This window comes from Neovison vison, chromosome 1 (genome assembly GCF_020171115.1).
Source record: "Neovison vison isolate M4711 chromosome 1, ASM_NN_V1, whole genome shotgun sequence".
NCBI classification, from domain to species: Eukaryota; Metazoa; Chordata; class Mammalia; order Carnivora; family Mustelidae; genus Neogale; species Neogale vison.
In genome coordinates, this window is record NC_058091.1 from 93,140,374 (window position 1) to 93,272,756 (window position 132,383).

Below are 132,383 nucleotides of genomic sequence, written 5' to 3' on the forward strand. Positions count from 1 at the left end.
TCTGATGAAATATCCTGTGTAGTCCTCTCCGATTCACTGTGGACAGGACCTGCAACCACGTCACTCCCAGGACTAGAATATATTATATGGCAAAGGTGAAGGAATCTGCTGATGTAATCAAGGCCCCTGAATCACCTGAATCATCCAGGGTGATTATCCTGGGTGGGCCTGACCCAATCAGGTGGGTCCTTTAAAAGAAAGTTTAGGATAAGAAACTGAAGAAGTCAGAGATTCAAAGCAGCACAGAATTTCTGCTGCTGAATCTAAAAAAAGCAAAGAACAACATTGTAGAGAAGGCCACATGGCAGGGGATGGCAGGGGATGGCCTCTAGATGCTGAGCACCTCTGTCCTCTACCTCCAAAGAACGGACTTTTGCCCGACAACCAATGAGCTCGGATGGGGATCTCAGGTTTCAGATGAATCCACAACTGCCAGCCCGAGTTCCACCTTGCCAGACCCTGAGCAGAGGACCCAGTGAAGCCATGCACAGACTTCTGATCCCCCAGAAACCATGCAATCATAAATGGGTGCTGTTTAACGCCTCTAAGTTTTGCGGAAACATGTTACGCAGCAATAGAATATGAAAACAGGAAATATGGACCCACGTTGCAGAAAGAATCTGTGGCAAGCAGAGCTCACAGGGCTCTGTTTTCAGCCGTCCATGAAAATTCCAACCAAGCCATACACAAATGTTAGAACACATATCTGTTTATTTGTTTCCCGGACAGTTAGGTCCTGAAAGTGTTGCTTCAAGGTCCCTCCTTTCAACCCCCTGTAACCTTCCAGGCTTCACGTGGTGCACGGGAGTGTGGATGGCGGGAGGAAAGATGTTGGCGCTGTCAACCAAGTGAGCTCAGCTGGAAGCTTCTGGTTCCCCTGCCCTCACTACCTCCCCACTATGCCTGGAGAATGGAAGCAGCCATTCACTGTTTAAAGAATGCAGTTAAATGCTGGTTGGATTTCTGGTAGGGAAGCCTGGAACAGCAGCACCGGCCTCGTTACAGAGCAGACAATTTATATAAAGAAAGCTTCATGAGATCTCACTAGATATTTTATTGTTATAAGCATGGACAGGACACATAGCTGTACGCTGGTGTACTATGATGACATGATTTCATATCCCAAGTCACACTTTTAGAAATCTATAGCCTCTCATTCCAAAGCTAACATCTGTCAAATGATGAGACACTATTTTCGTAGACATTAAAAAAAAAAATACATAAGAAAGATAACATCCATTGTAAGCCCCTTCTTTATTTTGGGCACTCAGGGAAGCAGACTTCCATTGGCTTGGGTCATGGCTCTCTTTGGGGTGCACAATTTCTGTCTGACATCACCTTCATGTGCCACAGATCAAATGCTTTCCCTCTACACGGGATTTTTGGGACTGTGCTGGTTTCCTTTTGTCTTCTCCAATGGTTGTGACTTTCTTCTCTCACCTCAGAATAACTCCCTCCCCTGGGTCTACACTGACAGTCACTATGCTCGTTCTCATCCCCATATCACTTATTATTATAATTATTTTTTACCTTCCTTACACTGATCTTTCTGAAGTTCTTTTACACAAATGACAAAAGACTAGAATTTTCCAGTATTTCTTAATTTCTGACCTTAGCAACTTATATTCTGAAAACCCCATGGGTCTTATTTATCTCTTTTTCCATCTATAAGAAATGGGGGGGGAGGATGGCAGACACAACTCCTTCAGGACATGATGTGTCACACTGGACTTAACAATATTCCCAGAGAATATTTCAATAGCTCAGATAGTTAGTTGCTCCTTTGTGAACGCTCTCACCTCACATCCTCTGAAGCATTAGAACAGACCCCTTTGCAAGAAACTGACTTAATAGAAGGCCTTTTAATGCAAGTTAAGTTTTGGCCACTGACAGGTCAGGCACATGGGGAAGCACTGAGCACTTTGCAAGCAGGGCAGACCATATATCTCACTTTGTACCACCATCAGAGCTGACATTCCTTCCTCCTCTTCCTCAGAAATCTGCTGCTAAAATCCTTGCAGTCATTGTTGATGGAGAACTTGTGAACACAGGACCAGGCAGGGCTCCTGCTTTCACAGACCTCACAGACTCACGAATGGCTCTCTTTTCACAATATTGAATTCTATTGTTTCTTTTAGGATATTCTTGGCCAACAGCAGTGGTTAAACTCTCTTGCAGTTGAGCAAGTACATCTCTAAGTTTTTGTTTTCATGGGTTTTCTGGAATTTCGATCTGGTGTGGTGGCTTGAAAGCTAGAAACCACGTGCACACATGTGTGTGTGTGTGTGCACGCACGTGTGCTGGGGGTAAGGAAACGTGCCTCAGTAAATGGACGTGGGCAAAGGGCCAAACCACATCCTATGAATGCTGCGAAGGTTCCTGCCATTATAGAGGTTCCTTCACAACACAATGATTCCCAAAGGATCCCTACTGTCATGGCTGGAAGGTCAGTGCTTCTTGTCCCATTGTCATCTTGGAGCTCCTTCTGAAGGCTCCGCTTTCTTTGGCCTATCGTGTCACGATGGCCAGGCTCACACACTGTACTATATAACCTTGCCTCCGTTATCCTTGAGATCACTCCAGGAACCATATTGGTCAAAGCCATTCTCTCTCAAACCTCTAATTCTCATCCCATTGATCCTCCAACCTAGCCTCCGGCTCTGTCACCTCGGTCTGATTTCTGCCCCAAGCTGACCATCCCTGGAGAATTTTATAGCTTCATCATTTCCTTTGTGACCATTTCCAGGCAAACGTGGGAGTAGATGTCTACATCATTGGTGAATGTGTCAAAATGAGCAGCTCATTTACTTGAAACACTATTCAGACTTCTATCTGCCCCACCTGCTTCTCTCCGTGAGGAAAAGAGAGGCAGAAGTAGAATTTAAAATAAAAAATAAAAAGAAGAAATGTTAAAGAGTTAAAATGTTACAAGAAAACTCCTTCAAAACTCAATGAACAAAAGGTTGCTACATCGCAGCCTCTTCTGTCCACCTTCCTGATGGTTGGTTCCCTGCTGGTTCTCAGTCCTTACGAAGACCACACGGCCCACATTCCCTGAGTAGCCCCATATTTTTATTCCATTTCACTGTGTCTCTGGGATCAGACTTCAATTTGGAATGTATGGTTGCGTGGCTACAGCACATGCTTAACTTTAATATGGGTAATATTTTAATAAATATTTATATTTTTATGAAATGTACACACCACCAGCAACACACACACACACTTGCACGTAATTCAAAGACAGCCAAATCCTCAGGGAAAGCTCCACCATCTACTCATCAAGGTCAAGTGTCATTGGGAGCCTAGAGTAGCCAACTATAACATTTCATTTCAGAGGATTTCCAAGTGGTTGGAATGAACACAAATTAGACAATACAAAACTCTTACCGTATATTGGTCTTGGAACTTAAGGACTGAAAGAGCTAATACATGGGGGGCTAGACCACACACCAAGGGCCTCTAAATCCACAGTAGCAACAACAATGATAAACAATGCCATAAGATTATGAAAATCTATCCTATGATGCACAGAGAAGTACCTGGTTAAAGCTGTTAAATGCAATATACAACTGTTGCGATCTGTTTCCAGTGCAATATATCACATTTAGATCACCATATGTCACATTTGGCAAGTGATGGATATAAAAAAATATATATTTTTTGCCTTCAGAAAGTGGAACAAACCAAAAGGTAAGGCTTTTCTGATAAATGGTAGAAAATGTAACTAGCAGTTGGATCTGCTTGGATCTGGTGAAGCGTGGCTATCCCATTTCCTCTGCTTGCTCCCTGTCCTGAGCTCCAACCTTCACATGCACCAGCATATGTCTGTGTGCGTTTAACATCAGGAGAATTACATCTTCTTCCATGCATTTCTTGTCAATATTATTATCCACTTGCAAGCGTGCTGATGTTACAATTTCCTCCCAATCTCTTCCCACTGCCTTTAAAAATTTTTTTTCTGATGTAGCTAAGAAAATATCAAGAAAATACCAAACTTTCTCCATGATTTATTTCAGTTTCTGTTTTTGAGCCATTTTTGTATTCTCCATGTTGCAGTATCAGAATGATTATGTTAACATGGAAATTTAAAAAAATGTGGTTCTTATTCTTTTTCTCTATTTTTTCTTTTTTCCTGTGTCCTTCCTTCTTTCCTTCCTTCCTTCTGAGAGTTCACTGAAGTATTTCCTAGGTACTAGCCTTGTGCTTATTATTTGAATCAAAGCTTATTTTTGTGCCCAACGTATGACAAGGAAAAATGTCTCTTTGAAATTCTATTTTACAATACAGGGAGGTTGGGCCTCAGGGGTTTTGAGTCTCACTTAAATACTGTACACATTTAGTATCACACAAGTGGTGGGGATGGGGCAGCAAATAAACGTAGCAATTACATTTAGTCTGTCTTTAGGAAAGAAAGCTTCTTTTCCCTAATGAGAGAGTCTCTTCAGCATCTTCTCCAGAAAGCCTGGGGAGGAAACATTTTACCCATGGCTTTGAAAAGATTTTTTTTTTTTTTTTTTCCTGAGCATATCCACTGTCCTTTAAAGAAGTCACACATGGGTCGATTTTCCTGTTCTTAGTTGAGCAAGGAGTAAGCACTGGATGTGTTTTCCAGGGATGAGCTGCTTGTCTCTGGGGTGGAAACATTGTATGTTCCTGAAAAACAGAGCAGCAGCTCAGGCTTAAGTGCAAGACTTCATGATCACGGTGGCATGCACCTTTCCCGATGTGGCCCGAGGGGAGCTCTCGCTTGAGAGCCAGGTAGGCTCTGCCATACCTGGAAACAAACCCATGTCCACCCCCTTCCCAGGACCCAGAAGGGCCAGAGAACAAACAGCCGTTGTTCTCAAGCATGCGTGGCAGCCGACAAGACAAGCACTAACTACTTCCGATCAAACCAGCAGCCAGGTTTCTACAGGACAGGGAGAATGTGAACATGGGCAGCCCTCCACATGCCACCACATGCACGGGCCTGGGGACATCAAGTGAGGGAAGCTCCCTGGTCCCCTTGGGTGGGCATGACTTGGGGAGGCTCCTGGGAAGGGTCCAAGGGCTGAGCTGGAAGGGGAGGGGAAGGGGAGGGGACGAAAGGCAGAAAAGGAAAGAAAGTAGCAAATTAAAGGAGAAGAAAAAGCAGGATCAGGAAAGAAGTGGAGGTCAGGGGCTACTAACAAAAGTGCAGCGGGGTGGTGGGGGCAGCCATGGAGCAATCACACATGGGCTGGCATCAGCAGGAGGCAGGGACTGAGCATGGCCAAGTGGGGTTGGGGTGCTGGGTGAGGAAGGGACACGGTGCCCACCCTACCATCAGATTGGTGAGCTGCCACTGCTAACAAGGTTTCCATCACTGCCTGGGGGGCCCCTTGGGGCTGCTGACAACATAAACCAAAGTTATAGTGATTATGGGCTCCTCAAGCAGGCCAACACGGAGCTGCATGAATGCCCCTGGAGAGGACATCCAATGGAAGAGACTGGGAATCTCAGGCCCTGGGACTTCAGGAACACAGCCTGAACTCCAACTTTGATCAGACCAATTCAGAAAAAAAGAACACATTTTGGGGGGCCTCAGATTGCATAATTCTGATTCAGTAAACTCATTCTGTAGGGTTTTCACTTGGATGTAAATGGTCGGCATGTTCCAGTGACAGTGTCGGCCAAGTGCCATGGTGGTCCTCTACCCTTGAAGGTCGGATCATTTCACAGCAGGCCTAATCACTGACGTTCAACATCAAAAGGAAAGCCCCTCCACTCTCATGAGTAATGCATCAAACCGAAGCCCCAAACACCAAGTCCTCTGGAGTTCTAGCAATTGATAGGCATTCTCTGAATTTGATTTTTTTTAAGATTTTATTCATTTATTTGGCAGAGAGAGAAGGATCACAAGTAGGCGGAGAGGCAGGCAGAGAGAGAGGGGGAAGCAGGCTCCCCGCTGAGCAGAGACCCTGATACAGGGCTCAATCCCAGGACCCTAAAATCATGACCTGAGCTAAAGGCAGAGGCTTATTAACCCACTGAGCCATCCGGGTGCCCCTGAATTTGATTTTACAGGAAAAGCCTTAGTCTGGAATATTGACACATTTCTAGGTTCTGCCTTTATGAGACCAGTTCATTTTCAAGAAGCTGGAAGCAATTCTGGTACTTAGTTTCCTGGAGGTAGGGGAATGGTGGACAGAGGTTTCAATTTCCCAGCATAGCTGAGACCCAAAGTCATTAACATTATTGATTTTATACGGCCAAGGTAGGGATTGAGCTGTGCATGTTTCTAATAGAATAGGAGTGACTACAATTTGGGTGATTCCTCCTGCATTTATGCACAGTTTTGTAAACATCAATGTGTACAACAAGCACACTCCAAAAAAGAAAAAAGAAAGAAAGAAAGAAAAAAGAAAGAAAGAAAAAGGAAAGGAAAACAAAAAGGGGGAAAGGAGCCCACAGCATGTGATCCTATAGTAGACCTTTTTAAATCTATTTTTTGCTACACCCGAGTCCATAAACATGACCTTCCTATTTCTATTTAACAGGAATAGCAAAGAGGGTGCCTGGGTGGCTCAGTCTGCCTTTGGCTTGGGTCATGATCCCAGGGTCCTGCATCTGGCTCCCTGCTCAGCGGGAAGCCTGTTTCTCCCTCTGCACCACCTCTTCCTGCCCCTCCTTCCCCTCTTCTTGTACACTCTCTTTCTTTTTCTCTGTCTCTTGCAAAAATAAATAAATAAAATCTTAAAAAAAAAAAAAGGCATGAATAGCAAAGAACTCCATGTTTGACAAGACCAGCAACTTACAATTCTCATTTTTGTAGTTGATGGAGTTTTGACAGACAGCTCTCCGCAGGCTTGTCAAGATTCTCCAAATTTTATCCTCAAGTTATTATTAGCTGCCCACTGAAGTTATCCTTAAGTTATTATTAGCTGCCCTCTGTACCAGCCTCCTGGTGGTTTGGGAATATGTAAGCAAGTTCCTGTATTTAACCTCTGCGCCCAAATGAGGCTGTTGGTGATTGTCATAAAGTGGGGAGTGGGAAGGTAGGGGTAGGGGTATGAGATTCCCCATCAGGGCAAATTTGTTTGAGTCAACCCAGAGTAAGTAAGTGCTCTAGGGAGTGACCTAGAGGTCACTACATACCTGTTTTACCAAACAAATTGTTAAATCTTCTTGATATGGGAGAACTCATAGAAAATACTGGTGTCGATGAACCTAGGGATGTTGACTAAAAAAGAGAAGAAAGACAGTTACAAAGCAAATGTTAAACCAAAGCTCTGCTTTATCTCTAGGATGTTTCATTTGCTGCCCACTAGTGGTCATTGTCTGCATCTCTCATTCCCATGAAAAAGCCTGGACGAACGTTGAATTTCTACTTCAAACAAATCAAGCAGAAAAGCCACTTGGAAATACTGGACTCTCATCAGATTTAGGAAAATAACTTTCAAATGCATGTTTTGCTGTTTGATAGGGTTTGGTGTCCTCTGACATGTGACGACAGTCAAATACGTTTGAGTGCAATGGTTACTTTCCAAGATGAATTACGGAAAATATACTCGTCGCTATTCTTTACATTGTGTTCTCTAGTGCCTTAAATTTCCCCAGAAGATTTCTTCTCAGTGAATTTTGATTTTCAACCTCCAATTGGTATTTTTTTTTTCTTCCTCCAATTGGTATTATCTGTGCTATCCGATTCCTACTAAAAGATGTGGGACAGCAAGCATCTTAATGGTAGTTCTGTGGCTGACTTGAATAGGCAGAATCAAGTCCAAAGCAAAAACAGCGTAATAATCTATGCTAAACCTGGGTGTGGAGAGAGAGGTTTTCAAAAGTCTCTAAAAGGAAAGACTAACCTTTGAGTGCTGTGAAGACCATCTTGACAGTGAAAACTTCTTTAACAAGGTTTCCTGGACCTACCATTGTTTAAAAGAAGCCATCGTGAGTTCAATATGCCACAAGTACTTTGACTTTTCTAGAAGCATGAAACGGTTATAGTTCTTACCTTCTGATCCCAGAGGCATCCAAAGAGTAAAATGAATAATCCCTGAAAAAAAAAAAAAAAGAATTGGGAAGAAGGATATTTTAATCATAGCCTATTGTCCAGCAAAATAGGAAGTATTGTTAGCATTGAATCTCTACTACCTCTTTCCACAGCTGTATTTATGGAATGACTCCAGTGGATAGTAATGTTAAAAGGGATGTAGTAGGTCCACACCAGGGGACCTTAAATGTTACCGTGTGAGAAGGATATTATTCTATTTCCTTATCCCTGCCTCCTTGTGGACTGGAGGGCTTGCTGTTTGGGCAGCTGAATACACCTCTTCTATTTGCAGTAGTGTTCACGTCATTATGATGCAGACCTGAGGCCTCGGGTAAAATAACCGGTCCCTTCTAGTCAGGCCATGCTGTACACTTCATTAGACATGAGCCTTATAGTTTGAAACCAGACCTAGGAGCAGAGGTTAGGTCTTGTGCGGCTTTGGCAAGAGCATCTGGGACCATGTCTGTTTTGCCTCCTCGCCAGCTCATGAGAGCCCACGCTTACCCCCCACCTGGTGGTTGAATCACAGTTAAGCATTCCTTCCTTGCTGCCTGTACCTTTGCTAAAGCTCTTCTAACAACGTGGCTTGTATATAGTTTATGTACTGCAAGAGAGCAAAGGGTCTGTCTTTTTCATTTTAGTATAATAGAGCAGAACGTCTACCTTACGTGGGGCATTCGTTCTCTCATTCTTCAGCAAATGTTTCTAGAGAACATACTATATGGCACCTGACATTCATGTTATTTGCCAGATGGTTATCGAGCACCTACACTGTACCACTAGGTAATATTAGGGATAAAGTGATAAGGAAGACAGATGCTATCCCTGACTTCACAAAGATAGTGCTCATTTAATGCTTGTGGAAATTAAGTGGAGAAATGACTTGTTTTAATAGTGGCATTTTCATTTAGGAGATAATAAGTGGCATCGTGATAATGTTGGGTAAATAGAAAAATCCTGTGTAGGGAAGGGACTTTCCTCCTACTTGTATTATTAGGGCTTTTCAAAGTAAGTCATGCGTATGGCTAAATTATAATGCAGGTGATAAGAGGTATAAGGTTCCATGGGAGCAGAGGAATGGGTCCCTTCTATCTCACTGGGTTCTTGTAATTCCCCCTCTTTAGGGCTAGGGCCTCCTCTGGACTAAAATCCTTCCCCATTCCTACCCCTGTTTGTGTTTCTATCATTAATTTGTCCCACCGGTTCAGATACTTCCTGAGAGCCCTGCCCTGCAGAACTTACCTGAAAGGCATTGAGGAGCGTAAATATAATATGGAACACAGCATTGCTTCCTTGGAACACAGTGGCAAGACCAAAACCCCAGGTGAGCCCCAAGAGTGGTGTGAGGACCCCGATGCTCTTGCTGATCTGAAACAGGCTACTCTTCTCCTGCTTGCTTGGCTTGTCTCCAATGGAAGGTCTCAGGATTTTGGAGATGACCACAACTGTGATGGTCATGTTCACTACCACGATGATCAGTGCTGGGATGACGAAGGCCAGCAGGGCCTTGGTATCCTCCCAGTTGAGCCAGCAAGCATTCTTCCTGGTGTAGACTTCTTGGGGCTGGGTAGCCCCCACCGTGATGACTGAGATGACAAGAGGGCAGCCATAGCCGAGAGAAAATGCAATAGTCTTCTGAATGGACTTGCTTGTGTCGTGCAGGATGAAAACCAGGCGGTAGAAGAGCATGAGGCCCAGAGTCAGCATCCAGAAAAAGACACTGAGGTAGAAGAAGTGGATGAAGAAGGTGGCAGCCACACAGGCTGTGTTGTTGAGAGGATAAAAATGATCGTGGATGGCAGCGGCCACAATGAACCAAATGTCGGCCACCAGAAGGGAGGCAGCAATGTTCACGATGCAGACGTGGCGCATATAGGATGTCCGATTCTTGGTCACTGATTTCCACACCACGGCTTCCACCACTAGACATGCTGCTAAGCTCAAGATGGAAAAGCACAACCCAATGTAGGAGATGATATCCAGTAGTATTTCCAGGAGGGAACCAGGGTATGGAGAGTCGGGGGACATGAGGATGGAGAATGACGTCAGGTGGTCACAGATGCAGGAGACACTGTCCCCATCAACTCGTCTCACTTCACACCCACTACTATCCCACCCCCCTGTGTGGTTGGCGAGGCTGAAATTCCAGAAGACACATTGTGGTTCCCCACCCGAAGGGTTGATGTTCTTAAAAGTCATTGAAATCTGGAATGGCATGGTTATATTGTGGCTAACTGTGGTTGTCATCACTAAGCTGTTCGCAACATTCTTTCCTTGACTGTCCTGGGTGAGGATGGTTTTGAGAGTTGGGAAAGCCACAGTGACAACAGACGAACCCCACGGCAGGCTTCCCAGCTCACACTTTTCAATGGCCACGTTGCCCCAGAGGTCTGAGTCTGAGAAAACAAAGCTCTGTTTGTAGGGTTTTGGATGGCCAGGTTTTATTATCATGCTCCTCATCTGCACATTCGTTTGGTTGATGGACAAAAAAGTGCTATCTTCAGACCATAATGCTCGGGAAAATCTTTCTACTGAATCCAGAAGCTGTGAGCTCTGGTTGGTCGGTTGACGTTGGGACACCTTCCAGGTACTCAACATGGGCTTGCTGAGGATGGTGTTAACCGTAGAGAGAATGTTCTGTAATTGACATGACATGGGGTCAAACCAACCAAATTCTTTCAATCACAAAAGAGAAAAAATAACATCTCTTTGGAAGCTGGTTGTGTGATAACAGGTGAGAGGAAAAGATAAGAGAAAAATGAGGCATCGCAGGCAGTGGGGCTCTGTGTCCCTCCTTTTTTTTTTTTTTCTTTTTTTTAAAGATTTTATTCATTTCTTTGACAGACAGAGATCACAAGTAGGCAGAGAGGCAGGTAGAGAGAGAGGAAGAGAAGCAGGATCCCCGCTGAGCAGAGAGCCTGATGCGGGGCTCAATCCCAGGACCCTGAAATCATGACCTGAGCTGAAGGCAGAGGCTTTAACCCACTGAGCCACCCAGGCGCCCATGTGTCCCTCCTTCTTAAGGCAGGGAATTAGCAGAGGGTGCATCCCCAAGGCTGGGAGACCTCTTTAATCATTTACCAAGTACCACCCCCCATTACCCACTAAGGCCAATTCAGCAGACTGGTAGAGATATGTATTCACTGTTTTATATTATCTTAAATCTCAAGCCTGTAGAGAGTGATATTTTCTCAATAAGGGTGAAGTTGTTTCAAAAGACCCTCTCCAAAGCTGAATGCTAAACTGCTGGCAAAGGCATCATTCCTTTTTTTTTTTTTTTTTGCTAAATAATTTTTATCTTTTCTCCCATCAACTTGGGCTTGTCATTTTCCATTTGGGCTTTCTCTTAATCTCTCAATATAATCTCTTTGCCCCCCTTTGCCTTGTTCTGCTCAATCTGAAACTATGAGCCTTGTAGTTTGTTGGATGTTGGTGCCCAGAAGAACATGTCCTAATACCCAGACCCTGTGGATGTGACCTTATTTGGGGAAAGGGTCTTTGTAGATGTGATTAAATTAAGGATCTTGAGAGGAAATTATCCCAGATTACCTAGGTGGGCTCTAATTCCAATGTCAAGAATTCTTATGAGGGACAGAAGAGGAGAAGATAAATGGAGACGAGGAGGTCCCATTAAGACAGAGAGGATGGCCTGAGGCAGCTACAAGCCAATGAGTGCTGGAGCTACACAGAACTGGAAGAGACAGAGAAAGTCTTTCCTGGAGTCTTTCCTGGTACATTCCATTGAATGGAACATGGCCTGGCAGACACCTTGATTTCAGACTTTTAGCTTTGAGAACTATGACAGAATCAGTTTCTGTCATGGTAAGCCACCCAGTGGGTGGCACTCATTTACCCTTGCCATAGGAGGTCCACATCAACTCTTTGGACCCTTGCTTCCCAAGCTCTTGCCAGGTACTTCTGGCTGTGTTTGGCCACTGGGAAGCACTGGCAGGAGATGGGAAGATAGGAGAAGGAAGAAGTTGAAATATATTTTCCTATGACCCACTGTAGTCACCCCTTCTCCCCTCTACACACATACTGTCTTCTGTACATCTTCGGTGATAGTTCTGTTGCTCCCGCTAGTGATCCCTCCTCCTCCACTTTAGGTGCACTCTTTCCTTTCCTTTCCCCGTTAGGCCTCAGGGTACTACTGGTTTCTATTTTTTTTTTTTTTTTTAAATTCCCGGATTGACCTCTGAAAGTATCCTTTCATTAAAGTCTCATCATTTGAACTCTTCATTTGAATTCTGGGTGACTCCTCTCAGAACCCTGATTGCCTCAAGTTCATGTTTAGTTCTAGACCACTGAGAATTCCATCCATTCCAACCATTCCATTGTACATATTCTGAAAACCTTTCCCTCCTGGTTTTCTTAGAAAGCAGATAATTATCCATTCTATTTTAATGAGGAAACTGAGATGCAGATTCACTAAAGAAATCTTTTGATCTCCAAATGAATACTAGAACCCCCCCCCGTGACCCTAAAAACCATAGCTGACAAAACACAAAGCATACTCTGTGACCCAAAAATCCAGAGTACTGTTCTGGCGAAGACAAAGAAGGAGCTGTAATGGCGACAAGTTGCGTTTCTTGACCAGAAGTCCCAAGGGGTGAAGAGGGGACCCAAAACTCCTATAAGGTCTTAACCAACTCACCGTCATCATTTCTGAGTTCACTTGGGTTGGAACTGTTGAGAGCAGATCGAGGATGTTAATGATGGCTCCCAGGCTCCCAGGAAATGAGCTGACTTCATGTTTCACCTTGCCTGTGCTGACAGAAAGATCCTTCAGGTATGTTGGGAGTTTTGTATCCTGACAGGGACTCTTGATCAAAGCCTAGTAAAACAAAAGCCAACACAAACAGACACTCAAAAACCTTGCCAGTCAGTCCTGTCAACAAATCCTGCTGATCTACCCATGATGAAAATCTCTTATATTAATGATTTCTTTTTTTCTCCATTCCTATACATATACCCTATAAAATAACTTATCTCTTAATCTGTGTGCTATTCAGAATAGAATAAGACCTGACACACAGAAGGGGAAGAGTAAAACACATGTCAACCCAATGACTACTAGGTAAAGAAAAGGAAAGGGGATCTGATTCCTAGAGAGTTAGATTAAAATTGAGTAAAATTATCCCTTGATGGTCTGTACAGAAACACATTTGCTACTCTGCTTTTTCTTGTCACTTACTTTGCTGACCATTAGGGGGGGTGACCCTCCATCCCAATTTTCCTGGGACAGTTCTGCTTTATATCTGCTGACCCAGTGTAATTATTACTAGCACTTTCTTTTATTTTAAAAATGTGTCCTGGTTTGGATGATAAATTATACGGTCACCCCCATTTCTGTTTTCTAATTACTTACCCAATTACTTCCTAAGCCCTTACTTATAATTAAAGGATGAACTCCAATTTGACCTCATCCATAAAGAACTTTGATGAGTATTCCAACCCAGGGGAGTTTCCTCCTCTGACTTCCTAAGTATTTGTTATTTTTTAAAAAAGATTTATTTATTTATCTTAGAGAGAGAGAGCATGAGCGAGAGGGGCAGAAGGAGAGAGAATCTCAAGCAGACTCCGTGCTCAGCATGGAGCCCAATGTGGGGCTCAATCTCACGACCCGGAGATCAGTGTCTGAACCGAAACCAAGAGTCAGATGCTTAATGGACTACACCACCCAGATGCCCCCATAAGTGTTATTTAACATTCTTAACATATTTACCAAATAAAGTGTTATTTAACCTACTTTTACATTTGTGACATTTCTACCAATGTCATCTTGTGTTTGACTTTCAATATCTCTCCAATTAAATTATAAGCTCCTTAGCAATTTGAAACATGTTATATTCTGTCTGATATGCTATAATGCCTGATATAGTATAAGTCATAAATTGGCACATAGTAGGTATTCAATAAATATACGTTGAATGGATAGATCTGATAGGCTAACAGGCCAACCTTTCCACTGAAAATGTATCTAAGTATCTAGAATTGGGACCAGGGCCCAACATTGAATTCAAATTAAATATTCCTATCTTTCTCAATTAGGGAAATTCATATCACTGGTGCATCCTCATCAAGGTCCAACTCAGAGGCCAAGTTCTTCAAGAAGAGCTTCCTGATTATCCTAAGCAAAATTAATGTGTATTGAACTACCCAACAGGATCACATCCTCTAGCAAATCAGAAACTGAATTCTGGTTTGGTGGCCTTACCCTGAGAGCACCTGCAATAATGCTTCGCACCTAGTAAGTATTTTAGTGAATTTAGTACAAGACAAGAGGAGAGCAGAAGATAATTAGATGAGACACAAATCAGTACCACTCCTTTTCCTTAATTCTTCTTCCAACAGTGAGAGTGTTTGGAACGGCTTGTCTAACAATGTCATTCACTAGAACTCCACTAGTGGCCTCGTCAGTATTTGTTTCGTGTAACTCATGGCATTTTAGAGGTCTCTACTCTTGACAACTTCAGTATGGGGTAATATTTATTTATTCTGATGAAAGGAGAAATTTCCCCCCACCACGTGGCAGGAACCTCTCTTCTAGGTAAGAGAGGCAGGTTAGTTCCATCTTTCATAACTAAAGGTTACCTCTAAGGGTGGAAGAAATCTCAGACCTATAAAAGCAGAAAGCCCAAGCATATATATATATATATATATATATATATATATATATTTTTTTTTTTTTTTTTTTTTTTACACCGATGAACCTTATTTTTTTAATGTATCTCCTCCTTCTGAAAAGATGAGAGCTACTTGCTTGGTAATCAAGATTACTCAAAGGAGAGTGGTAAGAGAAGATAACTCTACCTGCACTTTAGAGGTAATAGAAACAAGGCACTGAGAAGTTAAGGTGAAGGTACGCAGCTGGTCCCAGAGCAGAATACATATTTTGTGGTCTCCATATTTGTACTTAAGAAAAACATAAAGCATTTCTAGGATTGCCTCTTCTTTTTAAATAAATAAATAAATAAATAAATAAATAAATAAAAGTAGCTTTGGGAGCAACACCAACCAGGCCAAGGCCTATTTGCTAAGAAATATGATAAGTTAGACTAATCTCCCCACCAAGAGCTCAAATCAAAGAGGTGTAAAGATCACCTTGGCCAGCTGGAGCAGACTATGTATTGGGGCAGAGATGCAGTCATTTTTCTTCACCTCCCAGTGGGAGCCTACACATTTGTAAGTCACTGTCCCACCGGTGGGACCCGCAGGGCTGCCGGGTACATCTGAGAACTGGCATAGTTTCTGGATGACTTTCCCTGGTTCCCCAACACCTATTGTGGGATCTCGGCACATGATCTTCTCTCCTGCATTGGAAACGGAAATAAAAAGGACAATTTGAAAGGAGGAAAAAGGATAGTCAAAAGAAGGTCAGGCCTAGCTAGAATGTTGCTGTTTGAAATCATTTTTCTCTTTAGTTTTCGGCAACCTTTTCAGAGTTACCCACTTTCTTTATTTTGCTCCTGATCTTCCAAAGCCCCTTTTAGTGCTTCTGACACAAATCTTTCACATGCATTTGCTTTTCTAACAATTTATTTCCTGTATGCCTCGTCCCTGCCTCTGGTCCCTGGGAATCTTCTCTCTGCTGTCTGTTTAATCTAAGCCATGGAAAAATCATGAGAGCTTAATGTGTGCTCATTCTGATAAGAGATAATCAGGTTTCCAGGAATCTCAGGGACAATATGCCTTAATCCAAGGGATTCTCAACTCTGGCATATTCGAATCACCTGGGGAGCTAGGAAAATACCAATGTCCTGGTTCACTCAGCCCAAATAGATAAGAACCCCCTGGGGCTGAGATTTAAGCATTGGCTATTTTCTAACTTTCCCCTGTGATTCTAGCATGCAGCCAAGGTTGAGAAGCACTGCCTTAATTCACATATATAATTAATAGTGGGAATTCCAGGTACCCATGACCTGAATATTCTAAGCAATATTTGTAAACATTTGTTCCTTCTGGCTGCCCTTACAGATGACTCTATTTCATGTCAACTCAAGACCAGATTGGAATGAGAAAATGACATTTGTTGCAGAATCTCTGATCTCCAAGGGACTTTGATTCTCTGATGATAAGATCCTTTCTCACCAACTTACGAATTTAACATCAACTGAGCTCTCAGTCATTGTATAAAATCTTGAAATATGTGAGTAATTTCTACTGGGAAAAGGAAGAGGAATCAGACCTGGTATGAGGGAGAGAAGAACAAACATAAACGAATAAAACATGTCTGTGCCTGGGGGAAGATGGCAGCACGGGGGGCAGTGAAGAAGGGGTCTTGGCTGCCCCTGGAAGAGGTATGCTTGGTAGGGTCAGGGAACAGTGACTCAGGGAGATAGGGACTCTAAATTGCTTCCCACTTTGGTGTCCAGAGCTCAGTTACCAATATATGAGAATTACCACAGATCACTCAGTAAACCAAACATGCCTGGTGATAGAGTCATGAATCCTTTGGATATCAGAGGTCCTGGTACAGACAAGATTTCTGGGGAAGAGGATTGTTTCTAGTGGAAGCCCTGGACAATGCTTTATTCACTTGCCTCTTTGCTGCTCCTGAGGAGAGTTCTTGGTCATAGGCTATTACAGAAATGGCCATAAACCATGACCTTCTACCTTGAAAATATTATGCAGGGCGGGGATATAGGCTTGGTGATGACGAAGGATGGGAAAAATGGTTGCCTATTATTTAGATTGATATTTTCATGTAGCCCTGTCTAGTGGTGACACCGTTCCTTTGCTGAAACCTCAAAGGGGTCTCCGTCCTGCAAAGACACTAGGCACCGCCCAGTCCAGTGCTTTGCCTCCCAGACTCTGCTGAAATCGAGCTCCATACACAAGACCTTCTTGATTACTTCCTCCTGACTCTCACCAGTAGAATGAAACCTGGCAGCCTCCTTGGTCTCCCGCATGATCTCTAATTCAGCCCTTACCACATTAGATGTCATCACACACATCTTTCCCCTACACCTGAGGTTAGTCCCCATGGCTTACTTGTTGCTGTGGTTGTGGTTGTTTCTTCCAGACCCTCCACCCTTAGCCCAAGGCTTGCCACACGCAGGTGCACAATATCCATTTATTGAATGGATGAATGAGGGAGCAAATGAATAAATGAATCCCTGTTCATGACTACCACCTTTTTAAAAAATTTCAAATGCTCTTACCTGGAACCAGGTTAATTTTCATAGCTGAGCTCCGGACTGAATTGTTAGCAGCATTGGTAAAGTGACAAAAAATGTCCAGCTTCTTTGGACACCAGGAAACTGAGCTTGCTGAGAAACTGTGTTTGTAACATACTTGCTTTCCATTAACTTCTTTTTCTGAGATAGAATTATTGGAAGAACTAAGTCACAAGATGAGACTCCAAAGCACACATTTTGTTGAAATGATCCAATATGGATAATATGTCTAAACTTTTCCAAGGCATGTGCCACATTCATTTCTGATGTGGTTTTTAAAATGCCCCCATTCTACAAGTAAGTAAGTCAGCCCACCCCTACATGGTGCTCCCCTAACCCCTACCTCCACCACTCATGATTCCAAATCTGTGCCTGTACAGTTTGGACAATCAGAATGCCTCTCAGCATCCCTCTCTTCCACATCTGTCATGCCCTGTGCACTTCTCCTGTCCTGCCTTTCCACATTGGTTTAGTGTCCCTTCTTTATGGGTCTGTCTCCTCCTTTAGATTGATAAAGTCTTGGAGAGAAGGTACCTGGTCTTATTTATCACTGCATCTCCCAGTGCCTAGCTCAGTATTTGGCCCCTAGAGAGCACTGAATACATGCATGTTAAACACGGGATGGTGAAATGCTTCAGTACTCCAGTACCCAGAGGGAGTCTATAGCCTCCTATTACACACCTTCTCTAAGTCCTTGTCTCTACTGGGTCCTGCTTTTCTGAACGTCAGGGTTCTTTTGATCTGCAGTGTTCATTTTTGAAATTTAACGTTATATGGATTGTCCTTTAGGACAAGAACCCTTCCAGCTAGTTAGTAACACATGTGCCCCAACTCTCACATCCCCTTTTCATTGCTTCCTATGGTGTTTTGCATTGAGCATGTCACCACGAATAGTTGTTCAAAGAATGAATGAGCTTGCAAATCCTTCATGAAGGTGTCTCTGTTGTGAGATGGGGTTGCGAGCTCATACTAGGTTCACCCTAATCTGTAGGAACCCTGATGTCTCTGGGTTGAGGGTACCTTCTACCTTAGAGGATTTGATTTGTGTGTGTGTGTGTGTGTGTGTGTGTGTGCGCGCGCGCGCGCGCCAGGTACCATTGAATGCAGTACCATGGACCACTTTACATTAATTATTCTGCAGCTTGAGAGCAGAACGGTTGTAATTCTCAGGGGAAACTGGTGCCCACCTGGAATGAGGCCAAGCTCTTAACTCTGGTGGACAAATTTTGTTTTTTTGTTTATCCTCTTCTGAGTGAACTTGTCACCCTTTGAGAGTCTTGACATTGTGCTTGTGACAGAGGCCCCCTTAGTCATTGCATAGGGAGCAAAGCCTTTCTTCCATGCCCTTCAGAGCCTTCAAACCCAAGGTTCTGGGGCACCTGAGTGGCTCAGTCGGTTAAACATCTAACTTTTGCTCAGGTCATGATCTCAGGGTCCTGGGATTGAGCCCCATGTCACACTCCCTGCTCAACTGGGAGTCTGCTTCTCCCTCTCCCTCTGACACACCCCTGCTTGTGTGCTCTCTCTCTCTTTCAAATAAATACATAAAATCTTTAGGACACACAACCCCAGGTTTCTGGGTTTCTCATACTGACTGATAGTCTCAGAGAAGCCCCACCAGAAGCTAAAGCATTTCTATTTTTCTTTTTCTCTATGTTTTTGGCCCTTGGTTATTTCACTTTCTTGGATCCTCAGCTGTGCATCTGAAAGGATTTCTGTGGTGCTTTTATAACACGCTGATGCATAGCATGGAGAGAGGGAACACCAGAGTACCGGATATACTCCTGCCAAAAACCAACAAGCCATGGGCCACAGAGCACAACAGAAGGTAATAACGTTCATGAGGTACCCTCTGTTACATTCTGTCTCTGAGGCAATCCTTATGTCTCTTTACCTCTATTTTCAGAGGAACTTTTGAGATCCCACAATGCAGCAATGCGTGTCTTACCTGCAAGAAAGAATAAGGAGTCCACTTGGAAAGTTACTTTGTAGTCTTCGTCCTCCTCAATGCAGCACCTGAAGTGACGGGAACCTTTACATGGAACCGTAGCCTCCAGAGGGTCCACCATGATGTCCGGCTCTAGAGGCAGTGGGTGAACCATCACATCTTTCGTCGCGACACTGTACGATTTCTTGTATCTAAATATGCAGTGATAGGTTCCTGTGTGGAAGGAAGCAAAAATGAGATGGAATGTGATCACTGCTCCAAAAATGCATTGGCTGGGAAGGTTAAGATGAAGTTTAGTTTTTCCTGTCAAGCATGGGCAAGAGCACGTCACACCTTCCTAGACACTGGATGAGAAAATGTTTGATCAACTCTCCTCCTGGGTTCTCGATGTATTTGAAGGACTAACCCATTGCCTAAATAGTCATTTCCTTTTAAATAAAATTAAGTGGCTTATCTAAAGTTATACAGCCTATTAGGTGTGGAATTGCATTTCTTTTTCTTTTTTTAAAAGATTTATTTATTCAAGTAATCTCTACATCCTACGTGGAGCTCGAACTTGGGACTCCGAGATCAATTGTTGCATGCTCTACCAACTGAGCAAGCCAGATGCCCTTGGATTTCAAACCAAGCTCCTATTACCTACACCAAGTCTCTTTCCACAACTCAGGGAGAAACATGGGAATTTGGGTGTGTGCAGGGCTGAGGAGTTCTTCAAATACAGTTGTCAGCAAGTTAGAGCTCCGTGGTGGCATGGTGTCCCCTTGCCCCATCTGTGAGTGAGTAGGCATGCCAGCACCACGACACCATCAAAGTGTGTGGAAGGGGTTAGGCTGAAATTCTTGAGGGAGCTTCCCCTGTGGACCCTAGAGTTAGACATCTGATGTCTGACTCCCATCTAGGAAAGTCTAAGGACGAGAGGTCTTTCTGGAGGACCGAGGGAAGGCTACAGCAAAAGTAGGCTGTGCAGCCTGTGCTTGGTGAGGTAGACGGGGCCGAGCATGGTCCTGGGGTTGAGCTTCTAGAGAGGACCTTATCCCAATGGTCTTTATACCAGGGTCCGTCACAAGATGAGGCATGACCTGAACAGCCATCATGGGGACAGGGCAGGAAGATGGTAACAGCACCTACAGTTGAGTAAGACCCTTTTACTTTCTTAACATTCCTTCTCTTTGCCCCAACTCTGGAGGAACTAGAGCCATGACATAGCCAGAGGGAAAACAGGGAGAACAAGGACAGAGAACAAACCCCCTTCTGTTTCTGCTGGGAGGGAGGGAAATATAAATTCGGTATGAAATGAAGGTCTAGTTAATTTACATGAGAACGGGATTTTGACTATCCCAAGTATGGGACAGTCAAATAGTTTACGTTCCTGGAAAAGCCATGTCTCCTCCTCAGTTATGACTCCTCAGGGGGAAGAGCAACTGGACAGTGTAGGTTAAGCTCAGCACAGGGGAACTCTGTCTCCTGACTATATTCTACCAAGGCCAGCCACAGTGACCAGTTATTTCTACAATGATACCTAGGCCTTACATAAGCAAATAAAGACCTGGGACTTGTAGGACCTGGACTGATTAAACTTATAACTAATGAAAGCATTCAGAGGGAAGTGGTCCAGGGTTGGCCAGATAATCTCCATTTCACCCTGGCTCTGCCATTTTCCAGATGTATAACCTCAGGTATTTTACTTAGCCTCACTGGGCCTCAGTTTCTTCATCTGTAAAATGAGGATACTAATAACACTGTCCTCTAGGTTTACTGGGTTTTTAAAAATTTATTTTTATTTATTTATTTTCAGAGAGGGAGAGAGAGCAGAAGTGGTGGGGAGTGGCAGACAGAGGGAGAAGCAGGGTTCTCCACTAAGCAAGGACTGCCAATGTGGGACTAGATCCCAGGATCCTGGGAGAATGACCTGAGCCTGAGTCAAAGGCAGATGCTTAATCAACAGAGCCACACAGGCATCCTCTAAGTTTATGTTGTAAATGAACTAATCCACTCAAACACTTAGCACGGTGCCTATCACATAACGAAGGGCTCAATACATGTCAACTTTTATTGCAGCAATTATAGCAAATAATTTTCCACCTTCCAAGTCTCTGCATTTCTTTCCAACATGAATAACATGTAGGGATAAATACAGAATGCAAATATTCCTTTCTTTGGAACCAGGCATATAAATCCTTGACCTAGATTTTTTTTTTTTAAATCACGATTGGGTGAAAAACTCCTAAAATTCTGGTAAAACCACTGTTAAAAACAATCCTCTTGGGGCAGCTGGGCGCCTCAGTCAGTTAAGCATCTGACTCTGTTTCGGCTCAAGTCGTGACATTGAACCCGGCATGGGGCTCTGCACTCAGCAGGGAATCTTCTTGGGATTCTCTCTTCCTTTCCCTGCCCCTCCCTCCTGTACTCCCTTTCTCCCTAAAATAAACAAATACATCTTTAAACATAAGCAGCAAAACAATCCTCTTAATTTCATGGCGGCAGCGCAGGCTCCTGAATTGGAGATCCCAGTTCCAGTCCTGACTCTGCACCGTGAGAATGAGGAGCCCAGGTGCGTGTGTTATTCTCTCTGAGCCTCTGTTTCCACATCTGTACAATGGAGATTTGGGACATCTTCCCCTGCAGAGCTCTTGCATGGAGTGCAGGGGTGCAGGCACATCTCAGGACAGCCCCTCCAGGTCTGGTCCCTCTTTCAGGGTGTTCCCAGGGGCCCCGGGCAGCATGGCAACAGAAAGGGTCTGGGGTCTCACACCCACCGTTCCACTCCCGGGTCGCCGTCTCCACGGTCAGCACCGACTCTGCTCCAGCAGCAGATCTCCTGGCGGTATAAAACTTTTGGTATATTTTAATCCCAGCAGAAGTGTTCCAGTATACCTCATCATAGTTACTCACATCGCTGATGCACTTTATGGAAAAGTTTTGTCCCTCAGAAACAGAAATTGGGTCCGGGGTTATTGTTAGGTTGGCTGAAAGAACGCACACAGAACGGACAAAAGAAAAACCAACAACAAGCACAAGATTTAGTCTTTCTGGTGACATCGACACACGAGTGAAATTTAAGACAGAGGCAGAGAGCATGGGCCGTCCTGACTCCACTGGTGTCATTGTGGGATGGGTACCTTGCGGCTCCTGGGCTTTCTTTGTTTCTAGGCTGTTTCCGGTGGTGCTCTCAACTGTACTCATTTCCATCTCCTGCCTTGGGAGCTGGTGCACTTCCCTGTTGTGGCTGGAATTATCTCCTGATGATCGGCAGGGCAAAAGGTTGCAAACTTAGGGCTGTTGACATAACCCAAGCTCCCCTCAACCTTTTCCGTGCCCAATGGCTCTGTTCTTGTAACAACGCCATTCTCTACCCTTTTAAAACACGTTTTAAATAACACCGTGTTGTATTTTAATTTCTCTTTCTGTATCTCTTCTTCATAAAAGTGTGAACCCCTTAAGAGAAGGGCTCTCTTTTCTATGTCTTTGCATCCCCCAGGGCTTACCACTGGCTATAGTACACCTCCAACACTTACTAAACCAAAGAGTGATTTCTGGAACAACATTTGAGGTACAGGCATCCTAGAATGTACGGCCCCAATAATTAAACCAGGACCATCTCAGGCAAACTGGGAGGGAGAGACACCTTAACTCTAAGTCTCTCTACATTTACTCCTCCTTATGAGAATGTCCTCATAAATTCATGAGGAATTATTCCTCAAAAATGTTAACAAGACCCTTACAAAGGTAAAGGCTTATATGGACAGTCTACTTTTTGGGGCCTCTGCTTCTATCTTTCCACCCCTCTTTGAGCATGTCACTGACATTTCAAAATGCCATTCACTTTTATCTCCTGGAGGTGGACGGTTTCACGCCTGGAACCCACTGATGCCGGCCAGCTTTTCCCACCAGTGTAAAATCTTGCCCTTCATCACAATAAAAAGAAATCAGGCCTGCCCACAGTGCCCTTTAGAAGCGGAGATCCCAACGTGCAGATAGAGTCCCCGATCACACAAGCATGGATTGCTGTGTCCCTCCCATGGGCCTCACTGGCTGTCGGGATCTGGTGTGGAGCTGCCTTTCGACGGCTCGGCGGCTTCTGAGAGTGAAAAGGGAGAGGCTCATGGAACCATGAATCTGGTTCTCTTGATTCTCAGAAAACGTCCAAACCACCAGACCAGTGGTTTTCAGTGAAATCTCAGTAGGTTTCTATGACAACCAAAACCCCACCTAATCAATACAACTCTGAGTTGAAACTTGAAGCGTCCACCCGCTCTCACTACAGAAAACTGAAATGAAATTGCTCAGAAGACCCACGAACTCTTCTATGGCCATAATGTTTTCAGATAAGCGCCATCTTGATCTTTGTAAAAAACCCTAAGTCACGAGAGGAGCAAGGGGGAACGAGGGCAATCAGTAGTGTCGGTATTAGTCCTTCCTCCAAATTGTTCACAGTGATCTGGTGATTGATCTAAGTGGTTCAGTTTTTGCAAAATGGGGAGAAAAACAAGTGTGACTGCCCCATTTTTGCAAACAGAGGTGAAGTTAGGATGTTTTATTATATGAGGAGAAGAAATGACACTTTTTAAAAAAAAGACTAACTCAGTTGAAAGCCTTTAGTCAAAGACTAACAAACACTCAGGATAACTGTAAAATGATCATAAAGTCTCAAATTATTAAAGCTTCCGGCAAGGTTCTGTCTGGAATAGGTAGAGTGGGAGGGGAGGGAAGACAGAACGTGTCTTCGCCTGCTGGTGGTGGGCCATGAGGCTGGCTACTGGCCTACAAGGGAAGGAGGATGGGCTCACGGAAGGAAAAGGGAAAATCTGGGGCACCAGCTTTGTCATGAACTCAATGACTTAAACAGAACTAATCCTAGTGTGAAACTCTCCTTTCCGTCCCTTCCTGCCTTCTCAGTGCCAGGCAGACCTTTCCTCCCCTGCAGCCCTGGGCTCCCCGCATCTTTCTTTCTTCTAAAGACCTTATCTAAATTCAGAGGAGAGAGAAGGACAACCCCCTCTGTCTCCTGCTTGTGATTTACCCCAACCACACTCCAGCTAGCTCAGAGATATTCCCAGAGGGTTGACAGCCCTTGGCTGGAGGCAAAGGAGTCCTTACCCACGGAGGTGAATGTCACTTCTATGTTCTTACTGCCTCTGGCTCCGTGGATGCTGACGAACTCGCACGCATAGATGACTGTCATTCCAGCGGACCCGCTGGGACACTGAGTCCCATCTGCCCTGAAGGTGTATCTGCTGCAGCCGGACTCTAGGTCAGTTTCTGGGTTGCCTGCAGAGACAGAAGCAGTTCCTTCACTGTCACACAGTTGGCTGACTCTTCCATGTAGGAGCAAAGAGGCCCAATCTGGGAAAAGGAATTATTATTTAAATCCAATTTCTTCTCTTTAGAGAGGGAGGACTGTACGGTACTTAGGTCTGCAGACTTGGGACCGGGCAGTCTGGCTGCAGATCCCAAATTCCCACTTACTAGCAGGCTATGGTTGAAAAAGTCACCCAACTGCTCTGTGCTTCAGTTTCTCCAGGTGGAAAATGGGGACCAAAAATCATAGCTACCACCTCGGATTGCATAGTCAGGTCAAGTGAGTTAAGATACAGACACACTTAGAACAGCGCCCAGTCGGGGCCTGCCCCTCACACAGACCATTAATGATGGTCGCTGGGGTAGGAAAAATTAAAAATTAAGAGAGAGAGAGAGAGAGTGTGTGTGTGTGTGTGTGTGTCTTTTTCAACATATGAAAATCAAATTTGGAAACTTCCTTGGGCTTTATTTCCCCTAACTCCAAAAATATACTTAAGTCCTCCTCATAACTCCAGTGCAGTGATTCCTGCCTAGGGGTCCTGTCCCCACTTTAGTAAAACCACCTCCGAGCACCAAAAATGACTCAGTTATTCTTTTTTGGTGGTTGGCTCATGGATACCACTACAAACCACATCACCTGGAGCCCAAACCCAGAGATCCTGATGTTGGCTGCTCTAGGGTAGAGCCCTGACAGCTGGCCTGTCTAATAGCCCCCTGGGGAGACCCTCACGTGCAGCCGGGAAGGAGAACACCACCTCCTGGGGTGCTAGGGACCACTTCCTGCCACTTCTCTACTTGGGCTCACCTCAGACCCTGAAGCCAGCCTGCCTCTAGGGGCACTTCATCAAGGGACTCCAAAGCCACAGACTGATTTCTACTCAGGAAAGAAAAACAGCCAGTCTCCCTTCTTTATAACTGACTGATGTCTTGTCTGTCTGCAAAAAAAAACCCAACCCAAACCAAACCAGATCCATCTGAGACGGACTGCCGGCACACACGGTAACATGGGCTTAAATATTTCAGTGGGGCAATCCAGAAGAAAAGATGCAAGTAAGGGGAGAGTGGAGTTCAAAGCTCTTCCCTCTCATGTCCCCCAAGGCCATAGTCAAGATCACACCCTCCTGTAAATATTCAGTTGTTTTATGAATACTCCGCTGATCAACAGCCACTGGAGTATGGTAGGCAGGGCCACGAAAAGTTAATGAACTCTTTTGGAACTGCTCTAACTTGTGTGCAAGGAGGGAGTTAAGGCTCTGTTAGTTTTTATCATCATACCACATAACAGCTGCAGCGAGACTAGAAACTCTGTTGCTGTTAATTTCCCCCAGTTTGTCCATCCATTTCTGTGCAGGTGAAGCTAGCTAGTACTACACTAGGCAGGCGAGATGCTGCACCAATAACAGTAACTATTACCATTTCCACTATTACTACTACTGATACTATTACTTCTGTACCATTACTATTTCTATTATTAGTTGCTGCCCGATGAGTTGAAAAACTCCAGGAAGCACCCCCCCTCTTCAAAAAAGACCACCCTTTTCACGTTAGAAATTCTGCCACTGCTGATTACCTTCCTTCTGTCTTATCCTTTGTATTTTGAAAATGAAATGCACCTGTTTTTGAAATGAGGTAGGTCATTCAGTTCCTTGTGCTTTGCTAGATTGTCTCCCATTGACCTGGAAGAATGGGTGCTAAAGAGCTCGTGGAATTTGGAGACACACACAGAGAGAGAGAGCATGCACTTCAGAGTGGAGGCTACGAGGGGAGGAAGAAGGCCAGGTGCCGAGGGCAAAGGTTAAGTTCATCAGAGAATGGACAGTGCGAGTCCCCAGGTGGCCAGCCCCATGGCAGGAAATCCATTGTTCTGTCTCCCACACTGGGCATTAGGAATGTCTGAAACAGTGGTGACCATGGAGAAGTCCCTGATCATTTGTACTGGAGACTTCCTGGTTCCTCTGCCAGAGGGCGAGGCTTTCACCTCTCAGAGCTGTAAGTGTATGAAGTCAGTACCAAGGGAACTTTGCAAGGTTTTTCTTCCATCTGGCCGCTCCTCCAGGGCGCCTACAACCTCCTCTTCCTGAAAAATCAAGGAAGCGACTAACATCTCCTGTGTCAACATTTTCAACAGTAACCAGATGCTTTTCCCCTTCATGGGGGGATTTAAAGTAAAATACAGAAGCAGCAGGTGAAATGTGCTTTGTAAATAGATGGGCTCAGGATGACTTGCATGTAAATTGATCATTATTTTATTTTTTTATAACTTAATATAGTCTGATAGCAAAGAGTCTGTACTGTAAAACTTTACAGCACTGATGAATTTCAAGAGTAAAGCCACATTTTACTTAAATGATTTTTTGTGTAAAGATGAACACATAAAGCTGTCATTTCTTAAGGGAAGGATAGGGTCTTGTTACGTGAAGTCTCCAGACAAAAATGTCTCCTGCTCCAGAGCAGACTCTTCCAGATCAGCCCGCCCCAGCCCTGGCTCCTCAGGCATGGCTAAACATACTTTTGCCAAGGCAAACACTGGTCTTGGGAAATCAGACCTGAGGTGAGTCTTTCTTTTCCTTTCTGACAACCTTGGATAAGTCTGTGTTGCCCTCAATTTCCTTATCTGCAAACTGGAGGCAAAAAATACCAGCTTCAAAGTTGCGATCAGGGTTAAATATGATCAAAAGTGATAACATATTTTTAAAACATTGATTAATCATAAGCTGTTACACAAAACAGGGTCAGAGTTGCTCTTTTAATATATTATTATTATCATTCATGAGTATAAACGGGAGGGTGGAGAACTTCCAGTAATATCTCAGATCTGAAAGGAAGCCAAGTAGGATCAGAAATTGACATGGAACAATTGAGAGACAAACGGGTCTATACAGAAAAATGGAAAAAAAACCCACAAAGACACGGAGTTAGGTAATACAGAAAGATGTGGGACAGAGGCAGAGACGTGAGAAGGACAGAGACCAGGAGAAGACACACAGAAAAGAGAAGTTCAGAACCAGACTCCAAAGCAAAGTCAATGACCTCATCCTTAGCTCTTTGCTGAAGATGAAGAGGGAGGGAAGGTGGGGGCCAGCTCTTCTACAGGTGGGAGTTACTGTGGATGGAAGTCATCAGGTCTTCTCAGCCAAGATCTTGTCCACAACCCAAGCATGACCTCTGTATGCATATATTTTTGGAAAGTTGTTCTAGAATAGCTAAGCTGGAGCTGGCATCAAGCCTAGTTCCATTTTAATAGTCTGAAGTTTGGGAAAAAACAGTCACCTAACATTTTCTCTCCCACCCAGTCCATCTCCCACTTTTACTTGGCCAAGAGGCAAAAACGTATATATGAAAGGGCATCTAACATTCTCACCTGGAATGTTTATTTTCCCCTTCTGCTTCCATTCTATCGCGCTCCAATTTACATTAATCTCACTGCAGCAGTTCAAAGATACAGGATTGTTGTCGCATGTCACTTTCATTTCTTCAGGTGCCACAATTCGGATGGGCGTGACATCTATTTTTTTTCTGGACTCATATTCAAAGATATCCAATGTCAGCTTGCAAATATATTCACCTGCATAGAATACACACATGTATTTTTTTAAGATTTATTTTTTTATTTGAGTGAGAGAGTGTGCAAGCGAGCGGGGTGAGGGGGCAGAGGGAGAGGGAAACAGAATTCCCAGCAGACTCCTCACTGAGGGCAGAGCCTGACATAGGGCTCCATCTCAAGACCCTGAGATCACGACTGGAGCCAAAATTGAGAGTCGACCAGCTCAACCGACTGTGCCACCCAGCTCCCCTTACAATCGTGTTTTTTAATTATTACATATGTGGAATTCCTTAGAAGAACAATAGTCTCATCTCATGTGTTGTGACAGTACTTCCTGAAGCATCGTTTTCAAAATCATCCAAGCTCTAGACAACTCTAAAGAAACATTCAGGAAGTGTCGAAGTTCAATGCACATCATTTCTGATGCTACGGGTTAATGAGTAGAGAGATGTTCTAAAGAAGGAGCAGAAATCTCAGTCTTTGTTGACGAGATAAAAGGTGTGGAGATGGAAGTGGTAGAAAGGAAAAATTGGAACGCCTCGGAGAATTAGAAGGTTGTGGTTGATTTTGGCGTTCTATTTCACTCTGTGGCAAAATCAGAATCCACAAAGCTGTAACAGGGCCCGTGGTTTGCAACCCAACTTCTCTGCCAGGGAAAAAGAGATTCCCCCGCTGGTATCTGGGTTACAATGGGGTGATTAAATTCTGGAGTGTCAGGTTTAAAACTTCTGCTTCTGGGGGTGTTGGGGAAGGAGAGTGGGAGATGGGAGAGATTACAATGGAATCCAAGAAAGCTGGGCAGAGGGTAATGGTTACGTTCACTCTCCTGAGGCGGGGCATAGTTTTACAGGTGTACACATATGTCAAAACATATTAAACTGTACCCTTTAAATATGTACAGCTTATTATATGTCAATTCTATCTCCACAAACCTGTTGAAAATTTTTTGAAGATTAAAAACAAAAGTCATATTTTTGTCTCTGTTTCCAACTCATAAGCCTTGGTAAATGTAGAAATCTGTTTTTGTCTCCAAGGATGTAGTTCTTACTTATATACCATGGGATTCATTTTTAATTTTGAAAAATTGAGACTGGTGACTTCTTTTCAAAGAGGAAAACACTGTGTGTGTATATGTGTATATATGTATATATATATATGTATATATGTATATATGTATACACACATATATAGTATTTATTTTTATTTATTTATTTATTTATATTTTATTTATTTTATATATTTCATTTATTTTATTTTACTTATATATTTAAATAATTTTTATAAATTTTATAAATTTTAATAAAAATTTTTATACATTTTATTTATATATTATTTATTTATATTTTTATTTATTTTATATATATATAATAAAATTATGTACACACACATTCACATATATTCCATGGCTTGCTTCTTTACAAGCCCTTTGCTCCTTTCTCTGCACCAGTTCTTAGACAGAGACCCACCTGCATCGCCCTGAGTGATGTTGTAAATCGTGAGGCGCGATATAGAGGTCATGTTGTTGAGCACGGTGGTGTAAACCAAGAATCTGCTGCTGTTCTGGATGTCAAAGCGCCTTTCAACATGGTGCCAGGACACGTTAGAGGACAAAACTTCATTTTCACACACCAAATTTACTGTGTCTCCTTCAAAAATGATTTCTGGTATGACAGTGAACTTCGTTTCATCTGGGAACCCAAAGAAAAGGTATTAAGACCCCAAAGCAAATGAATGGAATTGAGACTGCCTGCCGGACACCACCACTACATGGGGCCATGGTGCTTCTAAAAGGAAGCAACATGTCTTCCTCATTCCATCCCCTAACAGCTGGTCTTTGAAGCCCAAAGAGTGGTCACCTGCCAGATACTGGGAACAGGGTTTCAAGTTTGGAGTCTGTGCATACTTAATTGGCCTCATCAGTGGTGATGGGGATTCCAAAGCTATTCTTAATATTTTGCATAGTCTGGTAGAAAATGCTGAGTTGCATATAAAAGCCACACCAGCTCATTTAAACCTCAAGTTTCTTTGCTACTGACTCAATATTATCAACTGCCTCTTGCTAATAACCGGTATCTTATACTTCTGAAAGCTCTGTTGTATGGCTTTGATGAAGTATAAATGGGGAAAAATAATTTCTTGTAATAAAGTCTCTTGAGAATTTAGAATTTTTAAAGAGATTTCATACCCATGGTCCCTTAAGAAGGAGAACTTTATAGACACACAGGTCCAGAGTTGAATCCACATCTAGCTGTATGGCCCTAGGTAATTTACTCAGCCTCTCTGAGCCTCAGCTCAATTGTCTGGAAAACAGGAGCTGTAAGAGCTACAGGCGGAGGTGATTTGGGGCAATAGCAGCGATTATTGTTTTCATAATACAAATCTGGAGAACCATAGCATCAAGTCATTTCACAGACATTTGCTATTTCTGTGGGTGTGGGTGTGTGTTTATTGTTGTCCTTTGTTTACACAACATGTGCTTTTTCCCCCTTTAAGCTGTGTTTCTCATTCTACAACTTGCAGGAATTCCATGTGTTGAAGAGATCAGAGGTGCCGGATAAGGAAGCTCTAAGAGGGCTTTATGCTCCGCCCAGTCCCTCTCCTGTCATCACGGGAGCACAATACCATAAAATTAATTTTGGGAGCTAGGATGTTCTAGTCAAAGTATCAAGGGATCTAAATATTTATCACATTTTTTAGACTCCTGAATAGAAGATTTAAAAATATCACACCCAACAGTTAAGAAACAAGGCCTCCTGGGAGTAGTTAATGTAGCCACCAGACTCAGAAGTCATACAGACTTATGTTACTTCCTCTGTGTTCTTGGGCATATTATTCACCCTCCCTCTGTTCTAGTTCCTCCCCTGTAAAGTGGAGAAAACAGTACCCATCTCACGGGATATACAAGTACACAATTTGTGTAACACACCAGGCTAAACACAGAAAAGATACAGTAACATCATCATCACTGTGGCTAACAATAAGGCTTAGTAACAATATGGCTTAGTAAGTCTGCTGGTATCAAGGGGTTATATGGAATTGACCATGAATTTGTGGGCAGTGATTAAAGAAAGGGCATTCTGGTTAAGAGCCCCTGCTAATTAATCCAACATTAATTATTCTAAGGATAAATATACGACCAAATATATGGAGATATTCTGAACATTCTGTGCCCTTGGTATTTCATAAAGATTTGAAATAACTTTCTGATACCAAATCATGCATGCAGCTTTTTTTCTTTCTTATTCTCTTCCTCTCCTCTGCCCCCCCAAATATAATTATAATTAAAACAAAACAAAATCCGGTCTCTTGACCTTTTGGATATGTATACTCTAGGTAAATAGCACCGACACTACAGAGAGCAGGTTGATGGGGGAGCTTTTCCGTGGAAATGCACGTGACCTATGTTCCTGTTTCTCGTTCGGAAACTGTGCATATCACAGAGTTATTTCTGCTCTCCCAAGGAGGGCAGAGATGGTTGCAGACGCTCTCCAGAAGTGGTGCTGAGTGCCATTCACAATGACTTCATGGCTCTTTGGAAGAATAAGCCACAATCTCCAAAGCGCTTTGGGAACCATACTGTCAGCACCATGTTTCTGACTGACAGTCAGCCACTGATCGGTAACACTGCTGGTTACCGACTCCTTTAAATGGTTGACTATCCTCAACACAAAGGAAATTTGAGGGGAGTAATCATAACCGAGGATTACCTAGGCCAGAGCCTGATGTTCACCTATGCCCTCAGAACCACAAACTGAAGGAATTTTGGGAGGTAAAACATGGGTTGGTTGGGGGGGGGTGTTAGGGTTACAAGGGGGTGGCATTGCTGGGGGCCTTCCATGGGAGCCCATACTTTTAGGCCACTTCCTTTAATTTTCCAGTTTCCACCTATGTTGTTGCTGTCTTATGTATTCTGAACTTTTATTTTGCTTTTTTTCTTGTTTACGTTGTAACACCTTCTTACCATTATATATGTATCGTTATCATTTGGTATTTTGTTTTTAAAAATGATCTGGCATTCAACAATATCAGAAAATGTAAAGACAAAACTTATAAACCCATTGTGAGGCTATCTTAACCCCTGAGAAGGGGTGCCTTTCTCCCAGGTGTGCCTGCAACAGTCCTTTCAGAGCCCTCCCCACTGGGAGACCGTGTCCCTCCAAAAAGGGAATCACCTTGAGCCCGGAACCAGGGACCGTAGTTAGTTAGGACTTCCGCCAGCAAATTCTTACCCTCCAATTCTCTGCCCAACTGGCTCTCCTCTCTATTTCCCAAGGAACAATAGGTCCACCCACCTAATCACACAACGGAACACCACTCTGTACCCATTTGTAAACGGGGAAGAGCATCTAACACTCCAGGATTTTATCCCTGCTCTACATGATCCCGAGCCAGGGTTCTCAAACTTCCCTGTGCATCAGAATCACCTGAAGGGCTTGTTGACATGCCGATCACCCTGGTTAGTCTGGGGTGCCCTGTATTTCTAACAAGTTCCCAGGTAGTGCTGATGTTGTTGGGTCTGGGGGCCCAGCTTCAAGAACTCCTGCTCCAAAATAACAGTATCAATTGTTCAGTATCAATGCATTTCATGAATATCCCAACCCCCACCGTAAGGTCAGTTTTGGGATGTTTGGGGTCTTCTAATTTTTTATTAAAAAATCCATAAACCCAGATGGCTCTGTGACTCTTTGGTCAAATCTCTCTCCCCTGCAATCCCCCCTTCCAACTGCAGTGACATTGGCCTGGTTGGGAGGCTCTGCACCAGCACCTCAGATGGGAGAAGAGGTGGGCACATAAACCTAGTTTTAAGCATACTATAAACACCCTTATTATAGCTAAACAAAATCCACGTATAGGGAAATGTGGAGATGTCCTACTTACTGCTAGTAACTGCTTGAAAGGAGCCATAGTCCATTTTGTAGGTCTGATTAAGGTTCTGCATTACTTGCTCATTTGCTTTACGCATTAAGTCGGGGGATGGTGTCGTCGTCTGGACCTCATATGTCACAACCACACTTCCGGGCCTGGATGGAGACCACTCGGTTCAGTAAGGCGGTAACTGACCTGGAAGAGTCTAGATGCTTACGGTTGATTTGCATTGCGTGAGAGAAACAAAATGGCAGGAACAGCCTGGGTACTTCAGTCTTCAAAGGTTCACTCAAATCAACCTGTCATTAAACTTTAGTCGGAAGCCTGAGGCACACACTCAGGCTTCTCATATGTCTGCAGACAGGTGACATGACTGAATGAAACAGCCAGAGAGGAACAAGCGGAGTGAATCACAGGAGCTGGTCATGGCAGGGGGCAGGTACAATTCAGAGACCCGTCACACGGCCATGCCGCTCCCAGGGATAGCATTATTGACCCTCCCTCCGCTGAATGTCAGATACCAGATATGCTGAATGTCAAGTGAAGCCAAATTCCTGAATGCTTCTGTGAGCATTCTTTATTTTTTAAATTGGCAACGAACTCTCTGAAACCTCCTGCTAACCAGGCTCAGGGCTGCCATGGTACCCAACTCCAGGAGGAAAGATTCACATAGCCGTGTGCAACTGTGTGCTTGTGGTTGGCGGATGGCTTTTCTTGAATAAAGGCATCATGGGTGACATTATTTCATTGTTATATCTTGGAACCGCCAGACGGCAAACTTATCCTGTATCTGTTTGCAAAACTCTTGCATGCACAGAATAAACACAAGGTTTTTGCTCACTTTCCATCTAAGTAGGTACATCTCTAGGGAGCAAGTTTTTGTTCTCAGCATTGCCTCCCTCTTTAAGCCACATCCACTCGACACTGTATTCCTCTCTACCAAAGTACTCTCTTTGTGTGCCCACATCATGGCCCCCCAATGGGCTTTTTCTCCTTTGCTAATGTATTGGTCTCTGCCACTAGAAATGACCTGATTATAGCTTCTTACCTGAATCCTGTCACAGTCACCAATTTGAAGCCTGGTAAAATGCTGTAACCTTTCCAAAACTGGAAAACAAAGTGAGACAAGTGTCATCATATCAAGGTCCAGCAAGAGAGAAGCCAAAGGATTTAAAGCCAAGTAAAAAGCACATATTCTTTATCACCCCGGGTAAACCTTTCTCCCGTCTATTTTAATAGTGCTGGGACAGGCAGATCTTTGAAGAAGTAATTCCTATCTGCCTTTGTCAGGCTGGGTTCTCCAAGAACCAAGCACCAGACACATGGGCAAAATTTTTACTCTGGGAAATGCCTAGCAAAGAAAATGGGGAGGTTTCTCTGAATGCCAACCCACAGGAGATTCATCTCCATTCAAGTCTCCTCTGCAGGTAGATGTTACACACAAAGCACGGTGGGTGCCAAGCCCTGTGCCAGGTACATGGGTGGGTGGGATCGAAGATGAATATGCCCCTCTCTCTTCCCTCCAACGCATGTAATTGAGTGGGCTGTGTGTGTGTGTGTGTGTGTGTGTGTGTGTGTATGGAAGCTTTTCATGCTGTGCAGAAATATTACATGCCAGATATGCAAATCAGATGTCCAGGAGTTCTCCAGCATTTCAGCATGGTGCCCATGGAAAATGAAAATAATTTCTGTGATATAGAAGGGAAAGCGGAGGCGCTCCTGGCCTGACGCAGGGGCTTGGCTGCCCAGAGGACTAAGGGAAGTCATTATCTCACCCCACCTATAATAATTTGTAGCACTCCAACTGGGAAGCTCTACTCCAAATGAGTTAATTCAAGCAAAGCATTTAGGTTCAGATGAATTAATCCCATGTAAAGGATTTAGAATAGTGTTTGGCACACAGTTAGCACTCAGGGAATACTCGTTATTTTTATATGAATAAATTTAAATCTGTCATAAGGGACAATGCCTTGGTACCTCTAAAATAGAATGTTTTGAAACCCCCGGTACCAGCTTTAGGTTGATCTGCCCAAAAGATGCTAGCGGCTTCATCTAGGCCGTGTGTGAAGACAAGCAGAAACGCACCATCAGGCACTTCTAGACCAGGTTCTAGGACCTCTGCTTAGGATCTGGTGAGCTGATGCCACCAGATCACCTCTGAATCAATCCTACCCTGGGAAAAATTCCACCTAGGTCAAGATGATATCAAAGCATCATGAACATTATTTGACTTGAGCACTTCTTAATTCATCATCCCACACTTGGAGGAATAATTCTGATCCCCACATCCATAAATTCTGACAGCTCTAAGCAAATTATCACTGTAAATACAACAGATTCAGTTCAGCCTGAAGAACTTGTTGCTTAAGAGGTTCCCAGGGCCGAAACCTACCGCAGTTTCCAAATCAGTCTTGTAGGACCTATAGAGAGCAGAGGAAGTATTCTTGAGGTCTTCTTGAAAGCCCACATTGAGTCTGACCGACATTCTCAGGGTAACATCTGCTGGAAAAAAAAAAAGGGCAATATTTTAAAATATCATGTTAACAAATGAATACACACAGGACAGAGAAACATTTGCTTGAGTTTCTATCAAATAGCCACTCAACAAAGAAACATTTAATGAACAGTTACTTACCTCCCTGGAGCTGGCAAAAAGGTCCCTTGGGAGGTAGTCCTTTAAGGCAACTGCACTGATGCCCTGCAGGGACGCTTTCACGCTCTTGACAAGTGAGGTTCTGGAGGCAGCGTTCCCGAGGCCACCTGTAGCCTGTCTCACAGGAGCACCAGATTTCATTTCCAGTAGGTCTGCAGACTAGCATTATGTAGAACAGTGAGAAGAGAGAAGGTGGTCACAACCTTTACATTTATAGACTGTAAGTATTTATACTTGTAGAAAATCCTAACTTGACTGCATATGGCCCTCTGGGAAGTTCAATTGTATTACATGAGATTCACATGATTCCCATTATGCATCACCATGCCGTCAGGCATGGACACCTCAAGGGTGACGGCTTTGACTATCTCAGGGGATGCCTACAATGACACCATGATGAACAGATTCTTGGACATGAAGTGTATGGGAGCCAGTTTCCACCCCTGTTTCTGAGTACTGACACCCTCTTGTGACTCTCTTTCATAGTGTACTAGGCTTGGTCTCTGCGACCAACAGGATATGGCAGAAGTAATGATATATCGTCTCTGAGATTAGGATATAAAAGATACTGTGACTTTCCTCTGTGATCTCTCTCTCTCCCTCTCTCCTCTTTCTTTCATTGTTTGCTATGGGGGTAGTCAGCTGCCACTGCTTGAGGACATGTCATGGAGAGGCTGACATGGTGAGGAACAAAAGCTAGAGAGGAGCTGGGTCCTGCCAACAACCACAGGAGTGGGCTTCAAAGTGGATTTTCCAGCCCTGGTCGAGCCTTCAGAGGACTGCCCATCTGGCTGACAGCTTGACTACAACCTCATAAGTCCTGAGCCAGAGCCATCCAGGCAAGCTCCTCTCAAATCTGGCTCTTGGAAACTGTGGGATACAATACATGTTTGTTGCTTTAAGATGCTAAGTTTTGAGCTAATGTGTTAAGTGGCAACAGATAACGAATACCAAGTACAAATGCAATTGTGCCTTTTATGTTTCTAATCCAATGTGAACAACCAAAACGGTTTCTTTTTATCTTTTTCTTTTTTTAAAATTTAATTTAATTTTATTTTTTTTCAGTGTTCCAAAATTCATTGTTTATGCACCACACCCAGTGCTCCATGCAATACAGTTTCTAACCCAAGTGGGGACATTGGCAAATGCTCTGAAAACAGAGTACTTTGAATTTATTTCTAAAATTCAATCAAAGCCGTATCACTGGGAATTGTCTATTCTAAGAATCAGCTCCTAGAAAAAGGCACAGAGTGACTACCCAAAGGAGAGCCATCAGATCATTGTTCCAGAAATAGGAAGGACACCCAAACTTCAAGGAATCTGTGAACACTGGTACAGTTCTGTGCTTCAACATTAGTGGGAAGGGGCACCCAAAGGGAGCTATGAAGCAATCCCTAAGGTTCCGCTAGCATATATTAAGAATAAAAAATTGGAATGCATAGATGATATTGATGGACTATTTGAAATATAAGAATTCCAAAAGAAATTTGAAAAATAAGAATTTTATGCTTGCCTCCATTTTAGAATCATAAAATCCAACATCTGTTAGTGCTTACAAGATAGTAACTTTGTTTAGGACAAAGGGGAGTCCCTTATCATAGCTAGGTGAGGGTGCCTGAGAGGTAGGACACCCAGCGTAACCTCAAAAGGGAGGCAGTGATCAGAATGTCCAATCCCATAGCCTGGAGGTTTCTGTATTATGTCTTGCTTCCAACCCAGGAGTGTGCCTGGTTCCTATTTCCTGACCTATGATGCCAGAATGAAAGGAACTTGCCACTTACTAGTACATGAACCGGTCCTTGCTATACCCATTGATTACCCAGAGGAATGGGGCCAGCAGTTTGTCATGAAGGACCTGACAGTATCTTGGGACATATTTTGTGACAAGTGATACATAAACCACCAAGCAAACATTTGGCCACCATTTGAAATAAGGAAACCGGCTGCAGAGTTTGCCAGTAGGGGCTTCATTCTGGAAGTCTGTGGAGTCAAAAATCATACCTCAGGCCTTTTTGGGTCATCTCACTTGCCTAAGAAGTACAATCTGCTCTAATAGAAAGGAGTGCAGACAGCCTTCCTCCTGGTATGTCCGACCCTCTGTTCTGAAGCAACAGGTCTCTGACTCACCTGTTGTCACCTCAATGCTTAAAATGGTGGTGGCTTGGTCAGTGCTGTTCCCTTGAATTGGGAAACTGAGGCTGTACAAGGAAGCTTTGATTGACTCCAGGAAGGAGGCATTTTCAAAACTGATCTCCACATCAACGGTGTACTCTTCAGCTGTTGGGCTGCTTGAGGCGACTGAAAGGAAAGCACAGGAAGCTGTGAGAACTCAGCATGGGTGGCCAAGAGGGAGCATGGTGGACAGGTCAACATTTAAAGGCAGTAATGGGACCATGTGGATGCTGGACATGTCAGCCTTGAGAGAGTTCTAATGAACCTTCCTAGAGGAAAAGAGGTTTGTCAATTTACACCATCAAATATCCCCTTCGTGGTGTTCCCTCTCTATGATTTTATATTTATGTACTTATTTATTTTTTAAGATTTATTTATTTGAGAGAGAGAGAGAAAGTGGAGGTGGGGGAAGGTGGCAAAGAGAAAGGGAGAGAGAGAGAGTCTTAAGCAGACTCTGAGCTGAGTGCAGAGCTGATTCAGGGCTCAGTCTCACCACCCTGATCTCAGGAGCTGAGCTGAGACCAAGAGTCAGATGCTTATCCCACTGCGCCACTCGGGTGCCCCATGACTTTACTATTTACTGGAGGAAGGCAACTGATTTGTCTGGTCTCAGTGTGTTTGTCTCTGGCCATTTGAGAAATGTACAGGCTAAGTTCAGAACTTGTCCTTCCTTCCTCTCCAATCTCTCACCCTCCTTGGTGTCCAAGGTCAAGGATTGCTGTGTTGAAACTTGACAGGAAATGGCCAGAATAGAAGGAGGGAGATCTAGCAGGGGAGCCTAGGCAACAGTTTAGACAATAAAGTCATGATCCTGACTCAGAAGAATGAGTCAGCATGTTTTCTACACCATTCATTTGACATGTATGTATTTTGAGACCTGGACTATGCATGGCTTGAAGACCTCTGGGAAAAGTCATCCGGTTAATTCCCTTTGCTCTTTGCCTATGCACACAGCCTGAGCTCTTACTTCTTACTGTGTATCTCTGTGGTGTCCAGAACAGGATAGGCACTCAAGGAAAGCAAAATTCACAAGTCAGAATGTAAAATAAAAGATATCTCCTGCTCTTCATTGCCTTTCCAAATTGTCTCCAGGTTGATTGACTGGTGTCCTAGACACATTTGATGTCCAACACATACCCACCCCAGGCAAGCCAGACAATATACATACAAGAATGTTCTTTCATAGTTTCCTGTATTACATCATGTCTGATTCACTAGTTGTAAGCTTCTCAAGGGCAGGAACTATTTCTCTCAGTTCTCCTGGCTTTACTCCATCTGGCATGGAGCTCACCACGTAATAAATGTGTGCCCTACCAGTTCTTGTTAAAATTATGACCCTCTTGAGAGAGCCACACACTCACCTCTCTGTCCCTGCCAGAATCTTTGGCTCATTCTTGGCTGAAATACATAACAGGAGCAGAAGCCAAGGGCTAGTTTCATAGTTCATGATGAACCTTCAAAGTTTAGGAGAATTTTTTTACACAGATGAATTAAGAAGAAAAGTTGTGGCTTATTCTCTCTTGTTAGCCAAAATAAGGAAACGTTTAGTGAATACTTGCAAAACTATTACTTTAAAATTTAAGTCAAATCTGGAAGTGTGATGTATATTTTGCCATAAATTAAAATCCTAGGTCTGTTTTCTAAAAGGGCAAAGAATTTTCCCACAATATTGCCAGATTTATTTAAAATTTCCCTAGAAATATTGATGAGAAGCACTAAAATAGAGTAAGTTTGTTATGGGAAATGCCAATGAGCTTTTTGTTGTGGAAAGCTCTTGTATCTGTTTACTTATAGGGATAAACTATGTCTTAGAGCTTGGTTTTATTCATCAATCTTTCTGAGAATTATTTCATTTTGATATGCGTCATTCAACTTGCTGTAATTAATTCAAACTGTGAAAAAGCACGAGAGACTGTGGACTCTGAGAAACAAACTGAGGGTTTTGGAGGGGAGGGGGATGGGAGGGATGGGTGAGCCTAGTAGTGGGTATTAAGGAGGGCACGTATTGCGTGGAGCACTGGGTGTGGTGCATAAACAATGAATTCTGGAACACTGAAAAATAAAATTAAATTAAAAAATACAAAAATATACAAAAAATAAAAAAGTCTTTGCTAACTTTTTCAGAATAAAGAATATATCTTAAGGTATATTTTCTGCCTACAAAAATGTAATTACAAGTAGAACAAAGTGACTTTTAAAACCCAGTGCAGAAGCACAGTCTGTCATGATACCATGGCCATGTCTCAAATTTCCTGTTTTCTTTCCGATTCTTCAATGGTTCTGTGATGAAAACAAGCTTCTGGAAGAACCATTAATCTTAATTCATGTGATCTTAACTCTAGACATGGTATGTTGCCTGCTGGGAATACGTGTGAGGAGGGGCGGTGGCATATTTACAAGGTCTGCCTTGGAGCACATTCTTTTTCCTGAAAAGTAAGGCAGCAATGTTTACACCCTGCAGCAGATTCGGCTCCAAGAGTCTCTTTGCCCTAGGCAGTCTATCTCCTCCCCGGAATGTAAACAGGATATCCTAGACGGTAGGGCTTTCTGGAAGAGTGAAGTCAATAACAATCCCACATCCCCCACTTCACCACCTGTGTGGTTGAGTCCCAGGGTCTGACCCCAGCATGGCGTCAGCCCCTGCCCGAGCGCCATTCCTATGCTCATCCACAAGCCCACCTCTTGGCATTCTTTTCAGACGTAATCGCAGAACAAACCTGTGCCTGGAAAGACCATGGTGATTCACCCATATCCTCACTTCCCACGGAAACCAAGGCAGTCCTTCCGGTGAGACCTTACAAGGAGCTTAGCCAAAAGCTTAACATACTAAGAGGACAGTTCCTGTGACTTGAGCAAATTCTCTTCTAGGGATTTGTGCAACTGTAATGAAAGAAGCAGCCTCCAAGAACCTCTTCCCCTTGGCTACCTTTTAGGTTCTTCAACTTCTGTAGGAGTTTCAGAGGAACCTTCCACCTAAGCGCCACTGCCCCCTAGAGACCGGCAAGGATGGGGATCTCCACTAGAGAAGAAACCGTCTTCAGCATAAAATAGTCAGTTCTTCAAAACAGACTCCACGCCACCATAGTAACTCAGAAGACTACAGGCTTGCCCTTGGAAGTCGTCTATTTCAGTCATCAGCACACTTGACTGACGATTATGCACACCTAGAGAGAGCAACACACATGCGTACTTTGGAACCTCAAGCCAGGTGAGCCAAAGTAAAATCTTTTTTTTTTTAATTTTTTAAGATTTTGTTTATTTATTTGACAGAGAGAGATCACAAGTAGGCAGAGAGGCAGGCAGAGAGAGAGGAGGAAGCAGGCTCCTCGCAGAGCAGAGAGCCCGATGCGGGGCTCAATCCCAGGACCCTGGGATCATGACCCGAGCTGAAGGCAGAGGCTTTAACCCACTGAGACACCCAGCCACCCCAAGCCAAAGTAAAATCTTAATGGATGAGGCCCAGAAATCTGTAATTTTTCCCCCCAATTCCGACTGGTGATCCTGGTGATCAGACAAGGTTGGGATTTAATATTTTAATCCAAATGAGGAAACCAAGAAGGTAAGGTGGTCCTGGAGAGTCAATATTAGCACCTAAACTTATTTCTGTTGTGTGTGGGTGTGTGTGTGTTTTATTGTTTGTTCGTTTTGTTTTTACTTTTGCTTCGCCTTTTTTTTTCCCCTAGATGCCTCCTGCTGCTGCTTCTATGGGGATAAACAACATGGTCTCCAAGCATATGTGTTCACCTCTTTCTTCGGTCATACCAGATGGAACAAAAGTACTCATAATAAAAGTAATAATCATAACAGCAGCTGCCATGTATTCACTGCCCAGTAGGTTCTGGGGTCATGAGGAGAGTGCATGTGTACCCATTTTGCAGATGGTAAATCTGAGGTTTAATGTTATTCATGAAGCTCTATGAATAACAAACCTTAAAAACTGGGATTTGGAACCACATCTTTCTGACTCTAAAGTCCATTTTGTTTTAACCATTCCCTGCCACAGTTCCAATGGAAGAAGATAATGAATGTGATCGCTTTGTAAACCCCTTATAAACCTCTGTACTATAAAAAGAAAAAAAAAGTAAGGCATTATTATTAAACATATCGTTAGAACTAGTGCACAATTCTCAAAGTGAATTTTAAATTAACAGCATATTCAAAGGCAAAACTATTCATAATAAATGGAAGAATTACCTAAAATTTTGTTCTTGTTGTTTCAGCATCACAAATGTCTTAGAAATCCACACTGAGGAAGAAGGCAGTGTGACTCATTGCCATTGGCACTCATGAATTTTGACATGAAGTCTTGCTAGGTTTATGCACTTGTGCCCTAATTTATTGATATATTGAGTCATAGTAACTTTACTGTTTATTGAGTGCCTGCTTCCCAGGCACTGTTTATTGAGTGCCTGCTCACAGGCACTCACTAGATCCTGGGGGCATGGGATAAATTAAAGAGGCGAATCTCTCCTTCCATGGATCTTCTACCCTCATGTAAAAGTAAGGTTGAAAGAAGGTAAAAGTAAGTTGAAACTTCAGTGTCGGGCAGTTCTGAAGGGCATGGAGACAATAAAGCAGAATAAGAAAACAGAGCAGCAGGCACAATGAGGGTAGAGTGGGATTTTTTTGTAGAATGCTTAGACAAGGGACACCCGGGTGGCTCAGTCATTAAGCCTCAGTCATTGAGCGCCTGCCTTCCGCTCAGGTCCTGATCCCAGGGTGCTGGGATGGAGCCCCACCCAGGGCTCCCTGCTCGAAGGGAAGCCTGCTTCTCCCTCCCCCTGCTTGTGTTCTCTGTCTCTGTCTCTGTCTCTCTCTCTCTCTGTTAAATAAATAAATAAATAAATAAATAAATAAATAAAATCTTAAAAAAAAAAAAGGTTAGATAAGACCTTTTTAGAGCAGTAAATGCTGGCCAAAGATGCAGATGAAACAACCTGCCTTGGGGTTATTTGGGGACTATGTCCCCAGGAAGCGCAAGTAAGCACAAAAACCCCGGGACAGTGATTTCCACAGCTCATCTGAGGAGCAGCAAGCTGTCCCTCCCAATCCAGGTGGTTTCCAGTGTCACAGCCCCACGGGCAAGACACATGGAGCTGCCACCGGGCCTCTTGCCCCTGTAAGGTCACATGGCCAGCATCTGACTTCAAGGAAAGTAGCTCAGCGTAGCTCAGCTGCTCAGGTGTCAGTGTGACCTCCCTGGGGATGGGCCCAGAGGCACACTCCGCTCACAGCCCCCAAGGTAGGCCCATAGTTTGGGATTAAAAAAATGCCACATCCCGCTGGCCTGCTGTCTCCCAAATCTGAGGACTTCAGAGCTGGGGAGAGTGATGCTCTGGGCGCTGCTCCAGGCTACTAAGGGACTGGGGAAGAACAGAGGATGGTTTTCCCACCTCTGGGTGAACCTGTCCTTCAGAGGTCCTTCTGTGCTCCTCCTCCTGGAGCATCTGATTCCAGAGAGTTTAACATGTTTGCTTTTTCTCAGGCTCCTGTGGTCTGGTGCTATTTGCCTGAACTTTTCTGACCCACCGGTGCCCCCAAGTGAAGGTAGTACATTCCAGGTGTCATCGGTGTCACAAACAGAGCCTATTGGCAGGCCCCCAGACACAGACCAGCCAGGATTTCCCCTCTCCTTTCCCAGAAACCGCTGCCCGCCACACAGCACTTATCTTAAAGACACATTTCTGGAAAGTTGGCCCCAAACTGTGACAAGTAGTTCTGGGTCTTAATCACAGCTGTTTAAGCAAACAATCATATTTTTGCCTGGCCACTCTAATGGGAATTACAGCTTCTCAGAAGTTGGAGCCTAAGTCTATGTGTAAATTGATCTCCCCCCTGCAAAAGAATGAAGGCTGCTGACTTCACACAAGAGAAATGAGATTGATGTGATTTTTTCCTGCTGACCCAAAGAGACAATGCTTCTTTAATCACTGAAGATCTGGCCCGGTTGTTTTCACCCTTAGTCTCATAGTGAGTAAATATTAAAAGGTGCCTGTTCTTCTGCTTGTTTCTTAGTATGTTCCAGTAGGGAGCAATTTGGCAGGAACACCTGTATCCTATTGTACCGTTGTCAGGAGAGAGTCCGAGGATCATGTCCTCCCTTTAGGCTTTAGAAAGGTTTGTTCATGCACGGGAAAACTACCAGAACCCCCAGGCTGGGCTCGCTGGCAGGTGTCGATGGAGTAGAGCATAGGCGGCACAGTGTGTCAGAGAACATCGGGCTGTAATGGAGAAAGTAATCAATTCCTCCAGTTTGTCATATACCCGAGTCATCAAAGTCAGTCCTGTGTAAAATTCTTTTGCTACGAAGATGAAGACAGTGCTCCTTCCTCCTTCCCCTACAAAGCTGCTCTCATAATCATGGCCTGGAATCTCGCGGGCAAGAGCCAGAAACCCATGTTGAAAACTCTTAAGTCTGCCTTGCAAGCATGGACTTTGGAGTCAGAGTGAGATGGGGTCAAGTGTCTTCTTTCCTGGGCCATTAAACCTCCATGAGCCACTCTTTGCCATGTGTCAAACAGGGGTAATATATTCTTTGCAGAGTTGATGCTAAGAAGTTGGAATGGAGACCCCTAGCCAGTTGTATGGCATATAGTAATCAGTCTGAAACAGCAGGTAGAAATAAGAATATAAATTATAATAAATGTGATGGCCATATGACACGCAGATGTCTGCTGGTAGGACAAGAAGAGCTAATGCTATTCTAGTCGGGTCTCACCTTTGAGATGGGTAAGCAGACACACCACACTAATCAGAAATTAAAAGAAAGAAGGATTCCCAGCACATGGGGGGTCAACCCTAAAACCACCAAGGGCGGGGGCTTCTTAGCCTTGTCATCCTTCTCTGGGTTAAGTGTACAAAATACCACATGCTATCCTAAGGAAGATGAAGGCCACAACCCCCCCAAATGTGTTCCTTAACTGGAAAATGCACAACATTTCATGGACCCAGATGAAGAAGGGCCAGCACAAGCTGGGGCTGCCAGGTCTGCAGAAAGATCGAGATTCCCACCCTGGCAGCCAACCACCCAACTCTCTCACTAGGCAGGTATGAGCATGAAGAACCTCCAGCATGAGGATAGGACATCTCTTCCTCCCTTTCTCGAAAATGGGTCTGCTGTCAGCCATTCCTTTTGAAGCCAAAGAAGAACCCATGAGGGCTTTTCTGCCCAGGGCCCAAGAACATTCCCAACAAAGCTTGGAAACCTGGCATGGAGAACGTCCCAAAGGCACCTAGAGAATGCACCTGTGTTACTGCTAACCAAGAAGAAACTTCTGCTCTTGCTCCCCTAGGAAGAATACCGGTAAGACTCAACTAGGAGCTGACCGACAAACCTCCAAGATGAGATCTCCATTCCAACACCGGGTTCTACCTCGGGTCTCCACATCCCCCAGATGTCCAGGTCTGTGCGCTCCCGGAATGTCACATGGATCACTGCTACCCGTCACTCCATGTCAAAGTTGTCTCCAAGTCCTTTTGATCCACTTGTCATAATATCCTTCACAAGCGTTCCCCTTTCTCCTTTCCTGTTTCCCTCGAGGGGCCAGGGCCAGGGATGGTCTTCCATCCCTGGGCCAGGGATAAGCCTTCTCGCTGTGCTCTCGAGGGCTGACTTCTTCATGTAATTCATTCAGCCACAACCATCTGGCTACTTTTCACTTCAGAGGGTTTCCATCAGTCCCTCCTCTGTGCCACCCTTTTAGCTGATCCAGAATATACCTCCTAGTATCATGGGGACATGACAGGATGCTGTGTCCCATTCTTATTGCCCTCTGCTCCCCTGAGGCCTCTCTGCTCTAACTGGCAGGTCCACCCTTCTTCTGGCCTCTGGCCTCCGGGTTTTTGTGCAGACTTCTCTTCCCCAACCGAGTTCTGAAATACTTTTCCAAAAACACTAACTTGTATCTCCCGGCATTCCTCCCCCTGCCTTCAGTGGTTATATGGGACTTTCTCTGTACCTGGGATATTTCAGGCTCCTTCAGATTCAATACTATTTTTATAAATAAATCTGTTTCTAGTTTTTTAAAAAATTTTCTCTTATCTTATTATTTTTTTAAAAGATTTTATTTATTTATTCATGAAAGACAGAGAGAGGGAGAAGCAGGCTCCCCACTGAGCAGGGAGCCTGACGCAGGACTCGATCCCAGGATCCCGGGACCATGACCTGAGCAGAACGCAGTAACCCAACCATCTGAGCCACCTAGGAGCCCCTGTGTTTATGTTTTTAAAAAAATCCCCAAATCAAGCAAACCCCTAGATAACCCTAGTAACATTTAAATAGTAAGTATATAATATTATCCAATATCAACAACCCTGTAAAATAATCACTCATATATATTTGTATGCATACGTATGTCTGGGTTTATGTGTGTAATATGTATACGACATATACATAATACACATATATACCCATGTGTGTGTATCAAGGGACTTTGAAGTTACATAGCTAACCAGAGTAACTTAGAAAGCAGTCTAAAGGGCTCTGAGCATAAATGGGAGGGTTGATCCTACTTCTCTGGATGACTTGATCCCAAACCCTAAGGATCTGATCCAGTGCCTCAAAAGGACAATCCTTTTGAGGATCCTCTTTCTCTTGGAATCTTTGTTTGTCCCTTTCTGGCCTTAAGTCCCAGAAGGGGAGGATGAGTTTATATGTGAAAGGGGATATCACCCTGAAAATCGGAGCTCAAGTCTCTCGCCTCACTGAACTAATACAACAAGTAGAACACAGACACCTCCGTGAGGCATCTGCTAACTGTAATCCTTCTGCTGGTTTCTTTCATGGTTTTCCGGGACAGCGGTGCTCTCTCTTTCAACTCCCATCCCAGCTCTGTGTGGTCTAACGCCTGGATCTTTCCATGGCCATTTCTTTGGAGATTTTGTAAAAGTACCAAAGCCAACTCATCTCCCGCAGACAATGTCTTGAGCCATTAACACTTCTATAATGACTCCGGAGGCCAAAGAGCACAGAGGATCATGTCCAATAAATAGAAAACAGGTTTTTATGGTAATTTATCATCATGATGATTGTTTTTAATGAAAGCACATCTGGAAAATTTTGGTATGTCAAAATCCTTAGACGTAGAAGTGGTTTCCTCCCCCAAAGGCTAACCTCTCACGATGTCACCACAGTCATAAATAGCCGGGCCAGGAAGGACAGGAAAACGTTCCTTTTACAACTCAACAGTCACCAACTGTCCCCGAGGAAGCTGGCAGCCTGAGGCCCGCAAGAGCCTGGTAGAAGCCTGGGGCTAGAACTCATCCACAAACAGTCTGATCTTAAAAGTCTTTCAGAATACCGAATGGGGACATCTCCAGCTCTGTTGATGTCACAGACTGCAAGGGGGACTCAGGGACTGGAGTCCATGTCCTGTTGCTTGTTTAAAGCAGGGAAAGTGTGGTCTGTGTGCTTCAGATCACTTTAGGGAAGGAGGGGAGTGGGAGAGCAAAGGTGTGTGGATGTAACACAGAGCTAAAGCAGAAAGAAAGAAAAGCAAAAGAAGAAAAAATGAAGGTGTGACCTTCCAGTGAACATTTTGAGACCTCAATAAAATATGATTAAATTGTCATTTCAAACAATGGAGCAAAGTTGGAGCTGGCTGCTGTTCTGGAAGGCTCTAAGGGACACCTTTATCCCGGCCTCAGGGTAAGCCCACTCTCTTTGGCAGCTTCTTGACTCTTGTGGAGCACAAGACTGAACAGACCAAGCCACAGCACACCTGGACTTGAATCAGTCATAATCCTAAAAGTTAAGAAGTTCTACCTTCTCCAGAGTTAGTACCGACATTAAGACAGTGGACTTTTAGTGATAGGAATGTGTCCTCAACTCACAAAGGAGCAGCTGTGACAAGGACACACACTCTCTTCATTTGTTAACTCAGTTACTGAGAAACTGGGCTCGATGCCAGGTTACAGTGATGAAGAGGGCTCAAGAGAATGCCTGTCTCCTGGGAATGACACACAGGAAGTAAAATAATTACAATGCCCTGGGACAGATCTTGTGCTCTGGGAATGTAACGAGAGCAGTGGGAACCCCGAGAAACAGCCCCTCCCTGTCTGGAGCATCAGTGGAAAGCCTTACGTGGCAGGAGACCGTGTGAATGGAGACTTGGGTTGGAGTCCCCCAGACAACAAAGTAGGTGGCGGGGCGGGGGGACAGTGACTATGTGAAAGGAAACAGAAGGAGAACAAGTGGGAAGGTCACGTGATGTCTGGCAAGGCTCACAGGTGACTGGATTTTCTCTCCAAGGCAATTGGGAGCTCATCAAAGATTTTGTGCAGGAAAATAGTGGAATCAGATTGGAGCTTTTGAAAGGTTACCATGAGGAAGTTGGGAGCTGAGGAAAGAGCCATTGGAAACAGACTCTTCAGGATTTCAGGAGCGCAGTGAGGGAGGAAATGGGGGGCTTATAATGTGTTGCTGAGATCCACTGAATGTCATTAGGGTAGAGTAGGGAATGGGGTTCCTTCTAATTACGTCTAGAAATTGAACCATGATGCACTTGCAGACTGAATTATGTGGACGACAGGGTTGGAAAAGTCACAGTAGATGTCATTTGGTCAGACTTACTAGAAGAATCTGCCAAGCAAAGAGGTTACATACCTGCTCGTTTTTGCCTTAGTGAGTCCTTCCCTGCTGGTTCATGTTCATGGAGAATCTGAAAGAAATTTTAGGAAACCGTCAGTTAATGTCAGAGGTATCTTTTCTTCGTGACTTTCTGCTCACATGGCCTGAAATGTCAGAGCTGAGCTGAGGGCTGAGGATCCCAGGGAGAAGCTTGTGTCCTGTGAATGGCAGGTGTTCTGTAATGTGAGCTGGCGTGAGACCGCTCTCCAGACGCAGGAAGACGAAACCAAATCACCATATCTGAGACCTCAAGGAATTTCTTTCTGAGCCTCAGTTTTCTTTTCAGCAAAATAGAATAATAAAGTTAGTGCACTCATAGGACGCTTATGAGAATTAAATGAACTGCCATGTGACACATAGTTAGCCTCTAGTAATGTTGAATTGTATCATATAATAGAATCGTTAAGAGCAAGGACTCTGCAGACATTGAGTTCAAATCCTAGCTGTGCCATAAAATGGCTGTGTGACAGTGGGCAAGTTATTTAACTTCTCTGTGCTTCAGCACTCATCTATAATATAGCTAGAGGAACAGTCTACCTCACGAGGTTGTCATAAGGATCAAATGATTAACAAATGTAAAGCACTGAGAATATTAGGAAGACCTCCTAAGTGCTATTCTGGGACCACTTCACACTCTTCTAGGGGCACCATTTACATGGACCCTTTCATGCACACTGCCATTTATTTTGTCTCTATAAAGCTCTTCTCCTGGTGTCATGCAGATTCTTTGTCAAAGTCAAAGAACTGACTTTGACTGGCTTTGCTATTGGGATCTATGCCAATTCTGCAGCAGGTAACCACACCTTGACCCGACCATGGCTTCCTAGTTTATCCCTGCTAGGATGTGCTTCCTAATACAAACTCCCTTCAAGGCTCAATAGAAGAGCCAGATAGCCCCTACCCTTTGGGGTGTGTCCTTTACCACAAACTCCACATACCTATGAACACCCTCCAGGGCAGAGCTCGTTCTACCATCTGTGATGTCTACCATTAGTTCCTAGTTGTCTCTCATCATAAGGACAATGATAATAATAATTATCATGATAAATAATAATAATAATAAATAATTCTTTTTTAAAAATATTTTATTTATTTATTTGAGAGAGAGAGAGAGCACAAACAGCGGGAATGGCAGAAGGAGAGGGAGAAGCAGACTCCTCACTGAGCAGGAAGCCTGACTTGGGGCTTGATACCAGGGTATCATGACCCAAGCCAAAGGTAGATGCTTAACTGACTGAGCCACCCAAGGGCCCCCAAAATAATAATTTTTGAGATGTATTCAACACCCCTGTGCCAGGCACTGTTAAGTTGATGTGTGCTGAGCTATTTAATCCTCACGACAATCTAAGACACTTATACTATTATTATCCACATACACAGATGAGAAAGCACAGTGGCAGAGGTCAAATGAGTCGCTTAAGCACACACAGACTTTAAGGGCAGAACCAGGACTCAAACTCACCTGGTCTGGCTCCAGAGTCTACAATTGTCCATATAGGCAATTGTATGAGTGATCATCAGGAGACACCCCAAGAAACTGTGGGTCTATCTCAGAACCTTATCCTTTCTCTGTTGCCTCCTCCTATGCCCTCCTGCTTTTCAATGACAATATTAACATCCATGATCTGTACAGGGGCCACATACCCGACAGTTCACAAATGTGCTTGGAGCAACAAAGAGAGGAATGATGCATGACGATTGGAATTTACAACCCCCAGTTGCTATCTCGTTTGCAATGGGTTTATTTTAGCCATATTTAAATGCACAGGAACCAAGAGGGAGCAAAATCAATGCATAGGGCTGGTTCCTGTCCAGCTTCCCCTGGAGCCTGCTTTGGCTCTGCTCCCAGGCAGAAGGAAAGGATCTTCCGCTGCATTCCTGTGTCCATCCTCCCTGGGGCCTGGGGACAAGGAGGGGGGAGCCACCAGGAAGACCTCTCAGTGCACTCTTCATGGGCTGTGATTTGAGGGACTCAGCCCAGGAGAAGGTGACCACTGGCGGTCACCTTTGGGAAGCTTGCCAACGTCTTGATTTCATTTTCTCCAATCTCTGGGGGGACTAAAGAATTGAGGTTAAAAAAGATCAAGGTGCAGTCCTTTCCCTGGTACACAGCATTTCAATCTGCAACCGTGAGGATCCCTTCCTTCCGCTCCTCAATCCAGTTTAGCAGGGCTTGGGTATGGTGACAAAAGCCGCCTTTTGAACAGGAGGCCATCTTTTGAGAAATGTTACTTTTTTGCTCTTCTCTGCATCCTGATGGTGATTAACTGGAAGCATCGAGGGACATCTCCGCAAAGTGGGCTCCTGCAGCTTCATCACCTATGGCTTCTTTTGTCCACTGAGGAGGCACAACTTCTTGTGAGAATAACCTACTTGCTTACTTTAAGCCCTGCAGTCTTTGGGGAAAATGGAGGAAAAAACTAAAAGTGATCAAGTGTCTGAGGAGACCCCTAGTGGTGGTGATGATGGTGCATACCCTTGGCCCTCCCAGATTTGAGAAGGTACAAAGAGAGGGGCTGCCCGGTCATGGGGCCTGGATTTCAACAAAGGCAAATGCAACAGTCCCACCCGCTCTGGAATCCTAGTAGAGCCTCCTCTCCTTCGTAGATGGAAAAGTCATTCACTTTCTCTAAGGCTCAGTGTCTTATGCTATGGAAGGCTCTGTTCTGAGGCCCACCAGAGGCTTGGACAGTTTCTGGCAGTGGCGTGTGTCCAGCCAGCTTGAGGCTCGCCAGGGGCCATCCTTGCCCTCCTGAGTCCTCATGTGACCCCAGTTCGGGGGCATCTGTGACTCTGGCACTTGTCTTTTTTCTTAAACATTGGGTGCTGAGAAGAACTTTCCAGGGAGCATAGATCTTGCCAGATGAACTATTTACTTCAGACAAGAAAACAGAACGTCCAGAGGGCCTCCCTCTGCCTGTCTACATGGAGGTACCCAGATGAGTAGCTGAGGACAATGGCCACCTCTGTGCAAAGGGGATTTCCTTATGGCCAAGTCTCAGCCGGAAGACACAAGGTCACCAATTCCAGGAAATGCCCCACCTTTTGGACATGATAACTTTCAAATAATTTTGTGTGGGGGAGAGAGAGGAGCCTGAAGTGGGCGTGGACAATCTGTCAGGAATGAAGAGGTGGCATTTTATGGGTAGAAAACATGATCCCAGGGAACAGGATGACAAACAAGGTCTCCGGAGGTGGCCAGATCTCAGTCCTCCTCACCAAGGCCCTGTCACTCGCTCCTCTTTTTCTTGGAATCCCCCATATACCATCTTTGCCTCTGGTTAGATAATTGTCTCAGCCAAGCTCTCGGCAGGATGTCTCCTCACAGAGCCATACCAACATGGGTTGATTTGTACTAGCACAGGAGAAGTGACCCCCAGGTCTGAAGTTCTTGTTCTGCGCCAGTCACTGTGCCCAGGCGTACGTTTGTGTATGAGAATATCTAATCCTCATGACAAACCAGTGAAGAGATACTATTTACTCTCACTGTGTGCAGAGGAGGCAGGTTCAGGGAGATGAAGAAACTGGATGAAGAAATTTCCAAAGCTGACAGAGCCGGGCTTCAAACTCAGCTGTGATATTGAGGTTGAAGGCCCACAGCTGCTCAAAGGGCCATCATGCGAGCAGGATCAAGGGCAACCTGTCAGAAAGGCCACATCCAGGTCCCACCGCAGACTTCCTGAGTTGAATTCTGCATCTTAATAGGGTGTGCAAAGGGGTTAATGCACACACCGAAGTCAGAGAAACTACATTATCGCACTTTCAAAGCCCATCACCCCATATTTGCGTGCACAAACCCAGAGCCCCCTCATCATTCAGGATAGCCTAGAAAGCAACCCAAGTGTCCATGAATGGATAATGGGTAAACAAAATGTGGGATATACGTACAATGGGTCATTATTCAGACTTAAGAAAGGAAGGAAATTCTCATGCCTATTACCACAGAGGTAAATTTTTAGGACATTCTGCGAAGTGAAATCAGGTAGTCACGTAAGGGCAAATACTGTATGATTCCACTCACACAAGGGACTTAAAGTACTCGAAGTCATAGGGAGGAAGTACGATAGCAGTTGCCAGGAGCTGGGGGAAGGGGAAATGGGAAGTTGTTGTTTAATAGGTAGTGATTTTCAGGGTTTTTAAAAAAGATTTTCTTTATTTATTTGAGAGAGAGAGATAGAGACAGAGACAGCAAGAGAGAGCACAAGCAAGAGAGGGAGAAGCAGGTTCCCTGCTGAGCAGGGAGCCCAATGTGGGGCTCGATCCCAGGACCCTGAGACCATGACGTGAGCTGAAGGCTAAGGTTCAACTGATTGAGCCACCCAGATGCCCTGATTTTCAGTTTTGCAGGGTGAAAAAGTTCTGCAGATAGGTTGCATGGGAATGTGGATCTATTTAAGACTACTGAACTATATACTTAAACGCAGTTAGGATGGTAAATTGTGTACATGTTTACCACAGACATGTTTTTAAAAGCTCATTACTACATGTTGCATTTAAAATGGTAGAAGGTCAGCCTTGGGAACTGAGTGGCAGCTTAGGGGAGGATAAGCTGATGAGGGAGGTTGGAGTTCATCTCTCCAATGAGGGGGGTCTTTGGCCTTTGGGTTGTACCAAGATATTATATCTCAAAGGCAGATCTAAAGAGGAAAAGTGCGGCCCTTTGGAGTGGCAGTCGGAGTTTCCCAGAAGACGGAGTCTGAACTCCCCCAGTAGTTTTGGGGGTCACTGGCTTATCCCCTGACCAGCCTCTGCCCCCAGGGCAGATAGAGGGGCTTTGTTAGGGCCACCGCAGTGAGGACGAACCTGGCAGAGAGGTAGGGCACAGCTGCGGCCATGAATGCTAGGAAAGTCTGGAACAGAGGTACAGCTGACCCCACTGCTGAGATCACCTCATGCTTGGGATTTCCCCCCACAGACCTGAGTAACTCGAGCTCTACACTGACCCTCTGGGTTCACAGGACATGTAAGGGTTTCTCTCCTATTTATCTGAGCCAGCTGCCGCATCTAGTCACACAAGGGGAAGCCCACATAGGAGTCTGGGTGGAGAGAGACACCGTATCTAGCTCCCAAGTCATGAGAGAAATAATGAAAAAGATGAAGAAAACTGAGGTCAAATGAAAGACACAAAAGCAGGAAAGAGGAAGGATGTATAGAAAGTTAGAAAAGAAAATCTTGAAAGTAAGATCAAGCATCTTATATATGGCATGGCATGAAATGTGAATAAATTCGTGCTCCCCTAATCAAAGTCAGATTTACTCAGGTTGGGTTTAGAAGAAAAAAAACTTCAAGCACATGTGGTTATAAGAGAACCATTAACACAAAGTGCTATGGTAAAGGCTAAACAAAAAACAGAATCAGGCAAACATAAATATAAAAACAGGATTGGGGGTGTCTGAGTGGCTCAGTCCATTGAGCGTCGGACTCTTGGTTTTGGCTCAGGTCATGATGTCGGTCAGGGTCATGAGATTGAGCTCTGAGTAGGGACTGAGGGCAGAGTCTGCTTGAGGCTCTCTCTCCCTCTATTCCTCCTCTGCTTATGCTCTCTCTAAACAAATAGAGAGAGAGAGAGAGAGAAATACCTTACAAAACCCCCCCCCAAAAAAAACAACAAAACAAAACCAGGATTGGTCATTGGAATATATGAAAAGAATTAAAATTAAAAAGTACAAAGCAAAGCAAAAAATGACATTCTATAATGCCAAAAAGTACTAGTGAGGCTCTAACAATAGTGACAGACTGAGTAAAATAGCACTTAGATATCTTATCTAACAATCAGTGGCAAAAGATGCCATTACGTGGGACAAATAAATAAAAAAAGCAAAAAACTTATGTGCCAGGCCCTGTTCTAAGGCGTCTACAAATATTAACAGATCTAATTCTCTAGCAAGCAGGAAATCAGTACTATTATCATCACTCTACAGGTGAAGAAGCAGAGACACAGAATTCCACCAGTTTCTCAAAATTTCATAACATGACCTGTCTCTGGGACCTGAGATGGCCTCAGAAAGGAGTAAGTAATAATTCCTATAAGGAGTAAAGGAGTATTTATCACCCTCTTTCATTAAGCTAATCTCCCATGGACTTCCCAAAGCCCAAACAAAACCACCTGGATAATCTCTCAGCAAAAAGTTAAATGACATCCATGGCCCCATCATCTTTATCATTTTGTCATTGTGACACACACACACACACACACACACACCCCTTCTGAAATGTGTTCTAGCCTGATGCTCAAGTTTAAATGAATCCTTCGAGCATGTGCGTCCTGCACATCCTTCAAACCTGTCTTAGAGTCATTTTCGTCAGTTTCAGAGTAGACTTTCAGGCTTAAAGGCGGCATTTAGTTGAGGAGGGAGGATGGGGGACGTTCCCTTGAGCACCACTGATGTCAAAGTGTGCTAAGCGGTAGCCCAGTAGACACACTGACATGCATTTATGTTCACTCCCTCCCCCACATTTGCAACATTTCCTCAAAAGCCCTAAAAAAAGTTTTTTTTTTAAAGCAATTTCCATCTGTGACATTCCCAGGAAATCAGAAAAATTTGACAAGGAAAAATAGAGCAGACATGGGTGTACTCACCAAGGGATGAACAATAGACTCTAAATTCAAGTTCAGCGTAGCTTGGGAAAAATAAATCACAACAATCATGAAGCACAATGTGGTTCTCCTTGGGGATTTCATTTCTTTAGGATTGAGTTGCTTTGCCTGAAATGTAAATATGAGAGTTTAGAGATAGAAGAATTTGTTTATCAAACAGCGGGAGAACAAGCAAACCCCGTTTCGAAAGTCACATGAGAAGAAGAGGAGAATGGAAGGAATATGATGGTATCAACTGGAGAAAACAGCCTCTGCTCCAGACCCGGGGCTGAGGAAATGGTCGGGTTGGGAAGGATGGGGATTGTGGATGGCTGTGTACCGAGGACAAAGGTACCAGATGTTTGGGTGCTTTTCCTATGTACATAGAGAAGGAGAGAGGGAATAAAAGAGAAAGGAGAAAGATGGGAGGGGGCAGAGAAGGAAAAAGAGAAAGACTACTGAGCAAGAAATACTTCAAACGTCGTGATCCAGTACACACAGTAACTGGACAAAAGGACTCAGAGTACAATACTTACTTTTGCTACATGCCTCACACTCTGATATTTTCAATTTGAGCCTATCTTATCTTACCCTATTTTTCCTTCAAATTCTGATAGCAACCGATTAAAATTGACCTCATGATGCATATTAATGGACTACGACTCATTAGTATGAAAAATCCTAGACTCCAACATAAAAATATAAGTTGTGTTTTATAGTCCTTTATAGTAATATGGTACACAACATAGAATATTCATATCACGGGTCCCATCTTATGCACTGATTTTTGATAGCTACTTCTGTATAATGCTGGTGATTAAGATGACATTTTTTGGTGACTAGACTGATCATTACTGCATTTAAAAAGTTGAGTATCGGGGGCTCCTGGGTGGCTCAGTTGTTAAGCATCTGCCTTTAGCTCAGGTCACGATCCCAGGGTCCTGGGATGGAGCCCCGCGTCGGGCTCCCTGCTCAGCAGGAAGCCTGCTTCTCCCTCTCCCACACCCCTGCCTGTGTTCCCTCTCTTTGCTGTGTCTCTCTCTGTCAAATAAATAAATAAAATCTTTAAAAAAAAAAAAAAAAGTCGAGTATCAGTTTGCATCATTCCAACCCTCGCGGGTCTGGGGACTCAATCTACTTGGTACAGATTTCTTTCCTTGTTGAGTTTTTTTTTTTTTTTTTCTTTAACAGCCATGTTCTTTTGTGAAAAGAGCAGGAAATCAAGAGACAGAAGATACAGATTAAGATCTAAGACTACCGTGCGCCTGGGTGGCTCAGTGGGTTAGGCCGCTGCCTTCGGCTCAGGTCATGATCTCAGGATCCTGGGATCGAGTCCCGCGTCGGGCTCTCTGCTCAGCAGGGAGCCTGCTTCCTCCTCTCTCTCTGCCTGCCTCTCTGCCTACTTGTGATCTCTCCCTGTCAAATAAATAAATAAAACCAAAAAAAAACCACAGGGGTGCAAAGCTGCAGTGGTTTCACGCCGGTCATTGGTAGAGTCCAGAGGGCAGCCATCAGGAAGGGCAGGCCTTGGTCCAGGCATTGCAGCATGTGCCGGGGGCCGTGGCCAGGATAACGCACAGATGGGAGCCGAGACTTAGAGGCCAGGGAGAATTGCGTTTCAAACACCGGCTGCTGGCTGCCTCCTTTTCCTCTTCCCCAGTGGAAAAGAGGGAAGCATAAGGCCCTGGAAAACTGACCCAGTCTGCAGATCTGGCAATCAAAATACATTTTTAAAATTCTGCAACTCAATGGCTTTTGGAAAATGCTTTGCAATTTAGGTTACGAGAATAGATGACTCTCAACCAGATGCATCTGGGTCTTTGTTAGAAGGGAACAGGCTTTTGTGGGTATTGAGCAGACCCAGCCTGGTGATAACAACTGCTCCTGGGATGAACTGGATACTTAGGAGGCAATTTAACCTTTTCAGGCCCCACCTTAGTGCGCTAAACTAGCTGCTTCCACATAGAGGCAGTTAATTGAGGGAATGAGATACAGTAACTGAAGGGTTAATGAACCTCCCTTGACCTCTGACAGTCAGGGAGGGACTCAGGTGTTAGATGAACTATATATCCTCTCCACTGCCCAGTGGCGGCCTTGGGGTCAGAATTAGCAGGAATTATAATGTCCCCAGATGGCCACATCTAGTCCTTTTGTATAGGCTACTGGCCAATACTGCCCACTGTCCCCATGTTCCCGCAGCTTCCCTAGGGACAGTTTTTGATGAAATTAACAAAATTTCATCTGTTGACCTATTTAGTGACAACAAACTCACAAGTCAATAGAAATGTAGCACAAGTCAATAGAGATCCCACTATGGGGAAGGGAATGTTCTCTGGATGCAGGAGAAGGAGAATAGAGATTGCTTCCACAGTAATGGTGAGGGGTGGGCTCTCTACTTGTAGAAGAATGTCACCATGTTGATGGAAAGGTAATATTAAAAATACTTGACAACAGGTTGTTTGGTCATACCACTGGCCTGGCCAATCAGAACAGTGATATCAGCTGAAGATCAGCTCAGCTTTTAGGGTTCCTAGGTTTTGGGAGATATCTGAAGACAAACTTCCCTTACCTATATCAACAATCTTTCATTAACCCTCAGCTCACAGCTGTTCTCATCCATGAGGAGCCAATGGACAGTTTAACTTGGCTAATGGTGAAAAAAAAAAAGATCCCAGTTCACCCAATTAAAAGCAGGGAGTAGAACTCCAGATTCAAGACAATATATTTTCAGTAGGGTCCCTTTAATTGTAAATCCTCTTGAAGTTCCTATTCATGCTACACTCCTGGATTAAATGGCAGACAACCTCCAAGAAACGAGAAACGCAGAGACAAACAGGCAAAGAAGTAAGAAAATGATCTGACGTTGTTCTCAATTTCCTTCTCTTTTTAAACTGTAAATCCTGGATAGTCTCTACTAAAACTTACCAACATGAATGAGCCAGCTTATGCTTCTTAGAAGCATATGCTTCTTATGCTCATTAGAAAAAGCTGGGAACTATGATCTCATGCTCAGTACAAACCCCGGGGTGATGAGCAACTTCCCATCTTCTCTGGCCCTATTTTCCTGTCTGCGAAGTTAGAAGACAGGGAGAGGGAAATCAAGTGTCCTGACGTCATATGCCAGGAATAAGTCCTCAGGATTCCCAGCAGCACCACATTTGAAGGGGGGGGTTCGTCTTCCTTGAAGACATTCTCTTGCAGAGTGATTACACATCAGGAACCACCATTGTGAAAATGACCTGAAACAGCCCAGGGAACTGTTCTCCCAGATCTTAGGTACCACCAGTGCTCCAAATCAACTGCTCTCCTGGAAACCCTTCATCAGCACTGACCTGCCCAGACTTTATTGGCAAGGAAGCAGGGGTAGGGGTGGGGGTGCTGAGTGGTGAAGAGGAGCAAATGAGCTCACGTGCCTTTGCAAGGTTAGAAGCATGTTCACACAATGGCCATGTCTGGAAAGTCTGGTGCCCCAATGTCATCATCAAGTTGTGACTTCCAGCTCCATCTAAGTAGGGCAATAGTGGGACTCATTCTGGAAATGACTTATTTCCTAAGCTCTACACAGCTCTGCCTTTTCATGCCCTCTGATATCCTTAGCCCCTCTCGCCTGGGAACTTTAGCCTGGATAGTCTCCTAGCTCCTCCTGGGGAGCAGGAAGGAGAGGCAACAATGTGAATCCACATTGGCTCAATCTCTGAGCAGGTGCCTCCTCCTGCCTCCAGCCCAGGGCTCTGCTCCCCACTTCAGCCTGACACTCAGTTTCTCCCCTTAGCATTGCCTGGGTGAAAAAGTTCCCTGGGGTATTTGTGCCTCATCTCCTCCAGTGGGTCTTAGCTCTGGCTGCACTCCAGAACCATCACCTGGGGAGTTTCGTGTTTTTCTTTTTCCATTTGCTTGGTTGTTGTTTTAAAATCACCCTGGACCCATTGAACTAAAACATCTGGGGGATGGGAGCCAAAATTCTGTATCCAGCCAAGCTGTTTCTGGTGCATAGAGAGGTCTGAGGTCTGCAGATCTGTATCCTCAGCAGTCTAATGCAGCAGTCTACATTCCCCTGCATTCTTTTTTTTTTTCCCCAATTTATTTATTTTCAGAAAAACAGTATTCATTATTTTTTCACCACATCCAGTGCTCCATGCAAGCTGTGCCCTCTATAATACCCACCACCTGGTACCCCAACCTCCCACTCCCCCGCCACTTCAAACCCCTCAGATTGTTTTTCAGAGTCCATAGTCTCTCATGGTTCATCTCCCCTTCCAATTTACCCAAAAGCACATACCCTCCCCAATGTCCATAACCCTACCCCCCTTCTCCCAACCCCCCTCCCCCCAGCAACCCACAGTTTGTTTCGTGAGATTAAGAGTCACTTATGGTTTGTCTCCCTCCCTATCCCATCTTGTTTCATGGATTCTTCTCCTACGCACTTAAGCCCCCATGTCATTCCCCTGCATTCTAGTACCTTCCATCACCAGCCTATAGCTCTCTCTACTAAAGAAAGCATATAGAAAAGAAGCTTGACGGGATTTATTTAGGAAGCAATCAGTCAATGGTGAATGAATGAATGAATGAATGGAAGTGTGGGCTATGAGGTGATCTTCTTAATAACATTTTGTTTGTTTGCTTGTTTGTTTTGAGAGAGAGAGAGAGAGAGAGAAAGGGAGAGAGCTCGAGTGAGGAGGGGCAGAGGAGAACAAAAGAGTACCTTAAGCAGGCTCCACACTCTGCACGAAGCCCCACGTGGGGCTCAGTCTCAGAACCCTGAGATCATGACCTGATCCATGGCCTGAACCAAAATCAAAATGCTTAAGAGACTGAGCCCCCCAGGTGCTCCCTACTCAATAGTTTCTGATACAATCCAATAGTGGAGGCTGTTACTTGAGATTGTATTTTATGTCTCATTTAGTATCAAATATGTTGCATACTTAGGCACTGACAAATACAGAGTGTTTTCTGCAGCCCCCAATTGTGCTCTGCATCACAAACTGAAATGAGTCATGGTCCTTGCCCCCAAGAAACTCTCCGTCTCATTGGGAAGGAGCCAAACATAGACTGAAAAACATCAACATAAAAACCACTATGTACTGAGTATGCGCTGTATACCAGGCACAGTGTTCAGTGCAGTCAATGGGTTAACTTGCTTCGCCTGCCTCTCACAATGATCCCGTGATGTAGGTATTTTTATCCTAATTCATAGATGAGAAAACGAGGGCCCAGTGGAATTCATCCAGGACGCGCAGCTAGCAAGGAACAGAGCCAGGTCCATCCCCAAGTTGTCTCCCGAGTGAGCCACAGTATGCAAGTGATAAGCATGGCTAGAGCTGAGGACTGGGGGAAAGTGGGATGAGTCTGGGAGTGCCGAGGGTCCGTGGCCAGACTCTGAAGGATGGGTGATGCTTTCATGTGTAATGAAGAAAGGAAAGAGACCTCAAGCGTAAGACAACAGCATCAGCAGAGGAACAAAAAAAGTCCAAAGGGTGAGGTTTAGCAGTGCCCTGTGTGCCTCCTGGGAGTTCCCTTGAGTGGCCTGCCCAACCACGGTGACGTAGGCCCAGCCATGGTCCCCAGGAGGGCATTGTTCTCCCAAACAATGACTGGCCCCAAAGAAGGCAGAGTTATTTCTGCTGTGATTTGGAAAGAGAATTTGGTGGCATCAGGGCTTGGGTGATTCCCTTCTTCCTGTAGGAGACTGGAGTGGGAAGAGGACCAACTTCAAAGCGCAACAGGCTTGTGTTCTGATTCGAGCTCCAGCCTTAATGATGGGTGAGACACTTGGCCCCACAGAGCCCCAGTCTTCTGGCAGGAATGACAAGGATCTAAGCATTCACACTGCAACATCGATGTGGACGTGGGGGATCATATCCGTGAAGGACAAAAGGGCCTGGTCATCATTGTAATTTGTTGTGGGCTGAGCTGTGTCCCTCCAAAATTGGTATGCTGAAGTCTAACCCCCAGTACCTCAGAATGGGACCCGATTTGAAGATAGGGTCTTAAAAAAGGTAATTACGTTAAAATGGGGTCATTACAGTGGGCCCTCATCTCAGATGACCATTGACCTTATAAGAAGAGGAGACTAGCAAGCAGATGCAGAGGAAGGTGCATGGGAAGATCTCTGAGGGTGAGGACGATCTACCAGCCCAGGACAGCCCCTGCTGACCTGTTCGTCTCTGAATTCAAGCTCCATGTCTGTGAGGAAATAGATTTCTGTTGTTTATACCGTCTAGTCTGTGGGACTTTGTTATGGCAGCTCTGGAAATCTAATTAGAATTCAATAAACATGATACACCCCTATTTTTTATTTAGAAAGGGTGAGTGTGACCTCTGGTCTGCTGCTCAACATTTATTGAGCGCTTATTCTGAGTATGTTTTTATGAAAACTGAAAACCGAATTATTGGTTTATCTGAACAGAGCATAAACACACACTGTCCAAAATGGGAGACAAATTAAAGTTCATCTCTATTTTCAGCACTGCCCCCAGCCTCCCACACCCCTTAGTTTTTCAGATGAGGAAGCTGAGGCCTTGCAAAGGCTCTTAGCCTCAAAGTCAGGACTCAGGAGGTCAGCTGAGCATTCTTAAAATTCTAGACAATAATAGTGTCCTAGAGTCGGACAAGCCATTTCTGATACATTTATGGACAGTAACTGTCATCAAAGATGATGCTGAGAAGTACGTAAGTCAGTCCTTGTAATTTATGAGGTGCTTGCTCTATCCATGGATGCTGAGCTCCCTCTAAGGATCACGCCACGTAACCCTCTCAATGATCCTGTGGTACCACTCAATCCTCTCCACTTTTCAGAAGTAGAAATGGAAAGTTAGAAGGAAGAGTAACTCACCAAGGCCACACAGTTGACACACAGTAGTGACAAAATTATAAGCTAAGCAGTCCATCTCACTAGGTCACCCTTTGGGTTGCAAGGCCTTCCTGGTGGGATATCAATAGGAATAAATGGAAAACTTTCTCTGAATGGACACTGGATCAGGCAACTGGAACTACACGTTCTAGCCTCGCTCTGCCACCAACCAGTTGTGTGATCTGGGGCAGGTCCCTTCATCTTTCAGGGTCTCAACTGTGTTATCAGCAAAGACAAGAGAGTTGACTGTACCGTGGAATGGGAGTTGGCCTCTGAGGTCCCATTACTGTTCAAAGAGTGTAAAATCTCTCATGTTTATTTCAAAAGCAAAGTAACCTCACTTAGACTTCTGAGCCTAAACATAACTCTCTCTTGGATTTATCCCACCCACCGCTGACTTACGATACAGTTCAGGTCTTCACTGCCCCTCACCTGCACCACTGCAATGGTTTCCGTTCTTTCCCTCCATCATCTACATGGATACAGGATTAATCTTCCAAAAGTGCTCTTCTCGCATGTTCCCTGTTCAGCTCCCCAGAAGCAACTGCTTTCGTTGATGCTCAAGGCCTTCCAGGACCTGGATTTTATATTCCAGAGCAGGCATAGTTAATAAGCATTGATCAGATTTTCACCACTGAAGGGGGCTGATTTTTCATAATTGAAAAGAGTGTAAGGGATTTCCAGTGTCCTTACATAAGTGGAAATGCAAAAATGGATCTTTGAGAATTAATCCCGGCAGTGGGGAGGGGCAGGTCTTATTGACAAACTACTTTTCAGTGTTTGGCAAAACCAAAATAATCCTGCCATTTTTTACTTGGTTTGGTAATTTCCAACTTTCTCTGCCTCTAAAACTCGGGAAAATCACTGCATATTCAAATTCTACCCTCCTGGCTGAAGGTTCCTCCATCTCTTCAGCTATAAATAGTCTCTACTTCCTCCTAACACCTGCTCTTCATCTAGGCCCTAACCTTCCTCCTTGTATTCTATTTATTGTTCTAAGTATATCATGGAGCAATTCTATTTATTCCCTTACTCGTGTATCCTTTTCTTTATTCATTCACTGCACAAACATTGATTAAGCCCTGTTAAGTGCAGGCACTCTGCTAGGTGCAGAGGAAGCAACAGAAAACAAGGGACTGTTCCCTGTCTCTGTGGAGCTAAGAGTCTAATGGAAGAGATAAGCATCATTGTAGAAGCAGTGACACAATTCATTGTTTCACTATGATCGTGAAAGTGTGACCAAGGAGAGCAATCAGAACACTAGTCCATTGTTGAGAAGCTATTATGTGCCAGGCACCAAGCTAAGCATTGACTATATTAAATCTTTTTATTCTCACAGCAATTCCAGTGCAAGGGGCATAGTATGGTGGCTAATGAACAGTATGATATGAAATGAACTGTGCCACAGAATGGTTAAGTATTTTGCCCCAAATCACACAGCTAGTAAGTGGCAGAGCCAGAACGTGAACCAGAGAAATGTTACTGCAGAGCCCCTTTTAACCACCGTGCTCAAATGTCTAATAAAGCTTGTTAACACAGGGACTTGACCTAGTTCTAGGGATCTGTGGTCAGCATCCTGGAGAAAGTATTTAAGGGGATTGAAATCTGAATTGTGAGTTGGAATTAGCTGAAAACAAAAGAGAGGTCAGAGGGAGAGGAGGAAGAGGGTTCCAGGCAGAAGAAAGATCTTGTGCAAAGGGCCCGAGGTAGAAAAATGCATGGCACATTCAAGGAGCTGCGAATGGGGCCAGAGTGTCTGGAAAACCAAAAGGAAGGAGGGGATGGTTATGGGAGGGCTTCTGAGGTGAGCAGAACCCAGGGAAGGCAGGATAATTGTGGCCACAAGAGTAGTAAGATTGATTAGGAAGACCATAGAGAAAGTAGAAATGACAGCCTAGAACTGAGGCCCACAGAATTCCAACAACCATAGGTCTTGTCAAAGAAAGTGATTGAGCCAAGATGTTTGGGAATGAGAGACCAGGAGGCAGGAAGGAACCAGGACTAGAAGAGGGTCTGGAACCAGGGAGAGTCAGGTTTTAAGTAGCAGAGTGTGGTCAGTTACGTCCATTGGTGCTGAAAGGAGCATACAAAGGGGGATATGATTGCCTATTGGATTTGGACACATGATGTCTTCTCAGCAAGGGGCCTCTCCTTGGAGTGAGTGGGGAGGAAATCACAATGAGGGCAGTTGTACAGTGAGTGGGAGATGAGGGCATAGAGTCAGTGAGTGTATAGAACTTAAGAAATTTGGTTGCAAGGTGGAAGAGAGAGTGGAGATTTTTCCCGTATGTAACCAGCTTGGCTCTCCCGTCACACACCGTAGTGATGTTATAGTTGTGACTTTCTTTTTAAGGAAGGAGCTAATTGCATTGCACGCGAGGACTCTACCAAGGGGAGTCATGCCTCCTACTAACACATGGCCTGTGACGGCTAACGAGACAAGCTACTGTCCCCTTGGAAAGAAGCCCCTGGTGTGGTTCCCTCTTCCCTGCTTTGCCCGTTCTGGGGTACAGACTACCTGGTTATATAGCTATTCTTTTAAACATGTACTTCTGATCAAAATAGTAGGCGAGAGACTGAAATTACATATAAACATACATCATTCTACGACTGGAGGATAATTCAAAGCAGATTCCTTTTGATGGTACGTGCAAAACGGTAATACCAAATTTCAGAGGAGTCGCAAATTTTTCTGGGATTATCGCTCTTGGTTTATCCCATGAGGCACAGGGTACCATCAGTAACCTCTGTCCCGAACTGCAGAAATACAGATTAAAAATCCTCAAGTATAACTTGAAGAGCTGCCCTCGCAGATCTGTATTTTCAACTGCAGAGGCGATAAGACTTATCTTTGCTGACATTATTTAATTAGATGATTCATCCCTCGCACATGCAGAACGAGAAGCTAAATATTTATTTAACGCGAACACGAATCACAATGCCAATTAAAGGACTGCCTTGAAACCTTTTTTTTCTATTTAATTTTCCCTTGCCTTGAACTAAGGTCCTGCAGCAGCATTGTGTTGGGCGGCTCAGGACTCTCAGATTACAGAGGAACATTTGTTTGTACACAATGGGGTCAAGTTTTCCAAAACACACTGCACATGTGTGCCGCGTTGATAACCTTTTCTACTTCTTCCCTTGTTGTAAATCCCTGGAGGGTTTTAACCTTTAAGCAAGAGATTGCCATCTCGATGAAAACATGAAGTTCCTAACTCGGCTCTTATCTCATCTATCTTGCTACTTTCATTTGCCATGTGGAGGGGTTTCCCTAAGCCCCGGGAAAACAATGCCAGGGGTGCCTTGCAGGGGCGAGGGAGGGTAGCTCTGTGGTTGGCTGTTGCGCTGGATAGAGCATCAGAGGGCTTGGGTATGGTGCAAACCTTCCAGTTCTGTGGTTCTACCCTTCAGCAAGTTGATGCAAAAGAATACTGGAGTATTACTCATAATAATAATAATGGACCAATGGGAGCAGTCTCTGGTCACTCTGCAGGAGCAGAGGCTTAGAGGCCATCATTCTGGAGAGTGGGGAGGCCCGTGGGAGGGTCTGAGGGCTGGGTGGCTGAGGTGGATGTGAGCAGGAACCACACTGGGCATTCCAGGGGCTCAAGGCATACATTTACAACATAACTTAAAATATTCCAACATCTTAAGAATTGGCAGGATCACCTTAGCTCTCTGTGTCTCCTGCTTTCAGGAGCCCTTACTCCCTCTGTCTCCTGAGACAAGGCATTGCTGTCCTTGGCCAGTGATTTCATTTCTCTGAAATTTTCATTTCCCCCTCTAGGGATTCTGTTAGACTTCAAGAATAAAGTATGCATATGATTCAAGATGAAAAAACTATTATTTTTTTCCCCAAAAATACAGTACCCTGAGAAATCATGAACATTCCAAGATTTCTCTAATCATCAATGCCATTCTTCATGAGTCCCTGTCCTCCTTGGGTTCCTGGTTTCTGAAGTCACTTAGCGCCTCTTCTTTGCAGCACCTCCCCCCACCCCACTCCAGTCTCTTATCACTCCAGCTTTTGCTCCCTTCTCTCCTCTGTCCTCCCTTCCCTCCTCCTCACCATCTGCAACTGCTCCACCATTAGTCCGTCAAAACCTGTCCTGGGTCCTTGGTTCACCTCACTTGACACCCTCTCTCTTAGGGAGCTTGCCCACTTCTGTAGTCTAAGTTATCAAGTTACGTGAGAATTCCCAAAGCTTTATTTCCACCCTGATCTCTTTGCTACATATCACACACCTCGGTCAAAATTCAGCTCACCCAAGACTGAATGTCATTTTTCTCTCCCACTGCTACCTCCTAACCTATATCTTCCCAGATCTGCCAATGGCTGGACTCACTCACATTCCGGATTCCCGGATGCACCACGCCACTGGTAGTGAGCAGGAGAGGAAGCAGCAACTCAACCAGCCTCTGAGTCCTGTCCTGGCCTCTGCTGCTGCCTGCTGTCCCCTGGTCACCACCCTCGTTTGAACATGATCACCCCACACCTGGCTGATTGCAGCCATCTGGATGGGCTTCCTCACTCCTGCCTCCACCTGCTCAATAACCCAACACACCATCAGCAGATGCATTTGCATGGAACGCTATTTTCCATAGATTGCTGTCAACCGCATTCAAATTCTTCAAACTTTCTCAAGTGACCGAGGAATATTTGAGCTCCTTTACCTGGCGAGCATGATCGCCACAACCCCAATATGAACCCAGCTCTGCCACATTTTTCTTCCACCACACTTGGATACAGAGCAGATAGACCACTCACAAGCTTTCATTGTGCCTTCTTTTGCCAAAGGCGTCATAAATGTTAACCATAAATGTTGGTCGAATAGATTGCTTCTCAAACCATCCTTGGCCACTGAAATGTCCCATTCCTCCTTTCTGAGCTTTACTCCTTCCAGATCACGCTATTTCCTTAGTAACAGCGACAGTTGCTGTCATTTATCAAGCTCTTGCTACATGCCAGGCATTAGACTAAGCACTCTGCGAGCACTTGGCTCTTTAATCCTCAAATTCTATACTGGTAAAACTACCGTGGTCCCCACTTTACAGGTGAAGGAACTGAGGCATTAAATAACACACCCCAGGTCACACAGTAAAATAGGTAATTCTGTTGCCAAAGTCTGAACTCTCGATCTTTAGAGCACACTGCCGCTGTTCTCGTCTCCTCCAGAGACGCGACTTTCTCCCGACTGCCCTGCAGGTCTCTGCTGTGCACGTCCTTCTGCAGTGCTCTTGTGAGTGTCACAGCATAACATCGTCATTAGGCATGACTCTGGTCAGACTGTCTGAGCTGCAGTCTCGACCACACTAGTTGCTGCTTTTGCGTGTCTCGGGCAACTTACAACCGCGTGTCCCTCCATCAATAAGATTGCTACTATAATAGCCCCTGCTGTATAGGTTATTGAACAACTAACTAACTGAGTTAACAGTCTTTGTAAAGCACTGAGCAGCATGGCACATAGTAAGTGCTCAGCAAATATTACCAGTTATTATTAAAATTCCCAATGCCTGTGTGTTGCCTCCTGCTAGGAGTGTGAGCTAACTGGGGCACCTGGGTGGCTCAGTGGGTTAAACGTCTGCCTTTGGCTCGGATCATGATCCCAGGGTCCTGGGATGGACCCCTACATCGGGCTCTCTGCTTACCGGGTGAGTCTGAACCTCGGCCTTTCCCCTAGTTCATGCTCTCTCTCTCTCTTAAATAAATAAAATCTTAAAAAACAAACAAACAACAACCAAAAAAAAAAAAAAAAAAAGCATGTACATTAACTAAGGGAAAGGATTCTCTGCCTGGTAATTCCCTAGCACTTAGCCAGTCTATCTAGCACAAATGTTTCCTCCAAACTCTGCCTCTGAAGTTTTCACTTAGGGGATGACTTTTAGGAAATAGGCAAGATATCAGTTATCGACCCTTCAGGACCGGAATCATGCAATGTGAGTTGAAACGCCGAGGGGATAAATAACTTGTGAATTCATAGTGTACCTACAGCCCACGCAGGTATTTTGGTCAACAAGGCTTCCTGAGGCATCTGCTATGTGCCAAAACTCACAGGCCCCGGGGACATGGACCTAAGCTGAGAGAGCCCTTCCCAGCGCTCTCTACACGGGACACAAACATGACAGCAAGGACCCACACTAGCTTGAACTATATTGAGAGATGTTGGTGGGGAGGAAAGAGGGTTCTAGGGGCCGTTTCATGATTTAAAAGCAACCCTGATTTATTGTTTATCCATGTGTAGATCAGTCCAGAAAGTGGCGGATCACACAAAGGATAATTAGTATTTCAGTCTTTCTTCTCTTTCAGGGGATTGGGACACTTGTGTTAAAGTCACATGGAATAAAGTGGATGGCCCCGTAATCATTTGGCACTAGACGAGCACATCCTGTTTACCTAGAACATTTAATCTGGGTTTTGAAAAATCCGCAAGGACCAGTCTATTTGCAGTGAAGTCAGGGGTGTGGCATCGCCCTTGCCGGCGAGCTGAAAAACTCTGCATTCCCATGTGTGAGTGTGAGATGGGTCTGCTTCTGCCGTAGGCAGCAGCAGCCAGGATCCTAATACACGTTGCACACGTGCTCACAGCGCGGGCATTCCTGGGCCCAGCTTCTCGGGCACATGAAGAAGGGTGGCTTCTGTTTCTCCAATTAGCCACTTGATCTCTTACATCTAGCTATATGAGAGAATTACTTCAGAGATTAAAAAATATATACAATGCCCAGAGATTCTGATTTCGTTGTTCCAGGGATGTGCCTAGGCATTTTTCTTTTCTTGTTAATTTCTGGGGTGATACTAATGGACAGCAAGTGTTGGAATCCGCAAAGATCTGGTCCAGGCAATAGTTTGATCTATCTACAGAATTCCAGCAAACCTGGGAATCCATGTTGCTCCAGAGCTGACAGGATCCAGCCGATCAGTTAATTCTCTATTAAACATGCTTCCTATTCTTACATTACTACCCAACAGTGGGGTTGGAAAGCCAGAGACCTGGGTTTTTTCCTTATCTTGGTGCCCCCAAAAGATCCATTGTGTGATGCTGGGCAAACCACTTGGTTTCTGAACCTTTTATTTTTGTGTTCCATAAAATGAGATAGGACATCTGCTTCCCCTGTGGTGGAGTGAAAGAAGGTGCTGGTCTCTGCCGGGGCTGGTGCCCTGCCATACAGTGAAGATGTTAATTGGATTAGCCAGGCCTGGGAGAGAAATTCCGGCAGACAAATTTAACAGGAGGCCTAAGAAGCACTACAGAATGTCCAAATTCAGCAGGGCCAAGTGGCCATCTTTTTTGGGTTAAAGAAACCTTGAGAAGGCCAAGAAATTACCAAAAAACAACTGAAAGCATTTTGTAATTACTCTTAAATTTGACAGTACCTATACGTAACTTCTTTCCAAACCTTCTCTCTCCATGACCCATACCAACTTGTTCATAGTGATTTTTAATTCTTCACTTGTCTCATAACATTGTATGGGGGAAAAAAATGAAAGGTCCCTTTTGTACAGAAGGCTAGAAGAGGTAGAAAGTGAACTTATCTGTTAAAAAAAAAAAGTTATTGGGGCTCCTGGGTGGCTCAGTGGGTTAAAGCCTCTGCCTTTGGCTCGGGTCATGGTCCCAGGGTTCTGGGATCGAGCCCCGCATTGGGCTCTCTGTTCGGTGGGGAGCCTGCTTCCTCCTCTCTCTCTCTCTCTCTCCCTCTGCCTGCCTCTCTGCCTACTTGTGATCTCTGTCTGTCAAATAAATAAATTTTTAAAAATTTTTGGAAAAAAAAAGTTATCATCCATTATATAAAAAGGGAAATCTCTCCCACCCTATCCTATCTTCCCTGGATGAACCACTGAATCTCAGTAGCTTCTAGTTAGCTACCTAGCTATCCATTCATACATCTATCTAATTCACTTTCCTCTCCTTTTCTTTCCTCTCCTCTCTTCCCCTCCCTTTCCCTTCCTTTCCTTTCTTTTTCATCTTTCATTTCCAAAACAAGGCTGCCTTTGATGGCCTTCAAGAGAGGACCAAACCTCCAGTTGGAAAATCTAGAGTTTAACCCATGGGGAACTATTATTAATATTACTTGAGGAGGCCAAAATCAACACAAAAGTAATAATGATAAAAATGAGTAAAACTCTTTCAGACTTGTCTAAGTGCTGAAAGTGCTGTTCGCACCCTCCCTTTGTCATTTTATCTTTGAGTGAGAGAAGGTGCTGTTAAAGAGAGGTAAATGAATCTGACAGTGGGGATTCATTGTACTCTGTGCCCTGGCTTGTCCTGAGAGCTGAGAAGACAGAAATAACTGGGAAGATGCACGACACACTGTTGATGGGGTATTTGTGGGGAGGAGAAGAAAAGAGTGGGTACTAGACAGCATGAGACATTGTTACAGCAGGAATATATTCATGTGCTACTGGTATCATCCGAACATGAAAGACCAAAAACCCGAGCCCTTCATGAAAGGAAAAACTGAGTGCCAGTGCAGTGGCATGGGCTGGCTTTCTACAAAGCGTAAGAAAACATGGTTTAAGCAAGCCACACTTCAGAGAGACTCTCCTCCTTCTAGAACGCTCAACACAAGTCTGCCCACCTCCCAAAGCCCGCACTTTTCTTATCTTCCTTCCTAGCACTGACCGTAAACTCTTGCCCTCCGTCATGGGTGAGAAGGGACTGCTGAACACTTTGGAGATCACCCCTTGTCCCGGTGACTGCCTGGGAGCTGATAGAGTTCACGGTGTAGCCTCTTGCTTTGTCAGCACAACCACAACATGGCTGCCTGGCCATGGACACACTCAGGGCAGCGTTCATGAATGCTCTTGTCTTTATGGTATTTTCTGGCTCAGGGATGGGAAAGTTCATTGAACAAAAAACAAAAACAAAAAAAAGAAAGAAAGAAGAAAAGAAAGTAAGAAAGAAAAGGGAAGACAAAGAAAGCTCTTTATTATAGCGGAAACCCTTAAAAGTTGCCAGTTGGTTACACGATACCTAGTCTTCCTAAACACAGTCTCATCAACTTGGCCAACAGCCTGCAAACACTCTTGACCAAATATGCTTTATATGCTTTCCGCAGGCAACATCCATGTCACAGCCACACAGAAGGAAATCAGGCAAAGAGGATCAGAACTGGGTGACGTCTTAAAAGAAGTGTGGAAGTGACTGAGGTGCCCCTGAGGTCTTGCTACAGAGGGAGGTGAACCACAGCAGAAGACATGTTACCTGTCTGCCACCGCAGTCCCCAGGCTGGCTTCTGCTCTGATCAGACGCCTAAAACCATCCAGATTTCCCCTCTGAGGCCATCTGCCCCACGGTCTCCAAGAAAACCTATACCCGTTGAAGGCAAAGCCGAGCAGGATTCATTGTGAGGGCTCAGGCAGGACTGGCAGCTCCGTGCCGAGCTCAGCCTCACCGCTCTCCTGCGCCTCCCCTGCTGTCGTCCTCCGAGCCTCACAGCGCCATCCGTGAGAGTCTCGCTGCTGTTTGAAAAACAAGAAGTGATTTCCTGGTCCTCTTCCCCGGATGGCGTGTGCGATTTCCCTTACGCCCATGGGAAGTCCTTCAGATCCTTCTTATCTGGAAACCTCTCCACTGAGTGGCCAGACTTGTTTGGCCAATGCCCCTGGTCCTTGCTTTCCTTTCACCAAAGAAAAAATGAGGAAAATGAAACCAAAGCAAACCCCAAATGGGTTAGGGCTAAGGGGGTGGTATAGGATGCCTTGTTTAGACCTTCCAAAGATGTTCACTAAATTGGATTATGTTTTCAGAGTGGGAGGAAAACAATGATGAATCCTTGTCTCTGGTAGTGTCAGGAAGTCAGAAAATTAAAAAAAAAAAAAAAATTCCCAGCAGAGTATGAGAAGACCTAGAACTGTCATTAGTCCTAGCCCTGGGCTTTAGAGAGAGCTGCCCTTCAAATCTGCCACATGAAGGGGATGGCTGGTTCTCTCAGATTTCTGGGAAAACTCTATGGATATTTATGCTTCAAATACTGTGATGCTTAAAACATCATCTTATTAACAACACTAATATTTCAAGGTAAGAAGAAACATGGAAAAGGGCCAGTTGGCAGACTGCAATCAGATTGATGGGTTTAAAGATGAATTGTAATCAGAGATTTTTAGCTGGAGGTGACCTACCCATCCTCATTTTACATGTCAGGAAACTTGGATCCAAGGAAAAACGGTGATTGCCCCAGGTCAGAACACAGATGAGAAGGAATAGAGTATCATTCACTCGTTCTTACATGTTAGTGTGGGCAACGGTCAGTTTCCTACTCCGGCCCTGGCCCCACGGGGAAGTTGACGAATCTGCCTTGCAAGTAAGGGGTTCAGGTGGGTCTGATGCGGGCAGTCCCCAGACTGTGTTTAGAGAAACCCCTGAAACGTCAGAGCAAGGACTCCAGTGTCAGACTACGGGAACTCAAACTGTAGCCCCACGGGTTTCTATTTATGAGGCCTTTTACACATTACAACGCTTCCCTGAGACTTGGTTTATTTTGTGTGAGAGTGGAGAGTGGATACCAGTCCTGCTGAGTTTACAGGTTCCAGTGCGATCCTGGCAGAGAGGAGGAGCTTGAGAACTCTTTGGGACTCTCTGGGGACCTGGGCTCTAATCCTACATGCTCATACTCTTGTCCTGTTTCACACCACCTCTCTCTCCTTTTAGCCCACCTTTCCATTCCGTCAAAGCTCTCACCCTTAGGCATGTTGACAACTGCCAGTCGTACTCAGGCTTGAGACGGAAGTTAAGAATTTTGACAAAAAAGAGGATGACCCTTCACAATGTCATTCGAACTTCTGGGGCTGATTCTCAACTGCACTCTCTAGTTCATTCCATGTCCTGGTTAGGACTTGGTTGGAAGGTTAGGCAGTCAGGGCCAGGTCCCCAGCAAGAAAACAGAGAGCCAGGACAGCTAAGATCAAACGGCACTGACACAACCTGTTTGCCGCTCAGACAGGAGCGCACTAGCATTTTGCTTTGCAGCCTTTGCAGAAATGACTTCTGCAAAATGGCCTAAAATAAGACAGTTAACCACAAGGCATTGGTCAATATCACGGGCCTGGGGCAGTGAAGACCTAAGCCACCAGCTGTCAGCAAAAAAGACCATCAGCATGTTGACAGGAACCTAACAATTAAACAGATACGTGGCCAAAGCCCTGACTGGAACGACTCAGCACGCCCTGATTGCTTAAGACAGTTCTGCAAAAGAGCTCATAAAAACCCGTAAACTTAGAAACTCCAGGGGCAGCCCTCTAGGGACCCCCTTCCTCTCCAGGAGCTTTGTGCTCTTACTCAATGAACTCTGCTTCGCTGCCCACCACTCTTCGTCTGGTCTGCCTCTTCTTTCTTCACAGCAGCGTGACCAAGACCCATGGGCACTGAAGGCAGAGAAATCCTACCATATTGTCACCGGGAGATGTGGTATTTGCCCACCCCGCTGACTCCCCACTTCCTCCTTGCTGCCTGCCCAAAGTCTGGCTAGGGAACCCACAGAAGGCAGCCTGCTCCCTAGGGTCTGAGGGCATTGTGATTGGTCTAAAACACGCTGATCTCCTTCTCCTTGCCCGGCAGTGGCCTGTGCTTGGACATGAGGCCGACTGTGGTGGCTCGCTACCTCCGGATTTACCTTTCAGGGCACAGTAAAAGTCCTTATTATGTAATCCAGTTCCAGTTGGGGTTTCTGTTGTTTGTAGCTAAAAGCTAAAAATAGTAACGTGGTGAATCACAATGAAGAATAAATCTTTTGAGTCTATGTAAAATACTACTCTTGGGACCCCCCCCCCCCAAAATACGAGGAAGAGCATTAAAACACATACACACAGAGCCACATGGCTTAAATTGCATTCTGAAATACTCCAAAATAATTTCCCATGCTAGATATTGGAGATATTAACTTATTTTTCTATAGGAAATGGACAAAGACACCCCAGATTCTTTTTTACATTAAAAATACACAATATTGGGGCATCTGGCTGGCTCAGTTGGTTAAGCGACTGCCTTCAGCTCAGGTCATGATCCTGGAGTCCTGGGATCGAGTCCTACACCGGGATCCTTGCTCGGCAGGGAGTCTGCTTCTGCCTCTGACCTCTCCCTTCTCATGCTCTCTCTCTCACTCTCTTTCTCAAGTAAATAAATAAGATCTTAAAAAAAAATAATCTATAATATTAGGGGCTCCTGGGTGGCTCAGTGGGTTAAGCCTCTGCCTTAGGCTCAGGTCATGATCTCAGGGTCCTGTCTGCTCAGCGGGGAGCCCTCCCCCTCTGCCTGCCTCTCTGCCTACTTGTGATCTCTTTCTTTCTCTCTGTCAAATAAATAAATAAAATCCTTTTAAAAAATCTACAATATTAAATATGAATAGTGGAAAAGCACCCAAGTCTTGAAAACCTTGAGGAGCCCGGGGTTGAGAGTATGGACACTGGATCTGCCCACCAGTAGCTCCGGGGAACTTCAACATGTTACCTAATCTTTCTATGCCTCAGTTTCCTCATTGGTAAAATTAGAGTAAGAATAGTACTTACCTCAGGGTCCCTGTGAAGATTAAAATGCTTGTAACAGTGCCTGGCACATAGGGAGCATGTGTAAGTGTTGGTTATTGTTACCTCCATGGAAAGGAAATTTTTGCGGTTATAATACGGCTGCCTGTATGGATTTGCATTCTGCCAGGTTTGCCTCTAGTTCAGCAGAGATGGGCCCTTTGAAGATGCCTGTGAAATATGTCTTATCTTTGGCATGAGATTGGTTCCTTTGGGGGTAACTTGCGTGGATTAGGATAAATGTAGATAAATCACACCGGCTGTGTGGGGGAGGAATGAAGAAAAACCAGGAGGTCACTGGACATTAATGTGGTTATAGTAAAGAACACTACAAGAATTTTGGGGGAAGACCTCTTTGGGAAAGTAATTGTAGGATAGAACAAAATGCCCCATAGCCAGTTAGAAGGCACTGGAGGAGAAAAAGAAGTTCTCAGACCTTGGTACTTAAAAAAGAGTAACAGTGTCAGGGAGCTTGATATTCAAGTCTTTTTGTTCTTTTTGTAAATACCAAGGTCTTGCCTGAAGAAATACCCCAGGTCAGAGTGAGCTCCAGGACTCACTGCTCTGAGATTTCCTGCTTGGGTTGGGTTGTGGGTGGGCGGTGGGCGCAGCTGGCTCTTGGACATGGAACCGGGCGTTGTCAAGGTGGCTGTCCCTTCGCTTCCCTGAAGAGCAATTCCTCTCTCACCCACAGTCCCGCTTGTTGCTAGGAACACTCTGTGCTGGTCCCACTCACTTTACAATGAAAACAAAGACAAATAAAAAATGGAACCACCATATGGTCTCGGCTGCAACCCAGAATTAGCTGCTGATGGGGAGACTTTGCCCTGTCATGGCTGAGGCTTCCAATGGCTATGTCAGAGGCCCTTCTCTTGAATTCTAAGATGTTGGAGTCAATGGCACGTCAAAGCCAAGCTTCTTCGACCAGACTGTGGTGGTGCCCTCAGAGGAACTAATGCACCAGTCATGTTATATGTGTTTGTAGGCGCGACCTGTCTCTTAGGAATTGAGCATATCCCCTCATTCCACACAGAGCTGTTTTCTCAGGCAGAAATGTTGGCACCAAATTAACGTGTATTTCCAGCATGTTCCAGACTGCTTCACTGCCCAGCCCTTCCCTCTTGCTCACCTTGGTAACTTTTAGTCTCCTTTTAAGCTATAGGTGTTATTTCTTCCAAGGACCCTCCTATCCCTCCCAGTCTGGGACAAGCGTTCCTTCTCCCTGGACCCATAATTCCAGGTCCATGTCTTTTTTTTTTTTGCAGTTACCACACGCATCCAAATGATTATTTTAATGCATTGACTGTAAGCACCTTGAGGGCAGGGACTAGTCTTATTTATTGTATGCTTAGCAACTAGTATCCTGCTGACATATAGTAGGTGATCAATAAAAGCAAAAAGAAAATGAAAGTGCTCCATCTCATCCATTGCTGATTCCCTCTCTTAACATTGGTGTGTCCCAATGTCCCAGTGTCCTAATTGGCTCAGTCTTTGCAACTCTACTTTGTTGATACTAATTTACCAGGTGAGTTCCAGCATGGTTTCAAACTTTGTGTTGGTAACTTCCAAATGTATATCTCTATCATGGACCTCTCTCCTGAATTCCTGACCCATATCCAACTGCCTACTTGATATCTGCCTGCTTGGATATTCAGTAAGATCTCAAATTGAATGTGACCAAAACTAAGGTCCTGATCTGCCCTCCCAAACTAGCTCTTCTAACCATCTCTCCCATCTTAGTAAAGGGCATGGCCATCCTTCCAGGTTGCCCAGACCACAGCTCTGAGGGTCATCCTTGAGCTCTCCCTGTCATCAAATCCCATCATCTCTACCTTCCAAATACGTGCATGACTAGGCATTTCTCACCCTTCCATTAACATCATTCTCATCAAGCCATCATTATCCCTTGGCTGCATTATTATTATGGCTTCTAATTGGTCTCTGGGCAAGACCAGAGTTAGAATGGTCTTCATAAAATGTACATTGTGTGAGGTTAACCTATACTCACCTCACACAGTCCAAGTCCAAGGCCCTTCAGTGGCCTATAACATCTGCCTCCAACCCCGTGCCTCTGCTCCTCCCACCGTTTCTTCCCTTGATTCCTCTCCTACTTCTGTCCCCTCACTCACAACCCTCCAGCCATGCTGGCCTCCTTGCGAGCACAGTTCCAACTCAGAGTCTTTGCACTTGCTGTGCTCTCTACTTGGAAAGTTCTTTGCCCAGATATCCTTGCGCTCCCTCCCTCACCTCATTCTCACCTTTGTCCAAACAACGCTTTCTTACTGAGGGCTTTGCTAACTGCCCTATTTCATATTTCCCAATCCTCCTTCCCTATTTTTTTCCCATATTGCATATGACCTCACATACCCTATAATGTACTTATTTGTTTTGTTTATTGTCTGTTTCCACCTTCCATCTACTTCACTAGCATGAAAGCTCCTGGAGGGCAGAGACGCCTAGTTTGTTCACTAAACAACAGTATTTGAAAGTGTAACAGACAAAGTCGTGTATGTTACAGTGTTAGCACATACACAGCAGAATTATATACAAAAGTGCGCAAAGGTTCAATTTACAAAACCCTCCCACCTCCACCTCTTGGCAGGATAAGCCCTGTTTTTTTTAAATCTACAACCAGATGTGGGTAATCCTTTTGACCCCATGTGGCCCAGGGTCAGCTCTCTTGGTGTTTCTATATCAAGGCCAGGAAAATTCCCCTCCGGCACTGACCTGTCCTTATGCAAGGAAGGAACCAACAAATAATTGGGCAGTTTTATAGTATACAAATGGTCTTATTCTTATCTTTTGTGTGTATATCTTGGCAGAGTCTCTGATAATTGGAGTTGGTCATATTTGCACTCAGCTAGAGCCTCTCAGGTTTAATCTGCATTTTACTGTTCCTGAGCCAATTCCACCAACAGACAGATAAACAGTTATTACACCTTCTCTGTGCATATATTTTCCAGAGAGTAATATTACTTTGCTATGGAAGATTCCAAACTTCCATCTTTTGAACCAATTAGATACAGTTGACAGCCTCATTGTACCTTCCTTTTTAGGCTCCCAGGGATGGCTCTGGCTTCTCTCAGAAATCCAAAGCACACCCCGTATGGAACCCTGTTTTGGACTCCACATCCAGCATTACCTCTCCTACATTTTCCCAGAAGAAGGAAGGACAGCACATGGGGAAATGGAGGCAGATTCAGGACCAGGCTCCATAGCTCTCTTTTGACCTTTATTGACCTTCCCTTGGGGAGGGTTGACATCAATGGCCTGGGAGTCATCCCTAGCCTTCAGGTTCACCTTCAGTTCACACAGGTGACATGCTATTCATATAACAGGAAGTGCTTGCTGATGCCCCCAGTATGACATACGTCACCCACACATCCAGCTGTGATGGACAGGAGGTCAGTCATCTATTGACTAAATTCATCATGGATTCCTCCTCCTTCAGCCCTCCCTCCTCTGCCCACCACTTCTGTAGGCATCATGGTAAAGAGCAGGCTATTTGAGGACATGTGTATCCCTTCCTATCTTGGTCTTGGCAGAAATCTATTTAGAAGGAAGCTGCATTTCTTCTACAGTGCACATCTTCTTCTGTCCATGCGCACTGGGCAGTCACTCCTGTTCTAACCTCTGCTCCTTTCTTGTGTCTCTGATCTGCATCAGCAGATATCAGGTACCTCAAGTAGCAGAGAGTGTCCTCTGCAAACATGTGACAGCTCCGAGTTTGGATTTGCAAAACCCTGTCCCTGTAAGGGCAACTCCCATCCAGTTGCCATCGCTCTCTACTGTTTTCAGGGCCACACTTCTTCTGAAGTTGACTGCTGAACAGCCATGGTGCCAAAACCACTAGAGAAATATGAGTGAAGGAGTCCCACGTGCTAGGAGAAAAGTAAGAATCAAAGAATGTTATACTGTGGGAGCCCCACTGATCATTCATCCCAACTTTCTAGTGGCAGAGGAACACTGGGAGGTGACCAAGGTCACAACACCCATCAGTGTCAGAGCCAGAACTGGAATTTAGACCTTCTATCTTCCCATGCAGAACTTTCACCAACTTGTCCTGGGGCATGTCCTCACCTCACCCCCACTGGATACTGTGCAGATCCTTCTCCTCCTACTTCTAAATTGGAACAAGTGCATCGTACAGGTAGGGCATTAGTGGTGATTTCTGAGTAGAGAAAGAGACGAGTTATAACTTATACTTGAGTTAAACTTGTAGACTTTTCTTTATCATGCTCGGTTCACAACTTAATTAGTGTTTGAAATGATGCCCTAAATCATAAAGTAGACCAATTTTTCCAATACCTATACTCTTTCATGGGAGAAAGTTAAGCAATTCTTTCTAACATGTTGGAATGTAGATGAACCAAAAGTACAGTCAATGGCACCATGATGGTCTAGATACACACCGTCAGGGGAATCTAGTACTTCCAAAAGCAAAGTCCCAGCATGGTTTCGCTAATACCGTGCACAATAATGCCCCCCCTGCATGATGTCCTGCTTGTTAATAGGGTTACAAAAGTCCCCCTACATGGACGGGAAGGAACTCTACCATCTTGGCCTAAGAGTGGAAGTAATTTCTGAAGTAGAGCTGGAAATCCCTGGCACATAACTGGTGCTCAGTAAAATTGCCAAGACCTGCAATATGGAGGTAGCACTAATAGGACAATACCGGCTCTGGTCAGCCACAGAAGGCCACTTTGTGGTAACACTCGCCCCCACACAAGTGTACACCTCACCTCTCACCCAGAGTCACCACTCCTGGCTCTCTACCACATCCAACAGTTATGTCCCTGGACTAACCCTTCTCCCAAATCTACAAAAGAATAATGCATCCTTTTTAAATGTCCTTTCAAGAACACATAATATGCCAGGCACAATGACAGTGTTTGCTTGAGAAAGAAATCAGAAAGACTGGCTGACGCCTATGTCTGTGAAGAACAACAAAGCCTCTGAAATTCAGCCCCGCTGAGGAGAAGCATAAAATTGGGGGTAGCGGTGGTGAGAATGGAAAATGAAGCACAAACGAAAATTAATCAAAACTTCTTAAGTTCAACTCCCTGGGGAAAGGAAGAATGTGCCTTTGAAAAGCACAGAGATGTGGAATGCTGAGAAAACAACAGACCTCATGACTGAGCTTTGGGGAACCCAAATACTCCATGCTTAGCAATGTCTGGTTAGACCGAGGACACCACATTTTAAATGACCTGTAGTGAATTACTTTTTTTTTTTTTTTAAGATTTTCTTTATTTATTTGAAAGAGAGAGAGAGCATAACTGAGGGGAGGAGCTGAGGGGGAGGGAGACAAACAGATGCAGTGCTGAGCAGGGAGCCCGACGTGGAACTCGATCCCAGGACCCCGAGCTCATGACCTGAGCTGAAATCAAGAGTCAGATGCCTAACCAACTATGCCACCCACACGCCCCTGTAGTAAATTACTTTTAAAGAAAATGTTAAGGGCCCATAATTCCCAGATAGTGCATATTACTTGGGAAAATGGCTCATGTTCAAAAAACTTGTTTTAATGTTGGGGAAAAGCCTTAGTTGTTCACTTTGAGTGGCGTATGCGTAGATTTATCAACTTCCTGTCTCCTCAAATCTAAGCTGTGGGTACAGCACCGCTTTGGCACCCTGTTTACTCACCGATCTGTTCCCATTTCCCGCACTGTTATGGCAACCTCAGAGTTGTCCAAGCTTCTAGTAGGCCTGGTAGTTGAGTTGGGTGAACCCAAAGGCAGGGTGCCCTGGAGTCTAGACTGTACTTTTTGAGTTTTTCAGGAAGAGATGGGTAAGAGATTAGGGGAAAGGTGCTCATGGTGGTTGCTACTGCCTTTTGAAATGGACTACTGTCGGGCACACAGCCACCATTCCATGGAAGTTGCCCTTCCCCCCACAACTCCAATGGCCCATTCCAGACAACGAGGGGTCCAAGTTTCCAAGTTCAAAACCTCTCCTAACTACGTTGCCTTCTACAAATTAAAGTCTGCCTCTAGGGACCACTAAATTATTTTTAGACCTGATACATAGCACACAGAACACAGCTACATATCAACAATTACATGATTATTCCAGGCCCACACCCCTTAAATTTGCCTCATTTGACCTGGAACATTAACAGAGGGAAAAACCACATATTATTTTTAGTCTTTTCCTGAATTCCTCTAACGCTATTCAACTTTCCATTTTCATCCGGGCCATCAAGATCTGGCTTTGTGCTTTATGGGACAGTACGTGTACACACTTCAGGTGCTCTTATGTCTGGGGCTGTTTATATGAACTGGCTGAGCTCTTGCTAAATATGGGTACTCTTACGAATGACCTCTGGCTCACAAATCACTTGCTGGTCAGTTAGAAGTGCTCCGATATTGTCCCTTCACAAGTTCTAGAGTCACCTTCTACATCAGGTACCTGCCCAGGGTACCAGGGATTATTTATGTGCACTAACAGGAACAATATTTGAGCAGAGATCTATGTTTAAAATAAAAATTTCCAGGAACCAAGAAAAGAGAGAATTAGATCCCTAAACCTGCTAACACACACACACACACACACACACTCTCTCTCTCTCTCTCTCTCTCTTTCTCTCTCTCTCTCTCTCCCCCTCCGCCCCACCACTTCTCTGCTTTGCAAAAGCAAAATGAAGAAAGTGGCAGTCAGTGCCGGGAATTCTGGACCATGGAGGTATCTAGCATAGTTGACATCTCCACCAGATCTCTTACTAACTCTTCCCTCTTGTACATGAGAACATTATTTTTAGTAATAATCCTTATTTTCTTGATGAAATTATTCAGATTTAGAATGGCTAAAAAAGAAAACATTTCACTCTAAAACATTAAAATTCAATAAAACATGTAAGGGGGAGGTAAGTTTTGTACCCGCCAAATGAAAAAGAGTATAATTTGTGAGTAGTATTCTACTTCATGGTTTTAATCTTTTTTATTTATTAATTTAAAAAAATTTTAAAGATATTATTACGAGAGAGAGAGCAAGAGAGAGAGAGAGCACGCACACCTAAGTAGGGAGAGGGAGCTAATCCCAAGTAGACTGCTCACTGAGCTCAGAGCCCGATGTGGGACTCAGTCCCAGGACCCTGAGATCATGCCCTGAGCTGAAGAGTTGAATGCTTAACTGACTGAGCCACCCAGGCAAGCCCTTCACCGTTTAAAATTTTAAATGCAAATAAAAACTTCAGGTGGTTCCAAAGAATAACAGAGTTGAGGCAGCTTCTGTTCCGCTTCTTGGTCTATACAACCACCATGCTAACCTTGTTTATTTATTTTTTATTTATAAAAAAAAGCTTATTCTAACTTATCTTTCTTTAAGGATTTTATTTATTTGACAGAGAGGAAAAGAGAGATCACAAGCAGGCAGTGGGGTGGGGAATCAGGCTCCCTGCTGAGCAGAAAGCACTATGCAGGGCTCGATGCCAGGACTCTGGGATCATGACCCAAGCCGAAGGCAGAGGCTTTAATCCACTGAGCCACCCAAGTGCCCTTAGCAGGTTAACTTCTACGTAGGATACAATCTTTATTTAAAAATAAGGAATGGAAGTCTGATTATCAGGAGTTTATATTGCTGAAATTCACCAGTGATGGCAGCCCTTGTCTAGAAGTTAGACCAACAAAAGATTTTCTAGGAAGAGTATTTAGTCACTGACAGCGTTTGGAATTGCTACCATGCAGTGATAATATTTTAAAAGTCCTTTAGTTGGTTTTATTATCGATTTTAAATTCTCTACAGATTTCACACCACCTTATTGCCGGCAACTAGGGGATCCTCTCCCCACATGCCACCCTCGGGGGCCCCCAGTTTCAGGGCGTCTCTTGCAAGGTCCTCACAGAGCCCTGGGAGAACTTGGAGTCTGAGTGTCGCTCCTTCTCTCTTCATTCACAAGCCTCATCTCTTTAACCTGGAGCAGTGCATTTAGGGGTACAGACCCCAAAGGAGGTGGAGGAAGCCACTGGCAAAGAAAAGTGGGGGAGAGCCGGAGAAGGAAGCCCATGTGAATCCCAAGACTCACTAAGGCATTTCCCATCTCCTCCAGGGGAAGCTGACCTCGCCTTTCCCCTTCCCCGAGGTCCTCACCTGCTTCTCACTTCAGCTCCATATGGAGGCTGCTCTCCGGCCAGAGGAAGGAAGAGCCACACACTCCTCTTTCTCAGCACAGTTCTGAGCACCCCCCACTCTCCCCAGACCACCTGAAAAAAAAGGGCGGTGTGCTACTCTGACTAGGGGTCAGAAGGGAAACCAGCTTCAACTTCACTTGACTTGAAGGAAGGAAGCAGGAAGTCCTGCTCGGGGCCAGGGGTGAAGCCATCCTCTAGGGCCGGCCGTCCTTTTACCTCCTGACCCCCTCTCTAATCAAGAACATGCAGGAATGGCTCCAGCACAGAAAGCCGGGCCTCTGCACTGCCTTCTAGTTTCCACTTCTGAGATTAAAGACTGCATCTTGCACAAGAAGTGATCCTTCTGGTTACTACTGTTTATACCCTGTCAGGCAGTGAGGGTCAAGCCCTGAGCAAGCCCCAAAACTCTTTGAGGGAGGAGCAATTGTTGTCCCATGTTAAAGACTAGAAACTCCATCTCATGTGGGTCATATACACAATGGAATATTACTCAGCCATGAAAAAGGATGCCCTCTTGCCATTTACATCGACATGGATGGAACTGGAAGCGATTATGCTGAACCAAATAAGCCAAGCAGAAAAAGACAATTAGCACATGCTTTCACTCATACGAGGGATACTAAGAAACAGCGCAGAGGATCATAGGGGAAGGGAGGAAAAACTGAATGGGAAGAAATCAGAGAGAGAGAGAAACCATAAGAGATTCTTAACCATAGGAATCAAATAAAAGGGGGTTGGAGGGATGGTGTAACTGAGCGATGGTATTTAGTGATGTAATAAGCACTGGGTATTTACGCAACTGGTAAATTATTGAACACTACATCTGAAACTAATGATGTACTGTAAGTTGGCTAATTGAATTTATATTTTAAAAAAGAGGGGGGAGAACAAAACTCTGTCTTAGAGTTGATTTGGAGAGGATGGAACACAGAACTGCCTCATGTCTGAGGCCCCGTGTCCTGCCTGGGGTGGAGTTGGCCGGGGCTGAACCCCACTCAGGACTCCAGCGTCTGTGGATCCCAGAGCATCACCTTCAGACCATGGTTGTTGTGCTGCTGGATGGACAGCACAGGGGGCCATCTCTCGTTTGTCAAACCAGGCTGCGTGGCGAGCAAGATTTTAGAAATGTACAAAGTGAACTTTTGAATAACTCCTTAGTATAATATGCGTACAATCAGATGCCAGGTATCCTCTCGTTCTTTTCTTCCAGGTTTGCCTGCCCTTCAAATTATCCCTTCCCATGAAAGCACTATGAGTAAGGATGGATTTAAATATGGTAATAGCGACGGTGCGTGGATTCGCCTCACACACTCCGTGTTACTCAGATCCTCCTTGTGCATGCTGCTTCTTCTAAACCCATGCATCATTCATTCATTCATTCATTCAGCAAATACTGATGAAAACCAATGCTCCAGACTCATCTGCTGGAGATAAGCCATAACTAAAACAGGGGTCCTGTAGGAACTTATGATCTAGTTGGCCAAGAGTGCTGACAAGCTTCCAGGTCCCCCCCTCCACCTTTCTCTCCCCTGCTCTGTGCCCAGGAGGCCAATCCCACATCCTGCAGTGCCTTGTCATCTTGGAGGGCAATGAGAAGAACGGGAAGGAGAGAGATCCCAGCAGGAGACTGCAGGATGGAAAGAAAGGGGAGCTGGGTATTTGCTCCCTACTTTCCTTGCCAGGTTACAGTCCTCCACCCTCTGCTTAATTCTGGGGAACTCCTTCTACCTCAGCCACAGGTTTTGCCAGGCTTCTCTGACACCCCAGCATCAACCTCCTTGCTTCTCTGTGCCCTGTGGGGGGTAACCGAACTCGTGCTCTGTTGACTTAATGGACTATGGTTTTCCATATTCTATGGTTTTCCAGTTAGCCTTTGACACCGCCATTTCTTTTCTGCCAGTAATATAGACAGTAAACATAAGTTATATATCAGATGTGCAAAAATGCTGTGTAGCAACATAAAGCAGAGTAAGGGCAATAAGGTATGCATGTATGTGTATGTGTGTGAGCTTTTTCTACCTGTAAAGGTGGAAGTCTTGCTTTCATGCATGTTGAGTGGCCAAGGTCCACCTGTCTGGGTTGAGTGCAGGCAGGGGTTGGGACTGAGGTAGCACAAAGGTGTGGTGGGGACATCAGGAAATGGGAGGGCACTGGCTCCCCCAAGGGCTTGGGGGGAGCTCAGAGCAACTGAGCAGACAACCACACTGATAAATCTGGGGGACATCAACTAAAATCTCTATGTAGAAATTAAATAAATGAGGAGAAAGAGCACATCAGTACAAATTCATGACTTCTTGGGCTCAATGAAAGTCATTTCTGCTTATTTCCTTTTTATATAATTACTGTTAATTTCAATTATTTTTAGTAACTTCCCTTTGAACTCATCATTTCAAAACTCAAAGGTGACTTTCATTAAATGTTGAATCTTGCTGGGAGGATATGGAAGGCAGAGTTCATGTATTTCATCGATAAACTAAGGAGCAAAATTGGGGAGGACCGAAAAAAATCCTGAAATACACATTTAGCCCATTTCTTCTATCTGCAACAGAGACTGTTAATGGAATTGAATCTGCTTTGGATGGATGAGGATGTCCAGATGTTCCCAGATATCCAGAATGGTGTTTGCATTTTAATACTATAGATAGAGGAGTTTAAGCTACTGGATAGGTCATCAAACCCTCACAGAAACTTGGTTTTTTGTGACTTATATTTGTTTCTGCTCCGGGACTCTCACTTGGATCCATCACTCGTGTTAATCATGGCTAAGGCCTGGTTAAGGCCACTTACTATTTTTCACATCTATCTTTTACTTCTAAATCTTTGGTGTGGAAAATTAAGTTTGTGACTATGACACTTAAAAAGGTAAGTTTTTCGGTTTGGTTTGGTTTGGTTTGGTAAGCAAAGAGAAACATGAAACTTCCAAGATCCTTTCTTCTCCATCCATCCTTTCACTCCTCCCTTGTCTGGGGTGACTTTGCGTTTCCCAGCCTCTTCCTGCTTTGATAGATAATCAAGGAGGAAATAACAACCATCGGGATATATGTTGCTCTTAGCCAGCTGGCCACACTCAAAGACACCAATTGCCTATTTCCACATCCACAGCCCATTCTGTAAAGACTCAGAATCACACTGGTTTTTTGTTTGTTTGTTTGTTTGTTTTTATTTGACAGAGATCACAAGGAGGCCTCTGGCAGAGAGAGAGAGAGAGAGAGAGAGAGAGGGAGGAAGGGAAGCAGGCTCCCTGCTGAGCAGAGAACCCCATGTAGGGCTTGATCCCAAAACCCTGGGATCATGATCTGAGCCGAAGGCAGAGGCTTTAACCCACTGAGTCACGCAGGTGCCCTAGAATCACACTGTTTTAAAAGGCAGAGAAACACGCTCAAAAGCTGAGACTCTAAAGGCCTCCAAATAGGCAAACCCTTCACCTGAAGTGTTTGCTCTGGGCCACAAGTGACTTCCTGCTTTGCAAACAGAAGTTTCAAAGGTTGATTTTTGAAATTCCAATGAAACCTACAAGTCACCATATTTTGAGCACTTACTGATCAAAATCAATCAGAATTTCAGGAATATTTGGATTAAATTTTCTTCAACTACAGAAATATTCAAAAGTTAAAGAAACATTAGAGAAAAGAAGGTAAAAGATTTAGTCATTCTTCCTTGCAGGAATTTTCAAATTTCAATACAGCTGAAGAATCACACAAAACAGAGATGCCTGGCTGGCTCAGTTGGTTAAGCATCTTCCTTCAGCTCAGACCTCAATCCCAAGGTCCTGGAATCAAGTCCTGCTTTGGGCTCCTTGTTTAGTGGAAAGCCTGCTTCTCCCTCCGCCTGCCGCTCCCCTGCTTGTGCTCTCTCTCTCTCGCTGACAAATAAATGAATAAAATCTTTAAACAACACAAAACCTTTCCTTTAAAAAAAAAAAGAATCACACAAAACAGAGGAACATAGAAGAAGGGAAGAAAAAATAAAATAAGATGAAAACAGAGGAAGGCAAACCATTAAGAGACTCTTAATTATAGAGAAGGAACTGAGGGTTGCTGGAGGGGTGGGGGTGGGGGATGGGGGGACCGGGTGATGGATATTAGGGTGGGTACGTGATGTAATGAACACTGTGTGTTATATGCAACTAATGAATCATTAAACTCTACCCCGAAACTAATGAAACACTATATGTTAACTAAATTGAATTTAATTTAAAAAAAAAAGAATCACACAAATAAGTAATTAAGCCTAAGTTCTTGACTATATGATTGGAGATTCTGCTCTACAGGACCACAAACCAGTAGCACGAACACCACTCGGGAATTTGTTAGAAATGCCAATTCTTGAGACTACCCTGACCTCCAGGTTCCAAAAATCCTGGGGAGTAGGCCCAGTGATCAGCGTTAAAACAAGCTCTCCGAGGTGACTCTGAGGTACACAAAAGTTTAATAAGCACTGAGATAGAACATGATTTTTTTTTTTTTTTTTTTTTTTGAGGAAAAATACTGTTGCCTGGTCCCCAGGCCGAGGCCTGTTGAATCAAAAGTTCCATGTTTGTTTAGAGAAACATTGACAGATGGGGAGCTGCTGGCTTAGCTCATGGAGAGTCTTTCCTTTTCTCCAAATGACAAATTACCTTCAGCTAAAACCCTTAACCATAGGGCTTCTGCCTACCTATCCAGCTTTACCTCCCTCTGCCACTTTGTCCTCATCTTCTTCTCTCCCCTTGAAGCCCCTCAGTGCCCTGCAACCACTGTGTTCTCCAGCCTCTGCCCAGAACTGCCTCCTTCCTCCATGTTCACTTGTCTAACTCCCATTGTCCTTCAAGGTCCGAGTCAAGGTCATTCTGTGCAAGAGGCTGTCTCTGACTCCCTCTAGTTGTGTGTATACCTCTGCCCCTCACAGCCCTCTGTCAGAGCCCTTACTGAACTGTGCTGGCATGGTCTATTTGTTATCCCTGTTTTCCTCACTCTCAGCCCCAAGGCAGGACCCCATCTGTCTATTATGGAATGCCTGGCACCTAGCATAGCATTGGGCACAGAGTAGGCCAGTGCTTACGAATGGTGAGTGCACAATCAGAGGTGCTCTAAGAGGTCAAGAGCGTGGGATCTGGCACCAGAGTACCTGGGTTCAAGTCCGAGTTCTACCACTTACTAGCTACATAAATTCGGGTAAATTATGTAATCTCTCTGTTCCTCAGTTGCCAGAGTCCATCAATGATACTTTTGTTTTTATTATTAATCGCTGCCTCTGGGGGAGAACAAACTCCACCACAGGGGCTGGGTTGAGCACTTTTAAAGAAATGGGTCATGCACGATGTCATTTAATTTTCACAACACTCTATGAACTCCTTAGCTATTCCCATCTGAGAGAGGGAGGCTTAGAACAGTCCATCAATTTGTCAAGCCTCGTTTAAAAACTATACAGATTTAGGGGTACCTGGGTGGCTCAGTGGGTTAAGACTCTGCCTTCGGTTCAGGTCATAATCACAGGGTCCTGGGATCAAGCCCCGCATCGGGCTCTCTGCTCATCAGGGAGCCTGCTTCCCCCTCTCTCTTTGCCTGCCTCTCTGCCTACTTCTGATCCCTTTCTCTGTCAAATAAGTGAATAAAATCTTAAAAAAAAAAAACAAAAAAAAAAACCTATATAGATTTGAGGGCAAACAAATGGAAGAACTTGAGGCAGAATCTGAACCCCAAACCCGGCTCCTGTCCCTGCACTCCGTTGTGCCCTGAACAAGCTGCCAAGACATAAACACACCCAAAGTTAAACACGTGATGGTATGAGCAACGGTGCAAAGCCGTGTAGGATTCTCCTCCAAACTTGCAGCTCAGAGAAGGGTTACAACTTTGACAGGAAGACGGTCCCTGCAAAGATGAGCCCAGATGACAAAACTATTAACCTACAAGAGGAATGCAGGGAGGGGCCCCCTAGGCCGCCAGCGTCAGCGCTTTTCTCAACACAAGCTGGCAGATACTTTCTAAATATTGTGACTTATGCACAGCTCAGTGTGCATCAGACCTTGGAAGCCTCATCTCACGTGCTGTTTGAAAAGCCCGTACTCCGCAGACTGCCGCCTTCCCAGCCCCCGTTCCCACCTGCCTACCCATACAGATGGGAATAGGTCTGGCGGGGCCCAGCAATCTGCACTGTGATCCGTGCTCCATTCCGTTTGTCTGCGGGTGATGGCTAGTTCTCTGGTGCTAATATTTTACACCCATTATCACAAAAGCCCAACACAGAGATTTTAAAGGGTTGAGATTCTTGAAAATAGAGAACTGTTCACCTATTCTCTCCTCCTGGCCCAGGGAGGTTGCAGAGCTGGGCGACCTCAGCCTCTGTCCTTGAAGCGCTGACCTATCCTGCAAGCTGCCAGAAGACCGCAGGTCGGCTGGATTCTGCACTGACTCGGCTCAGGCTCATTCTCCTGGGGTCTCCCCAGTCCTCCTACAGACAACTGTGCAAATCCATCTCTGGCTTCTGCAGGTGCAGTTTACACAACACCCGCTTCCCAGCAAAGCAGCGGTGACCTTGGCAAACTCTTGGTCCTGCTCTGACATGGCCACCCCACTTCAGGTGCATGAAAATACATTGTCATTCATGACACATGCAGAAACTCTCTTTAAATTCAACATGAAGTCCAAGTTGTCATTTAAACAGGGATTGAAACCTCAAATAAGAAGTGTTAAGAATTGTGATTTCAGTTTTGGGAAAAAGTGAAGTATTGTTAGTATCTTAAATGTGCATAGCTTAGTTTTAAAAATTACATTAAAAACAGGGGTGCCTGGGTGGCTCAGTCGGTTGGACGTCTGACTCTTGATTTCAGCTCAGGTCATGATCTCGGGGTCCTGGGACTGAGCTCCTCATTGGACTCCATGCTCAAAGGGGAGCCTGCTGGAGATTATCTCTCTTCCTCTCCCTTGGCCCCTCCCCTCCTCTCTCGCTCTCTCAAATAAATAAATAAATCTTCTAAAAAATTATATTAAAATCAAAGCTTCTTGGGACACCTGGGTAGCTCAGTGAGTTAAGCCTCTGCTTTCAGCTCAGGTTATGATCTTGGGGTCCTGGGATGAGCCCTGCACTGGCCTCTCTGCTCAGCAGGGAGCCTGCTTCTCCCACTCTCTCTCTCTCTCTCTCTGCCTGCTGCTCTGCCTACTTGTGATCTCTCTCTCTCTCTGTCAAATAAATAAATAAACAAATAAATCTTTTTAAAATATCAAGGCTTCTTAATACAGCCATCGCATAACAGTACAGGTGTTATTCAAGCTCAGGGATAAGCTTATACCGAAATGTCTGTGAAAGGACACTTCTTTCCCAATTTTCTATCAAACATTGATCGAAAACCTGCTGTGCCAGGTACCATGCCAGGGGCCAGGAATAAAAAGATGAATACGATGGCATCCCTCCCTCCTGGGAGAACGTGCAGGAGAACACTCGCTGTGAATGCAAATACACAAGGACTCTAGCAGAGGCTTGGGGAAGTGCTGTGCCAACAGCTGGAAGAGAGGAGAGCTCTGCACATGGATGGGGGGGGGGCCCAATCAAGTGCTGGGTAACATTTAAAATGGGGTCTGGAGGACCCATGTTTAGTTGACAGAGAAAGGAGAAAAGAGGACTTTAGACAGAGGAACAGAGTGTGGCAGGGAGGTGGTGCAGGTGGAGAAGAGAAGGTGGTCCAGATCACAGCCATCGGGAAGGTGAGGGCACAGCAGGAGGGAAGAACCTACAAAGAAAATGGGGAAGGCTCAGCGAGAGAAGGAGGAGGAAGCCTGTGGGGTCCCAGCAAGCAGGGACCAGACTGGGGGAGGCCATAATCAACAACAGGTGTCATGGGCAAGGAACTGAGACGGGTTCAGGGACATGGAGGTTAGAGAGAGTCTGGGCAAGCGCATTCTCCAGCATGTGCTCCGGGGAGCGCGGGTGGGGGAGTAGAACCCTGTGGTTTGCAGGCTGAGTGCTTGGTGATGACATGAAGATGGACACAACCAAAATTCTTCAAAAATGTATTTGGCAAAAGAAAAGGAAGATGGAGGAGCAGTATGGGGTTGTGGAAGATTTGCTGTTCCTATCGTTTTGAAATGAGAAGGACCTGTGTAGAATTCGAGGATAATGGGAAAGAACCAATCAGAGAGGAGGGTAGTGAGGCCACTGGGGGTGGTGGGGGGGATGGGAAGGGGAGGGGAGCAGAGCTCTGGATGTGGGAAAGGTCATCTCTTGAGACAGGAAAGGAGGAGGAAGAGGTGGGTGTTGAAGCTGATCCTTTCATGGGGTTGGTGTGAGAAAGCAAGGGAGTTATTTCCTCTGGGAAGGCAAAGTTATTTCCTGGGACTGATATGTGCGTGCGTGCGTGCGTGTGTGTGTGTGTGTGTGTGGGTGTGCATGAATGCACGTATGTGTGTCTATGTGTACTCATGCACTCAGTCATGCTGGTGTTTGGAGATTTGTGAGCAAAGGAGACACTGAAAATGTCTCTGGGGATATTTAGAATCTCAGCTGGGTGAGGGTTCATGTATCTCTTCCCATTGCCCCAAACTTAGACTCTACAGTTATCTGGCTTCTTTGCCAGATCTGTATAGATCTGTAAAATTTACATATTTTTGACATTTCTTGCAGGCAGAATGTCTACTTCTCCTTGGTGCCCAGTAGAATTTAGGTCTTAGCATAAAACCACTGGGTTGATTGGAAGATCTTCAATTCGTGGTGTTCCACGTTAGGCAGTAAGTGGATCCCAAAAAGAGAACAGCAACTGTCATTCTAGAAGGGTCGTGCTCCAGAGACAGGAAACTAGAACTAGATCAGCCTTTTTCATAGAGAAGCATATATGGTAAAGAAAGTAGAAATTTTCCCTGGTCTAAACCATGATTGGGTGCATGTCTTGATACTGAATGAAAGCTTTTAAAATGTTATGCTTTGTGCTTTATTATCTATTTCTCACCAACACATACACACACATACACACACACACACCCCTACAAGTGCACACCCATGCACCCTGAGATCTCTCTGCTCCTTAACAGGCTGGAGGTTTGATTGTTCCGTGAAGTGGGGACCCAGGCGCGGTGGACAGGAGAAGGGGTTAAGTCAGGATCTCTAGTAATGCTTCCACTTGTTCTCTGAGGATTAACAAAGAGAGGAAGCAGGGCCTTTGTAGAAGGAAATTCCCAGGCCCCACTTCGGACATTTGCAACCTGCCCTGTGAACCCCTGAGGGGTGTCTGATAATAAACACTTGCAAACAAAACAATCCATAAAGGCGTTTTTAACAACATTCTTGCATTTTCTTCAAAGGGCTACAACACCTTTTCCTGAATCTGCAGACCTGAAGGGGTTTGGACATCCACCTACTAACAGAGTCCTACAATCCCAGCTCAGGGCCGCCCTGTGTAAGTGCGGTCCCCTTGCCCCTCGGCCTTTGATGGTACCAGGGCCCCATCCCCACACAGGCTGCTGGAATGCAGGTCGAAGACCCTGCAGAGAGTGGATAGGGTCCGCTACACACTGACCTGAGACCCACCCCTTCATCTTCCGCAGTGACCCCCAGATAAAACCCTGAGTGTTGCGACCTTGAGTCTAATGCGGTGACCTTCCCCAGCAGCAGGGACAGCTTGGCAATGCCATGACAGCTCAACTAGCAAAGTCTGCCAATGAAGTCACAGATTAGGTTTCTTTCTTTATAGTGGCAAATAATAATAACAATAATAACAATAACAATAATAGAAGATCAAACAAACAAAAACAAAAAAGCAACCCTCAAAACAGCAACAACCAAATCCCCCCCATAGCCTTGATGGTCAAAATTCTGACAATAATTTCTTGTAAGGTGCACCAAGCATATTAGGCCCCAAATATAAAACTTTTAGCAGAAGTCTATTTTGAGTCAGTTGATTTGTAATACTGTACCTTATTTCTCCCCAAAACTAATAGGACATGAAGTTTATTGCACCCATTTCATAGATAGATAGATTAAGGAACAGAAACTGGCCTAAGAGAGCAGTAAAGATCAGGGTGATTCAGATAACTATCTGATACCTGCTCTCCGTGTGTGTGTGTGTGTGTGTGTGTGTGTGTGTATGTGTGTGGCTGTAGTATGTGGCACAGATGTTTTTGTACTACAATATGCTTGACAACCCCTTTATTAATTGCGGTCAAATGCAGAACCTTTGAATGACATCCCTGTGTCTGGGCTAGACCAGAATCCACTTCATGGCCCGGATAAGGATTAGATCCTTGGCTGTTGATAGAAAGCTGAGCCTTTATTTTTGAAATGGACTCACGGGTCTCTGGGATATTTTTAGATGAAATAATCATACATGTCTACTCATTTGCATCTGCCCAGAGCTGGCAGGCGACCTCCATGTTGACCCCGGCACTAAGGACCATGTAGATTGAGGGAATGACAGGTTCCAGATCTCTCGCTGGGCGGGGTTACCATGAGCCTTCCACTCAGGCCTCCTGCCCTTTGTACTGTAACAATGCACGGAAACACAGCCTTGTTAGAGGAAATTCCCAGGGCCATAGTTTGGACATTAGACAGTTGCTTTGCTGTGCTGGCCAGGCTGATGTGCATCTAAAAATAAACACACTGGTCTGCATGGATGTCTATGGTTTTGCCATGCACAGTTCTTTATATTTCAAAGGGATTTTTTTAAAACTTTGTTTTTAAGAGATCAAGCCTAGGTAAACCTGGAGAATAAAATATATCACGGTTTCGATTAGCTTTCATAGAACGGAGCATTTGCTGATACCCATTTCTGTGGCGAGGACAACTGCTCTTTTTCTCTGGGATCCTAAAACAAGATTGAAAAGAGCCGGGCATACTGACTTGTTCCCCAAGCAACTGCAGAAGATTCGAGGTTTCAAAAACACTTGATCAGCCAGTTCTTTGGAGTCCACGAAGCTAAAGTACTAGCAAAGAAGACTGGGGTAGCTCAGCAATACAGGACGCACCTGGGACCCACCTGAGCTCCCAACCCACCTGAGCTCCTGACTCCTAAGTCTCCAGGTCCTTAACTGGCAGAGAGGCTGTGATCAACGTGGCTCATTCAGCAGAAAAGAAAGGTGGATGGGAACAATGACCAAAGACCTCAACTTAGAGCAGGCAGACAGCCTGGTTCTCCTCTCCCCAACAAGAGTCATGTATCCTGCTTATGGTCCCTACCATTTAGAGGAAAGTAGCACCATTTATTTAGCACTTTTAAAAATAAGGTTTCTGAAAAACAGTCTGAGGGTTTTGAAGGGGCGGGGGGTGGGAGGTGGGGGGTACCAGGTGGTGGGTATTATAGAGGGCACGGATTGCATGGAGCACTGGGTGTGGTGCAAAAATAATGAATACGGTTATTCTGAAAATTAAAAAAAAAAATTAAAAAAAAAAGGTTTCTGGGGGCACCTCTGTAGCTCAGTTGGTTAAGCATCTACCTTCAGCTCGGGTCATGATCCCGGGGTCCTGGGATCAAGCCCAGTGTTAGGGTCCTTGCTCAGCGGGAAGCCTGCTTCTCCCCTTCCCACTCCCCTGTCTTTTGTTCCCTCTCTTGCTCTCTATCTCTCTCTCTGTCAAATAAATAAATAAAATCTTTAAAAAAAGAAGATATAAAAATTAGATTTCTGAACAGCTAAGAATACATCTCTATAGAGTAGTGCTTCTGTTTCTTGGATATGGCAGAGATCAGAGACAAAGCTATGAGTTTGCTGTTGCTTGCCTGAACCTAGTTTGGTAGAAAATGTACCAAAATATGACAATTTTCCATCAAATAAGAATGTGTTTGCAGCACAAGGAGGAACCCACAATCTAGTTAAAGAGTAACCCAAGAAGAGTGGTTTGGGGTGAACTTTTCCCACTCCATTGTTCTCATTTCTTTTTTGCTTTTCCTGGAAGTCCATTGTAGCTCTATTTTTGTGGCAAAGACCCTATTTAGAAACGATCATTTCAGATACGTTGGGTGAGCTAGTAAAAATGCAGCTATGATCACTCTACAGCCTGACGCCTTTTTTTTTTTTTTTTTTTTGGTAACCCTCCTTTAGTGGTTTGTGTTGGGAACCTGACATCACAAGAGTCCTGGTAGCTTTGAGCGGGAAGGACCGAGAGGTCATCACCCGGACCCCACCCAGTGCGGGCATCCCTTCGGGAACACCCCGGCCACGGGCTAACAGGGTGCTGGCACACTGCCTGGGACAGGGTGTTCACCACGCCGCAAGGCAGCTCACCCGGTTTTAGACAGTCTTGACGGTGGGTAAATACTTCCACACGTTGAACTAAAACCTGTTACCCTATAATTTTCACTCGTCAATCTTCTGTTAACTTCTTTCCCCACATGGAGCAATCTTTAAATATTTGAAGACAACCTTCACATGCTACGAGACCAACTTTTTTGACAATTTCCTCATTTTTATAATGTTCGCCAGCCTCCTCTTGTAAGATCTGATGTGTGCCTTGAGGCAACACATTAGGTACTGAAACTGATTGATCTCTATGACCTTGTGTGCAAAAGATTATCTGCTTTTCCAAAAATGAAACTAAGACTTGGCAAGATGTAGTTACTTATGAAAGGAAGTGACAGAAGGGGGATTCAAAACCAGGTCTGCCTCTGATTTTTTTTTTTTAAAGATTTTATTTATTTATTTGACAGACAGAGATCACAAGTAGGCAGAGAAGCAGGCAGAGAGAGAGGAAGGGAAGCAGGCTCCCTGCCAAGCAGAGAGCCTGATGTGGGACTCGATCCCAGGACCCTGAGTTCATAACCTGAGCCGAAGACAGCGGCCCAACCCACTGAGCCATCCAAGCGCCCCTGCCTCTGATTTTAAAAAGAAGTGTTGACCAGGTATGGCCAAGGTTGATCTCTGGTACATTGTGAGGTTGGTGGGAGACCATTAGAAACCTCTTATGCAGGCTGACCATCCTTTTGTTGCTACAACTTGTGCTTACTTATAGAGATTAATGTTAACTTGAATGGTTAGGAAATGACCAGCAGAAGGCACTTTGGCTGCTGAAAGGTGAAAAAAGACAAGGCGGGTGTGCAGGAAGGTGGAGGCAAAGAGATGCATGAGTAACAGGTAGCAAGAAGGAATCCAGAAGATCTAGGGACATTTCCTTTGGAAGCTCCAGAAAATGAGGGAGCAACACAAGTGGGCTTGAAGACTGAAAGAGTCATTATCTGGATTGCCCAAGCAGTTTGCCATAGACTAAGCTGCTGGTTGTGTCTGGATAGCAAAGACAGGGTGACCATGTGCCCCATGGGAGCACCAAGCATGGGGACAACGTATACTATGTCCTGCCCAACCTTGAGTTCTAGGTGACATCTGCTTAAGACACAGATATTTAGGTGGAAAAAGAAAAAAGAAATCTTTGTAGCTCTGTCACAGTGAGGGTCAGGGACTGGCTAGATGTCTTGAAACTCTTAGATTCATCCTGGACTACTTGGTAGAGCTATATTCTTCCCTTCTGGCTGCTTTCCAAAGACAGAGATTGCCTGAGGATGACACTGTCTCCTTCCTTAGTTGCCCTACTTCAGCCAGCTCTGTACCCAACAGCTAATGTCAAGTGGGTTTCTTCAAGCTGCAGGGCACTGCTCCTTAGGAAACACTGCCACACTGTGCTTGCTGGCTGAGCACACAGCAGAACAATGCCCCGACTCCTTTAAGATCTATTCTTTGCCCACTTGACTCAGAGTACTACAGAGCATTGGCTTTCAATCAACATGCAGCAAGAGAGAAGGTGAGCACAGAGACTCCCTGGACATCATCTTCTCCATGTGCCCTTAAAGGCAAGAGCTTCTCTTCTTATGGCTCTGTATCTTGCTCACCACTAGAGAAAAATCAAAGTTCAGAGAATGGGTGTGGCCCCACCCTAATTCCCATGGCAAGTGAGTTCCAGGTACAGGGCTGAATCAGGGTCCCAAAACACAACCCAGCTTTCTTTCTCCTAAATCCCGCTGCCTTCCAGCGCCTAATGCCTTTCCCTGGATGTGCCAATATGGATTAGAGATCAGACTTCAGCTTTCCTTAACGTTTTAGGGAGAAGTGGGGTAGAGGATGATCAAGAATGTGCTCTCTGCAAGGGGAGCTGCATGGAGGCAGTAGTCACATCTGTGTCATTTGCCATCATATCCCAAGCGCACAGCACAGTGTCCAGTAGGTGTCATGTGCTTGGTACATAGATGCTGAAAAATGAGTAAGTCTCTGACGTAGAGTGGTGGACAACAGGGGCACTGGTAGAGAAACACCTAATGGCAGAGGCTATCCATAGAGACATAGAGAAAAGATTCTGGGGACGCCTGGTGGTTCAGTTGGTTAAGCATCCAACTCTTGATTTTGGCTCAGGTCATGATCTCAGGGTCATAAGATCAAGGCCCATGTTGGGCTCCAAACTGAGTGTGGAGTCTGCTTATGATTTTCTCTCTCCCTCTCCCTCTGCCCCCTCCACCTCCACTCACACGTGTTCTCTTTCTCTCTAGAAAAAATAGATTCTGAAAGGTATGGCACACAGTGGGTACTCAAAACACTTGGTGAAAAAAATCCAACAAAGTGTCATAAAAGACAGCATGGGAAAATATTATGGGGATTGGCAATCTCCTTGGAAAACTTCAAACTGTAGATCTCAGTCTGGTAATTAATTTGGGTTCTTCAGTCAATATGTCCATTCATTCATTTCTTCATGAATTCAGTAAACACTTGACATTGCTTCAAGAGCTCTAGATTCAAAAATAAAAGCCCATAACTCTCACAGATGAAAATAAGCATAGCAGTCATAATATATAGCATCCTATGGGCTATGACAGAAGCATTTCACCAAGTGCTATAAAGCATGGACTGGAGAGACACTTGGTCTGAGGCAGACTGGGTGAGGGGATGGAGGGGGACCTAGCAGGCTGCAGATGAAGATGAATGGTGACCTCCTGGACAGGGAGAACAGCACACAAAGGTGTAGGTAGGCATTAAGCTCTCACATCCTAGAGAAAGAGAAGGTGTTCAGTATGGCAGGAAAGACAGGTGGTGAGAGGTAAGGCTGGATGGGATGAAAACGAACAAACTTAGAAGGTCTTGTCTGCTTTTCTTAAGTTGGAGTTTCTCAAGCTTTAATGTGCATATGAATCTCCCAGGGACCTGGTTAAAATACAGATTCTTTAAATCTGGGGAGGGAGTGGAGAATTTGCATCCCTAACAAGCTCCAAGTGAGGGGTGATACAGCTGTTCTCAGAACAGTCTACCCTTTAGGTAGCAAGGATGTAAGCAATGGGGTGAAGAGGAAATATTTCACTGAGGAGAATGACATCATCAGAATTGCATTTTCCCAAGAACCCTGTAGTAGGATATGGAGGATGGAATGGAGAGAGACTGTGCTAAGGTAGAATTCATAAGTGGCAAGAAATCACAAGCATCTGAACTGAATAAGCTTGGGAAGAATAGCCAGTATTCAATAAATGACTATAAACTGGCTAATATTCTGTGACGCCACCAGAAGATATTTCTTCCAGAAGAAGGCACAATTGTGAAGACAAAAATGAAACAACAGAAACAGGAAAGGCAAAAAAATAACCCAGAGAAATATGTCCTATTATTTGAATAAAGCTTGACCCCTCTCCAGGTCTGGGTTGACACATCATCTTGACTCTCCATAGTGACCAATGAAAGCCACCAGCCAAGGGGTGAGCACCATCCTGGCAACCAGTTATCACAGCAGGATAAATAAAATCAGCCTTCCAGCCACCACTTGATAGACATTGTCACTACACACTTCTGATTTCAGGAAACAGCAGAGAGAGCAATGGTTTCATATTTTCAAACATGGAAAATTAACATGGAAGTCCACCAGATCCTGAACAAATGCTTGTTCATTTACTTATAACTTACAGGTACACTAAATTAGAAACACCTGTTTCAGGTGCCTGGGTGGCTCAGTTGGTTAAGCGTCTGCCTTCGGCTCAGGTCATGATTCCAGAGTCCTGGGATCGAGTCCCACGTCCTGCTCCTTGCTCAGCAGGGAGTCTGCTTCTCCCTCTACCCCTCCCCCCTATTGATGATCCATCTCTCTCTCCCTCTCTCATGCTCTCTCTCTCTAAAATAAACAAATAAAATCTTAAAACAAACAAACACCTTTTTCTATTCTTGTGAGAAATCCTTTGTGAACTCTGGTACATTTTTAACTCCAAAAAAAAAAAATCAAAATTAAATAAAAATAAAAACAAAAAAAGAAGCTCGTCTTAGAAAGAAATTTTTTTAAAAAATCATGGTAGGGGTCTGTTTTGAAAAGAAAAGGCAGGCGGTAAGCTTTTCCCCCTTATGCAGAAGCCCAAAACATGCAACTTCTAATGAGATTTGCCCTCCGAAGAAAATAAGAATCACCTTCATGTTTTACGTACCATACTAGTTAGTCTTCTTTATCCAAAGACATTCAAATTCAAAAAACCCAAATGTCACCTCCCTGCTCACAATTTTTTCTCACAGTCCAGGTATCAGTAAATCTCAACAAGACACACATGGAGAAACCCCTCAGCCAACTGGAGAAGCCATATGGACACTCACATCTACTTCAGAGCAGCTCGATCCACAGCAAGAAGGAACAAAATAATTCAGGGACCTACCTTTCTCTTCTGTGGTTTGCAGCCTCCTAAAATTTGACCCAGTCCTGGAGATCTTCCCAAGAACCTCTTAGGTGAGGTGAAACTCAAGGGCCTCCCATTCAGTCACACAGCCACAGGAGGGTGGGGTTTCCAAGACCAGACTTCAGAGCCTCAGGGCTCACACAGACCTCTGGGAGCAGAGGTGAACCGCCTTCTGTTCTCTGCAGCAGGAAAAAGCTGGAAGACACAGTGTGGCTGGAGGTGGGGGCGGAGGCTGGGGGAGGGGAAGTAATAAGGGAACCGTAATAAATAAGAGATCCTCTCCACATGATTTCCTGTATTTGATGCCTGTTGCCTTTTTCCGGGCTCCCTAGAGGAAATAAGAAATTTAAACTTATCCTTTGGCCACTGGAAAGACAAGAATAAACACGCTAAGACCCATGAAAATCCAAATGAGCGGAGCAGCAGGCAGGGGGCTGACGGGCCAGCTAGCTTTTACCTTTCACCAAGTGCTTTCTTCCTGAAATTTCTCCAAGTGTTTAACTCCGCAAAAGTCAAGAATGCCCTCGTCCTCGCCCACTGGGCTGAAGCATTTTCTGGCCACAGTCCAGATGTTGTGTTACAGAGCCACTGAAGGGAGGAAGGTCAGAGCAGGCCCGAAGAGTCTGTTTGCCATCAGAAGGAAAGACTCTGGTGACCTTCTGTGCCTCATCTTGGGACAACTGGTGGAGTTCTCTGGCCATTTGGCCTTAGGGTTTAAAGAATGATCTGAAGGCTGCCATCCACAGATTGCTGAGAGCAGAACCCTCTGCATAATTTGTGGGGCTCAGTGCAAAAAAGTAAAAATGCAAGGCCACTCGCCCACAAACTAAGGATTTCAGGTTGGTGACAGCAGACCATGAAATCCAGTCCGAGGACCCTTTTGATATGGCCTCTATGCAACTCCACATCTTGCACATCCAGGAGGCTTGAGGAAGAAGGCTGGAACTATGGGTGCGTGGTCCAGCTGAGTTACCAAGAGTCTGGGACCATCGACATTTTGCCCGGAGAATTGACAGTCAGCCCTTAAACGCAGTGCACTAAAGGCTGGTGTGGGGGAGGGGTAGAAAATGCTGTGTGGGGGGTGTGAGCAGGCACGACCACAAACATCACACCAGGGGTGTTCTTGCAGAATTTGGCTCACCTCCAATCTGTTCTCCTCCCTGCAGTCAGAACAATTTCTCTCAAACGCAATCCTGGCGATTGCATTGGATTTTAAATCCATGCTTAAAATGCTTAAAATCCCTCTGTGGCCTAGGATCGAAGGCCAAGTCCTTCTGCAAGGCTTCCAGCCCCTTCAGCACCTGGCGCTGGCCAACCTCTCCTGCCTCACCTCAAAGCCCACCCCCACCCTTGCCCCCTTCTCATTCCCTCCTCCCCCACCTTTCCCCACTGCTGGGAATCCTTCTATGAAGAATGCCCTCCCACGCCGACCCCCAATCTTTCAAATCTCTCATCCTTCCGGTAACATTTTTTTTCTGATTCCCAGGTCCCCCTTGCTTTTCTTCCTCAGCAAACCATGCTTCTCTCAAACTGATGAAGATCCACCCACTGTCACTGGCCCAAAGGTAAGCTGTAATCTCTGCGAAGTCACGGACTGTGTCTGTTTCATGCTGGACCCAGGGCCCAGGAGGGTGGGCTTTGTGCAAGTGTAGTGTTAGCAGGAGATAGCTGGCTCCCTTTAGGCAAAGGGAAAAACAGAGGACTCAGGGGGAAAATAGAAGGTCATCATCAGGGTTTTATAGTTGAAACCCCAGCAGAATGGAGCAGTGCCACAGGGGATATCACAGCGCTCTTGCTCAGTCTTCATTAAGACGCCCGTGTGTCATGCGACGTCCCTCCCCGTTCTAACTGGGCTGTACTGTGGGGAGGAAATGACCTCTATTCCAAAAAATGAAGCTTTAGACTGGCCAGCCGGTAGGAGCAAAGTTAGTTGGGGTGAAGGAAAATGGGAAGATGCTGGAGGTGAGGAGAGAGAGGGAGAGAAGATGATGCGGGTGGGGAAACGGAGAGGAGGAGGGGACAGGAGGGGAACGTGGGAGCAAGAACAGGAGGCAAGTAAGTACGGGTGAGGTGACAACGGATCCAGCAGAGGCTGGAAAACGGATGTGGGTGGGGAGGACAGCAGGAAAAATAACAGGGTGGGCCGGCAGTTCACCCAGAAGCAGAGCACCCAAGGCGGGCTCCACGCTACCTTCCCGGTGCCCGTGACTTTCTCAGCTCCCTCATGGATCAAACTGTGTTTTCTAAAAATCAAAAGGCATAAGGGGGACAAGGGACATGCTACAGGGTTGCTATTAGGACACAAATCAAGTTCTGAGGGTTGTTTGGATTTGGAAACATGTTTAGTCATGGTTTTGAACACTTGTACGAGAATGCTACTACTAGAATGGCCAAGTGTGCATTCTCGTGATTCCTCGGAACCAACAAGTCATTTCATGCATGTCCAAGGGCTGCGTTTGTCTGAGAAGCCCCTGTTGATCTCCTCTGATTAAAGTGCAAACTATGGTAACAGATCCATAATCTAACATCTATAAAAATAACCTAAAGATGCTGGATCTTGAATATCTAGTTTGGGGCAATTAATTGAAATTTAATATACACATATATCTATAAGAAAGGAAAGGTTTATCAGACAAATAGTTTGAATTTTCTTCACAGACCCTCAATTATATTTCTAACTGATGAGTGTTACTTCCATGAAAAACAGAATTATCAGGGCACCTGGGGGGCTTAGTCAGGTAAGCATCCAGTTCCTGGTTTAGGCTCAGGTCATGATCTCAGGGTTCTGGGATCCAGCCCTGAGCCAGGCTCCATGCTCAGCAGGGAGTCAGCTTGGGACTTTCACCCTCCCTCTGTCCCTTTCCCCTGCCCCTCCCCCTGTGCATATGCTCTCTCAAATACACAAATAAATAAAATCTTTGGGGGAAAAAAAGAAATGTCAAGGAAATAGAGACTTCATTTAAAGTGGGAAAAGATGACTGTCACAGAATGTCACGTGCCATCTACCAGATCCTCTGGGAGGAACTGAATCCGTAAGAGTCTATACCTTTCATTATAGTTGCTCGGCTACTTTATAATTCTGAACGATTCAGATACATAGTAATGCAAATGATTCTCAGTCAGAGAAATGAAAATTAATTTTCTCTAATAAAGACCATTGATTTCTACCCCGTAGAAATGATTATCCCAAGTATCACATTTTAGCACTCTATAGGATATTATTTTTGTATTCAGTTTAGCATTCAGTTTAGAATTCCTGATGGCCTATGTTGTAAATATAGCTACTTTTGAAATTTTTCTTTGATCCACTTTTAACATCTTACCGTCCTTTCATCAATTAATGAGTTAAAAAAAAATCTTTGCCTCAGGTTCATTTTATATTGTATGAGAGTGATGATTTCACCTTTTGGAAAATGATCTTTTAACAGGAATCAGGTGACAATCAGTGAATACAGTAAGTTGTATTGAGCATTTGCAGTGGCAGAATTCTGTTTCCCTCAATTTTTGCTTAGTTATATATATTCCCTGCAATATATATAAAATATAAAATATAAACAGGGAATCAATGAAGCATGTTGACTGTCAAAGTAAATAACAGAACTGCTTCAGCAGAACAATTAGAAGAGTACAGCATCTCAGCGAGGGCAGAAGTATAGGAAAAGCTCCAAGTGGGACTGTATGAAGCCATAGCTGGACATAGCTTCACAAGTCTGGACTCTTGGAAACTAGTACTTTGGAGGTGAGAAGACCTTCATAAGCAAAAGGCATATATTTCAGGTATTTGACAGTTCTTTCAAACAGTATTTTCAGAGGGCGCCTCGGTTGCTCAGGCAGTTAAACGTCTGCCTTCAGCTCAAGTCATGATCCCAGGGTCCCGGGATTGGGACCCGAGTGAGACTCCCTGCTCAGGGGGGAGTCTGCTTCTCCTCCCCGTGCATGTTCTCTCTCTCTCTCAAATAAATAAACAAAATCTTAAAAAAAAAAAAAAAAAAAAAAAACAGAATTTTCAGAAATTCTAGCTGCACAGACAACCATCCAGAAATATCTCACTATCAATCAGTTATAGCAAATCCTTCAACAAAGGGATCAGTGGCACTTGGCCAGGAAGAGACCAGAAAGTATCAATATATTTGTGTGATCTGGTTTCTCTTTAATTTTAATATTTGTTATACTTCTTAACTGCTGTAAATTGCCATATGGATTTGTAATATCAAAGGCATAAAATAATTTATCTTCAAGGGATGATCTGGTCAGTTCAGTCTGCTGCCTAAATTTCTTGATGTCCGATAAGCACGGAAACATAAAGGCTTTTTGGGTTTTTACTTTCTAAATGAAAGTTATTGGTTCCATTATTTGAAGGGGAAAAAATAACAGTCCTAAAAGTCCAGTGTGGAGGTATGGATGTTTTTCTGAAAAGAATGATGCTTGATTTGGGAGGAATCATGAGAAGTATTAACAGTCATGGCAAGTAACAGAACAAATGTGATCTGTTAGATGCTCAGAGATCACTTATTGCAAATATGCAGCTCTTTCTACAGGAGTTCTAAGTGTCTTTGGCAGGGGGAATCACTCCTGACAGCTTTGGCTCCAACTACTTCAGAGGTGAGGCTAGTCTTGTTCTATTAGGTGTTTCTCGCTTTGCCAACTACCAACATCACATTTGTCATTGAAGATGGGGTGCTAAGAGGCAACTAGTAAGGAGTTCTGTGACCTCCTGTATTTCACAGAGAGATAACACCAATGGATTGGTGTATTCCATTATACCAAACCTGTCAAAGAGGGAGCATATGGGTGGCTCGGTTGGTTAAGCAGCTGCCTTTGGCTCGGATCATGATCCCAGAGTCCTGGGATCGAGTCCCACATCGGGCTCCTTGCTCGGCAGGGAGCCTGCTTCTCCCCCTGTCTCTGCCTGCCATTCTGTCTGCCTGTGCTCTCTCTCTCTCCCTCTCTCTCTCTGACAAATAAATTTTTAAAAATCTTAAAAAAAAAAAAAGAGGGAGCATATGCAAGAAACATAGTAGGATTGTTCTGGGGGGGAAAAAAGCTCACCTTAAGTAAGACTACTATCGTAAGAAAAATGTCAAGTCCAAGTGTTCAGGGAAACTAGGAATTCTCATACACTCGGGAGTGTTTTGTGGAGAATTGGGAATTCTCACAATGCTGAGTGTTAAATCACTTTGGAGAGCAATTTGGCAGTATCCAGGAGGGTTCAAAATTCTGCTCACTATATGCATTCTAGAAAAAGCCTTGCTTGTATATACAAGTAGAAAACATGAGCATATCCAATTACGTCACTCTTTATTATTAAGAGTTAGAATCCAAAGAAACAGATATATGTAATCAGTCAGGGAAATGGATTTTTAAAATCAGTATTATTATAGAAATAGTACCCTAGATCTATATGTATCAACATGGATGAATAAATATTTTTTAAAGTGGGGAGAAAAATCCAGAGTGCAAAAAGGCAGTTGCAGAAACATATGTACAAATGATAAATAATGAAAGAATACACAATGTAGCCCAGGAAAAGGAAGGTATGGACTAGGACTAAGAAGAGAATAAACAAGATTTCTCACGTTATTTTATCTTCAGTATAAAAAAAAAAGAAACAATGGCAAAATATCAGTACTTTGATTCTATATGACATGTAATACAGATGATCGTTTTTTTTCTATAGTTTGTCTTTTAAAAAGCGAAAAAGAAAAGTCACTAAAATAATATTTTTTAAAAAGTGACATTTGAGTCATAGATTAAACATGTTCTTTTCACATCCTCCACCTGCAACTGAGGTAGGGGAAAAAAGTTATTAGTGAAAGAACTCTAGGGGAAATCATAATTATCTTTAGTCTTTAATGAAATGACATTGCCTGGACTGCTTGGGTGGGCTCAGTCCTTAAGCCTCTGCCTTCTACTCAGGTCTGGTCTCAGGTCCTGGGTTGTTCTGCTTCTCTCTGCCCCTCCCCTGCTTGTGCTCGCTCACTCTCTCTCTCTCTCTCTCTCTCTCACTCTCTCATTAATAAATAAATAAAATCTATTTTTTTTTTCAAAAACTGGCATTGCTATACCTGGATCAAGGTCAGATTTGCTCACTTCTTCCAAGTGAAATGAAACCTTGTCTTCTCTGGGGTCCGTTCAGGGGCCGTGTATTCCAGGGTTCTGCATGTTGACTGACAGGTCAGCATCCTCTACTGCACATGCTCTTCCATATGAGCGAAAGCGTAGCGCCTCAATGAATTTACCTAAAAACTTCCCCTAAACAACTGGCTTCAAAAATGTATGTATCTTAGGAAGTCTGAAAAAGAAATTATTTTATTTGGATGATGTAAAGCAGATCTTGTTTTAAAAAGTTAAACTGAAGCATTCTTCACGTGACTACAAATCCTATTGTAGTCCTATTGGTTTGGTTGGTTTGGTTGGGGGAATTTTAGCAACAAACCAATGTGAGTTGAGAATACATGGAGGATTTTTTTTTTTTTCTCCTAGTTATAGGGATAGTGGAGACAACTATGGCTTTGTGGAAATGACCTAAATTTCTCTACCCTCGGAGTTTCCTGTGAGGTAAGGGGTGGTCCTTGTTTCAGACTCACTCCCAACCTTGCCATTCAACATCTCAGGTGGAAAAGTGAATAAACAAACAGAGACCAGGTCTCGTTAAAGATGAGGGAAATCGCCTGGTGGGCCAGGAGACGACTGCAATGACATCACAGTCCCTGGCGATGACACAAGTCTTCGCGGATCTGCACACCGAGGCTGGTTTCCCCACAGCCCTGGCTTGGGTTAAAGGCCTCCTCTGCTCTAAAGATCCCTTTCTTCTCTCTCTGGGTGTCCTCCTGGTCACCATGCCCGCCCCCCAGGCACAAATCCTCCCCTCTCGCTGTTATCCCTTCACCCCTGCCATGCCCATCCATCACTGCTGCTCCTCCACTGCGCTCTGAAGGCCGGCACTTGGCCCACACTCCACTCTGCAAGCTGTCCCTGTGATTTCTGCATGCTCACGTTCAAGGCCCCGGCCTCTCCTTTCCTGGGAGCTCCTGCACAGGCAATGCCAATGACATTCACTGCTCCTTAGGAACTATTCTGTGTTTCCGTAAGAGCTGCCACCCTCTCTTGCTGACATCTGGAACCGCTCTGATTTCAAAACATGATTTTAAGTCTGAATTTAGACCCGGGGGATGGGGAGGGGACACGATGACACACCCTTTTACCTCCTCTTCCTCACTCCACTGGGTGTCTGCCTCTGTTCTTCTACACGCCCCCCCACCATCCTTAGTCTCCACCTGTTTCAAATTACTCTTAATTTCCTATCAAACTTAGATGCCATAGATAACTATTTATTTATTCATTCATTCATTCGTTCGTTCGTTCATTTATTCATTCATTCATTTAAGAGACAGAGAGCAAGGGGAAAGGGTACAGGGAGAAGGAGAGAGAGAATCTTAATTAAGTAGCCTCCTTACCCAGGGCAGAGCTCAGTGCGGGGCTTGATCTCAGGACTCTGAGATCTTCATCCTGAGGCTAAATCAAAAGTTGGATGCTTAACCTACTGAGCCCCCCAGGCGCCTCCCTTTTTAAATTTTTATTTTCCTCTTTTTTTTTTTTTTTTTTTTTTTTTGAGGAGGGAGAGAGAGAGGGTGGGAGAGAGGCCACACATAGCTATTTAAATGCTTTCTTTGCCAACTTTCCATTATATTTTTCTTTTGTGACATTCCATCGTGCACTGGGATGGGCGGACTGACATATCCATCTTCTCTGCTCTCTCTGTGACTGACTATGGGCCACAGCTGGACCCTTGGAGCTGCTTGGCAAAGATTTGCAAGACTCAGCCTACTTGTGCTCTTAAGGTGTGTCCTGCGTAATACCCTCTTCCAGCACGTGTAGTCTCTTGCTCTGTACTTACTCCTTAATCCTTGTGCCTGAAAATGCATCCATATTTCTTACTCCACAAACACTTTAGTAACAAACCTTACCTTAGCTCTGCCTACTCTTGAATCACCACCCTTTCTTTTCCCTTCCATTCCCACCCAAACTTATGACCAAACTCATAGATAATCACCCAGCCTCTTCTTCCTCTCTGTGAAGCTCTACAAGCCATCTCTCTCTCTCAAGCATCCTCTTGAAAGTCACCCATGTCTTTAGGCTAATGAGGGCTTTTCTCATGTCTTACCTTTTTCATCTTGAAACTTTTAACATGTCGACCAATTCTTTCTTGAAACTCCTCTCTCTTCTTCCCTTGCCTCTGTACCACCTGAATGCTGTATCCTTGGACCTCCCATGCCCTCCCTCCTGATCTGGCCTTTCCTCATTCCTATTTAAGTAAGGGTCTTCCCCCCCAAGTACTTCACACCCTGTGTTCTGTCCATACACAACACCAATCTTCCAGATCTTTAGGTTCAAATCCAGGGTATGATAATTAGCTTTCCTTCTACCTTCTTTTTCTTACCTCCCATCCTTTCCCTGAACCCGTCAGTTTCCAGAACCTGCTGATTATTACTTTATTGACACATCTTTCCCATATGCCTCTTTCTTTGCATGTCCATTGCCATCTCTCCAGCTTGTGTTTACCTTTTCTAGCCTGAGCTACTGAAAAATTTTCCTCAGTCTTTCCTTCCTTGGATTCCTTCTTCCTAGGTTCATTCCCTTAAAGCAATGATTCTGATGCTCCATTCTTCCCATAACACCTGTAGGCATACGGCATACACACATGGCCTTCCAAGATGCTTTACTCTGTAGACTGCCATTCCAGACCCTCCCAGTCTATACACATTCTGCCGTTCCAGTGTAACTTTACTTTTCTCATAAGTGTTGGCTCCAGACCCCTTTGTCTCTCCTTTCTGCAGAGAGCTGGGCTTCCAGCTGAAGCCATCTCTTAGTCTCAAACAAGCCCATCACGATGTCTAGCCCCCTCACAAAACTTTCTCTGATAAGTGAGGCCAGAAGTAATCTTTCCTGTCACCAAAATCCTGGAACACATATTGTCTGTGTCATTGTAAGTGCTCTTCTTTGTCTTATATATTATCCATTTATGATTTCATCAAGGAGCTGTTCAAATAATAGAAATAATAATACCAAAACCTCATTGAGTGTTTCCTATATGCTAAGTGAACATATTATCATATTGCCAGATTAACCCATTTCATTCTCCCAAGAAACAGTTCTGTGGGATGATTTCAGCTCTTTCCAAATGAGAGCAAAAGAATGGCTGGGCTTTCTTTCCCACATCACATGGGAAATCCACCAAAGCCCAGCTTATTCCTTTGGGATCTTCAAGGAAGATGTGTGGGAGGGACAGTTGAGTTCTTCTGAGCCATCCTGGCTGGAGGCTGAGCTGGAAACCACACCAAATGATTTGCTGCCAAGACATTGCTCTTGGTTCTTGCCTTTGAACCCCATGTCCTTAATTTCCCAAAACCCCATCAGCGTAAGACTTTGGGTCAGATTTTTTGAAGATCTAAGGAAAGGGAGAGGGTGAGTACATCAAAGCCCAGAAAACAACTTACATTGATGACTGGAGGCAGGGTCCTAAAGTCCCTCTGCCACCACCCCACAGGGAATTTCTCTAGCCGATGTTCTCCTGAAACCTCTATCTACATCATGTGCTCAGACTCTTCTTCCATTCGGGAGCCTCCTGGCAGCTCCCTCTTCTCCTTCCCCTGGGTCCTCTCCTCTCACTGCTGTGAAATTTCTCATTCTTCTCGTTCCATGTTGGAGAACAGCTTATCTCTCTTCTGAGTTTTGCACCCACTCATCCAAATGCCTGAGGGGTTCAGCTTTCACTTCCAAACTGACCTAAGGAGGATATCTTCTAAGATAGTGTCCATCTTGGGGAGCCTTGATGGTGCAATCAGTTAAGCATCTAACTCTTGATTTTGAGTCAGATGGTGATCTCAGGGTCCTGAGATAGAGCCCCACAATGGGATCCTTGCCCAATTCCTCTCCCTCTGCCCCGTCCCCCTTCAAATAAATAAATAAATCTTTTAAAAAAATAAAATAAGATAGCATCCATCTTTATGCTGCTCCCTCCCTTAGAAGGCTACAATACTTTTATTGATTCAAATAGCAACACTTTCTTTTCTTCCTCACCTGTACCTAGCTTATCTTCCTAGTATATGCATGGCTTATCTTTTATACTATATTGTAAGCATCTTGACTGTATCTTTCACCAGCTTCATATCCTTCATTGTGTCACATACTTATTGAAGAAATAAACAAGACAGAGAATGATAGAAGGCAAAAGGACAGAGGGCCTTTGAAGATGGATAAAGAGAAGGAAGGATTGAATTCTACTGAAGATCAGAAAAACGTAGATGCCTCTGTTTCATGGTTGCAGATGACCCAAAGCTGGAAAATAGAATAGGGCACAGAGTTCAGTGAGGTCTTGAAAGTTCCTTGTGATTTCCAGAATACATGGCCTCTTTACTTGGCCTAGATTACAAAATGTATTCTCTGAGTACTGAATATTTTAGAAAATGACATGAGGTATTCTTCCTCAGTAACTCCCCTTTTTTTTTCCTGGAATGAGAAATGTAGGAAAAATAAGCCACCACCAAGGTCCCCCTGGACTGAACCCTTGTGTCAGGGTGTGGGCAGCAATTGGTTGAACCACCTCCTTTGGTTTATCATTGTTGACATGGCCCTAAAGCTAACATTCAGGTCATTCCCAGGGGAATGACTCCCATTCTCCCTGCCTCAATAAACTGTCATTTCTTTTCACAGAAACAATAAATCCCCCAACTATTAGTTCTTCAAATCAACTGGAATTTATTAAAAAAAATGTTCTTTATTACTCTCTAGGAATCACAAAGAATATACATTTAACAGGTTTAGTTCCTAATCATCCCCAGCTACATTAAGGGAGAAAAATCTGTCAACACCGTCAAAGACAGGACAGTCCGATTCCAGTCTCCATGTCAAGTTTTGTTCTCAGCACTGAAGACTCGAGGGGCTCACAGTTGAAGCAATTAAATCATTTTGTAACTATTTAAGTTTAGAAACACCTGAACTTCAGAACGCTGACCTCATTGAGAGTCTGAATACAACTTTCACGTACTCTGGAAAGAATAACTATTTGCTATTATCTCACTTGTCCTCCCCATTGTCCCTTATGTGATGAAAATAGGATAGAAATGTGGGTAAGACAGTTTAGAAGTCAAAAAAGTGTTCTGTTCCAAACAGTCATTTATTTGGATATGCAGAATGTATTTTTTTTTAAGATTTTATTTATTTATCAGAGAGAGAGGGCGAGAGAGCATGCACAGGCAGACAGAATGGCAGGCAGAGACAGAGGGAGAAGCAGGCTCCCTGCTGAGCAAGGAGCCCGATGCGGGACTCGATCCCAGGACGCTGGGATCATGACCTGAGCCGAAGGCAGCTGCTTAACCAAGTGAGCCACCCAGGCGTCCCTGCAGAATGTATTTTTAAGAAAAAACAAAATTCCTAAAATAAAAACAAAAATAATTGCTGTAATTTGTTGAATATTTATTACATACCAGAGGTAATGCTAGGTTGAATGATATTTCACTTAATTCCAATAACGACTCTGAAAGGTGAGTACGAAGACTTCCATCTCTGATAGGAAACTAAAGTTCAGAGAGGTTATGTAACTTACTCATAGTCACTCAGCTGCGCTTTAAAAATGTAGTTTATTTTTTGGCTCTCATAGTAAATATCGAATAAATAAATTAAGGAAATAATGACTAGGTATGTGAACCAGTGGTATCCTGAAATGACCCACACTACCTAGGTAATTGTTCGTATGCAAAGAAAAATAAGCACAAAAAATAATTATAATGTTTATAAAAAAATTGTGCAGAAAATCAGTAATTTGGGATAAAACAGATTTTTACATTGAAATCTGATGTTTGAGAGGAACTGGTAGAAATAAAGGAGGGGGAGATGAACTGTTTGAGGAGATAATTCTAGTTACTTTAAATTTTACTTGAAAAGTTTGGCTTTACGTTTCTTGCTACTAGTATTTCTTTTCACTACTTTTATTTTTACCATCATGATAAATTTTCTTTTAGGTGTCACAATGAACAGAATAAAACATCCTTAATTACAGGTGGCAGAAACTCAAGGGCGGTGACTCCACATTTTATATCTTATGATCCCCTGTCATTATTAGAGACTCTGCATCAGATCCTGATAGGAACAAAACTCTCAGCTATCCCACTTCCCCCAGCCCTCTACATCCAGTAGTGACATCGATATGTTCATAAATACTCATCTTTAGTAATCTTTCATTTGAAGTGTATAGAAATTTCCGAAAATATTATATAGCTATATTTGCTATAGCTCAAAAAAAATAGACAAATACATCCATTAGTAGTTGAAATGATAATTCTATTATTTAAAAAGTATGACAGTTGGGGCGCCTGGGTGGCTCAGTGGGTTAAGCCGCTGCCTTCGGCTCAGGTCATGATCTCAGGGTCCTGGGATCAAGTCCCGCATCGGGCTCTCTGCTCAGCAGGGATCCTGCTTCCTCCTCTCTCTCTCTGCCTGCCTCTCTGCCTACTTGTGATCTCTCTCTGTCAAATAAATAAATAAAATCTTTAAAAAAAATAAAAAATAAAAAGTATGACAGAACTATTTTTTTTTAAATGTACTATTCTGACTGAAAGGCAAGCAAAATTTCCTTTAAGTTATCAAGAATTGCAATGATGATTTCTTAGGTATATGTGGATTTGGAGGAGATATTAATTATTTAATGTTACTGATTATACTTATCTGACTTACTCTTTTTTAAAAATTGTGTTATGTTATCACCATACATCGCTAGTTTTTGATGTAGAGTTCCAAGATTCATTGTTTATGTACAACACCCAGTGCTCCATGCAATACGTGCCCTCCTTAACCCCCACCACAGGCTCACTCATCCCCCTACCCCCTCCCTTCTAAAACTCTCAGTTTGTTTCTCAGAGTCCACAGTCTCTCTTGCTTCATTGCCCCCTCCAATTTCCCCCAATTCACTTCTCCTTTCCTTCTCCTAATGTCCTTCATGTTATTCCTTATGTTTCACAAGTTAAGTGAAACCATATGATAATTGGCTTTCTCTGCTTGACTTATTTCACTCAGCATAATCTACTCCGGTCCCAACCATGTTGATACAAAAGTAGGGTATTCATCCTTTCTGATGGAGGCATAATACTCCATAGTGTATATGGACCACATCTTCCTTATCCATTCATCCATTGAAGGGCATCTTGGGTCTTTCCACGTTTGGCGACTGTGGCCATTGCTGCTATGAACATTGGGGTACAGATGGCCCTTCTTTTCACTACATCTATATCTTTGGGGGAAATACCCAGGAGTGCAATTGCCGGTTTCTTCAATCCTTTCACCATACCTCTCAGGGAGCCCACGAAGAATCAAAACTCGGGAGCTGGAGGCACTGCACTGAGGAGGGCAGGCACAGACTGGCAGTTTGATAAAAAGAAAAAAATAGGATCCATGAGGTCATAGCTCTGGAGAGTAGGCCCAACAAGCATTCAAAAACTGATGAGGAGGATAGAAGTTGATGAGTGGTCAAAGGTCTGGCCAAGTTCCAGTTCTGGCTAGTTCCAAGAGAGTCACCTGAATTAAGAGAGCATGTGGGCAAGACAATGAACAGGCCTGCAGCCCTAGACACTGAGTCCTGCACACCTGGGGAAGATTGGCCTTGGAGATTTTAACAGCCTTTACTTGTCTCCCGCAGTTCCAGTGCAAGTGGTGTGAGGGTCCTCAGCTTGAGGCTGTTGATGTCAAAAGAAGGAGAAGGGCCAATTCTTCAAGTGTCTTTGCAAAAGAATTGGTAGAGAGGAAAGCAAAATAGTATTAGAAGCTGAAAAGTAATGAATGAACAGGAAGAGCCTAACTGTTCATACCTAGTTTACAAGTGACCAATGGAATTAGCTTTCGAGATGATATGCTGTCCAATCATCACTCACCTCTGAGGAACCTTAGCTCTGGAGCGTTGGCTGCTGGGCTCACCCGAGTCCTGGGGAAAGCTAGATGGGGTGGAGGTCAGAGAGAAGCTTAAAATGTGTAGATTTTCAATGCAATGGTCAAAATCCAACTGGCAGGCAAGAAAGACCAAAAAGAGTGAAGAGATGATTAAAAAAGAGGAAAAGGAGTTATTTCAGGTCAAATTTGGAGAAGCCATTTTGGGGAGAAGGGCCGAGCGCTTGCAGGGCTGAGCAAGAGTACACACGGAGTGATACATCCTCTAGGTTTCAATATCTAAGAATTATAAATTAAGCTCACTGTATCCGTCGGGACCTCAACAGCAAAAGAGAAGCAGATGGAGACATGTATTAAAAAATTTACTGCAGGGGTGCCTGGGTGGCTCAGTGGGTTAAGCCGCTGCCTTCAGCTCAGGTCATGATCTCAGGGTCCTGAGATCGAGTCCCGCATCGGGCTCTCTGCTCAGCAGGGAGCCTGCTTCCCTCTCTCTCTCTCTGCCTGCCTCTCCATCTACTTGTGATCTCTCTCTGTCAAATAAATAAATAAATAAATAAATAAATAAACTGCAAAATTTGGTTTATGCAATTGTGGAAACTGGCCAGGTAAGTCTGAGAACTGTAGGGCAGGTGGTCAGAAAGAAGAGGTCAAACTCTGACCTTGCAGTCCCCAGGCAGAATTTTTCCTTCCCTAAGCAGAATTTCTTCTACCTCAGGAAACCCCAATTCTGTTATAAAGGACTTTCAGCTGATAAAATCAGACCCACCTAGGTTATCAATAATAATCTCCTGTGCTTATGATCAACAGATTATAGGTATAAATCATATCTACAAAATACCTCCAGGGAAACACTTAGATTACTATTGGATTGAATAATGTTTTTGCTCTGTGTGGGAAGTAATGCTAGAATTATAACAAAATGTCTTAAAGAAATTTTTAGATTGGGAAATGACCATGAACTTCACATGTCTTTTTCAAATATTATGACATAATCATGTAGAAGAAATTAGCGTTATCACAGAAAATACTGTAATACAGTTTAATTTTATCATATAAATTTTGTATCACATATTGCAATTTTAACCATCTCACAAACCCGAATTTATATCCATATGATATTTTTACATTTCATTTTCTTTCGAGTGTTTCAAAGCTGACATAGTGTAAAGAAAACTAAAAATAGCCCCATGTTGCTACATTTGTTCAAATCTCTCTTTGGTAGGGAGCATACCTTAATCCATAATGACAAGAAAATCATCGTTACAGGGCTTTCTTTTGGAATTATTTGTGCATAAATGTTTATATTCATGTACACATTTTTGTTTTCTTGTTTAATTAACATATTTTATTGGAAGGTCACTTTGCTGTACAGGTCATGTGCAGTTTCTTTTGATTCCCAGAAACATTTTTTCTTTAAAACTTCTAAAAAATATCTGTGACCCTCTTATAAGTGAAATGGTGCAACTCTGATCTTCTCTTTCATATGTTCATACCGAGACAACAAAGGTCATTCCAAATAATAAAATAACGGGTGCAGTTCATATTCAAAATTACCTGTATTTTTGCTGAAGACCATGTTTGCAGTTTATTTGAAGTTATCTTGTTGTTTCACTTCCCTACCATCTGATATACCATCCGATATCTTGCCATCTGATATTTTTCCCAAATAAAACCTTCCTGTTCAACAGCGTTCAGTCAGCATTGCCATGATGTGTCTAAGGACGGGTGTATGGCCAAATTTGACATTGGTTTCTTCCATTTTACATCTTTTGGAAATGGATATGGACAATAGTGTATGTAATTTTTTTGTTGTTCCATAGAATGCCAATTTTATCCAGAAGTTAATGCTTTGTCTTCTGGTAACAAACTCAAACTACACTGAATACTTGATGATATGTTTTTCTTTACCTGAATATAATCCTCAACAAACTTCTTTTTGCAGGGGGAAGGGCAGAGGGAGAGAGGGGGAGAGAATACCAAGCAGGCTCCAGGCCCAGCGTGGAGCCTGATGTGGGACTCTATCCCGCAACTCTGAGTTAATGACCTGGGACAAAATCAAGATGGCTGCTCCCCTCACTGAGCCACCTAGGCGCCCCTCAACAAACTTCTAAATCTGAAATGGGTTCTTTCAGCTTTTTTGTAAAAGGCAGAACTGTCACTTACAACAAAATATGTAAAAACACTTATAAATTTTGACTTTTTCTTTTTTCATCCAGTGGTCTTTCATAAATTATACAATAAATGTAGGGATACAAGAAGACCTTTGTCATTATATAATCTAGTTGACCTGAAGTATGCATACTTTAAAATTTTATGTATAAAAACTCCTATTTTATTATTCATGATTAGCAATCCCTTTTAAAATTTTCTACTCTATGGTTAAAGAAGATGAGGTATATACCTATAATGGAATACATTGTACTATACAGCCATTAAAAAATGAAATCTTGTCATTTTCAATGAGGTGGATGGAACTAGAGGGTATTATGTTAAGGGAAATAAGTCAATTAGAGAAAGAAAATTATATGATCTCACTGATATAAGGAATTCGAGGAGGGTAGATTTGGGAAAAGGGAGGAAAAATGAAGCAAGATGGGACTGGGGAGGGAGACAATCCATAAGACTCTTAATCTCAGGAAACAAACTGAGGGTTGCTGAAGGGGGTAGGGGAAGGGGAGGGATGGGGTGGTTGGGTGATGGACATTGGGGAGGGTATGTGCTATGGTGAGTGCTGTGAATTGTGTTAAGACTGACTTCACAGACCTGTACCCATGAAACAAAAAATACATTATACATTAATATATAGCTGAGAAGGGACAAAATTTTAAAAAATTAATTAATTAAAAACCCCAAATTTTCCATTCTAGGTAGTGATCATTTGTTTAATTATTTTTTTATCTGGGTTTTTATCTGTTTGTCCAGTTTAGCATCAAATTTCAAAATCATTCCTGCTTAACCTAAAAGTTTTCCAGTGTTTTCTGTAAATATTATTCTATTATTGCCACAAAAACAATCATCATGCTTGGATGAATACTGGATATACCATTATTCTTTTAATAATATCACCTAATGCCTAATCTATTAATCTATTAATCTATTTCAGTGATTAAATATTAGCAATTTTTTTCCATTTATTCAAACTTTTAAAATTTTTTTTAGTTCTGATTACTATTTGCTTTTGGGGGTAGGGGAGTTTTGCATTGTTTATGTTCTTTTTTTGAGAGCTTAAGAATTTCCAGTCACAGATATCTTCATTGGCCAAAGATGACCTTGAAAATGGATTGCACAACATGTACCAGTGGTATCAAAACACTCTCGTTTTGAACTTTCATTATAAAAACCAATTAGAGGAGCAACTGGGTGGCTCAGTCAGTTAAGCATTTGACTCTTGATTTCTGCTCAGGTCATGATCTCAGGATCCTGAGATTGAGTCCCATGCTGGACTCAATGCTCAGACCAGCTTTATCTCTTTTGTCCCTTTTCCCCCTTCCTCTATGCCCCCCCCAGTATGTTCTCTCTCAAATACATACATAGATACATACATACATACATAAAATCTTTAAAAAATAATAAAACCCAATTAGATAGCTAGAAGGCTATTTCAGTTTTATTAAAATACCCAGAAAATTTCATGCAAAAATACCTATAAATTTAAAAAATTTTGTTTAAAGATTTTACTTATTTGTCATAAAGAGAGAGAGAGACAGCGCATAAGCAGGCAGAGGTGGGGAGAGAAGCAGGCTTCCTGCCGAGCAAGGAGCCTGACGTGGGACTTGATCCCAGGACGCTGGGATCATGACCTGAGCCGAAGGCAGTGGCTTAACCTATTGAGCCACCCATGCGTCCCTATAAATTAGAATTTTAAAGGACATCTCTCATTGAGAGCATTAGCATCCATTCCAATATGTATATCTGTAAAGAAATATGTTTCAAAGACAAAAGCCACTGTATCATACCACTTAAGTTATCAAAAATGACTAAGGCAAAAATGACAAGCTTTTGCAGTGGTAGCTCTATTTCTTTGCAGAGACAAAATGTCCTCCTTTAAAATTATTTTGCTTATAATGCTAACATTTCAGCCTACTCCGAATGTGTTAATGAAGCCAATGTCCTCTGAGGTTAGCCCTTCTGCTAACAGTGTGGCTATTCCTCCACTCCCTGGACTGGACACGTGGGGCTGTCTCTAACCCAGTCCTCCCTTTCACCTCATGATGGATGTCAGTTTCCAAGTTCTGGCAGTCCTTTTCCTTCCTATCTGTCCCCTGTTTCCTGGTCTTTACTAACTCTTTCCCAGTTTGGGCTATCATTATTTCCCAAATTGGGTACACTTCTCCCAGACTCTCTTCTGTTCAAGTCAAACCATGCACTGGTACCACACTCATTCTTCAAAATCTCAGCCTGATTTTCATTTGTGGATATCCTATACATTTTCTAAAATCAAATTCAGTTGTTTCTTCTTCCATGAAGCTTTAGTTTATCCTTTCAACCACAGGATGACTCCCTCTTGAATCCACTAATCTCCTCTGGGAAGAACATTTTGTCTTGCTTTGTTGTTATCTCATTACTTCTCTTATTCCCCTTACTAAACTATAAATTCTTGTGGTCAAATTCTTGGTCTTCCTATTCTTTTTTTTTTTTTTTTTTTTGGTCTTCCTATTCTTTATCTCCCCTGTGTCCTTGACATGATGCTATATATACTAAGAGCATCATTAAATATTTGCTAAATTATACAGAGATTTATAGAAGCTTCCTCTTCTAAAGGAGTCCATTTTAATATTTATTCAGATTAAATTTTTATGAAAAATTTTTCTTTGTCTGGAATATCCAGAAATTTGTGGTCTAATAGAACTTCTCCTAAGGAATTAAAGGCAATCTTTCTTTACAGCTCCCCATTATATGAGTATCCTTCAAATTCCAGATCTGTGAACAAAGTTTCTAGCCTAACGTATTATTGTAGTTGTAAGTTGTAAGCAGAAATGACTTAGAGCTGTCTTTCCTTCAGCATTACAAAAAGGGAAGAGAAGTGGAGAGGAAATATTACTGGAACCCCTTAATAGGGTTCCTCAGTCCTCTAAATATGAAGGCAAGATAACAGATATACCTTACAATTCTATCTCATTTAAGAGATCCCAATATTTGCAAATGGTATATCAGATAAAGGGTTAGTATCCAAAATATATAAAGAACTTACAAATCTTAACACCCAAAGAAAAAAATAATTCATTTTAAAAATGGACAGAGGACATGAACAGACATTTCTCCAAAGAAGACATCCATTGGGCTAACAGACACATTTAAAAAAATGTTCATAATCACTTAGAATCATCAAAACTACAATGAATTATCATTTTACATCTGTCAGAATGGCTTAAATCAACAACACAAGAAACAACAGGTGTTGCCATGGATATGGAGAAAAAGGAGCACTCATGGTGGTGTTGGCGAGGATGCAAACTCGTGCAGCAACTATAGAAAACAATGCGGAGGGTTCTCCAAAAGTCAAAAATAAAGCAGCCCTACAATCCAGCAATCACACTACTGGGTATTTACCTAAAGAATCCAGAAAAACAAACTGATTTGAAAGGATATGTGCACCTCTATGTTTATAGCAGAATTATTTACAATAGTCAAGATATGGAAGGGGACACACACACACACGGAATATTATTCAGCCATAAAAAAGAATGCAATCTTGCCATTTGCAATGACATAGATAGAGCTAAAGAGTATTATGCTAAGTGAAATAAGCCAGAGAAAGACAAATACTGATTTCGTTCACATGAGCAATTTAAGAAACAAAAAAAGAGAGAGAGAAAAGGAAGAAAGAAGAGAGAGAAACCAGAAAACAGACTCTTAACTACAGAGAACAAACAGAGGGTTACCAGAGTTGGGAGTGGGTTGGCAGATGGGTGCAATAGATGGTGCGGATCAAGGCGTGCACCCGACACGATGGGCCAGGGATGACGTACGGAAGTGTTGAATCACTATATTGTACACTTGAAACGAATACAACATTATATGTTACCAACCAGACTTAAAATAAAAACTTAAAAAAAGAGATCCCCAAATATTTCCATACACAGATGATGCTCAGAGCATTTGTAAGTTAATTGAGCTGGTATTAATAAGCTAATTTTGAAAGAGTGAAGTAGATTTGTAAATGGAAAGTGAGAATTCCATCCATCCACCCACTAAACCAGCATTTTTTAAATTTCCTGCAATCTGCATACTACTGTTTAAGTTTAAATAATACACTAAAATTTCCACAGACTATACTAAAAATTTTCCCAAGATTTCTTCTGCTAACACAAGAAAATAGGATGTTGGATTGAAAAAGCTGTTAGATAATATCTAGCCTTGAAGTAATGAATGGATCACATCTTCAGCATGCCAACTCTACCCAATTCGTCAGTTGGTAGCAGTTGTCTATAGCATTTAATTGAGAAGGAATGTATTACAAAGTCAAGGCTACGTGGTTTGTAAAGAGATCAGTGATGGGTTAGCTATATCTGCCAAAGACATAGGAGGAGAAAGGACAACATGTGTGCAATATGTTTGATGAACTTAACCTAGTTCACCTCTCTTGTTGTACAGGTGGGAAGCCTGGACCTCAGAAATTTGGAATGACTGGTTTTAAGATACATTGCTCCCTGAAGACAGAAACCGGACTAGAATCCAGAATTTTCAATGTACAAAGAAGTTTCATGTCTACTCCCGTTCCATGTCTATATTCACGTACACAATTATGCCTGTTATTACTGATTACTATCATCTCTAATTTAGGCAGACCGATCCGAAAGAACACACACAACGGTAATAATCTAATTGCTGATTCAGCAAAAGATCTCAGTTTTTCATGGGCATGAAAACACCTGCAGAAAAAGGAATGACTACGGCTTTTCAAGGGTAAGAGACTGTGGAGTATATTTGTTTTCAAAACTTCTGTTTGAAAAATCTCAACCGGAACTCTAACATCAAACTAGAGAAAACCTCCCTTAGGATGTTTGTTCCTGTTTGTTTAAATGAGAATATTCTAAGATATTTTGCCTACCTGGTTTGCTTGTTTTCATGTTGAGGGACATTCTGTCCTCTAGAAAGAGAAAAAGAAAGAACAGAGCCTGAGCCTGGGAAAAGTTGAAGTGATCTTTTCCCCTAAAACTAATTGTCTTGCAAAGCCATAAATATGACATGTGGTTAATGGAGGATAATTAATTCATTCCTCCTAAATACCATCCTTGTTCCACCAATGTGACTATTTTCTCCAATGTTCTCATTTGCCCCCAAAGTACAGACACCTCCTGATAAAATGTGATTCACCTGACCAAACTGAGAAGTCCCTGCGTCAAGAAAGTAAACATTTTGAGATTTACTAGGGCAATTCACATTGAAGGCAAGTGATACCTTTATTTCAACACTTTGCTTCTACCCCTCTGAAACACGAAGGCAAATATTTACCCAAGCCATCAGGAAATATACCTGTGACCAACACAAAATTGATTTTCCGCATATATATCAGTCTCAGAAAAGTAAGTTTTGAAAGAGAAGATTCATAGATACATTGGGGACTTTGTAAAAATTTGGAAAAGAAAGCTATTTTCACAGTCCATTCTTAGTTCTAGGGAAGAAACTCTGACACGCTCTGAGACCTGTAATGTTAAATATAAAATGAAAAATCTTAACTGTCTGGAGTCAGTTGTTATCTGTGTGAGTTACACAGGACCCTATCACACAGTTCTGACACAATACAAAATATTTACAGAAATAACAGTACAACACACCTGTAAAAAACAATGGAACAAATCAAGAACATTACAACCTTGAACTGTTCTTCAATCCTTGACCACACTGGGGACTGCCAGGAAGACCCAGAGCTCACTTGGAGCACTTGGGGCTTACACGGTGCCAGGCTTTGTACATTTATCTCCAGGGCCCTTCTTTGAACTAAAGAGAAGGGGACAGGATGTGAGAAAAATTTGGGTGGCAAGAAGGATTTGGTAGTAGACTGGTGGGGAGAGATTGTGGTGAGGAAGTGGAAGGTGCTGAAGACCAGGCCTGAGGTGGTTAGAGGGACTGAGGAGACCAATGATGGAGACATTTCCTGAGAAGGAGAATATGAAAGGAAGATGCAGTTTGGTGTTTGAGATCAGGAAAGAATCACAGATTCCTCCCTAAGCTATGGCAGTAGAAGCTATTCATGTAGAGTCTGGATCTAAGGAGACACCTCAGCTGTCCCAGTCAGACTGTGGGAAGTTCCCTACACCTCAGATTCCACCGGCACCACTTTTGTTCCCTCAACCCAGTCTCATGGGGATCTGTAGCACATCTGACAAAGTTAGGTTGATTCAAATACACACCATCCACAGAGGAATGAAAGAAAAAAAAGAAATAATTTAAATAGTTGAGGGGAATCTAACTGCCATCCCGTTCAATTGACAGAGGCCTCCTATAAGTCAGAAGGGCACAGGAGCCCCCAGATCCGAGCAGGAGTGTCCTCCTCCACCGCACGCTCCTGTCCCCTTCCCGCTCCACAAGGGAACTCACACAAAAGGGTATGAATATCCAGGTTAGAGCATCTAGACTCTAAGCACACACTCTTGGTCACTCTGTGGGGTACTGGACACCAGTTGTACAATCCATTCTGGGAGCAAAGGCTACACAAGCCCAGAAAACTAGGGTGAGGTGTTTGGCAGGGAGTTCCAGGCTCCTGGATTGCTGTGGTGAAGTCTAGAGAGTATGGGTCATGGGCTCTGGATAGGTTTGTCCCTTTGGCCCTATAAGGAGAGGTGTGGTTGGAGGATGACCTCTCTCTTCACTGCCTCACATTGGCACAAAACTTTAAGGAGTCCGAAAATTTCTCAATTTGAACCTGTCCATGCAGCCACATTTTTTTTCTTTTCTTTTTTTTTTTTTTAGAGAGAGACAGACAGACAGTCAGACAGTGTGTTTGTGAGCAGGGTGGAGGAGGGGCAGAAGGAGGGGAAGAGGGGGAATCCCAAGCAAACTCCATACCAGATGTGGAACCGAACACAGGGTTCCACACCTGAGATCATGATCTGAGCCAAAATCAAGAGTCAAGAGTGGGACAGTTATCAACAGAGCCACCCAGGCGCCCCTCCCTCCCTCTACGCCATTATGATGAAAGTCATCTGGTCAAAGAAGAAAGATGAAATACATTTTATTTGACAGTTTATTTGCTTGATTTATAACTTCAAAAAATGTAGGGACATATGTTCTGTGAGCGTCTATTTATATTCTTGTTCTAGTTGTCACAAAAAGCAAGGAGAGGGTCTGGAGAAGGAAGATTTGAGCTGGTCACTTCCTCTGTTGCTCAGTGCCCATGTTCCTCTGACAGTGAGGGTGACTCTTGCCACACTGTCTGTGTTTTTAGGATTAAGAGATACATATTACTCGTATCACAAAGTCCTTGAATGAAAGTCAACCACTGCTCCCGATACCAGGTAGGACACAGCCATCATTTCTAACCCTGAGAAATCACAGGCCATGATGGACTCACTGTGACACTGTGTTATGTTTGTCCCAGTCTGACCTGTCTGTCAATATGGGCTTTTAGATAGCTGTCTATGTCTCATGAAGGTATTTTTCAAAGTTAATTTGGACTGTATTTAAATTTTATTCTATTCACACGTACATGCTGACTGAATGAGCACCAGGCATTATTTTTTTTTAAGATTTTATTTATTTATTTGACAGACAAAGATCGCAAGTAGGCAGAGAAGCAGGCAGAGAGAGAGAGGAGGAAGCAGGCTCCCTGCTGAGCAGAGAGCCAGATGCAATGTGGGGCTCAATCCCAGGACCCTGGGATCATGACCTGAGCTGAAGGCAGAGGCTTTAACCCACTGAGCCAACCAGATGCCCCAGCACCAGGCACTTTGCTGAGGGTAGTAGTCCTTTGGCTAGTCATTAGAGGGTGAAGGGAAAAACTGTAATTACAATGAATTAGGGATGGTTTTAACTGGAAGAAAATTTTTTTAAAAAATGGGTGGGATAATTTAGATATTTTATTCTTTTCCCAGCCCGAAGACAACTGAGAATGACCAAGGCAACTGACATCAACCCTCTCACTTACCCACTTCAAAACTGATGAATCGATGGGGCAGACAAGCAGGTGCTTTGTGGATAGGATGAATAATTTTATTTATAAAGAGGGGGAAGAAAATATAATAAAAATCAAAAACTCAAGTTCTAAAATCCTGTTATGAGGATTGGATCCTCTGTTGTTCCATAAAAAGTCACAAAAGAGCCTTTGCACCAACCTTAAGCCCAGCACTACAGCTTCTGTGCCTTGAAATTCAGGAGAAGGCCATGCCACTTTCTGATGAAACTGGTTCATCCTGACACTTTGAAGCAAGGCCCCCTGGGAACATGCTGTTGAAGAGAAAGATAGTGTTACTGAATCTGTAAGGGCTGATTTTCACAGACTGGGAAAAACAACATTGCTTTAAGAAGGACAGCACAGCCAATAATTGAGTTCTTCTAAGGAGGTTTGAAAAGATAGGATGGTAAACACTCAAAGAGAACTAGGCTTTCAAAGAAGTAGGTGTCCGTTGCTGAAAACATAAAGGCTGTTTTTATTCTGTCTGAAAGATGGTTCTGATGCTTTTATTTCAGAAGAAATGTCAGCTATTATTTAGGAGCTGTTGATTATCTGGTTCTAGAGGTATAGAGAATACAAAGTTAGCAAGAAATGAGACCACACACACAAAAAAATGTTTAAAGAGAGGAATGTGCATCACGATGGTGAGCAAAATTCAGAGGTGGCATAAACGAGGGCTGTTAGGTGTTAGGACTGAGAAATATATGGACAAAGTACGGGGTGGGGGGAAGCTAAAAGATTCCCAAGTTTAGTTTTGATAATTGTTTATTAAGGCTACTAAACATATTTTTTTGAAAGTCAGATTTTTCTCCCAAGTTAAAATTTGAATATATCATCAAGATAGAATCCATTATTCAAGAACAGTTATTGTGTACAGTGCCTTCAGTTTTGTAAGAGGTAAGAGACATGTAAGGCACAGGTCCTGACTTCAGAAGGTGTTTTGTTTTTTTTTTTTCCCCCTAGGAAGAATGAAAAACTAGACCTTGGGCTGAGTCGTGTACACAGCAGGGAGAGGGCTGTCCATCAGGGGAGCCTACCTCTACCATTTACAGCACGTGTGATATTGGGGAAGTTTCTAAGCTGCTCTGTGCCTCAGCTTCCTCACGCATAAAATGGGGATAAGTGCTGCAAACCTCTCAATGGAATTGTTGTGAAGATTAAATGAGTTAATATAGGCAAAAGTACTTATATCAGTTTCTAGCACGTAATAGGTGCTCAATACAATAATTTTGACTGTAATTATCATTATAGTTATCATTTACTTTTTAAAAAGATTTTATTTGTTTATTTGAGAAATAGAGAGAGTGAATGAGAGGAAGAGGGAGGGAGAGAGGATCTGAAGCAGACTCCCTACTAAGCACAGAGCCTGACTCAGGGCTTGATCTTATAACCCTGAGATCATGACCTGAGCCAAAATCAAGAGTCAGACACTTAACCAACTGAGCCCCTACTTACTTTTTTTTTTTTTGAGATATTATTTATTTCAATCTCAAGTAGGTGGAGAGGCAGGCAGAGAAAGAGAGAGAGAGAGAGAGAGAGGAGGAAGCAGGCTCCCCACTGAGCAGAGAGCCCGATGCGGGGCTCGATCCCAGGACCCTGAGATCATGACCTGAGCCGAAGGCAGAGGTTTAACCCACTGAGCCATCCAGGTGCCCCCGATACTCATTTTTAAATCTATTTAAAAGATTTAAATCTAAGTCTATTTAGATTAAATCTAATCTAAGTCTATTTAACATGCAGTAGCATGTTTCTGGATATAAAATGAAGAACAATGCTTTATATAGTCTTTTAATATAAATGATTACAATTAGAATGGTTATAATATATTGCAAAGCAGACACTGGTAAGCACTTCATGTATACCATATTTTCTTACTTAATGCTCATTACCACTTTTCAAGATGGGTGTGGATGTGCATTTTCAGTGAGGCTCTAAAAAATTGAACATTTGCCCATAGTCAGTCTCCCATCCCAGTAAGTGATGCAGCCGGCATTTGGACATGCTGTTGCTCTTATGCAAATTGGGAAACTCAAGGCTGTATCACTTCCTTATACAAAGCAGTCCTATTCTGCACGCAGTTCTCAAACCCTTTGAAATATATTCAGAAAGCAAGAGAGAGCTGAGCCTGAAAACAAAAGAGGAGACACAGCTTTCCCTTGAGACAGAGGTCTAGGGTTAAGGGGCTCGAATTCGTGAGAAGAGAATTTTCTCTCTGGTTATTTAGGAGCACAAAGTAGGAGCACTTTGAACTTGACCTGGGTTCCAAATGTGGTTCTGGCTGTCTCTTCCTGGCTCTCAGGCTTCCACCTTCCAGGAAAAGCACAGTCTGCTGATGACATTTTTATTCTCTAGTCTATGAAGTGAGGAAGTATTTAATAAGTCACTCATCTAGAGAGCTCAATTGAATGAGTTCCCCCGCCCCATAATGCTAACAGTGCAAAAAAAAAAAAAAAAATATCAGTCCAAATGAAGCATTGTGATGACATACATTTTCTCCTCGCAAGTTTTTCTGGAAACATTTTCTTTTGTCAAAACTAGTGCTACTCTCACTAGTCTTGGGAACTCCTGACATTAAAAATTAGAGCCTTTGTTTGTGCTGATGTTCTTGTACTCTTAATGTTTATCAATATTAACCATATTGGGAATTAAATCAGAAATGTAAAGAATATTTGATAATTCATCTTGTTTTATTTTTTCATTTTATTTTTTTAAATTCCAGTATAATTAATGTGCAGTATTATGATTAATGTGCAGTATTAATGCACAGTATTAGCTCCAGGTATACAATATACTGATTCCACAGTTCTATACATTACTCAGGGCTCATTATGATAAATGTCCTCGTAATCTCCTTCATCTGTTCCCCCATCCCCCAAGTAACCACAAGTTTATTCTCTGTATTTACAAATCTGTTTCTTGTTTCTTTTTTCTTTGTTCAATTGTTTAGTTTGTTAAATTCTACATATGGGTGAAATCATACAGTATTTGTCTTTCTCTGACTGACTTACTTCACTTCACATCTTACTCTCTAAATACATCCATGTTGCAAATGGTAAGATTTCATTCTCTTTTGTGGCTGAGTAATATTCCATTATATGTAATCCCGTGTGTGTGTGTGTGTGTGTGTGTGTGTGTGTGTGTGTGTATGCCACATATTCTTTACCCATTCATCCATGGGTGAACACTTAGGCTGCTTCCATAATTTGGCTATTGTAAACAGCGTTGCAATAAACATAGGGATGCATGTACCTTTTTTTTTTTAACTTTTTTTTTTTGAAGATTTTATTTCTTTATTTGACAGAGAGAGATCACAAGTAGGCAGAGAGGCAGGCAGAGAGAGAGAGAGAGGAGGAAGCAGGCTCCCCACTGAGCAGAGAGTCCGATGCGGGACTCGATCCCAGGACCCTGAGACCATGACCTGAGCCGAAGGCAGTGGCTTAACCCACGAGCCACCCAGGCGCCCCTGCATGTACCTTTTTGAATAAGCAAATACTCAGCAAGAGTATTACTGGATCATATGGTAACTGTATTTTTAATTTTTTGAGGCAGCTCCAAACTGTATTCCACAGTAGCTTCTCTAGTGTGCATGAGGGTCTCTTTTCTCCTTATCCTTGTCAATACTTGTTTGATAGGTATGAGGTGATAGCTCACTATGGTTTTTATTTGCATTTTCCTGATGAATGGTGATGTGAGCATCTTTTAATATGTCTATTGGTCATCTGTTTCTCTTCCTTGGACAAATATCTGTTCATGTCTTCTGCCTATTGTACTTTGGATTGTAAATTGGATTATTTTTTGGTATTAAGTTATATAAGTTCTTTATATACTTTGGATACTAATCCCTTATTGGGTATGTCATTTGCAAATATCTTCTCCCATTCAATAGATGGTTTTCTCATTTTGTTGATTATTTTATTTGCTGTGCAGAAGATTTTTATTTTGATACAGTCCCAATGTTTTACTTTTGCTTTTGTTTCCTTTGCCTGGGGAGGCCTACCTAGAAAAATGTTGCTACATCCAATGTTAGAGAAATTACTGTCTGTGCTCTCTTCTGGGATTTTTATGGCTTTAAGTAGTACATTTAGGTCTTTAATCTATTTTAAGTTTACTTTTGTGTATGATTTAAAGAGACTGGTCCAATTTCATTCTTTTGCATGTAGCTGTCCAGTTTTTCCCAACATCACTTGTTGAAGAGACTGTCTTTTTCCAACTGCATATTCTTGCCTCCTTTGTTGTACACTAGTTAGCCATATAATCATGGGTTTGTTTCTGGGCCTTCATTCTGTTCCATTGATCTATGTGTCTGTTTTTGTATCAGTATCATACTGTTTTGAATACTACAGTTTTGTAGTATATCTTGAAATCTAGGGATGTGATACCTCCAGTTTTGTTCTTCAGTTTTGGTAAATCATTTAAAATGGCAATAATCAATGCATCACATGTTAACAAAAACAACATTTTTATGAAAATAATTATGTTTTCCAAAGCAAGAACAAATTGAGTGACAAGAGTGGCATTGATTTACATTTTTGCAAATCTCTTTGTGTTTAACAGAAGAAAGCTGGATCCTCATACTTATTTCTGTATTCAACCTGTGGTTTATATCACGTGTCATGCAGTCTTTGGAAAGCCTCATCATTGAATACAAGAAAATGAGAGTAAAAAAGGCAAATTATATTTTAATGCTATGTTGATAATAGGTTTGACCTTAAGGACTTCTCAGAAACTCTAATCACTGCTCCATGCTTAAAAGTCTGGCTTAATGATCTGAGAAGGTAGACTAGAGAAATGCAGAGTGAAAGTCATTCAGACACGAAGAGATAAGAGAGGGAGAACACTATTAAAATAACCTCTTTAGTAAATTTTGAAGTGTTAGTGTGAGTAAAGAAAACTGTTTTGTTAAGATGCTATTTGTTTCTTCAGGTGGTTACACCAACTTTGAGGTGTTTTTAAGCAATTAGTCACTGTTGACAGCTTTTCAGTTCCTCTTTGGGAAATCACCTGGCAATAGGAGCCAGGCCCTGGTGCATCATTTGCATAGCCCAGTGCAAAGTGAAAATGAGGGCTCCTGGTTCAGAGAATTCTAAGACAGTGATAGCTGAACATTAATCCATTTGTGGGCCTTTCAAAATGTAGGACTCTGTGCAACTCACAGTTCACACACCAGTGAAGCTGGCCCTGATGGGAGTACCTAGAGAGGAGAACTGTTTCCTGGGCTACATTGGTAGTGAACCTTAGAAATGAGTGAAATCACAGGGAAGCCACACATCTTTTCACATCACTTTCTAGACCCATTGAGCATTTTCTCTTAAATTTAGTAATTTCCATCTATCTTCTCAAATTGTTTGGAAAAGAATCTTTGGAAATCTTGCAATATTTGAACACCATACTTTTGGAAAGTAAGTATATCCTCCCTGATCCTAGGTTTACAATTAGGATAATGATGTCCATCCATCCATCTACCCATCCTCCCACCTGTCCATCCATTAATTTCTTGACATAACATTTATCAAGTACCTGCTATGTGCAAGGGTCTATCCTGGGAGCTGGGGAGCTAGTTAGAAGCTTTCATTAAAAGTGTTAGTATAGGGGCGCCTGGGTGGCTCAGTGGATTAAGCCGCTGCCCTCGGCTCAGGTCATGATCTCAGGGTCCTGGGATGGAGTCCCGCATCGGGCTCTCTGCTCGGCAGGGAGCCTGCTTCCCTTCCTCTCTCTCTCTCTGCCTGCTTCTCTGTCTACTTGTGATCTCTTTCTGTCAAATAAATAAAAATCTTAAAAAAAAAAAAAAAGTGTTAGTATAGGGCATCTGGGTGGCTCAGTTGGTTAAGCATTTGACCCTTGATTTTTGGCTCAGGTCATGATCTCAGGGTTGTGAGATCAAGTCCTGTGTTGATCTCCATGCTCAGTGGGGAGTCAGTTTGAGATTATTTCTCTCCTTCTCCATCTAAATAAATAAAAAATAAATATTTTAGAATTCTCTCTTTCTCCCTCTGCACTGCCACCTCCCCATGCGCTTGGTCACTCTCTCTCCATTTCTAAATAAACAACAACAAAAAAAGTGTTATTACATTCTCATGGGAAAGCTTAGATTTTCTTACAGTTAATTTTCAGAAGAAAGACTGGCATTGTTTCAAATTGTGCCTAAGGACTATAAGACTTTTGAGGTCTTAGTCATTACCCTTATATTAAGTATCAAATACTTCAGAAGGCTCTGGGGTGTCTGCGTGACTCAGTCAGTTGAACCTCCAACTCTTGATTTCGACTCAGGTCATGATGTCAGGGTCTGGGATCAAACTCCATGTTGGGCTCTGTGCTCAGTGAGGAGTCTGCTTGAGATTCTAAGACAGATTCTCTATCTTTGTCTCCCTCTTCCTCTGCTCCCCACTGCACTCGCTTACTTTTCTCTCTTTCTCTCTCAAATAAACAAATAAATAAATAAAATCTTTAAAGGCTAGGCTCTGAGTCTGGATTCTACCCATGTGACATATAATCTGCTTGCTATCAACCTCCTCTGGTTGTTCTGGAATAATCAACTTTTTAAAACTTAACCTTTTATAGGGCTTTCAGCTCCCTCAAATCCTTTGTGCAATGAGGTTCCATGGCAGCTGGACTCTTGGAAGGCCTGTCATCATGGAGTCACCTTCTTAATCCTTTTCCTCAAATACTCACCTGTCCAAGCTTTCATCTGTGCAGCTGAGATCATTCCCTCACTGACTTTCAAAACAATCTTATGCCTCCCTGCCTCCATGCATTTGCCTTTTCTCTTTCCCCCTTCTCATGCTACACATTCAAATGCTTCCACTTTTCTAAGTTTGATGCCCAGGCATTTTATTTCATTAATTCTACTTTTATGAATCTAAGGAAAGGAAAAGGTGAAAGATACAAACATATGTGCATACTATGTATTACTATTTTATTTACATTACAAAAGTTGAAACAATTTATTTTATCTTCCTAATTCTAAGAGCTGTACTTTTTTCACTTCTCTAATATATATTAAAAATGACACATACCTAATATAATTTTTCCTTTATTCTACAAAATGCTCTTTTAAAACCATCTTTCATTTAAAAATCATGGACAACTTAAAGGGAATTAGGAATGCTCCTGGGGAATTAGGGAGCACAGCCCACAAAATCACCCTTGCTTCTGATGCCAACTGCAGAGTCTGGGGATTCTTAAGGCCACCTTCAGGTTTGATAATTCAAAACCAGGATTCACAGAATTCACCAAAAAATGTTATACTTATGTTAATGATTTATTATAATGAAAGAGTACAGGTGAAAGTCAGCCAAGGGAAGATATGCCTAGGGCAGAGTTCCAGAAAATTCCAAATGTGGAGCTTCTGTTTGTCTCCTTCCAGTAGAATCATGGTCAGCGTGAAATCCCCTGGCAACAACGTGTGACAGTATGACAAAATATTGCCAACTTGAGAAGGCCAACTGATTCTTGGATGTCTGGAGTTTTTATTGGGGCTCAGGCACGAATACATGATTGATTGCCTGTGTGACAGTGTGGCATGTCCCACTTTGTGTTCAGCCCCTCCGGAGGGAAAACCGAGGCCACATGGCCCTAAAACTTCCGTCATAAATCACATTGTTAGACTGCACAGTGTGGCACAAATCCCTAAGGTAAACAAAGACACCCTTATCAGGCAGGACATTCCAGAAGCCAAAAGACTATTTCCCAGTAGCCAAAGTAAAGGCCAAACCTCTTTTGGGGTAAGATTAATTCTTTACTCCAGAGCCCTGCAAATGAGGGGTTGGTTAAATTATTAAATCCAGCACAACAACATGATGGGAGAGCATGCAGCTCATTAAAATTATGTTTTGAAACTTATGACATGGGGAAATTTGCAGAGCATAGTCTTATATAGGTCTTCTAAATTGGGGGTATGCGTGCATGTGTCTGTGTGATGTCTTTTAGCTCAACTGTGATATATTTATATTCTTTGATTTTTATAATAAAAAAATGATTTTTTTTCAGTCACCTTCAGTTTCCAAGAAACGTATTTTTTATTCTCCCATTCAAGTTTTGCATTTCCTTACAGGAAAACAGAGATGTGTCCTTCCTTCCTATTACCTTTATCCCTATACCCGGCCTTGTGTCAATGTTTAAAGTCAAAGGATGGAAATTTACCTTGGAAAGTCACTCGTACGGAGAAGAGAGTTTCTTGGTAAGAATTCTGTTTCTCTGCCTATTAAATTTAATCTTTCATTCCTTCATTCACAGAACAAATCGAATAGAATTTGTTAGGACCAGGGGCTTACAGGTGAGTGAGCCATATATACAACCTACATCCAATGGGCTGGAAATCTGGTGCCCGAAAGAAACATATAAAGGAGAGGCTACTGCATAATGACAAAGGTGTCTTCTCACCCTACAAAAAACCAATTGTTCTAGCATGTTCCAATCCAGAAACTCAGAAAATCGGTGCGAGGTAAGGCGTTCACCATGGAACCGTCGTTCTTCCATGGATCCTGTAGCTTCCAGGCCACACCCGGATCCCAGGATGTAATAGTAGGATGGGGACTCAAGTGTCTGTTACCGTATGGACACAGAATCTGATTCCGATTTCTATTTACTTTGGAGTTTGACCACATGATCTCCTTTCAATCCTCATGTTCAAAAGGCACATTACATTGCTATCCAAGACATGAGGAAGGCAGGACAGGCATCTTCAGGAGATACTTAATTGATGGCAGGGTTTCCATATTTCATCCTCAGTGATTTCATGGTACTTTACCCTTATTTCTGGCTTTGAGATTTGTTTTAGAGGAAAACAAGCAAACACAATAATGACAAAATAGAACAAAATAAAAATACATGTTTCTTTTCATTGACCCAAATGACTGACTGAAGGAGTAAATGATGAATATTCTTTAATAAATACAAGTATAACACAGAGAGGCAAAGTGGAAAACACCGTAACATCAGAAGAAAGACTATAGAAATAATCAGCATATCCTATTTGAGGAAATAGAACTAAATATGATTTGGTTCTAGGACCCTTCAAAGTTGTCTGTGGCAACATTCCTAGTGACTGTCACAGTTGCTGTGTATAGTATCTAAGTCAGTTGTTTCCACGCAGTGTTGGAGGTTTTCTCAAGCACTCCAAAAGTCAACATTGTTATTGCTAAGTTCAAAAACAAGTTCCACCTTTCTGCTCAATTCAAAGCCCAGGGGCTTTGAGATCCCTAGTATAAGCCAGGCAGTGTACACACAAGTGCACGCAAACACAGGTCCACATACCAACCAACCACCAAGAAGGAAACGCTTTTCATTTTGGCTTGTCCAGAGGGCTTGGCAAACAGTGGAGAGAATCATGATGGGAAAATAACCAAAAAGCTGCTTGAAGCCTTCATCTGTTTTAAAAGGAAAACA

The 132,383-nt window shown here is 43.6% G+C and overlaps 1 protein-coding gene across 6 annotated transcripts; it reads right to left on the reverse strand.

Moving 5' to 3' along the window:
- Window positions 1-1,034: 1,034 nt before the first annotated feature.
- On the reverse strand, window positions 1,035-99,115 carry ADGRF5 (adhesion G protein-coupled receptor F5). 6 transcript variants are annotated; one of them, XM_044252369.1, is made up of 23 exons: window positions 98,930-99,115; window positions 54,885-55,010; window positions 48,281-48,335; window positions 37,633-37,803; window positions 35,488-35,664; window positions 35,245-35,354; window positions 33,901-33,959; window positions 32,865-33,007; window positions 29,453-29,674; window positions 27,804-28,007; window positions 24,242-24,412; window positions 22,264-22,383; window positions 21,901-22,110; window positions 19,145-19,357; window positions 17,182-17,337; window positions 15,122-15,330; window positions 12,672-12,851; window positions 9,260-10,654; window positions 7,979-8,020; window positions 7,830-7,889; window positions 7,120-7,204; window positions 5,306-5,372; window positions 4,570-4,656 (listed from the first exon to the last, which is right to left on the reverse strand). In XM_044252369.1, the coding sequence occupies exons 2-22, from the start codon at window positions 54,984-54,986 to the stop codon at window positions 5,308-5,310; spliced, it is 4,149 nt and encodes a 1,382-aa protein (XP_044108304.1). In that variant the 5' UTR covers window positions 54,987-55,010; window positions 98,930-99,115; the 3' UTR covers window positions 4,570-4,656; window positions 5,306-5,307. The 6 variants fall into 6 exon arrangements, with proteins under 6 accessions (XP_044108295.1, XP_044108275.1, XP_044108285.1 ...); XM_044252360.1 differs by lacking the exon at window positions 5,306-5,372 and having other exon boundaries at window positions 1,035-4,656; window positions 35,245-35,351; XM_044252340.1 differs by lacking the exon at window positions 5,306-5,372 and having other exon boundaries at window positions 1,035-4,656.
- Between the last annotated feature and the right edge of the window lie 33,268 nt (window positions 99,116-132,383).

Bases quoted from the DNA above. Each gene is read 5' to 3' on its own strand.
- ADGRF5 (XM_044252340.1), bottom strand. From the start codon at position 54,986: ATGAAATCCCCAAGGAGAACCACATTGTGCTTCATGATTGTTGTGATT. The intron at 29,675-32,864 runs GTAAGTAGGACA...TTGGGTTCCCAG, and splicing joins CTTTCAAGCAGTTACTAGCA to ATGAAACGAAGTTCACTGTC. The intron at 19,358-21,900 runs GTGGGTGTGAGA...CCTTCCACACAG, and splicing joins GGCGACCCGGGAGTGGAACG to GAACCTATCACTGCATATTT.